This window comes from Hibiscus syriacus, unplaced genomic scaffold (assembly GCF_006381635.1).
Source record: "Hibiscus syriacus cultivar Baekdansim isolate YM2019G1 unplaced genomic scaffold, ASM638163v2 tig00110020_pilon, whole genome shotgun sequence".
Taxonomy (NCBI): Eukaryota; Viridiplantae; Streptophyta; class Magnoliopsida; order Malvales; family Malvaceae; genus Hibiscus; species Hibiscus syriacus.
In genome coordinates this window covers 2,210,869-2,355,047 of record NW_024062568.1, presented here as the reverse complement: position 1 = coordinate 2,355,047, position 144,179 = coordinate 2,210,869, and the positions used below count along the sequence as shown (strand labels likewise).

Below are 144,179 nucleotides of genomic sequence, written 5' to 3'. Positions count from 1 at the left end.
TTCTCTTTCTCGATTTGAGCATATGCATACTTAAAAATCTGGCTATGTGTATGAGGCTTTTTTCCCTTCGTAGTTTGACCTTTCGATTTTCTATCATGTCTACCGACATCAAATCCGTCATAATTCTCGGGCTCATCTTCAGTTTCATGCATCATTGGCATTGGATTGCGAGGTTCTATTGGTTGTCCATTGGATGGTGCAGATGATGATAGAGACTCACTTGAAGTGCTCATATGTACTGGAGAATACAAGTGTGCATCCGTTTCAAACTTTGTTTCATCCAATATTTTAAGTTCCTCGTTGGGATGTTTTGCGGTTTTTTTAAAAGAAAATCTCTGTGAAATATGAGTTTGCAGTCCACTTGCATGTTTCTTAGCAGCATTCTTAGCAGCTTTCCACCTCTGCCGTGCTTTTGCCGTCTCCCTTGCACTTCTTGCTGCTGTTTCTCGGGTTTTAGCCAGTCGTCTTTCCCTTGTAGTGAGAACTTGGTCGGAACAGTTGTAGATGATCAAGAGCAGAGTAACAGTAGCAGCCTGCATAAGCAAAGGAGATTTTCATGTTTACTTTCAGACTGCTGTCTGCTGTCTATGGAGCTATATGCATACTTCCTTAAGTATGTCCGATTCAAATCTAGAAAAATAGAATGAATATCAAACGGAAAATGGTAACGTTGCAAAAATAAAAGAACCAGCGATCGACTTTTGCAGCTCGTAGAATAAAGCAAACAACTTACTATAAGCATAGCTCCATAGGCATGCAGATCTTGACTTGATGTGTTTGAATTGCAAGAAGTCAACTTGAAGCAGCCTGTACGATCAATGAGGGTTAAACTAACAATCCGGATAACATGAAGACTCGAGATATATTTCGAATGCAGTCGGAACTCGGATATAAAAATTAATAGTCTTAAGTATAGGGCTTACGCTTCTCAGATGTTGAACCCGTCCTGCAGTAATGTCTGAAAAGGCACACGAAAATATGATAGCATCAAGAAAGACGAATACGAAAGCAAGAGGTCAGGACGAGATAATTAAATACTTTCATATAACAAATGTAGAAAGAACGAAATTACAAAATATCAGAAGAAAAACAATACCCACTACTGCAAGGCTTTTCCTGTACCGTCGTTGGACAATATGACCCGGCTGAACAGAACACTTCGCTACTGGTACGAATATCGGCCCATATGTTGGCTCCTCCACAGGTATGGTTCGGCTTTCCCGGAGGCAGCAGGTAGTTATATCTGAAACCATATCGATGAATTTTTTTTAATAAGGAACTTGTTAAAACCATAGGCCATTCGACTTGGAATGAAATGCTTATAAATATTATGAACTTACGGCTCACATAGGCCAGTTTGGGTATTCAGTGTTGCACTCGGACAATGGGAACCCAGAGGACAAGCTATAGGGCGACAGAATCCGGCGAAAGCATGAGCAAAAAGTAGAGAATTACATGTTACGGCGACAATAACTAAACAAAAGATACAAGATAACTGTCGATATTAATGTAAATTAACAAAACATTCTTAGATACTTACGGATCATGCAAGTAAGACCACGAGGGCAGAAAAACCCTGCACAACATGGTTGACAATCAGTAATCCTAGAAGGAATGACCTTAGAATTCTCAATATCAACCTGCTCGTTTGGACCAACACGACAAGCCCATCCCGGCTCACAACCGGACACCCACGAGGTTAAATTACAGTTCTTGTTAGGCCTCAAAGCATTGGCATTTGAACCTTTGAAAAACGTATCAAAGTAGAATTTTGCCTCCGCTGCCGTGCACACACGCTGCATAATACTCCCTGTTTGACCAATAAACACAACGGTACCGGACCAAAATATGAGAAAACATAACTGATAACTCCATACATTGTTGGTTTTATGCAAAGAAATCTCTACTTGCAACATTAACTACAACAATTAGCAAAATAATACTCGGAGAACACAATCGAACTATGTTACTCCCATATATCCAGAAAAGTGTATCATATGTTACTCTAAGAACCCGCATGGAACACATAAAACCCGATGAGTAACATATTTCCTTCATCCACCGAAGAAAGAACTTGAATTCATTCAAACTACATATATTGTACCTTGAGTTTGCTGAATACATGAAGCCAAGAAATCCAGATTTGATGAGAAATTAAATGCTTTGTTCCACTCAGCTTCCCTGAAACACAAAGGCATCATCAAAGTTCAAACCCAAACAAGATCCAATCCCATTGTTTTCACAAATATTCAATTCCAGAAACAGAGAATCGACAAGTGCAACAATGGGGGTGAAAACAAAAGGAGAGAAACTCACTGGTCCTTAATGCAGAAACTGGCTTGGTCACTAATGTCCTTGCTAAGGACATTGGTGAGATTAGAAAGCCTGCTATTAACAAGAGATGTAACAAAGGGAAGAACAGCAGGATTGTCCACTTGATCATAATCATTAACACCTTGACATTGTACAAAGTTCATCAGGAAACTCAAAACTACAAAAAAGACCCATATTGAAACTGACCAAAAACTGAAAAATTTCAGCTTCTTCAACCCCATTTTGAGGATTTGAAAAGGAGCCCAACAAAGAGAACAAAATTTTTGTTTTGGATACAAATGTTTGGAGCTAAAGAAATATGAGATTGAAGGGATATAAAGAGACCTAGGGTTGGATGAAGGAAACCAAGTTGTGGGATTTAAAGGTCAAACCTTTTTAGATATTTTATGAAAGTTGCTTAGCCATCTCCTTTATGATGAAAAGGGAAAGTTTCAATTTTTTTTCTTTTCTTCAAATTGCTTACTGGGTCATGTAAGTTCATGGAAGGTAGGACCCTTGTAAGAAGAGAGTTTGTCTTCGGCATGTTCTTCTTGGTTGCCGGCTTTTAGCAGCAGGACATGCTTGGTTGGGTGTCTGGTTTTTGAGAAGAAAAACTGTGTACTAACATAAAAAACATGAGGACTATGTCCAAAATATGAACCTTTTTAGAAATGAGTAGAGTAAATTACTGTATTTGTGGGTTAATAACCTAAGATTTGGTTGTTGAAAGTTTAAACTGTGGCGGCCCCTTGTGTAAGGACTATGACCAAGTCAACCACGAATGCATTTATAATACGTTTAAATCACGGAATAAAAGATTATCAGTAGGAATAAAAGATTATCAAGAATATGATTATTACGAATGTTGTATTTTGTGTTTGGTTAGTTTAGTAGGAATATAAGATTACCGTGTTTAGTTAAAGGAATAAAAGATTATTAAAATGTATATTTGACAAAATTATACTTATTATATATTATTTTTTTTAATAAATTAAAAAATATTTATATATTTTCTTAAAAAAATTTAAATTAATAAAAATTATATAATTTTTTTATAAAATTGAAAATATAAAAAGGTTTAATAAAATGGTAAAATTTTATTTTAACCCTTGAACTTCATATAAAATTTTAATTATAAATTTTTTTTGTAAATCTAAAATAGTTTAAGGAAAGGGAGGTAATGACATTCCCGGTAATATACCTAAAAAATCCACTATTAGTAATCTTACATTACTGGGAATGAAATTCCCGAGTTAACTAAACAGGAAAATATGAATTTCATTCCCATAAAAATCTCACATTCTCCCAAACCAATCATCAATTGAAAGGTTCATTTACACCACATGTTTCAATTCTTGCTTATCCTCAATGTCATTAATGCGAGTAACCATACGTCCATCCAAATGAATCACACGATAATACATCCAGTAATCTCAAGATTTTTAAAGAGAACGACCATTTGAAATTTTTTGAGAAATTTGTAAATTAGGGCTTTGTTGGCCGTCTTTTATGAAAATGCGGAATTCATGTTCCGATGCAACTAGGCTCCGATTACTTCTTTCATTATTTTTATTTTTTTAAATGAAATTATAATGTTATTTTTTGATATTTTATGAAAAATATATTAAATATGATAATGATGTAGAGTGGTGGATTCACATTTATCCTAAATTCAGAATTTGCTTTAGGTATTTATTTTATTAATCGTGTTCAGCTTAAAATTTTATTTTATTTATTCTATACAAAAATTTTATATTAGTAATATATGTTCGTCTATTCTCAATAATATTTTTAGATTCGTCGTTGATAATACATAAACACTCAATTGATATATATTTTTTCTCATTATCAAATTTAGGGATGAATATAAAATTCTATCTTAACGTTATAAATTTTTAAAATGTTATAAAAAATTACAATAAGTAAAGATGCATTGAGGAGAACATTTTTGCAAATTGTGTTGGTCATTAATTAATGCTGCCAGCTTCATGACAAGGATACATAGTCCTGATTTTAAATTATTATTAATAATATTAATATTTTAGACAAAAGGACGTGTAGTGATTATTACACCATTTATAATATTCATCATATTATTACACCATTTATAAACATTCTTTAGTGTCTGACAATTACAGAGGGTAAACTATGCTTTTCGTCACCTAATTTTGACAGTGTTTTATTTTGGCCATTTTACTTTAAAATTTTCAAAAAAACTTGTCATTTAACTTTTGTTTGACGCAAATAGAATCGTTAATTTTATTTAAAAAAATAAAATATTCAAGATTATCATAAAGTTCGTAAAACAAAATACATGAGTCGCTCGAGATCATAAAAGGATTATACAAGAAAAATGTAAAAACTTAAACAAAAGACAGATACAAATAAATTTGATTGTATCAACAAACGAATCACAACAAGAGATTAAACTACTTAAAGATCACCAACAACCGTAAAACAAAATCGAGTGTTGTGAAAAAATTATCTACGAACACAAATCGTGTATTCAAATCCAATTTGAAGATCCAAGACATAGAAGATCAATAGGATAATAAAGTACACGTTTATTATCTCAATTATAACTTTTGTTATGGTTTGATCACTCAATTATTTTTTGTTTCAAAATCATACCTAACGTTACATTTTGATTTCACTTTAGTCATAATTATCAATCAAATAAAAAGTTATTTTATATATCAATTCGTACATCTCCTAGTACTGGTGGAACCCATCATTAAAAAAATAACATAACTACTGACATAACATTTTTTCAATGATAACGTGACATTATTTTATGGTAAAACGTCAATGTCACCATTAATTTTTTAACGGTGTATAACCAAAATGAAATCAAAACGTAACGTTATGTATACTTTTAAAAAAAATAGTTGGGTGACCAAAAAAGAACAAAAATGATAATTGGATACTAAATGTATAGTTTACCCTAAATTCATAAATCACTCTTATTTTTCTATTTCACAATGATTCTGTAATTTTGCATGCTAAAACAGCTTATGCCGACTCCACTAGAAGTTAGAACTACCCTTTATTCGTACAATTTTATTAAATTTTTGCTTATGTATTCTTCTTCTTGTAGTTTTTTTTTTGAATTTGTTATATGAACAGTTAAGAGGTCATGGTTGCAAGCTACGCCAAATTCAATAGTTTCCAACTGTCAACCACCTTTTTTTTTAAATATTGAAAGATGTGGCATACCAATGACTCGTTCTCCGTGATTTTTTCACCTTAAAAATCCGACGTAAGCGACACCCAAATCTTCATCTCTTCACTTTTTTCTTCTTCAAACCCCACAATTAATACTATAATCTCATTTAGTTTTTTTAATCTTTTTTTTTGGATTTTATTGTTTACTCACTCAAAGTTTTTATTTTGCCAAATGGGGTTCTTGGTTGTTGAGCTACAATTAATCTGCTTTTGCATTGACTTATTACATCATGGAGAGCTCGTTTCCATTTCCCTTGGATTCTCCTCTCAGTTTAGCTTTTGCCTTTCTGGGTTTCCTTTTTTATATCTTAGCCTCTGAACTCTAGTAATTTGTTGTTTTCTTCGTGTGTTTTAGAACAGATCATTGATCAAAAGGTCAGTTCTTTGTTTGAAATTGTTTCGTTTCTGTATGAAAAGTGTTTGAATTTATGCTCCTTTGGTGAAAGCTAACATGTTTGTCAATATAATTATGGATTTCACATTGTTGAGGAAACAGAAAATATGGGTTTTAATTGTTTCTTTTAAAGATTAATTTTTTGATCTGAGACCAGGTTGTGTAGTTCAGCTGTTGTTTGAGTTGATCATGGTGGTTTTTGTGAATATTTGCTGTTTATGTTATGGTTTCCATTGATTCATTTTTGTTGATGTGCAGTGTGGTTTGTTTGTTTTCATTGGGTGGCAATGAAGTGTTTTCATTTCTCTGGTAAAGAGAAGAATGATGAACCGAAAACTACGAAGTCGATTTCGGTTCGATCCTCCGAATCGGTTTCCATGTCGACGGACCATGAAATGAGGAGATCGGGGTCTGAGTTTAATTCTCAGAATGTGTCCGATATTAGCAGCACCGAATCCTCCACGACGAAGAACTCGTTTGCTGCTTTGTCTCAAAGGCAAACCAATCTCAGAGAGTTCACATTCTTGGAGTTGAAGGCCGCAACAAAGAACTTCAGCCGGTCCTTAATGATCGGAGAAGGCGGATTCGGCTGTGTGTATCAAGGTGTAATCCGATTTACCGATGATTCCAACAAGAAACTCAATATTGCTGTTAAACAACTCAGCAGAAGAGGATTGCAGGTGAACTTTCTGCCTCACCACCAATATGCACTTTGATAGTATTTGTTATTGAACTTTCATAACTGTCTTAATCTGTATTAGAATCCAACAAGGCAACAGCTCCGGGGAGCTCTTTTCGATTCGATAGTTTGTTCTACATACCGAATTTCAACACTTCATATGTTCCTTAAGATCATCTTGTACATGAATGAAGATAATATAATGCTGTTATTATAAGGAAATACATATATAGTTTCGTTTAACCGAACTGTATGATATATTCTATGAATGCCTGGTTATCTCCTTGGCACATCCTTGCATATGACATCACCAGAAAACACTCTTTGATATCTGATAAATCATGTATTTTAGACATTCGGTCGTCGACACTATGAAGCATTTTACCAAGTTCAAAGGCCTCGAAATACTAGTGTAGCCGTAGTGGTACAGTGGTACCCTCTTTCCTAGACTAAGCTAAACTGTTTCACGCAGGCTGTAAGGCATCTTGACTCTTGCAGTTTTAATATTGCAAACCTACTTTTTTCGGTTTCCGGTGAGAATTAGTTTCGAAAAACAAAAGCTCTGATGATTTAATAGGTTCTCATGATATGTTCTTTTACAGGGGCATAAAGAATGGGTGACAGAAGTGAATGTTTTAGGGGTAGTCGAACACCAAAACCTTGTCAAATTGTTGGGTTACTGTGCTGAGGATGATGAAAGAGGAATACAGAGGCTACTGATATATGAATACATGCCGAACTGGAGTGTGCAGGATCACTTATCGAGTCGGTTTCAAACAACTCTTCCTTGGGACACGAGAATGAAAATCGCCCAGGATGCTGCTCGCGGCTTAATGTACCTCCACGAAGGAATGGATTTCCAGGTTTGTTTTACTTCTCAATAGATATGGCTTTTCGGAAATTGATAACTATGAAGCTTTGTTTTGTAACCGAAACTCGAAGTCACCTAATTGTTACTTACAGCCTTAAGAATTTTTGGTTTATTATGGCTACAGATTATCTTCAGAGATTTCAAGTCTTCAAACATACTCTTGGATGAGCATTGGAATGCAAAGCTCTCGGATTTCGGGTTGGCCAGACTGGGACCTTCGGATGGATTAAGCCATGTCTCAACTGCAGTAGGTTCCTTTTCCAACTTCTTTGGTCTTATCTCTTTGATATGAGGTACCAATTTGCCCCGGTTTTGAGCAGGTTGTAGGAACAATCGGATATGCAGCTCCAGAATACATTCAAACTGGACGCCTCACGGCGAAAAGCGACGTATGGAGCTATGGAGTTTTTCTTTATGAGCTCATAACTGGTAGACGTCCATTGGACCGGAACCGCCCCAAGGGCGAAGAAAAGCTCTTGGAATGGGTGAGGCCACACCTATCCGATAAGAAGAGGTTCGTGCTGATCTTGGACCCGAGGCTCGAAGGCAAGTTTTCCCTCAAGTCTGCTCGTAAGCTCGCAGCAGTAGCCAACAAATGCTTGGCTCGGCAGGGGAAGCAACGCCCGAAAATGAGTGAAGTTCTACAGATGGTGAATGAAATCATGGAAACTGAAGATATGGTAAGCCTGCAACCCACTACAAAGTTCAATTCAGAAACAGGCTTCGGAACCATCAAAAAGAGAGCTCTTGAAGCGAAGGTTTGTCGATCTGATAACCGGGGGACAAAGGGTGGCAAACATGGAAACCGGAGATACATAGGAAAAATTATTTAGTACGAATTTTGTTATATTCGTGTCATGGAGATAATCAACTGCAATAGGCTCTGCTTTTGCAGAGAAGCTTCATATATATAAATTACTTTAACAGAATGCTAAATTAACCAAACTAACAAGAAAAGATTTTTCATTTTCCAAATTCCAAATTCCAGAATTCACTCAAAAAGCAGTTCAAAAATGAGGAAATTTAGTTAAAGATTCTCATTTTCTCAAATTCTCAACAATCTTGGTTAGCGCTGAGTATGTTCCAAAGGCTGATGAAACTACTCCCACTGCAATAATTATAATACAAATTGCAGCCTGTAAAAAAAATGAAAAGATTCTCAGTAAATTAAAGTATTCGTGTGTAACATTCATGTTCGATAAATACTCGTGCATGTGTCGTATGATCGTACCTGAATACGGCCTACTTTGCCTCTCAGTATGCTTAAATAACAAGCAGGGGGGAGTATCAAGGTCTGCCATGGAAGAAAATTATCAGGAAAAAGAACATTAGTGTTGAGTTCTATGTTTATTTCAGCTGAGTAGAAAACATGATCAACAACGACAGAAGATGACTTACAACAAGCATTGTGAGTAAGGATCCTATCAAAGACAACACCAAGCCTGCAACAAACAACGAAAATTTTCCAATGATAAAACCTGAAAATCGAAAGAAATTCTTAGAGGTTTTTGCTCACATAAAGGTGCTTACCAAAGAAGGGAACGCTAAGACCGACGAGCAAGGTCGACATCACCAGCAATGTTCGAATCAAGATAGGGTAGATGTGGGACTTGAGATGGCGTGATGGTAACAATTCCTCAAGACTCATTGCTACTGGAGACAAGGTTAATGCATATTTGGTAAATGGATTGACAACCTGCACAAGAAAAAAAAAGTATATGGATATGTTTACTAAATACAGAAGTCATAAAATGCTACTCGAAAAAGTACGTGACTATGTTACTCGGACTCTTCATTTAAAGTACTTTTGTTCATGTATAATAATCTGATAAGACAAACAGCGTACCGTCGCCCATACGGCAATCTTAGAAGCAATCAGATCTTTAGGCATGTTAAGTGTAAATTGAGATTCTGTTGCTTCGCCGAACATTTTGTACCCCATAACTGCAGTTCCAGCATACAACAAAGTACAGATTCCGAAACTGCAAGGAACATTAAAGACTCGGGCCGTAATTGTGTTTCGGATGGTCCTAGGAAGGTCATATCTATACATTGGATAGAATGCAACACCATAAATAGATTTGATGAGCTTTAGTGTACCATGATAAGAGTACTGAATTGAATTTAGCTGGTTCAGCCATTGAAGTGTATATATTTGGGAAAACAGCGTGGCCCGAGTAGCAGAAGCCGTAGAGTCCAACTGCGACCGGAAGAGTAGCCAAATTCAATGGTGTCCCTTTGTTATGAAACCCAACTTGGTCTACCAAGCCAACCCAAAACAAGCAAATGACCACCAAAAATGATGCAAAAACTCCACCAGCTGGGAAAAAAAAACAGATTCCACTTGAGACAACCTCAAACTATGTCAAGAATTGTCGTCACCATTCGATTTGTTACCTGATATATAACTAAGAACACTGAGGTCTCTGAGCCAAACCGTCGGAAGAACGGAAAGAGTCGTCATCAAACAGAAGAGACGATGTGAGCTCAACTCGAATCCGCCCAAACTAAGATGTGCATTTGGGAATAAGGATGATAAATTATCACCCTCTAGAATTATATAGTCAACACAAGAAGCCTACATTGAAGATTGTAAGAGTAAACTCACTGGTATAGAAGAGAATCAATGTTCATGCATGCATACATACATACATACATACATACATACATACATACATACATACATACATACATACATACATACATACATACATACATACATACATACATACATACATACATACATACATACATACATACATACATACATACATACATACATACATACATACATACATACATACATACATACATACATACATACATACATACATACATACATACATACATACATACATACATACATACATACATACATACATACATACATACATACATACATACATACATACATACATACATACATACATACATACATACATACATACATACATACATACATACATACATACATACATACATACATACATACATACATACATACATACATACATACATACATACATACATACATACATACATACATACATACATACATACATACATACATACATACATACATACATACATACATACATACATACATACATACATACATACATACATACATACATACATACATACATACATACATACATACATACATACATACATACATACATACATACATACATACATACATACATACATACATACATACATACATACATACATACATACATACATACATACATACATACATACATACATACATACATACATACATACATACATACATACATACATACATACATACATACATACATACATACATACATACATACATACATACATACATACATACATACATACATACATACATACATACATACATACATACATACATACATACATACATACATACATACATACATACATACATACATACATACATACACACACATATGCATATGCATAGTTCTTTTAGGAAAAGACATCTGTACTTACATATAACTCCACATACAAAATTATCTGCACCCACAAAAAAAGAGGGATGTTGTTACAGGTTCGAACATGAGTATTTCAAGAAAAATGAAAACCCAAAACAATGTAGAGATTAAGACTCACCGAAAGGGTAATTCTACCGGCGGCACCGAACGCCTTTTGACCGATATCAGGGTAAGTAGCAAGCTCAGGTGAGCTATCCAGACATTGGCGCAGAAGCAGGCCAGTGTAAAAAGAAAGCACAGCAAATGTTAATAATATTATAAGCCCTAACCAGCCTCCTTCCTTAGCAGCATATGGGGTGGAAAGGATTCCAACACCACATAGCACATTGATCCCTGCACAGTAAATATGAATTAAAATTCTTTATAATTATAAAACTACATAATTATATTCCTAATAATTATATTTTCCTTTCATGTGCACCATGTGCTATGAAAGTCATGCCACATCATGTCCATGCATGATAACGTTAGTGAGCAAATGGACAGAAAATGGCAGACATGAATCCAAAAATTAAACAAAAATATTAAGAAAAATGTATAAAATGACTATATTTCTTTAACGTACTGCAAGTATAATAGTGGATAAGGATATATAACAAATCGATGGTGTGGATTTTAAGCCATGTGCTGTGAGGATGGATGGGGGACCAATGGTGACAATGGGATTTGTTACTTTTAGTTAGCAATTGATGTAATATGTTCCCACAGATTCAGCCACGCATCCCTCTTTTTGTGCTGGTAAGTGCTCATCAGTCAGTAGAACTAACCATTCATCACTGCTTGACCATACGAACTCTGGCGACCGAGGGGGATTCCATGGCCATGGTCGACCTCGTAGATTTTGTCATCGAATTTTACCGATGGTTTCCTCGATGGCACCAAAGAGTGCGTACTACATTTATGCGGTTGTATTTCGTCATCTAACGACAGTGGTAGTAATGGTTTCTTCGCCGGCGCATGTAGTGTTTCTGGTGTAAACCTTCGAGTTAACGACGATGAGAGAAACGAACTCCCTAGTCTTGATAGTGTAGGAGTGCCCAAGAATCCAATGGTGGGAGATGGTACACTACTATACAAATCAATAGACTGCCTGCAAAAGGAAAATTAACATAAAACCATAGACATTTGAGTTTATCAATCATACAAAGTGTCATAGAGAAGGATCTCCTGCACCAATTCATTCACAATATTCATCCACACTGGTATGATAGACAATCCGAACTCAAACTCGTCAGATACGAGTACAAATCATATCCAATAAAGATCGTATCATACACTCATGTTCGAATATTTGTCGGACGGACTCGATTACTAGACCTAAAAGCAGAGAAAAACACAGCACCTGTAACTTTGAGGCCATTGACTGGTGTGATGAGAACTGGGTTTGTTTTGTTGCAGATTCTCAGCTGAAGAAAAGTAGGTATAAAAATCATTCTCATTGGCATCATCTTCTCCATGTCTGTTATCCTCTAGCTTCTCCACTTCTTCTTCTTCATCTTCACTCTCGATGCAGAAACTCTGATCCGAAACCGAGTTCTTCATTCTCTTCTACGTTTATCCTCGAATCAAATCTCCTGCAAAATCCTTAAAAAATCTCAACAACTTAAATCTGGGAATCGAAACCAGAAAACAATGGCTCAAGATATGTACCTTATATGGTAGTATTTAATTCTTCTCTGTGATATGGCTTGGTATGGCAAGTAGTTTTTCACCTAAAAAGTGGCAAATACATTGAATGAGATAATGGGGAGGGAATTGGAATTTGAAAAAAAAAATCATTCTTTGCAAAAAAAGATTAACTTTTAAGAATTTGCTTGGATGTGGAAGATTGATATTAATATTCCCATATTTCTAGGAATTCCAAAACCAAATAAAAACAAAACCCTTCAGAGAATTGGACGAGAAAACTCTAATGGACAGAATTTCCCCCAGAAATTACTGGGGAAAATCAAATAGAAACCACTGACTATACTTAAAACACACTTCAATGGCTTCTTTCTTAATAAGCAAAAATTATATATATCTATTAGAATAAAAAAAAGCAAACCTTTTTCTTAACATCTGGTACGAAAAGAGAATTGGGTTAATCTTGGAATGAATATCTGGTCAAAAAACGGAAGAAATATATAGAGATATATCGAAAAGCAACCACACAGAAGAAGGGATATAGAAACAGAGAGAAGTTGTCTGTTAGGAATTAAACTGGGTAATATATATATATATATATATGTATGTATGTATATATATAGAGAGGGAAACACAGATTTTTTTACATTAAATATAAACTAAAGTTGTTAACGTGAATGATGAAAAGTTTTTTACGTGAGTCGTGAAGAACATTGAGATTCATGAATCATGACGACACAAGGCGTTTTCCTTATTTTAATTATTTAATAGTGCCAAGCTGTATACTATAACCCGGTGTTTGGATTTTAATGATTATGATTAAGAATTGTAATTTGACCTAAATCTGACTGATTTTAATTCGATTAGATAGAATCGAGTTTGATTTTAGTCAAAATTTATAAAAGTGCGATCAAAATCAAATTCGAATTTAGAGTAAAAAAATTTATATTTTATCTCAAATAGTAATATAATTTTATTTTATGTTTATTTTTAATTTTTAATTTTTAATTTTTCATAGAAAATAAATTATTCACAATTTTCACTTTGAATTATTAGGCATTTTTTCTTAAAAATTACCGGTGACCGGTATATTTACTGATCTAACACCGGTCAGATTATATTTTTTGATCTAACACCCGTAGCAGTAAAGTGCGCTCCTTACCCCGCGTTATATGCTGATTTGACGCCACGTGGGGTATAGTGCGCCCCATGTACCGCGCTATATGCTGACATGGCTTACACGTGGGTATAGTGCGCCCCCTGATCCGCGCTATACTTTTTTATCTAAATAATTTCATATAGCGCGGTGCAGGTACCACGCCTTATATGGTTATAAATATCCTTCACTCCCGGTTAAGTTTCTCACATCTCTCCTCTCAACTTATAAATTAATACAACAATTTCGTCAACGAGTAATAATTATGGTAATTTTCTCATATTTGATTTAGAAGTTCGTGTGATTTTTCGTTAAAAATTTTGTTATAATTTTTTTTATTATACTTATTGTTTATTATGATTATTTGAAAAAATATTATACTAATTATTTTCAATTAATTTTTGTGTTTGTAAAATTAAAAAGCATGAGCATACGTCAAAATAGTTTTGCGGTGCAGGTAATAATATAAAATTATATTATTTAAATTATTTACGTTGATGTGTAAAAAATTTATTGTGTTATATTTTCGTTCATATATAATTTATTTAATCAGGTTTGTTTCAGTTATTTTTTTTGCAGATATAATATTGTCGCACTTTTAAACTCAAAGAATTAAATGATAAATGATAACCAAATTACAATAACTGATATTAAATGGTAATAAATAAAATTAACTGAAATACATTAAAAAAATCCAACAAATTTAACAAAATAAAGTAAGTGTTAAATGAGAAATAATAAAAAATTACAATTTAAAAAAAATAAAGTAAATACAAATATAATAAAAAAAATCTATCGATGCCTGCGACGCGAATATGTTTCGCATGACGGTGGTTGTCGGTCTTGAGGAGGATTTCTTCGTATCACTGGTTCTGACTCCTCGCTGTCATCATCATCACCATCACCATCGTTGTCGTCGTCGTCGTCCTGAGCAGGTACATTAGGTTGATGAGGAGCTGATGACGATAAAGCACCTCCATAGAATAATGAACCTGGAGGTGTATGACTGACTATCCCACCGGCCTGCGAAAACTAGGAAAACTCATAAAACCCAGACATCGCTGAGTGTGAAAACTATACAGGAGGTATCTGTGTTGCGGCCATGGGTGATGAGCCTGAACCCGCTAAATATCCAGCATATAAACCCCAAGTCGGATCTGCAAACATAGACCCATAATAGCCTACAGGAGGGGTCATCTGTGACGGTGGCGGCAGCGGGGTCACAAAACCAGGTAAAGATGGCGACGACGACATCTGGTAATGGAAAGACGACGGCATCATATATGGTTGCGACATCATAAATGGCTGCGGTGGTCGCTGTGAAGGTCCTGTTGGTGCAACTGAGGATGAACCGGAAGCACCTGCTCTCCGTCCACGAGTCGGGGGACGATTGTGCTGTATCGGTGAACGTCTCTGTCGACGTCGCAGAAAGGTCTGCCCTTGTGCATCCTCGGGAAACAGAAACGGTTTCTCGTTACTGTTGAACCACTCATAATAACCGTCAGCAACACTCAAGAGGTCAAGTAAAATGGGCTCTCTACGGGGAAGGCGTCGATGTCGATCCTCCCACAACACGACCCACAGATGATGCCTCGCCAACCAATCTGTATCTGCCTTGCCGCATGCAACTCGTCCATATTGCGAGGTGCTTCCGGAATTGGTTGAAAACAACCAAACTGACGGAGCACGCGATCAGTAGAGTGCCACTCGACGGTCGCATAACAGATCAGAGGGACCATCGCCATCCAAACATCTGATGGGCTCCTCAACTCAAGTGGGATCACTGCCCTCATATCATCAGTACAATATGACACCCATTCAAACTAAAACAAATATTATATATTTTTTTATCAAAATAATAATCTAATTATATAACTATAATCTAAAATCGATTTTAAACATTAAAATTTATACATGTGTGCCAACCTTCTGATCGATTAGCACCCTAATTTTATCTAAATCATCAGGTAGCTCCTGATGATTTTTCCTATTAGTAGACCACCTATTCAAGGAAAAAAAATTATTATACGTTGTATAAAATTATTAATATACAAAATCAGTTTTATAATTACCTCAGAAGTAGTGGAAATACGAATGAGTTCTTCACAACGGGACATAAAAAGGGCAATCGATATCATGCCCAAGACTGCAGCAGCAGGAGACATCCGCCGATAGCATTACGCCTGTAGTCAGTGGCTCCACACATCTCCATGTACAGCAAAACCAAAACTACCGAGCCCCAACTGAATGATCTGGCCAGACAAAAGTCGCTAAGATGTCGCAACCACATGCAGTGAACTAGGTTGCGAGATTTGTCCAGCATCAGCAACCCTCCTATCAACTGCAGTATGCATGCCCGTGCATACATCTTAACTTCATCCTCAAAGGCGTCTGGGCTCAACTCCCGAAAATTGGCATCTAACCAATTTAATGGTATCCTACCTCCGATAAAACTTTCCGGGACACGTCCTAGATTATCCCGGCACAAAGTAGTCTAGGAACCCTGCGAGATCCTTGATATCACATCTCCATCCACCGGAAGCCGTAGGTGCATAGCAACATCCTCAAGTGTAATCGTGCACTCTCCGCACGGAAGATGGAATGTGTGGGTCTCCGGCCTCCATCGCTCTACTAAGGTAGAAATACGGTCTGGTTCTATCTTACATTGACCCTGATATATACATATATAACCAAATTCAGCCTCTACTAAATATGACAAGACACTACTAGGTATCACTAACTTAAGATTCCTAATAAAAGGATCTAATACATGGTCATTCTCCTAAAATTAAATAATTACACAAATTAATTCTTAATCTAATAATCATGCATTAAATAAATCAACAAATTATTACAAATAATTTAAATTAAATTAAAACGTTAAAATGTTACCATATCAGCAAAGTGTCGAGATATATGATTTCCATCCAAGCGAAGTAGACCGCCTTCCATTATATATCTGTAAAAAAATTATATTAGTAAAATATTAAATAAAGTAAAATGCTTAAATAAATTAAATACATAATATTAAAAATATTATAAAATATACCTTAATAGAGAGAGTATTTAAGAGAATTTGAGAGAATGTGAGAGAATATGGTGTGATGAAAGTAATAGAGGATAGGAGTATTTATAGGTAGGATTGGGGGTAATTAAAGGTATAGCGCGCCCTCTGTATCGCGCTATACCCCACGTGTCAGATAAACAACTATAGCGCGGATCAGGGGGCGCGCTATACCTCACGTGGAGCCAAATCAACATATAGTGCGGGGCAGGGAGCGCGCTTTACTGTTACGGGTGTTAGATCGGGAAATATAATCTGACCGGTGTTAGATTGATAAATATACCGGTCACCGGTGATTTTTCATGAAAAACGTCGAATTATCATATACGTCCAAAAAGTTTAAAATATTAATTTTTAGTAATTAATTTTATTTACAGATTATTAAACAAATATGAGATTCGAGATCTAAAAAAATTAATTTATTTGTCCCAATATGAATAAAGTAAGGGGATTTTTAATTTTATGAATTTTAGAAGAGATTTGTCTTCCCCCTCCAATTATGTTATGTTATATAAATTCAATTACAGACATTTATTGATCATATAAATGATCCACTACAACATACCAAAATTAAAATTAAGATATCATTTATTATATTTAACTAAATTATATATAGTTTTTTTATATTATTTAACAATATTGATATATGGTCTTAATTAATCCGAACCGATCCGAGTCATACACATGATTTTGGTGGGTGAGTCTTTCATCGAAGATTTAATGCATACACAAAGACTCGAACTCGAGAACTGCTTAAACAAAATCAAGATGCTTACCACTTGAACCAACTCCCAGTAATATATATGGATATTTTTTAACTATATTATGTATTTTTATTTTTTATCAATATTGATTTTTTATGTTATTAACTATTTTTATTTTTATTGTTTTTAAGACGTTTGTGGGTTAGATGAAAACAGTTAAAATGGCCTCAAATAAAATATTTATGGTTAGATGAGAACAATTAATTGATTAACTATCAATATTTTTCATTAACGTGATATATATTACGTGATCAAAGTGATAATATGGTATATGTCACATGTTCAAAGTAATAATGTGTGACGTGTTCAAAGTAATGATATAACATGTGACACATAATAATATCATGTCAACACTTTATACATGTGACGTGTCACATCGATACTTTGTATACATAATATATGTCATGTTAATGACAAACATTAATAATTAATCGATCAATAAATTTTATTCAACAAAAATAAATTTTATCCTAAATAAAATATTTACGCGCATATTAATTTTTGATTTAAAAAATCTATATAATTAAAAATAATTTAAGTATTAAATTTGGAGAGAGCATGGAGACAAGATATAGGTAATATGTCAATATCCTCTTTTACAATGTAAAACCAAATTTAATATATATTTTTAAAAAATTAATTGTAGATCCAATCTAGATGCAAAACAGAATAAAAATAATAATTAAACTATTAAAAAATCTCTAATTTTGTCCAATTTTTATATAAAAAGAGTAATTATTGTGAGAAATTATGTCCACATGTATTGAATTATGGATGAGATAAGAATGCACGTTCAAAATCTATTTGGAAAATGAATCCCTTAGCAATATCGAAATGAACAAAACTTTAAAAAGCCGACACACGAATTATTCAGCTTATCGGAATACGATAATTTATATGACATTATTTTGATTAATTAATTACAAGTAAAGTGATAATATATATATATATATATAATTAAAATATTGTAAAAAATTATAAAAGATAAAGAAAATAATCTTAGAATATCATCAATATCTTTTTCTTATCTAGTTTGCGTTGAGTTGATTTATTATCCGATTAAATTAGAGATTTTATGGAAATGAGTTAGGATCCAATTATATTATGTAAAACTCTTTCAGTTTTACACGTATTTAGGATAATTGAATGAGTGAAAATTAATTGTTGAAATTAATTTTATATTTTTTTCCAATAAATATCTTTTCATTTTCCATTTTTAATCTTAGTCATTAACTTTCACTCATTCAGCGGTCCTAAATATGTATAAAACTAAAATAGTTTTACACATTTTAAGTGAGTTATATCCTTATAAAATATTAGGATATGTTACACACTTATTATTAGGGATGAATAACGAAATTAAGAATATCAAAAAGTCAGTATGAATTAAAGTATACAGTTTAATTTGATTTGAGTTTTTATTAGTTTGATTTAGATATATAATTTTATAATTCAATTCAATTTTTATTTTTTATATGAAGCTTGTTTGTTTCAAATCAAATCGAATGAAAAAAATAATGATTCAAATCAAATTCATTTTGAATTTATTATAAGGCAAACTTATATAAATGATCTCTTAAAACTAATAATATTATTTTTTATAAATTTTAACTTATGTATTTATACTTGATTTAAGCTTCAAGTTTACCTTTTTTATGTTGAGTTTAAAATTATAAAAAAAATCAAAACCGCAAAATCGAACTAAAAATTTCGATTTTTGTATCATTCAATCTTAATTTAATTTTTAGAAAATAGAATAGTACACTTCAATTTATTTTTTATTAAAAAATCCAACCGAATAAAATGCACGATTATATGTATTTTACTTTTTGAGAAGGATTATTTTTTAATACAAAGGGCTTTTTATAGAGAAAGGTAATTGATTTGTTTTTTTTTAATCAAAAGTTAAACTTTAAATGGGTAGTATTATATGAGTGAATAAATATTAAAAAAATAAATTCTATAAAAAACCTCAAATTACAGTATTAATAAAATAAGGTGATTGCAGATAATCATGTGACACGTAATTACCAACATTATCAACAATTAAATGCATTAATGAATTTAATAGAATAATATATATATTTTTTAAAAAATTACATTCAACTAGTAAACCTATATGGACTGCCTAGGCTCTTTATATATGTGACAAAACTTGATGTATAAAATTCCAATAAAAATGGAATTAAAATATAGAGAAGAAAAAAAAAATAACAATGTGACGAAACCGAGTATGCGATCCGACCATTCCGTCGATGACTAGAGTGTAAACAGAAGAGTGTAAACGGAAAACATCTACGGACTATCGCGCAAAGTAGGGAAGCTAACGCCATCTTTTAGATGGCTCGTTGATGTTGGACAAAACCATTTCAGCGTGTTGGGACCTAATACCTGATTAAAAGGATGAGTAAGGAAAGACGGGCAATCGGAAAAGAAAGAAAGGGATCAAGAGAGGGAGAAGTACCAAGGCGATGTTTTTGTAAACACTGAGATCGAATGGATGACGATGGCTCAGCCCGGATTTCTTCGCCAACCATGCAGCTCGTATTCCTTCATAATACTAGCAAAAGGATATGATTTGAAGGCGGTTTAGACAATTATGCAGGATTGAATTCAATCCGTGGAACCAACTGCAAAACATCGGTCAAATGGCATACCTCTATGGTTGTCATATTGTGAGTTATAAGGTAGACATGCCAGCCTAAGAGAGTCCCGAGTGTTACCGATAGCACAAGCATCATTGCTCCACAAGCAAGCTACAACACATTACGAGAATTTATTAAATAGCTTATAAACTCTCGTACAAAATGGATTGAAGAGCAAGAAGACGAGAACACCCGGGGCAGGAGTGGTGTGAGTGACATAATAGCTACGTTACTAGGAGTCGAGTGTGTGTCAGATAAAAGTATGTCTCTAAATATCGAAAAATTATAAAAGAATTGAACATAACCATGCCAAACCCAGACTCGTATCCGGTACTCACTCCCAAAACCAGATAACATAGATTTACTTCATACTCAGCAGCGCCACACATAATACATGATATTTCTGCTAGTAAACAGCTTACAGAACACATGATTCTCCTCACGTGCCTTACCGGAGTATTCAGAAACAGAAGAAAGTGGCTAGAAATCGAGCTTAACTTATGCACTTGAAAAACGATATTAACGGTAAAACCAATAAATTGCAGATGCGCATACTTAACTACAACTTACATAAAAAAACTTGAGGGCAGTAGTTCCACTGGTATTCCAGTCCTTCTGACGTGCACAGTTTATTACAATTGCCTATGCATGACGTGTTTCATATTATAACTCGGGACAACATCAAAAAGTTTCAAAAAACAAGACAAGGAGAAAATGATACATACCGTGGCATGGATGCTACCAATGGTCGCATAAAGTATAAGATTGAAGAAAGCTTTATAGTTCCAATAACCAACACAATTATTTATCCACAGGCAATGGTGATCCTGCATTAGGTTTAGCAATAGAAACCGTTACGGAAAACTTCACGGACATAAAGAAAAACTATTTACTTAAATAGAAAATGCTTAAAGATAATATTTCCTACCATCCTTAGTATGCATCTTTTGCAAACCCGACAATGATGAGTCCTCGGGGGCTTATATACAGCACATTTGTCACAATTCTTTGATCGTAGAACCTAAATCATCCATTACAGAAGTCAGATGACATAATGAAGTTGTTTGTTAAGGTGAAAAACAATCCTCTATCGATACAAAGCTAGATTCACTTTTCCCAATGGAGGTTCTGTTAGGCCTCAAAAACGGAGAACACATCATAGTATATTGATTCTAAAACATAATTCATCCATCATTGAAGTCGGATTACATAATGAGGTTTGTTAATGCGGAACACGATCCTCCATCGATATAAAGCGAGAGTCGCCCTTCCGATACCAAGCCTCCCGTTCTATCAGAAACAATATATAGACATCTAATGTGGACAATACCTAGTAATGGCTACAACAATCTGTGCATCAACAAAATGATCCATTATAAACCATAGTACTAAAAATTGCAGCCACGAAGCAGTGTACTTGTATCGGCCTGATCATAACATTTTTTAAGCTGACAGCAATATTACAACCGCATCCACAATATAAAAACATAGTTATTACAAAAACATAAATCACACTGTAACCTCTGCAACATTCAGAATTTAGTACTATGCAACAAATTCAATTACTACACAAAACATAACCTTCTCTTATTAACTTCCATAAAACCTCAGGAAATTCTATTAAACAGTTAAGTACCGAATACAGATCCAATAAAAAAAACCCCTTATTTTCCACAATTAAAAAAAAATAAACCCACAGAATCTACCATTAAGACCCAGAATTTTCATTCCAATTTCCCCAATCTTCTTATTCAATAAGGAAAACCCAAATAACATCAGATCATAACTAGGCCAGAAATTCAAAACTTCCTCTGAAAAACTATTGATTCAATACGTAATTAAAAAAATTTTTACGTTTTTCTTTGGGTCTTGATCTGAGGCAAAAGAAGTATCTTCAACATCAGGGATATAAGAGGAGGGAACACGGCCTGGGTCAGTAAGAACACCAACGAGGAAAGACAAGAGACAAAGGGAAGCAATGGAAGAGAAGATTATGCTGTGTAAAGACCCAGCTGAGGTCTGCAAACCAACCCAATCTTCGATGAAAATGAAAACTGTGATATAATAAACGAAACCCATCAAGAAAATCGCGGAAAATACTGGAATTGAGAGGAATTTTTTTAACTTCATTTTTGGAGATTTGTTGTTTGAGGATAACAGAGCTGAGACATGGAAGTTTTCGGGAAGAAAACATTAATTTCGTAAAGAATTAAGGGTAAACTACAAATTTAGCACCCACACAATCAGTTTTGTTCCGTTTGGTTACTTGGTTATTTTTTCATTCAAAATCATACTTAACATTACATTTTGGTTTCATTTTGATCATCCATCGTTAAACAATTAACAAAAGAACTGTCGATGTAGTATTTTTTTATTTTTCAAAGATGACATGAAATTATCTTATTATGCTACATCAATTTTTTGACAACATGTGACCAAAATGAAACTAAAACTAAATATTAAGTATGATTTTGAAAAAAATAATTGAGTGACCAAAACGAAACAAAGGTGATAGTTTAGGTGCTAAATATGTAGTTTACTCAATAATTAATTCAACGTGTTTTTTAATATTTCAATTTAATCCTCAAATTGTAACTTTCATCCTAAATTAATCTATAAACTTTTAGATATTCAAATTTTATCTATAAACTATGTACATCATCTTAAATTAATCCTCAAACTTTTGAATATTCTAATTTCTTTCTCAGACTGTCAAGATATATTAATTATATCTCTTATTAATAAAAGAGTTATAAAAAATGGTTAATTATCATGTAAATACTAATGTGTATAATATGATGTGATTACAATGTAGTATTTGTTATAAAGATTCTCAATCATTTGATAATAAAAACTCAAACACCCGTACAATTTCCGATGCTTAAATGTAAGACCTCTATGAACAACAATTATCAATTTAATCACTGAGGTAACTTGATTTGCATAGTTATAAATCTCGTTTTTGATGGATTTTAATGCTAAAACATATTAAGGATCTTCGTAACCCTAGAAATACCTTTTAATACACCAAAATTAAGAGTTTCGCAACCCGTAACACTTATAAAACGTCATTATTCATCAATCTCAAAAGATCGAGATAAAAAAAAAAACTACTATACTCACAAACACGATTTGAGACCTCTAACATACATAAATGATTTAAAGATGATAATATATCATTCAATTAAACTTATAACTTTTGTACGGATAAATATACAAATCATCCTCGTATAAAAAATCTCCCACTGATTGTTTCTCTTATCAATTTCTTAATTATGAAGGTTAAAACCTAGTCTCTACTCATAGAATCTATTACTTGATAACCAAGTAATTTTATTCACTGAGATTTTCTATTTATTAATTAAAATTCATCACATTAAATAAATTTTGTTATCCAATATTCTCTAACCAATAGAATTATATATAATAGAATTTCAATGAAATCTTTTCAATCAGAATGTAGGATAGTTTCTATGGATGGATCGAGGCGGTGTTAGGAGGTATGATCAAACCCTTAAAAATATTAAATCCGTATTTTTTTATATTTTCTATTAATTATACTCCCCTAAATTTTTAATATAACTTTATAATTTTAAACTCCGTAACATAAAACCTTTCTTCCGTAATTTCTAACTCTTGCTACTCTCGCTAACAATCTCATTGAGATGACAAACTCTAACCGACGAAATTTTCATTTTAGTTAAAATAGAACATTCCCATATGATCTGCCATCCTCTAAAGATTTAGGGTTTTGATGAAACCCTAACTTTACCAGGATATCTAGCCATGGGGGACCATTGCAGCCCTACATGTTATTCCAAAACTCGAAAATGCATTATATAATCGAATGAAAAAAAGAAGTCGTAAATATATATATATTGATTTTGAACTTTAAACATGTTGAATATCCTTCAACTTCTCTTGATATTTGATCTCAATCCATTTCCGATCAAAGCCATTGTAATGTATGAGAAGGGGACCATGAATTTGGCTGATTCACTGTATTTATTAAATTTGATGTGTGAATAGCATAAGCCTGGAAGGGATCCAGGACATGTAGAAATTAAGCTGCCTGCCTAATAAATTCAATGAATAGTGACAGATGCAATTCAAGCTGCACCAAACATTTTCGTTTTAATTTCAAATAACATCATATTTAGTATTCGGACTATGGTATATATATATATATATATATATATATATATTTATTTATTTATTTATATATAATAATTTTAATGTATTATATATCATAATAATTTACGAAATGATCATTTATATATATATTTTTTGGTTAAAAAGATGAGACTGAAATCAAATTTTAACTAAGTTCTTAACACTGGTTTCCCCTTAGCATCACTGCTAAGTAAATGAATTAAACTATTTGGAGGTTCCTCTAAGATTCTTAATGTTTCAGACTGATCATATGTTAGGTTTGCGAGGTGATCCGTGCATTTTCTACCTTCTTGGAAGATGTGTCGAACTTCCTTCACTCACTCTCCTTGCATTAGGTCCTCACAATCTTTAACTAATGTATGTGTTGAATGTTCGTCAGCTACTTCGTCATTTAACGCATCGACCATCCATTTTGCGTCTAACTCCACGATTAGGCTTGTGATATTAAGATCTTTTGTCAGTTGCAGTCCTTGCCACCACCACCCCAAAGTTCTGCAATTAAACTATTTGTCTTTCGGAAAAGAATCAATTGTATGGATATAAAGTTCAAAAAACCTATAAAAAATATTGAGTGTAATTATAAGATAGATTATAGTATTAAGAAAAGAATTTAAGTTGGAATCTTAAAAAGATATGATTAAGAGAGCAAACATGAACCTCGAACATAAATTGTGAAATAGATATGAAGGATAAAAACAAAAGTTGATAGAGACTGTTAAGATTAAGGTTGATCCGCTATGATATCATCGTACAGTCTGGGGTTGTTTTTTCCCCAGATTGAGTGGAGCTCCTTGAAGAAAGGAATGATTCAAATCACACTTCCTTTTTCCATTTCGTCAAAACCGACATTATAGCTTTTGTCACTAAATGCCTCCCCCACTTTTCATCCTGGAGCTTTAAGATTCTTCGATCAAAATCCATGGCAAGAAAAATGAAAAGGAAAATTTTCAAGTTAAACTTTTTCAGATACCAAACAACAAAAATGTCCATCAAAATTCCCCATGATGTGTCTCCAAGTTTAATCATGTGCTATATTGAAAGATAATGCAAATGCAGATATGCTGACTTACAGCTAATGCCGTATGAGTAATTTGTTTTTTTTTCTTCTTGTTTTTTTGCATGTGGGATAGATTCAGAAACATGGAGTACTATGTTATTTTATTAATCTCTTTTTTCATGTCCTAAGTTATCTGTAGAAGATTCGAATTCGAGTACCTGTGTCTATAGAATGTGTATACGTTGTTAATAGATTAAGAATAATTTTGAACATATACAGAGAACAAATAATTTTTATTGCAGATCCTTTAAATGATTAGAAGAAAGCCTAACCTGCAGGAAAGGATCCCTTAAATGATTAGAAGAAAGCCTAACCTGCAGGAAAGGATCCCTTAAATGATTAGAAGAAAGCCTAGCCTGCAGGAGAGGAACTGGTTCCATGACAACCCCTTAATCTGAAACACCTGTATAAAAGAAGCCAGGAGCAGATCTCAGAATTTATCCTGAAAATCTCAAGAAATTGCGAACCGATAAAGAAAACCCTAACAAGGGGTAAGCACACAACTAGAAAAAGGAACCGGTGTTGTACGGACATGGAAAAATAATACTTTAAAAATCTCTAAAAATTTCATCTGACCTTAACTTCTTCAAATTGAAACAATCCCCATATGTTTGCATATGTTTGATATAATTGCAAACATCTCACATCACTGCAAAAAGGAACAACACTCGAATATTAATTCAGCTTTTCCAGGTACATATATTTCCACATATATATATGTGTGTATATAAAGAGAAGGGTTTTTTTTATACCTTTTATGGATGCCAGAAAAGCTGTGAAAATCTAAAGATCTATGAAGATTTCACAAGGTTTTGGCCTGTGTGAAGTCATTAATGGCCGATGCAGCATCATCAAGATTCTCATGTTTCATAATAAAAAAGGGCATGGCCTTACTATATGTTTTGCATGTGAATCTTGAGGATGCTGCATCAGTAAAAAATGACTGATGAATCTGAAATTTGCAGAAAAAATAAGTAGGAAACACAAACCAAGAGAAACCCTAAGCACAAATCAGCTTATCTCAAGGAAAAAAAGGTTAAGGAATTGAAAGAAAAATAAAAGCTTCAACATTTTTGAAAAAGTTTGGGGGAAAGAGAATGTTCAAGAAGTGCCAAGAAAAGGGGAGGAAGAAGAAGAAGATTATGGGATAAGTCAAGATCTAGGGAACTTAATACATTTAAAAGGAACATAAGAGAGATTAGAAAAGGAGGTTGGCGAAGGAAATGGGATTGTTTAAGCCTGCTTATATACACATCACATTCCCAAAGTGAGATTTTCAAGTCACTTGTAGATGCATGGAAATTCTATGCCCCCACTATTATTTTTCTTGTGTTTTTAACAAATTCAAAGCTTGATTTACATTTTACCATCACCTAAAGCTTGAAATTTAAATGTGTGTACCTATTGTATGATTAAGTTGAATTTTACTTGTTAAAAAATCAATGACACTAAATTTTATGAGGATTATTTATTTTTAACACGTTAAATCCAAGTTGTCCATGTGTTAAGTATACATGTTTACAATTTGATTCATGTGTTTAAAATATATTTCATATAAGATCTAAATTATCATTCATCCTCTTAACTAAATTAAAATATTTTTTAATAGTTTGAGGTGATTTTTTTAGCAAGGAAAAATATCCATTAAAATAAGAATTAAATTTCAAATGCGAACCTCGTTAAAAACCACCCTAAAGCTACATGGAAGAAAAGAGTTCCCACACTCGAAAAAGAAAAAAACAACAACAAAGACCAAGGCAAAGCAACCCTTACAAAAACAGAATCAGCCAACCCAACCCAACAAAACCAGCGAATAGAAGTGCTACAACATACTTCACCAGCAGCCTGTTGCGGAAGACGGTTATCGGATAGAGCAAAATCGCAACTGATAATTTGAGAAAATAAAAATGAAGATAAAAGAGACACCAAATTTACGTGGAAAACCCCTAAATAATATAAGGTAAAAACCACGGGCAACGGTAGAAGAATTTCACTATGAGAAAATAGGAATTACAACTTTTCTCGATCTACCAAGGAGAAACAATGATAATTCTCTTTTGATAAAAAAGGAGAAAACAACTCTCAAGAAACTCTCTAAATTCTCTAGTATTGGGAGAAAGCTAGAATGATTTGGGATGGTTTTGAAGCTAAATGAGCTAGGGTATTTATAGTTGAAGCTTAAGGACTAATTTGTAAATACCTTAAATTACACTGACTAAAATTGAGATTTTACCATTGTTGATTTTCAACAAATAGCCAACCCTTTTTGATAATTTTTTTGGTGGAATTTTTAATTCCACCTTTCGGTGGATTTGCTAATTTTCAACAATCTCCCACTTGAAGATTTGATTGAAACAGTCATATCTTTACAACATTCTTTCTTCCTTGTATCATCATGTTGCTTATGTCTCTGACAGGCCACAAGAGGATCGACACCAAGTAAATTTATCGGCATTGATCGCCTTCATCATGAAATCTGCTATGTTGTCTTTGGTATGGATCTTCTACATATCTACCGTCAGTTCTTCCACCTTTTCACGAATGAAATGGTACTGAACTCGTATGTGCTTTGTCCTTGAATGAAATATTGGATTCCTTGCTAAATGCAAGGCGCTTTGACTGTCACAAAATAGAGAGACATACTCTTGATTGTGCCCAAGCTCCTCCAATAACATCTTCAACCAAATTGCTTCTTTACTGGCTTGTGTAGCTGCTACATATTCTGCTTCTGTTGTGGATGTAGTCACAACTGACTGCAATTTTGAAACCCAGCTTACAGCTCCATCAGCAATTTTGAACACATATCTTGTCATATATTTGTTTTTATCCAAATCCCCTACATAGTCAGAATCAACATACCTATTAATTAGTAAGTTTGATCCTCCGTAATATAATGCAACATTTGAGGTCCCTTTGATGTATCTCAAGATCCTCTTTACTGCATTCCAATGCTTTTTGCCTGGATTCGCCATATACCGACTAACCACTCCCACTGCTTGTGCAATGTCTGGTATTGTGCATATCATAACGAACATTAAACTTCCCACTGCTGATGCATACGACACTCGAGACATTTCCATCCTCTCATCTTTACTGCTAGGACTCGTACTGGAGGATAATTTAAAGTTAATAGGAAGAGGGGTAGTGTAACACCCTCAACCCGTATCCGACCCGAATACGAGTCGGGGGTGTCACATTGACTTTTCAAACTTTGACTCTTAACAAAATTCAAAGAAAATTTAAAACTTTCATTAAAATAAAAACTGTTTATTTACATAAATTGACCAAAATAACCAAAATCGATCAAAGCATATTTAGCTCAATCAATTAGTACATGCCAACTATGTTCAGATTAACCAAACACATTTAATTCATTTATTTTCTGATCTGAAACTTTGTAAGGAAAATGTTGACCTGTCTTGCTCCTCTAAACTTCTCTTCTTGCTTTCCAGAACCTACGTGTGAAACACACACACGCTAAGTCTATGACTTAGTGAGGCATTAAATACATTAAAGTAACTTTAACTACTTAATCATGCATGAACATATCATATCATGCTATCATACAAAACAATATAGCATTTCATGTAATCAAATGTACACATATACACATCATCATATCAATCATATAATACAATTCATATCACAAAAACATATACTTTACATGTAATATATATGTTTATTATTATCTCTTTGTTAGCCCATGTACATTTGTGAGAACTGTAGATATGTGAGTCTATTGAGGTTGTGCACTATGCTGTCACCACAGCTCGTATGGAGTCCCACTAGGGGCTATGAGATTTGTCCCGGAGAACCTATGTATTGTATTTGTCCCGAAGGACCACTCCTTAAGAACCATATACATATTTCAATGGATCACATATGTGTCTCATAAGACCCTGTAAATGTTCCAAAGAATACATATATGTCCCGAAGGACCACGTAGAACCCTCGACTCTTGGCATGCCAACTATACCTCTAGCTCTCTTTACACATAACATGGGAATTAGCAATCTATCATGTCACATATTCACATATACACTTTCATATCACGTCATATAAGCTCATAGCTTCTTTCACATATACATGTAGTCACATAGCTTCTTTTCATATTCTCATAAGATTACATAGCTTATATCTTATACTTTGTTTTCTCATGTTCACATATATCATGTTATATGGATCATATATATACATCACATAGCACATACTTCTCATATCATTACATTCAAAAGCATGTTAACACATATAATCATGCATACATACAATTTATGTCATGCATATACGTACAATCATATATTCATGCATTCAACATAGGAAATAGACTTGTCACAAGTCTTGTTTCCATTTATCACCATAAACGAATTAATATGCACTCACATGAGCCTCACTAAGTTCCAATCCACTTTTATGATTTTTTCTTTCTTTCGATCGAATCTTAACTTGATGATCATTCTGGAACTTGTTCGTGTTCGATATCTACATAATCACATATTGATACATATCAGTATCCAATTGATATACTCCAATCTATCATTTCTTAGACTAAAAGAAATATCTATTTAAATTTTCCCTTGAAGTGCATCGATGCATTCTATAGTGCATCGATGCATTCTTTAACATGTGCATCGATGCACTACCCATGAATCGATACACAAATTACCTTCGATGTTTTCATTTTAAGGGGATGTATCGATGCACTCCTTATGCATCGATGCACCAATTGTATTCGATGTTTCTTCTTTAATGACTGCATCGATGCACATTGAATATGCATCGATACACCTTGCCCAGAATTTGCATTTTAGCACGAAAATCATCAACTCTTCCCTTAATTCTTCTATTTTAAGCCTCTAATATGTTATTAAACTCAACTATCATTACTTAAACCAACTTATATCCATGTAAATCATCTTTAACCTCAAAATCCTACATTCCTTATGAAATTCAATAATCATACTCAATTTCTAACATGTTCTAAATTCCATTCAATTGCTTCTAACTTCTTAATTAGACCCTTGACAAGTCAAATCCAGCTTTAGAACTTCAAAAACCTTTCTATAACAAAAGTTCATTTCTACACCCTTCATATAATTTCCTTTTTAATTCTATATTCTTGATGTTTAAGCTTATATAAGCTTTCCTTAAGCTTATATAATACTCAACGAATCAAAATCAACTTATAAATCCAAGAATTAAACAGCTGAAATTAAACTCACCTTTGCTTAGCACGTTGGAGAAGAAGAAAGCAAGAAGAAGAAGAGTTTTCCAGATACTCCTTCCCCTCCTACATGTTTATCTCTTCTTAAAGAGATAAAAAAATATCTTTTATGACAAATGACCACTTTGCCCTTAATTCCTTTAATAATTACTAACAACTTTATGGAAATATTCCCAAATAAATCATTAAACTATTTCATTCTTCTACTTTAATCACCAATTTCTAAAACTTTACAATTTGGTCACTAACCTGGTATTGAGGATGTTACAAATCTCCCCTCCTTTAAAGAAAATTCGTCCTCGAATTTTCACTGGACATATCAATAAGAACATCTCTTCTAATGTTCTCATGCTACTTCCTTTACTTAATCTTGCTTCCTTTATTTCTTCAATTGTCGATTTCCTTTATACATTTATCCATTGTCACTTATCATATACACAGTAACCCATAACCTCATTCCATTTATATATTTTATCTCATTCGATTCTGCATTTTCCTTCGATATTTCTAACATCCATATAATGTCACTCATTATATAAACAGTAACATTCATTTTCATCACTCAACATCATAAATCCCTCTTCAATTGTCTTATAACAATAACCAACTCGTTTTCCAACATCATTTGACCGAGAACACAATATTAGATCTTCTTTAAATACGATTCAATATATACTTTAAAGAATCTTTTCACATCACCTTACACACTTTTCTTAATTCTATATCCAAAATTATCATCTACACTTCCATATAACCTTTATTGTATCTGATCCTTTAACTCATCCCTTTCATTTCTTTATTCCATTATTCCTTTATTTTTTTATACCCCAAATCATATCTTTCATTTCATGTTCACATACTCTTGTCTTATCACCTATACTCATCTCTATGTACCAATCTTCATGGCATCCTCATAACTTTGATAACCCATTTACTTATATAAAACTTCATTCTTTATCATTTCTTATACTTGTATTTTCCTTCCTTAAAGTTCCATGCAAATACTTATCTTCTTTTCTACATCATAGCTATCTGATCAGAATACACAACTACCTTCATTTCACATCATAATTGATTAACTCAACTTTACCTTTTCTTCCAGTCTTATAACCTTTACTCTGATAATTAATCAATAACATCTGTCCAATTGAGGGCACAAACCCTAGTCAACCAATCACATACATAATTTCCAATCGAAATTATCTCAAAATTCGTTTACTTAACTTGTCAATTTCACCTCCATTCTCATACATCCTGAAATTTCCGTTATTCAAACTCAACATCATAACTTCCTTTGTCTTATAAATTGATCATTGATATATACATTCTCAAACTCTTCTTATCAATCCTCAGATTTACTCAAATATACAAATCCTTATTTCCTTTACTATATCACCTTACTATGGTCCAAATATACAACTGTATCCAGATCCATTTTATATTTAGTTGTCTTATCCTGACAACATCTCAAAATATTAAATTCTATACCTTTTCCATCACATAATCTGGTTAGCCAACGCTAACTCTATCCATCCAAAATGTAAACCCTTATTCTATCCACATTCTTGCTTATACACAGTACTATTCCTATATTTCAAACTCATCAACTCTGGTTGTATATATCTTATACTCTTGTCACTGATGCACTTATTATCGAATTCTTCACAAATTCTAATCACATATTTAGATCTTCTAACGTCCTTATGGTGACACTTGCTCACCATATTCTATCTTATTCACTTTATAACAAAACTTCTCCATATCACTTTTTCGATTCGAAACAATGAAAACTTTTTATCACTATTCAAATATGATTTCAATTTCTAAAATCAACCTTTAATCTTATAAGACACTTTCTGAGGTTTCTGCTCTTCATCTTGCCTGGCCAGGGCAAGTGAATTGCTATCACCATCATATTTGTCAGCTATCGATTCACTTCGACAATTTCTATAATCAATTCTACTATATTATACAAATCTTGTTCTATTGGCAAGACAACATACTCCTTACCCTATCAGATCAGAAATTTTCACTCTGTGTTGGCATGTACACATTTTATGACACTTTGGACTTTAGTTTATGCCGAGAATCGGCTAAACCGTAGCTCTGATACCATTAAATGTAACACCCTCAACCCGTATCCGACCCGAATACGAGTCGGGGGTGTCACATTGACTTTTCAAACTTTGGCTCTTGACAAAATTCAAAGAAAATTTAAAACTTTCATTAAAATAAAAACTGTTTATTTACATAAATTGACCAAAATAACCAAAATCGATCAGAGCATATTCAGCTCAATCAATTAGTACATGCCAACTATGTTCAGATTAACCAAACACATTTAAATCATTTATTTTCTGATCTGAAACTTTGTAAGGAAAATGCTGACCTGTCTTGCTCCTCTAAACTTCTCTTCTTGCTTTCCAGAACCTATATGTGAAACACTCACACGCTAAGTCTATGACTTAGTGAGACATTAAATATATTAAAGTAACTTTAACTACTTAATCATGCATGAACATATCATATCATGCTATCATACAAAATAATATAGCATTTCATGTAATCAAATGTACACATATACACATCATCATATCAATCACATAATACAATTCATATCACAAAAGCATATACTTTACATGTAATATATATGTTTATTATTATCTCTTTGTTAGCCCATGTACATCTATGAGAACTGAAGATATGTGAGTCTATTGAGGTTGTGCACTATGCTGTCACCACAGCTCGTATGGGGTCCCACTAGGGGCTATGAGATTTGTCCCGAATGACCTATGTACTGTATTTGTCCCGAAGGACCACTCCTTAAGAACCATATACATATTTTAATGGATCATATATGTGTCTCATAAGACCCTGTAAATGTTCCAAAGAATACATATATGTCCCGAAGGACCACGTAAAACCCTCGACTCTTGGCATGCCAACTATACCTCTAGCTCTCTTTGCACATAACATGGGCATTAGCAATCTATCATGTCACATATTCACATGTACACTTTCATATCATGTCATATAAGCTCATAGCTTCTTTCACATATACATGTAGTCACATAGCTTCTTTTCATATTCTCATAAGATTACATAGCTTATATCTTATACTTTGTTTTCTCATGTTCACATATATCCTGTCATATGGCTCATATATATACATCACATAGCACATACTTCTCATATCATTACATTCAAAAGCATGTTAACACATATAATCATGCATACATACAATTTATGTCATGCATATACGTACAATCATATATTCATGCATTCAACATAGGAAATAGACTTGTCACAAGTCTTGTTTCCATTTAGCACCATAAACGAATTAATATGCACTCACCTGAGCCTCACTAAGTTCCAATCCACTTTTATGATTTTACCTTTCTTTTGATCGAATCTTAACTTGATGATCGTTCCGAAACTTGTTCGTGTTCGATATCTATATAATCACATATTGATACATATCAGTATCCAATTGATATACTCCAATCTATCATTTCTTAGAATAAAAGAAATGTCTATTTAAATTTCCCCTTGAAGTGCATCGATGCATTCTATAGTGCATCGATGCTCTACCCATGCATCGATACACAAATTACCTTCGATGTTTTCATTTTAAAGGGATGCATCGATGCACTCCTTATGCATCGATGCACCAATTGCATTTGATGTTTCTTCTTTAAAGAGTGCATCGATGCACATTGAATATGCATCGATACACCTTGCTCAGAATTTGTATTTTAACACGAAAATCATCAACTCTTCCCTTAATTCTTCTATTTTAAGCCTCTAATATGTCATTAAACTCAACTACCATTACTTAAACCAACTTATATCCATGTAAATCATATTTAACCTCAAAATCCTATATTCCTTATAAAATTCAAGAATCATACTCAATTTCTAACATGTTCCAAATTCCATTCAATTGCTTCTAAATTCTTAATTAGACCCTTGACAAGTCAAATCCAACTTTAGAACTTCAAAAACCTTTCTATAACAAAAGTCCATTTCAACACCCTTCATATAATTTCCTTTTTAATTATCTATTCTTGATGTTTAAAGCTTATATAAGCTTTCCTTAAGCTTATATAATACTCAAAGAATCAAAATCAACTTATAAATCCAAGAATTAAACAGCTGAAATTAAACTCACCTTTGCTCAGCACGTTGGAGTAGAAGAAAGTAAGAAGAAGAAGAGTTTTCCAGATACTCCTTCTCCTCCCACGTGTTTATCTCTTCTTAAAGAGATAAAAAAATATCTTTTATGACAAATAACCACTTTACCCTTAATTCATTTAATAATTACTAACAACTTTATGGAAATATTCCCAAATAAATCATTGAACTATTTCATTCTTCTACTTTAATCACCAATTTCTGAAACTTTACAATTTGGTCACTAACCTGGTATTGAGGATGTTACAGGTAAAAATTGGCTTACAATCTTGCATGCTGAATCGTGACAAGATCTTCTTCAAGTAATTCTTTTGTGAAAGCCAGATCTTCCTATTACTTTTGTCTCGGTGTATTTGCATCCCTATAATCTTGTTTGTTGATCCCAAGTCCTTCATTTCAAATTCCCTAGCCAGTTGTGCCTTCAATTCTTCAATATGATCTTTGTTGGGTCTTGCAACCAACATGTCATCCACATACAATAGCAATATAACAAAATCATTATCACCAGACCTCTTGAAATAAGCACAAGGGTATGCATTAAGTCTGTTGTATCCAATGCACATAATGAAGGAATCAAATCTCTTATACCAACACCTCGGCGCCTGCTTTAGACCGTACAGAGATTTGTTCAACATGCAAACCAAGTTCGTCTTTTCTTTTTCTTCAAAACCTTCAGGTTGGAGCATATAAATCTCTTCTTCAAGATTTCCATGAAGAAAAATTGTTTTAACATCTAGCTGCTCTAAATGTAAGTTCAATGTAGCACACATTGCCAAAACTACTCGAATTGTTGTTAGTCAAACCACTGGAGAAAAGATTTCATTGAAATCAATACCTTCTTTTTGAGTATATCCCTTGACCACCAGTCTTGCACGATACCTCTCAACTTGATCGTCACAATTTCGCTTGATTTTGAAGACTCATTTTTTACCAATTGGCTTCCTTCCTTGTGGTAGTGGCACAAGGTCCCATGTATTATTTTTATGAAGGGCTTCAATTTCCTCTTGCATTGCCATCATCCATAGTGAAACATTTGAGTTGTTTATTACCTCATGGTATGTTGATGGCTCACCGTCCTCTGTTAAAAGGTAGTATGTAATATTACCTTCTATAACATAATTTGAGTGCCAATTGGGACGTCTTCTCACACGATCTGATTGACGAGTTGTTAGAGCTTCAGAACTCTCTGGTTCTTGTTCATCATGTGCTTGTTCTGCTTCAGAAGAATCTCCTTGTTTAAACTCTTTTTCCACATGTATCTGTGTAGTCTCTGAATTTTCAGCGCTACCAACTTCTTCTTTTCTTTGTAGCTTATCTTCTACAAAGATAACATCCCTGTTGATGATCATTTTGCGAGCAGTGGGATCCCACAAGCGATACCCCTTTACACCATCGACATACCCCAAGAATTTGTATTTCCTGGATTTTGGATCCAGCTTTGAAATTTCTTGGGAGTTGTACATCACGTATACAATACTTCCAAATACATGGAGGTTTGAATAATCAGCTGGTTTACCAGTCCATATCTCCATTGGTGTCTTCAGCTCTATTGTAATTGATGGAGCTCGATTCACCAAATAATAGGCGGTATTGACTGCTTCTGCCCAGAATGATTTTTCTAGGCATGTATCCCTCAACATTGCTCTTGTTCTTTCTAGCAAGATTCTGTTCATCCATTCTGCCACTCCATTTTGTTGAGGAGTGTTCGCCACTGTGAACTGTCTTTTGATGCCTTATTTCCTACAAAAGTCATCAGATTCTTCGCTTGTGTATTCTTCTCCATTATCTGTTCTGAAACACTTGATCCTATTTCCATAATCAAGTTCCACTCGCGCTTTGAAGATTTTGAAAGTGTAAAACACATCTGACTTCTTCTTAATAGGGTACACCCAACATCTTTTGGAGTAGTCATCAATAAATGAGATAAAATATTTTGCTCCACATAGGGATGTAACTGATGCTTGCCATACGTCATAATGAACCAATTCTAGAACACTTTTGCCTCTAGAATTTGACGTGTTGAATTTCAACCGGTGCTGCTTACTTGTTATGCAATGCTCACACAAAGGAAGTGTTACCTTTGTTAAGCCTGGAAGTAGCTTTTGCTCCACAAGGACTTTCATTCCTTGTTCTGAAATATGTCCAAGTTTCTGATGTCATAGCATTACAGAATCTGAACTACAAGAGGCAACAGAGACTTCTGCTTCTAGCAAAGTCTCTCCCTTCAGCATGTACAAGTTTGCAACTATCTTTTCTCCTTTCAGCACCATAAGCGCTCTACAGAACACCTTCATGATTCCTTTTTGTGTTTCAATCTTTCTTGCATTATTATCCAACAATCCATAGGATAATAAATTTTTCTTCAGGTCTTTCACGTGCCGCACATCTCGAACAACTTTAATTGTTTCATCATACATCTTCAATTTGATGGTTCCCACTCTAATGATCTCTAAGGCATGATCATTGCAACTATACACAGATCCTCCTGAGACAGATTCATAATGATGAAACTATTCTCTTCTTGAGGTCATGTGATATGTTACTCCTAAATCAATGAGCCATATATCTGCAAATCTTGTTCTACCTTCCACGGTGGTTGACGCTTCACATCATAGAGTATATCCATCATCTGAAGTGTTTGCGGTATTACTTTATGGATTGAAGTTTTTATTTAGACTCCAACAATCCTTCTTCAAGTGACCCTTATTTCCACAGTTGTAGCACTTTAAATTCTTCTAGCTCATCGACTTCGATCTACCATGTTTGTGGCTGCTGCTTTGGCCACGTTCTGTTGATCTCCCTCTCGTTATTTTCAACGCTTCTGCTTATTGTAGATTTACTTGTATATCTTCCTTGTTTTTGCGCCGATTTTCTTCTTGTAGAACAACAACTGCATTATTGTTTGTCAAGTTGATGATGAGTTGATCATACGAATCTGGTAGACTTTGAAGTAGAAGTTCAGTACATTCTTGTTCTCCTATTTTACAGCTTAAGGAAGTAAGCTGAAAAAATAAAGTGTTCAGTGTATTTAAGTGCTCCGTTACTGAAGTAGATTCTAGCGATGTGGCCTCGTACAGTTTGGTGAGATGATCACATATCTCCTTAGTTGTCTTCTTCTCCTCGATGCTTGACAATACTTCATCTGCTAATGCTAGATGAAAGTTTGCCACAACATTCCCATCCATTTCGATCCATTTGTTGTCATCTGTGAAATCTACCGGCCTTTCACTGATAGCTGCTAGACAACTGTCTTTCCTCAGGATAGCCTTTATCTTCAATTTCCACAATGAGAAATTTCTCCCATTGAATTTTTCAATATCAAATTTCGTTTCCATAGCTTCTATTACATATAGCTCCCACTGTTTCACTATCGTGAATAGTTCTCTGGAACCTTCAAAGAATGGGTAATAACTTCTTACTTTCTTATGTTGGAGGATCCACCTTTTGGTGGCAGCCACAAAAACAATAAGTAGATATTACACACTCTAATCTGGCTCGGATATTAATTAAATCCACCTTTCGGTGGATTTGCTAATTTTCAACACAGCCACCAATTAAATCCAAACTCAAAGACACCTTCGCAATCAACAACCTCCGTAGATTCTGCCTTCCACATATCCTGCAGACACAATTGTTCAAACTTAGGATCTCTAGATAGAACAATAATATTTTATTCCAATGAAATCACTTGATGGATTCATAATTAAAACTTTTTAAACTTTAAAACTAGAGCTTTGTTTGATAAATTAAAAAAATATTCTCCGAGTTTTTAATACTGAATTCAATAAATATTGAACTTAAATTATAAAAGTTTGTTTGGTATTTACTAAAATTGAAGTGTTGAATATAAAAATATAATTGAAGAATTAATGTTGATTGGTTCAAAGTAATTTAAATTATATATATATAGGAATAAAATTTATTTACACAATTATAATCTATAAAATTAATTAATTTAATGTACAAATATAATCATAAGATGAATTTAATAGATGTTTGAAATTAAAATAGATTTATTATGAATGGCAAAGAAAAGGAAAAAAAGAAAAGATTCTCCCCAGGAGACAAGCAGCCCTAAATCAATGAGGTAAGTTTATGGGTTTGTAGAGCTTTGCCAAAGGTAGGAATCTTGTTAACCTCAAAAGCAATTAGAAAAATATAATAATAAATAAAAAAGTAAGAAGAATTAATGATTTATAAATAAATAATTCAAAAGCTAAACGTGGGCATCATTAGATGCCTTGTTAAGAAACATATAAGTTTATGAAAACCATTTCCAATTTATTATTATGGTTAGGAGATTTGAATGTTAATGGTTTAGTAATTGGATTAAGTTTTGATAGTTTATGATATTATTTGTATAAATATAATCACAACCCGTTTATATAATTTAATTACCTAGACTTTAATTAAAGATGCTCATCACTCTTTTCATTAAATATTAATACTGAAGATGTGCCTTAAACGTGTGGCTCTGTCAAGCCCTTGTTTCATATTAAACAACAGTTTCACTCAGATTCCATCACCATAAATCATTTACTATTTTATATTCCCAAATTATTATGATAACAACAGTATTATCATTATCATTTAATATCAAACTGTTGTTTAACATCAAAGAAGAGCCTGACAAAGCCACACGTTTCACACTCAGATTCCACCACCATAAATCATTTACTATTTTATATTCCCAATTTTTCTGTCTCCATGGTTGTATATTCAAACATTCAAGTGTGGGAAATTCCAGTTCACCCAAATTCCTTAAGATCGAAAATGCATATGCACTGACACTATAAATGGTCATTAAAAGTATTAAATTTAATTATCGTAGTAATAAACTTTTTGAGTCATCACTATTATATTAATGACAAATATTTTATCACAACTACATAATTTAATTAATTAATTAAACATTTATCATGAAATTAATTATAGTAGATATTACATTTTTAGTTATCATCATTCTTCTTTAGGAATTTACATTACAATCAGTGTCATCAGTTAGTTATCATTAACGATAGTTGATGTGGTGCCTCCACAAGTTATTTTTTTTATGAATTAATATAATGCATGGTTTCTAATATGATTGAACTTGAGATCTTTAGGGGTAGAGTGCAGCACCTAACACTATGCTAAGAAAAAAAAATTATTTTGAACTAAAAAATATTTAGGTTAAACTATTGTTTGAATAAGTCATTTTTAACGCCAACTGTTCAAACTCAATACCTCTAAGAAGAACTTAAGATCTTTATGAAATTAGTCCTCCATATAGGTCTAAAGGGGTTTTTTAACGAGATTCATATGAGTGATTTGTCTTGTATGTGTTTTACATAATAAAACTATACAAAACTTCATTTCAAAAATAAAATAAGTGAATAGGTTGTTCAAATATAAAGAATCATAAATATGATAATTTGAGGTACTAGTTTTTGAAACATAGTAGTTTTATATTGCTATTTAATAGGTTAGAAGATCTTTCGAACAACTTCCCACCCGTCTAAAACTTGCGGCTGCTTCAGAGGCGGTCGCCGCCTCTGGTGCGAGGTGGTCGCCGCCTCCACCACCTTTGTCTTTGCTGCTTCACGCTCTACTATGATCGCTTCTCTCTAGACCCTAAACTCCCAACTTAATAACGTCACTGCTCTGGTGTTTTTTAGGGATTTACTTTCGTTGGCTTTCGACTTGCTTGGTGAGATCGTTTCCTTCCCTTCCAGCTGTTTTTTCTGTTGTTGTTTGATATTTTGTGCTTGAGATTTGGGTTGTCTATGAAATTAGTTTCATAGTTTTGATTTACTGTGCGGGTTTCTTGTATGTTTACGGGAGTTAGGTTGTTTGGCTTAAACATCATGCTAGCTGTTTGTAAAAATGCCATAGTGATTCAATCCATTGCTCGTTTGGTAAATTCAGTTTGAGTTAGAGTGATTAAGGTCTTCCAGTGGTTTTTGTTTCGGTGTTTGTGGCTACTCTACCAATATCCATTATTGGGTAAGGTTTCTTTGGCAGATTGAGGGTCGTTATGGGGAGTCTCTGTGTGTGTTCTTTCTTTGAAGAGTAGTCGAGTGGTGCCCTAGTTTTGGATCACATATGATATTGGTTCTAGAAGTTATGTTTCTTATGGCTTAGCATATCCAGAATCTTCAGAGTTTGAGGCGTATCTATCGGGGGTTGAGGAGGGTTTCAGTTTCTGGTCTTGAGGTTTTTTCGTGGCTTTTAGAGGAGATGGAGCAGTTTTCTTCTTAGTATTTTAGTGCGGTTTAGTAGGTTTTCATTGTTTGTGTGTATTTCTGTGGCTTAAGCTTTTCGGTTGCCAAGCTTTTTTATGGTGGTACTCTTCTTTTCTCCGGTTTCTGTTTGTTTGGTGGTGGTGTCTAGTGGTATGTGTTTCGTGGGAGGGTTTTGTCTTTTGCCTTGGTGTTCCGTCGTGTTCATTTGAGTGTTGTTGCTAGGAGGTGGCAAATGCCTTGCCACCGGAAGGGGTGTGGTTGTTCGAGGTATTTTTGCGAGGGTGATCTCTGCTGTTCGGTCGGAGCGAGAATATGTTGCGGTGGCTAAGTTTTTTGTGTGGGTGAGGCAGTGGACGTTATGTTCTCTAGCTTCGAAAGGGATGTTTCAAAGATCAGGTGAATGACGTTAAGTATTGTTTTAGGGATTGTACAGGCTGTCGGAGATGGTGCTCTGATAGGTAGGTTTGTGCGTGCTGGTTTTTTTGTGGATTTTAGGTAGTTGTCGGGTGATCAAGCTCCTATTTGAGCTTCAAGGTTTTTATTTGTTTATTTGTTTTTGGGTAGCAAATGTTGTCTGCTATTTTTATTTCCAATGCGGGTGGTCTTCTGCATTGGAATAGTTTCAGCAATGTGGTTCTCCATGTCACAGGGCTACTCTTCGTTCATGATCTGGTTATGGTTGTTGTTGTGTTTGATGTGTTGGGCTCGTTTCTTTGGTTATGTTGGTGGTTAACGATCCCTTTTAGTTCAAAGCTTATTGTATTAGTTTGTTGTGTTGTATTTCGTGATATGGTTTTGGGATTGTTATAGGGTGGGTGTATGGTTTGTGTGATGTTTCAGCTTTCAATGTGTGCTGATCCTTACCACCTCAAGGCACACTCTTTTTCCTCCATTTAGGATTAGAGAGGTTTTTTAATGAGGTCATCGAGATGGTTTACTTTGTAATTGTTTTCAATACAAAGTATCCTTTTTTTAAAAAAAGAATATCTTTCGAACATCAATATTGAACACTAGATTTTGATACCTAGAGGGTTGATATCAATTCCATTAGAAGTCATTTAATATCAACAGACATACCATCTCTAAGATAACATTGGTTTAAACCCCTTCTACTAATCAGTATTACATTTTACTATAAAAAAATGTAAACTAATTTCTTTCTTTCATAATTGATGTTGGATAAATATTTGGTTGCTCCGATTTAGTTTTGATTCGATTTAGACTAAATTCTGATTAGTTAATATAACATATCCAAACCGATGTCCGACTAAGTCGAGCTGAGGATGTTACACAGAAGATCTATATATAACACTTAGTACAAATTATTTAAAGACTTCGATCTTATCGAAGATGAGTTATGTTGATTATAAAATGATGTAATATTTTACCAATCTAACCGTTGAATTTCATGTTTTATCAAGTATATTATGCATGTCAAAATTTGATTTAACTTAAAAATAAAGACAGTACTTTATATCAACATGATAAAGATATTAGATTGACTCAAAATCTATATACATGATAAGTACAATACTATTGATCAATCCAATAATCGAGCTATTAAAATATCATAAAAAAACTTTACATATATATAAAAGACACTCAATTTTACAGTAAAATAAATGAATTCATTCTCGTATATATAATTGATTTGTCAACTTTTCCAAGGAACTATAATTTCAGTTGAATGTCATCTGAAGAACAAGAAACAATGATAAGATTGGCATTTAGAAAATGAAATCATTTACGTAATTTCTCCACTATCTTCTGTCTCATTGTCCTTGTCCAATTATAACCATCGTCTAATCCATTATAATCCATTCTTTGTTTTTTTTTCTTCGTGATTATCATCAATACTCCATCGAATTATCTCCCTAATCATAGTATTAGGACTACAAAGGATATAAGATTTTATTATAAGTATTTAACGTTGTTGTATCTTTGATTGATGGAATAAAAACCATGATTTCATATGAAAAAGGTGATTAGAGTGTTCTTTCAATCACGTAGTATTCGAATATCAATGAAAAAAATACCGGTGGAATTTAGATTTATTTATTAAATTGAATAATAAGCTAATCGATCATTAAATTTCGTATCTTTATGTCTAAAAATAATAGTAATTTTTTACATCGAACCGAATAACAGTTCTTCAATAAAATCTAATCTCCACGTATGCATTAACAGTTCTTCAATAACGGTTCTTGAATAAAATATAATCTCCACCTATGCATTAAGGTATCATGAATCTCCTAAACTTCAGTAATTAGAATCGAGCAATTACCTTAACTACATGAAAATTTGAATATTCATTCACCTTCCGCAACGTCTACCACAACGGCTTCATCCTAACATCTTATCGCACCGTCCATATTACATTTGATCCACCTTACTAGAGTATTTCCCATATAGACATGTTATCAATGCGATCACTTTGAGACAAACTAGACATCAGTCGATTTTCAATTGGTCTAGCGAGATGATACAAAAGATTCTTTAAATAATATTCTAAGTTCAAATCATAACGTTATAAAAAAAGTTAATAGAATTGATAAGGTTATCTTATAACGGACTTTTACAATATCTAAATAACATTCAAAGTTCAAATCATAATGTTGTAAAAAATGTGATAATAATTATAAAAAAGGGATAAAAGTTAACCGTCAGATTGCCCACTTAGCCAAATAATTGGTATCAAACATTATGCCATCCGAATACAAACGTTTGTTTTTTCTTTTGTCAAACATTATTTTTATTCATAACATATATGAAAAAAATGCAACCCAACATCCAAGTATGGGCATGTTGGACATATTTTAATCAAATATTTATATGAAAATTATTTTTCTATTGAAAATAAGTATATATTTTTTAAATAATCAGAAGTAATTATAAGGTAGTATTCATTTAAAAATATATAATTAATTGATAAACGCACATACTCTATAAATATAATTACTTAAATTCAAAATCTCTTAAAAAAATAATATTTTATCACTAAATATATTTAATAAATTCAAATACAAGCATAATTTTATATTGAATTAAGGTTTAACTCTAAAATAATTTTTTAAACGTAGTACTAGGTTTAGCCCGTACGGCCAACTAGCTAAGAACAAGTAAATTTAGCTTTCAAAATAAATAATTGATGAGAGATAAAGCAAAAGGTGATTAGGGCTTTGCTGCCCTACTCGTGGCCAGCAACCTAGTACTATATTTTATTACATTTATTTTCTTTCTTTATTCAATTTAATTAATATCAACCAACTTTTTTCTATCTCTTTTTGATAGATTTTGTGTGAGATGTCAATCAACTTCTTTATCTCTTTTTGATAGATTTTGTAATACTTTATAAATAGATAATGTATGTTTTCTTCTTTTTATATGTTTTGCAATAGAGTTTATATTTATGTATTAATTAATATTATTGATGGTTTGAGTAAGAAGGAGGGTGGTTTTAGGTAATTTAATTAAAATATATTTATTTTAATTAAACTACCTATTCATGTAATGTAACTTCCCATCATTTAAATGAAAATCCAACGTTGGCGCTGTTATTAGTGTAATATATAATTACCTCTAATTTAATAGTTTTTTTTATAAATTTGATGTGAATATAAAGTAGTATTTGTTCAAATACTCTCAACCCTTTGACAATAAATGTTCATACTACTACTTACTCGATGCTCGAACCCGAAACCTCAAGGGATTACAACAAATCCCTTAACCACTGAAATAACTTTATTCGTATTAATTTAAGAGTTTCAATATGCTTGAATGTAACTGTCTCTGGTTTAGAGGTCAGAAGTTATATATACTTTAGACATTATAATTGGTACTTGAGTGAGTTTGTTGTCGGAAGAAATATATGTTGGTTTAATTGTGTTATGGTTGGTAACATCCACTCTATTGATTTGATCATGATCTGATTGGTAACATACATCCACTTTATTGGTTCAGTCATGATTCGATTGATAATGTCCACTTCGGATATTCACTATAATTATCGACACGGTGGGTAGGTTAACTTGGGTTACGAGGAACTTGTTATGATATGGTGTGTAAGTTGAACCACGTTAAACTCTTTAACTCGGTTCTTTTTATGTCTCCATTTTAGATCACTCGAGGCATTAGACTTGATTCGATGCTTGAAAAATATAAATATCTATTTTTCACATATTCGTGTAATGAACACTTATTTTCTACTTCATTTATCAGATTTTGAAATAGACATTTTATTAGTGTATTTTAGAGTTTTTTTATATGTTATTATTATTTTTACCATTGTATTTATACTTGATATTTGGATTATTATACTTTATTACATATAGAGATGTACGAGGTATTGTAATAGACAATCTATTTCGTTACGTATTAAATTAATTGTAACTATGTAATTAAATTTCTAAAATTAATTTGTCAATAAGATTTTTGGTAATTAATTTTGATATTAATATTTTTATTTGATACAGTACAATTTAGAAAAATATATATTTTTGATTATGATTATAATTGTTAATTACAAAATTAATTATTGAAAGAAACTCTTCTCAACAATTCATTCAACTAATTTTTTTTATAAAACTTATAAATTAAAATATATTTAGTCTTCTTCTTTTTTCTTTAGATAATAGTCTTGTCAAGAAAAGTAAGCTAAAGTAATGGTGATTAAGATTAATGATGAAGCACATGGGTCGGCTTTAAATCTGATTAATAATATTATTCTGTTGATTAATTGGGAAGATAGTAGGGTTTAAAAGTTATTTGCCGACCTTTAGAGAACTTAATTACTAAGTTAATTATTAATCAAATGATTAATTAAAATCCCATTCAGTGTTGGATTGCATGTCTGCTAGTAGGGTCTGGTTTTGTTCCAAAACAATGGGCTGTTTCAGCAAAACCATTATTAAGTAATCACTACTTACCTTAATAAAATCAACTTAATTAAAACAATTAGTGGGTGATGTAAGACAAAAACATTTTTTAATATTCCAACATTTTATTTTTGGTTTGTCGTATTAGTTTCGAGTTTTGTGAATGAATCTTGACTTTTAAAGGTCAGATTTATTGTCGGGTTGTGCCAATTACCACACTGGAATATACCTTGGAAATGTGAACATTTGAACATCAATTATCTTCCAATCCATCAAACGATTCTACTAAATAAATATTTTTTTAAAAAAATTGAACAGTTAGGTATATGTGATGTATATACGTTTTTAATAATTAAAAATTTTATAAATAAATATTATTTTATAATCATCACAAATTATTCAAAAAGAAGAAAATTCTTAAACTTCTCCATATTAGACTATGAAATGTGAATAAACTCCTCATATACTTTGGATATTCTAACAATTGAGTGAGGGTTGTGGTTTTCCAAAGAATTCGGATATGTGTATAGTGATCCAAGGTTAAATAAATTAGGCCAAATTCTTCTATTAGTCCACATATCACGGATAAGGTAGATTTAGTCATTGAATGTTCTTAAAGTAGGTTGTTTTAATTTTTGGCTTGCATTTACTTGGTTATCCTGAGCACCCACTAAAGCCCGAGATGCTTTCATTGTTGCCTGCCTGCATGGTTGCATTAATGGTGTTTTCTCCTTTTTGTTGTTGTCTGATAGCAATAAATGGTGCACTGAAACAATAAATCCAACATCTAAAAGTGTTGACTTCTCAAATCATGCCATATATTGGACCAAGGAAGAACTACTCATCTTGTATATGCACAAGTAGAGAGCTGTGGGGTGACGTAGTGGTCGGCCCTCAACTGGAGTGTAGTTTCTTTTCTTTTTTTCTCTTGAAGTAATGCATATAAAGAGTGGACATGGAAGAGAAAGATGGTCAAAATGGCGGGCAAATGGTGTTAGGTTTGAGGTTAACGTGCAACATCAGTTTTTTGTTACTCATAGTAACAGATGTTAATGTTGAGTGACTGATTTGTTATAACTTATAAATCGATAACGTTAATGGTCAATTTGTTACTTTTGAAACTTCAGTAAAAAAACGAAAACTTACTCAAACATTAGTTCTCATTTGTGTAATTTACCCTTGATTTAATCTAATTACTCGATTGTTTCCGTTATTTCAAGAGATATCATAATTCAATAATTTGATTTTGTTTATTTAAAAACTAATTAGAAGTGTGAACCATTGTGACCTCGGTGACAAAGGGAATTGTTGATATTTCTTGAGATCCTGGGTTCGAGCACCAACAATGCCAGGGGTACGAGTAATTAATATCAAATGATTTAGAGTTATGTTTGAACAAATATTACCTTGTACTTAACTTATATTAATAATAAAAAAACTAATTTAAAGAGACTGAATTTGAACATGATTCTACTTTTTTGTTTTATCTTCAAAGTTGTCTGAATTTAATTTTTTTCATTAATAAAATTAAGAATCAAACACTCTGTCTTATCAACATATCACATAGTACTTTTGATTTGCACTAAAAATAACTTTATATTTCTTTTCATTTTTCCGAGGTAGTTAAGAGTGGTTTGTATATATTAAGGTTGTTTTACTCTAGCCTTATCTATGGGCCATTATATCCATACACCTATAAATCTATAATTATCACCTAAAATTACTTTTATATAGTAATTATAAAAAATGTTTATTAAAAAGGAAATAAAAAAATATTCTCGACTAGTGTTATGTATATGAAAATTTTAAATAGTTGAGTAAATAATTTATAAGTAAAATGAGAAATAACATTAGATTCAATTCGAAAAAACATTATTTTCAAACTTTTTAACCTTTAATTATTTAATTACTACAATTCAATTTAATTTTTTATTTACTCAATTTTTTTTACTTATATCGTATCTAATATCATATCATATATTTAAATTCATAATCTTTAAAATATTATAATTTTAGTTATATCAAGGGAGCTAAGTCATTTGGTAAACAAAAATCAATTTTAATTTTATCGGTGACGGATCAAAAAAATTTAGGGTGAGTACATATATATTTTTAATAATATATATATATATTTAACATAAATAAAATTTTAAAGTGAACACTATTAATAAAATAGACAATTAATATAAATAAATTCAAATTTTAAAGTGTACATCTTCTCGCCTTAGACAACACTTCATGCCTCACTGAGTTCTATAGTAATTATAATTTCTTTTATTATTAAAAAAATATATTATATATATATATATATCTTTAACAATAATTATGATTTTAAGCCGATATATCCGAGTGGTTAAGGAGTCGGACTTGAAATCTGTTGGCCATTGGCCGCGAAGTTTCGAACCCTGCTGTCAACTTACTATTTTCTATTTTACTCAATTTTCGTTTGTCTTATAAAGCTTTATATTTTTTTACTAAAGTTATTGAAAGAATTTTTATTTTTATTATCTCCGTGCACGAATTTAACAAATAATTTATTATTATTTTTGAATTAATAATTGTCATTTGATTTATAAATTGACTAATCAGGGTTAGGTTTTACATAGACTTATTATGTGGCAACTCTTTCAACTCAGTTTGCTCCATTTGCAAATGTCAGGATGTGAACCTTTGACCTTACTTAAGAAATCTAGTGCATCATCCCATTAGATCAATTGGTTTCGAATTTAGAACTTAAAATTCTCTATTATTCAATTAAGTATTTAAACTTAAATTTTTATACAAATTGACATTTTAACTTGGTCTTTTAGTTTAATTTAGTACTTATAATTTTTTATCCAATTCTATTAGGAAAAAGTATCTAGTTAAACTCATGAAATTAATTTTTAATAAACATATGATGTAATAATTGTTCAAAAGAACAATCCGAGACAATAAATAAAATTAAAAAAATTAACTTGTATTGAAATCGGAAAAAGGAAATATGAATTAAAAATGAAAAACACGAATATTAGCATAATATCGACTTTGAAGTGATTGAGGCCTGCAATTACGCAGTTTCCTTAAAAGAGAATTTTGGTCAATCCTTAGTGCTAGAGATCCTTTGGTCGTCTGTCTCCCAATATACAACAACAATATGATCAACTCAAAGTAGCACAACTTACGAGATCACGAACCTTTTACTTACTAGAGAGTATTGCCAAAAAATGAGAGAAGAGAGGATATTGAGTTGTGTAAAAACTTATGGTTTTGCACGGTATTTATAGTGTTTCAATTATGAGGAAAATTGGAAACAAAATATTGGAAATATAAACAATTGATTAGTATCCAAACAAAAATGAAAATAATCAATTAATTTTCAATGTGAAATGATTAAATAATATCAATAGTTCCCCTGATAGCCTAATCAATCAAAACATTCATGTTGCTCATATCATGGGGTGAACAATCTTTGATTTACAGCCCCTACACTATTGTACAAGACAATTTCATTCATTGTCATTCAATAACTATCAAGTGGGTTTGTATATATAAATCATTCCTTAGCTTCTTATCTTATCAATGTGGGATATGTGTTTTTCCTTTTTGCTTTTCACAATACAATTTACAAGTATTTTACTTTGAACATCAATTTTTCATTCATCGCTCAATCATTTTGAACATATGAGATACCTTTGTAAAAATCTCACAAAATAAAATATAAATCAATAAATTTATTTTTTTCATTCTTTATCCTTAGAAAATATACCTCAAAGTTTCGAATTTATCACAATTTTTAATAATAATATTACCCTCGTATCTTTGTTTATTTGTTCATCGTCTATATATATTGTGGTCGGCGGAATCTGTGAGGGTGATTCTGCTGTGCGGCGCCTAAAAAACGGCGTGACCGGTTAAAATTTAGACCGGTTATGGTATATCATTTAACCGGAAATATTATCAAGCACAATAACATATTAGGTATCGCTTATATAATGTAATATGTAGCGCTTATATAATAAAATATGCATTTAACCGATATATTTATACCGGTAGCATTGTAAATTTACCTCTTGCATTATAATATTGGTTTCGTTGTTTTTTGGATCGATACAATTTTAAATGTATCGACACTTTATGCTTGCACCTCGTTGGGCATTCCTAATTCATTCTGGAAAAAAGTATCGACACAAACTATAAAGGTGTCGATACATTATTTAGACATATTTTCTCATAAAACCGGTATATTTATACCGGGTACATTGTATATATATCTATAACATTGTAATTTTTGTTTCGATATTTTTGGGATCGATACAATTTTAAATGTATCGACACGTTATTCTTGCACCTCATTGGGGATTCATTATGGACAAAATGTATCGACACAAATTACACAAGTGTCGATACTTTATTCTGACCTATTTTCTCATAAAACCGGTAAATTTAGACCGGTTACATTGTAAATTGACCTATTACATTATAATTATCGGTTTCGATGTTTTTGTGATCGATACAATTTTAAATGTATCGACACTTTATGCGTGAACCTGTTTGTGCTTTCTTTTGGAAAAAAGTATCAACACAAACTTAAAAAGTGTCGATACTTTATGTTGACATGTTTTATAATTAACCGGTATATGTATACTGGTTACATTGTTAATTTAAATATTACATTATAATTATTTGTTTTGATGTTTTTGGGGTCGATACTTTTTGAAAATGTATTGACACATATTCTTACATATGTATCGAAACAAATCTTTGTGTTTACTAATTTTGTCATTAAAAAAGTATATTTTTACCACCTACATTGTAAATTTACCTATTACTTTAAAGTTATTGAATGTTGTAGTTATTGTACATACCTGAATATGTCCTGCAAATTTAATGTTGTACACACCCTCCAACTACCACTACTAATACCACATCCTATTGAAAGCACCACTGAAAACATATTGTTCAATGAACCTTTACTTATATCTCCATCAACTCCTGTTGGGACCACTGAAATTGCACAACAAAATTTTTATCATGGATCATACTGATGTAGACAATGTTAAGCCAACCGATGAATGTCATGAAGTACATAATGTTGATGAATATGACATATTGGTTGGTAAGCTCTTCTCTTCACGTGATCAAGCTTGATACTTTTACAAGGGATTCACACAAGAACATGGGTTTAGTGCACGTTGGGGAACAACACGGCTTGACATGGAAGGGAATGTGAAGACACAAGAATTTTGTTATTCGAAAGAAGGGTTTCGAGAATCAAAAGTCAATACTGTTGATCGTCAACGTGCTCATACGCCAATCACAAGAACATGATGCAAGGCTAGAGTCATAGTTACAACAACAAATACAAACGATCAGTGGGTTATAAGTAAGTCTTATCAGAAACATAATCATGCATTGTGCACACCTACTATGACACCATTTATATGTTCTAATAGAGCTGTAAGTAAGGATGATATCGATGAGGTAACATCATTGAAAGAGGTCGGTGTTGGCACATCACAAGTAATGAACTATTTAACGCAGCAGGCAGGGGGTTATCATAATGTTGGATTTACACATAAAGACCTCTACAATGCACTTCAAATAGGTAAAACAAAGGAAATCATCGATGGGGATGTGAATGCGCTTATTGCTTACTTTGATTATAAGAAACATGATGATCCTGGGTTTTTTATGACATACTCGGTAGACGAATCAGGGGCGTTGCCTAATCTTATTTGGTCGGATTCTACATCGAGATCATATTACATATGCTTCGGTGATGTAATTGCGTTCGACACAACGTACAAAGATAATTTGTATGGTCGACCAATTATGCCTATTGTCGGTGTCAATCATCACCATAACACAATTGTGTTTGCTACTGCCATAATCGTTGACGAGACGTCCCAATCTTTCGAGTGGGTGCTACATAATTTTTTAGAAGCCATGATGAACAAATCGCCTATTTCAGTTGTCACCGATGGGGATAGGAAAATGCAGAGGGCTATCAAATTTGTTATCCCTAATGCTAAGCACAAATTATGTTCTTGGCATCTTTCTTGCAATGCACAAGCTAACATTGGTGACCCAAAATTTACAGCAGCATTCTCAAAATGCATGGCTTCCTGGTGGACAACCGACGAATTTGATATTCAATGGCGTTCAGTTGTTTCAGAATTCAACGTCGAAAAGCATCCATGGGTGATTGAGAAGGGAAATACTCGGCACTTATGGGCACAAGCATATTTAACCGGTCATTTCTTTGCTAATATTCGCTCAACACAAAGGTGCGAGTCTATGAATGCTTCACTCGCAATTGCACTGAAACACAAGAAGACTTATTTAGATGTTGTTTGTGCAATTGAAGATGGAATTAGTAGAATGCGTCTGAACGAGTTGAAAGCGGATTACTTAAGCTCCCAGACAAAGCCCTTCCAGATCACAAAACTGGTTGAATTTGAAAGTCATGCTTCTGAGATTTTTACGCGCAAATCTTTTCATGCGTTCTAAGAAGAACTTCAACGGGAGACATTGTATCGGATTCAGGAAGAGATTCAGTCCTTATCAGATGAATGTCAATATTTTTATTTGAAAAAGTACAAAGAAAAAATAGGACATTTGAAATTAGTTTTGATTCTCGTACGGAAACTCTAAATTGCTCATGCACAAAATTCGAGACCGTTGGACTTCCATATCGCCATCAACTTCATATTTTGAAGCACTTTGATTACATATATTTGCCCGGGTCTTTGATTCAAAGTAGGTGGACTAAGGATACGAAGGCTTCTGCACCCAGTTTTGTTGATTTGAATATGCCTCAAGAAATAATGCAAATGGCAAGGTTTGCTTCTCTACATGCAACATCAAGTATGTTATGCTACGCTGCATCAAAGACAGACGCGTCTTTCAAAATCGTAAGAGATGAGATGAAAAGACTAACAGAAGAATTTGAGAACTCATTTGGTTTGAATGATTCAGTCAATCGAAGTAGTGTATTAAACAACGTTCGCGATCCTCAACGGAAACAATGCAAGCGAAAAGAAGTAACAAAGAACAAGGTCGAGAAGAAGATTAGGCGATGTGGGTTCTGCAACGGTGGGGGACATAACAAACTAACATGTCCTCAAGTCAAGCTGGGTTTGAATACAAGCACGCAGTCTACTTCAACTTATTTTTTTGAAGACGGAATGGAATGGTTATGAACCTCCAGCACATGATGTTAGAGATATTTGGTTATAATTATGTTTTTCGATGGTTTTGAGATCAACAATTGTTATAAATGTATCAAAACTTTGTTGTGCACTTGGTTTTTAAAATATAGTCTGGACAAAAATGTATCGAAACTTGATGTATTTGTGTCGATACTTCATGTATATCTGTTTTCTTATAAACTGGTACATTTAGACCGGTTACATTGTTAATTTACCTATTACATTATAATTATAGTTTTCGATGTTTTTGGGATCGACACTTGTTATAAATGTATCGACACTTTTTAGTGCACTTGGTTTTGAAATACATTCTGGAGAAAAAGTATTGACACTTGTTATATTTGTGTCGATACTTTTTGTACACATTTTTTCTCAAAAACCAGTATATTTAGACTGTTTACATGAATAATTTACCTATTACATTATAATTATGTTTTTCGATGTTTCGGGATCGACATTTGTTTTAAATGTATCGACACTTTTATGTGCACTTGGTTCTGAAATACATTCTGGACCAAAAGTATCGACACTTGTTCTATTTGTGTCGATACTGTTTGTACACATGTTTTCTCAAAAACTGGTATATTTAGACCGGTTATATTGCTAATTTACCTATTACATTATAATTATGGTTTTCGATGTTTTTGGGATCGACACTTGTTATATATGTATCGACACTTTTTAGTGCACTTGGTTTTGAAATACAGTCTGGAGAAAAAGTATCGACACTTGTTAGATTTGTGTCGATACTTTTTGTACACCTGGTTTCTCAAAAACCGATATATTTAAACCTTTTACATGAATAATTTACCTATTACATTATAATTATGTTTTTCGATGTTTTAGGGATCGACACTTGTTTTAAATGTATCGACACTTGTTTTATTTGTGTCGATAAATTTTGTACACCTGTTTTCTCAAAAACTCGTATATTTGAAAAAGGTAAGTAAGTGTTACCTTAGAAATACATTATGGACAAATTCATTATTCACATTATCACTAATGTTGATATTTGAAAAAGGTAAGTTGTTACCTTAGAAATAGAATTTGATGTTTTCTCCCGATGCATCCTTTGAGTAAGTTCTTTTTAGGATGGATGGAATTTCGGTTTAGGACTAAAATTTACATTTAAATTCTAACTCTAATTATAAATTAAATGAAAATGAAATGCCATGTTAAATTGAACATGGAAATTGCATAATTGACTCATACTGTGTAATCAAACCAAATACACAATAAATTTATAGATAACAATGTTCAAATAATGTACCTACAACGAAATTAATCCGATGGAAAATAGTTATCGCTAACGAAGTCCGGAACATTAGGCGCCTTCAACAAAATTTCCAAATACTCGTGTATTTTACCACCTTTTGCTGAGGACATAAATAAATAATTTCAATTATCAAACTAATTAGGTGCAATTTTACTAACAAGAAACTAAATTTTTTTTATAAGGAACAAGAAACTAAATGAGCATAATCAGGAATAAATTTGTGTCATACTTAGAGCATCGTCGTCCGAATGGGAAGTAACGTCGAAAGAATGTGGACATATGTAATTGTTTATCTAATAAAAAACATAAATTGTTAATCAATCAATCTATGAACAAATGTTTAACTATGAAAATATGGCATTAATGTAACTTATCAGATTATTAATCATTTTTCGCGGTGAATCATCGACCAATAGTGTATTTAGGGCGTTAAAATCGGTAAACTCGTTCCAAACATCATTGAGATCTTTACAGTAGGTAAACTTATCTTCTGTTTTGCACTTACTTTGATCCTGCTTACAAACAATCGAACATAAATATGTAGGAATCTTAGAGAAATTAAAGTTAGCAAAGCGTAATGACAATCATCTTACCCAAACGAATAAAAAGTGGTCAGAGAACAAACGTAGTTTATCAAGTACACGGTCCATGTTATGCCTGAGATTGTAATCAAGTTTGAATGTTAACATTTAATTGTATATTAACGATTTTGGCTATAGTAATTTGAATTGCTCAATAGTTCTAACCTCATCTTGGATGACCAAATGGCAACAACAAAATTTTGTAAACAAAATTGCATAAATTCATATAATCCATTTCTGAGGATAACATATGCAACACGAAGAAAATGAGATTAAAGTTGTATGCTTATATGTTAAAATAATGGATACAAATTAACATAATTGAAACCTTCTGGATGTCTTGGGATGTAGGCAATGACACCATTGACATAAAAAATTACTAGTTTTCTTGCAAGCGGCGTTGCAGACACGATATACTTGTTTGGATCATCATCATCATCATCTTCATTGACGCTTGGTTGTCCACATCTGTTAAAAGAAAATAAAATACATTTCAGAACGTGTAAATGTTTAGAAACATAAATAATTAATTACCTAACTCGATTGATGTCGTTTCCATAATTCGTCACGCAACATAGAGACTTCATCGTGCAATGATGAAATATCGGCTCGCATTCCGCTCACAAGGGAATCAATATGCTCCCGGAAATTGACCATGTATTTCATCACTGACGTAATTGTGACATCCTGTCCAACTTGAGCTTCTGGAGCTTCTGCAGCTTCTTCCATCATTGCGTCTCCCATTAGTTGGTCATCTTCATTATCCTCACTCTCTAGATCTAATCCGACATCCTTGACACGCTTCCAACCGACTTTTTCAATAAAATCATATCCCGCTTTTTTAACAAACAACATGTCAATCTTGTGGGTTAATCGAACAGGGGAGTCAAACGAAAAATCAACTTCTTTCTTATTCAACAGATGGGTGATGACACATCCATATGGTAGTGAAGTTGAAATTGATGTTTCCTTTGTGACTATATATACAATTGTATTAAAAATAAGTTTAGCAATGTTTGGAGCCATTTTTGCTTTGGATTTATACTTTGCTATCCACCAATAATCATTGTCTCAAAGCATTGAATGTTTTCCCCCACTAGGCCGAATAAACCAAGTCAGCATTTTGTGAAACACTCTGTACTCTAGATCTAGGTGAATTGGGCTATTTCTAGCAACCCGTTTAATTGTAGACCAATCTACATCATTTTCATCTGAATCCCCTTTATTCGCTACGCCTAAACCCTTCACAATAGTTTCCGGAGATATATATATATCCTTCCCCATGACATGGGTATTAATTCCTATTATATTACTCTTATTAGGCTCATACTCGAAGGAAGCATTGTTGTAGAAGACTCTAACTAGGTTGGGGTAATATTTTGGTTCTACACCAAGGAATTCAAGCCAACCCCAAGATGTAAACGTAGATTTAAAAATAAAAGCATAATTATCATTGAACAAGAAACCCAAGTCAATGAGACGTTTGTGACGAATCTTCCTTCTTTTAAAACTCCTTTGTCATCTTTCTTTCTCCGCATCGGATCTAAAGTTGTCAGTTTTGAACGACCTGATTGTTTGAGAATGAGGTTGTGGTTGAGAAGAGCTGGGTTGGGAAGAGGTGGGTTAAGAAGAGATTTGAGAAAGACCCCGCTTCTGACGCTGACGTTTTGGAGCCATTTTGGGTGTGGATACTTTTACATTGGAATAAAAACACATTAAGGAAAAAAAGACCAATTTGCAAATCAAATAAACCCTAATTTATGGCAAAATATCAAAAAAATTACATGAATATCTGATCGTAACAGTTATGAACGTTGGTATTCGTCGGAGTCGATGAGTTCTTTTTTGCCTTTAGGTTTAGGGTTTTTCGATTTGGAGTTTGTATCATATTTATAATAAATGAAAAACCCGAGTAATTTAAAAAGGTATCGACACAAGTTAATAATGTGTCGATACATTATGGTAACCTGTTTTCAATTTAAACTAGTATATTTAGACCAGTTATATTGTTAATTTACCTATTATATTATAATTATGGTTTTTAAATTTTTTTTGGATCGACACTTGTTATAAATGTATCGACACTTTTTAGTGCATTTGGTTTTGAAATACATTCTGGACCAAAAGGATCGACACTTGTTCGATTTGTGTCGATACTTTTTGTACACCGTTTTTTTCAAAAACTGGTATATTTAGACTGATTATATTGCTAATTTACTTATTACATTATAATTATAGTTTTTGATGTTTTTGGGATCGACACTTGTTACAAATGAATCGACACTTTTTAGTGCACTTGGTTTTGAAATACATTATGAACAAAAAGTATCGACACTTGTTCGATTTGTGTCGATACGTTTTGTACACCTGTTTTCTCAAAAACCGGTATATTTAGACCAGTTATATTGCTAGTTTACGTATTACATTATAATTATGATTTTCGATGTTTTTGGGATTGACACTTTTTTTTGAAAGGATTGGGATCGACACTTGTTATAAATGTATCGACACTTTTTAGTGCACTTGGTTTTGAAATATATTATGGACCAAAAGTATCGACACTTGTTTGATTTGTGTCGATACTTTTTTTACACTTGTTTTCTCAAAAACCGGTATATTTAGACCGGTTATATTGCTAATTTACCTATTACATTATAATTATGGTTTTCGATGTTTTTGGGATCGATACTTGTTATAAATGTATCGACACATAAGTTTACCTATTCTCTCATTAAACCGGTATATTTTACCTATTAAGTTCCCAAACTTGGACAAAATGTTGGAATCAAATCTTTGTGTTTATTAATTTTGTCATTATTATATTCTATTCTATTTTTGCCACCTACATTGTAAATTTACCTATTACTTTAAATTTATTGCATTTTGTAGTTATTGAACATACCTAAATATGGAATGGCCATTCAGTCCCGCACATGATGACAATTATGTTAGTGACATTTGGAATAATGCAGACAAAAAACATGACTCCTACTGTGTATAAGAACTATGTACAAAAAACATTTGGATAACTTTTCCCATCTCATACATAATTATATTCACATACAAAATTATAAATCGTATACAAAATTAAAAATCTTATACAAATTAACCATGCATTTACATCATCCCTTCCTTTTGTTATTCTTGTGTAGCATGGCATCTTTTATCATCTTCTCTCTTAGTTGATTTTGATTGTGGCTTACGAGATCGTTTAATATTCACAAACGATCCCATTCTCCAACAACCTATAGTCAAATTGTCAGTACATTAAGTATTGTAGACCACAACATTCAATCTACGACTTTTAACAATTTAACCGCAAACAAATTTTTAATTCTACTTACAAAATCACAAGTAGCCCCTCTAGAACCAATCGATTACATCCACATCATCACATAAATGTCGTAATCATGTCCATTCGATTGCTCGTTCATCTTATGCTCCGCGAATTTGAATCTTTGCAAGGGGAAATTTCCTAGAGATCCACATGCTTCTACCCAAATGCGTTCTTATTATAACTATCTAATATTTTCATCTGCATTAAAAAAATATGAAGTTATGATCCAAACAAATTATGCATTATAATTGACATAATTTCCTTTCATACATACCAATCTCTTAGCATCATTCACTCTCTGTTTAGCTGCTTCAGATGTAAACAGACTATCATATACAGTTGCAACACGGTCTATCATATCCAACACCAACAGATACCAATGTGAATTATTGTAGTTTATTGTGATCATGATCTGTAACAAATTTCACACCCAATTTGACAAAATTCAACATTATATATCCAAAAACATCATTTATGCCTATTCGTATGGTGTCTTACCTTCTTACAGTTGGTGAATTTCACATAATTATGCAACATGAGACCCTAAAAACTCACAATATCCTCAATACAGACGTTGTCCAATGCATATTGCTGCAATTACGTGCCAATCATTATTAATTTACCATCTATAACATTACTTTTCAACATTTATTAATTTAACTCACCGCTAAGTGGTATGGAATGTAGCCAATCGTCCGACCTGACTTTTTAGAATCGTAGCATACTGTCCAGGCGAGCAAATCAATAACCTAACAAAATTAATTACACAATCAGAATATATTCAATAGGTTTTAACTTTTAATCGATGTCTACTTACCACACCGCCAACCCATTCACTAGGCTTCAACGTTGCATCGTCGGATACACTAGCGTATTGATTTCCCATTGAGATTACAGAATATATGTATGAATCATTAGGATTAATATATTGTCATGAAATATTTAAATATCACTCACAAAGCAATATATTTAACTTACCCCGATTCTAACCCACCATTCCATAAATAATCACAAATTTCAGCTTCGACGGGTTCAATTCCGCTTGGAATAACCGCTTTTACAACCTACAGCTTTGCATACAAATTTTAGTCACAACAACATGATAAAAATCAAATTAAGTTTTCTTTTATTCAACTTACCTTATGCTTCTTCTTCTGGGGTGCAGGACATTCCGAATCCAAATCTGCATCTATATCACTCTCCGGTGTATAGATGTTAGTGACATCCTTTCTCCTCATTTCCTCCATCTTTTCTTCTTCCTCCATCTTCTCTTCTTAAAATTTTTTCAATTCATCATATTTTTGCTTTACATAGCTCTTCATCTCTTTTATTTCACCCCTTTATCCAAGTTTTTCTCAACCACCTCCTTCAGCCCTGTAAGTTCACTCCTCAATTCCACAACCTCCTTGACAACTACATCAATTTTTCCACCCGTCAACAGATTAAGTTCCCTCAACACCTCAACTTCATTCACCACTACATCTACATTTCCTTCTACTTCCCCCTTATTCCTCTCAAGTGTCTCTTCATCTCTTGATTGTCTTTGATGAATATAAAAAAGGATTTTTTTTAATATCAGACATCAAAATATCGAATTTACTATGTTTTCCCTCACTGTAATCCCCCCGACCGTCATCCACCCCTCCAACCATCTCTTCTTCCTTCTCCACTACCTATTCTGCTTCCTCTTCCTCCTCTAACTCCTTAACAATAACCTTTAAAATTAAATTTGTATTAAGAAAATGATTATATTCTTAATATTATTTAATTACATTTATTACCATTTCTAGCTTCCTCGGTCTATCCAACTTCAACTTCGCCATCACTCTAACTACCTCTTACTTCCCTCATGCACGGATGTGTGCCACTCCGTTTCTTTCATAAGCCGACAAACTATCACAGCCCGACCAAAAATTGAACAGTGCAACCTGCATTTATAATAAAAGTTATCATTTTATATAATAACTATACTATCATTTTATATAAAAAAACAAAAACATTCTTCAACTCAGTTACCTCTAAGATTGTTATACACCCTTTGAGGTATCTCTGGCTGCCCTTTTGAAAGGTGATTATTGATTCAATCAATCTCAAATAGACATATTTAGCCCAATTGAATTCACCCTTCAAGCCTTCATCGCAAATGAGCTTCATATCGTCCTTGTTCGTTGATGTATCACCCGTTGGACAAAGAAATATCCCGACAATGTACAATAGAACTCGGGCCTTCAGGTCATCCCCCCCATAAGATCCACTTTTGATATCCTCTTCAACTTCAGCATATGCCACCTTCTGATTCAAACCATATTTGGAGGCAAGTGCTTTCCAATTCTTACTCCTACAGACTTCTACAACACTTTTGCCATTGTTTTGTACCCCCAAGACGGCTGCAGCAGTCGATACCCCCAGAAGGAATGAATAATCACCATATTTAGCAATACATTGTTTGACATCAAATTGCTCCATCAAGGATCGACACAATTCCCTCCGAATTGGTCGATCCCCTACTCCTATCAATGATCCAAACCCCATTTCCCTCAGCATATTCAACTGATCCTTCTCTTTAAGGTGTTCAATTAATGAATTCACCATTTTTATGTTGCACCTTGTCGACACTTCCTACATTTTTTTAACAATATATAATATTATTGTTCTTATATATCTTGTATCAACGTATTTACAAGTTTAATGAATACCTTCTTTTCATGTGCTTTCATACGTTCTTTGTATTCTTTACTATCATTCCTTGACTGTGTGATGTAAGGTTCCTTTTCGGCATCACTCATCGAATTCTATTTTGACCTCACATCTTTTGTCACCTAATATTAAGCGTAAATATTTCTTAATCAATACATTAACGCTAAATAATACTCAATGTCAATTTCATTTTACATACCGAACCGCTGTGTGTGCCATCTTCCTTCATCCTTTTGCATTCGGCCATACTGTCAACATTTAAAATTTGTAATCAATTTAAAGTTTTAATCCAATTACCATTTCAACAATAATAACAAAAAGACTGATACTTACTAGAAGTACATATATCCACCCTTTGGTTGCTTTCCTCCTATTGACTTCATTTTTCCTTCATATATCAGTTTGCGCAAATCAAATCAAATCAAATACTACTTACATACACTTTATTCAATATACAAAAATAAATAACCACTCTTTGTGGTAAAACGGTTGGTCTTCAAAAGAATTTGAATGGCCACTACAACAAGTGTCGGTACATTTATACAACCTAAAATATCATTTTCTACCTATAATATCATTTTTACCTATAAATATTAACTAAAAGTATCGATTCGGTCCCAAATGCTTATTTACTTCGAAAACCCCCCAAACAACAACACATAAAAACCCTATTTTCCATTACTGTAATAATAAAAAACTAGGGTTTCAACAACGTACCTTTCAATTCGACTGCAGCAACAAACAAACAAAACTTCACGTAGAAACGCCTTCTGAAATGCAACAACAATTACGTTTCGATTTCAAAAACTATATCTACTTTCAGAGGATAGCTATGCCTTTATATTTACACCGGATATATTATTTATATTTAATCGATACAACTACATAAGTGTCGATACTTTTATGTCAAATGTCGATACTTTCGGTAGGATATTTACCTATTTCTTTGAAAGTATCGATAATTTATTACGCGTACTTATTAAAGTATCGACACTTTCAACATATCCGGTATCTATTTACTGGTTTTGTCATTTTGAGACCGGTTTTATAATATTTTTACCTGTTATATTGTTCTGGATCGATACATTTTCATAAAGTGTCGACACTTTTTAAGCGCTATAACTTCTTCTCTTTTAAATTCAGAAAGTGTCGATACTTATATTAAATTATCGACACTTTCAACATATCTGATAATTTTTTCCAGTTTTTTCATTTTTGAGACATGTTTTATCATATTTTTACCTGTTATATTGGTAATGATCGATATATTTTTATAAAGTGTCGACACTTTTTAAGCGCTATAACTTATTCTCTTTTAAATTCGGAAAGTGTCGATACTAATATTAAATTATCGACACTTTCAATATATCCGGTAACTTTTTCTGGTTTTTTCATTTTTTAGACCAGTTTTATCATATTTTTACATATTATATTGTTATGGATCGATACATTTTCATAAAGTGTCGACACTTTTAGTTTAATTTCAAAAAGTGTCGATACTTATATTAAATTATCGACACTTTCAACATATCTGGTATCGTTTTACTGGTTTTGTCAATTTTGGGACCTGTTTTATCATATTTTTACATGTTTTATTGTTGTTGATCAATATATTTTTTTAAAGTATCGACACTTTATAGGCTCTATAACTTCTTCTCTTTTAAATTCAGAAAGTTTCGATACTTATATTAAATTATCGACACTTTCAATATATCCGGTAGCGTTTTACTGGTTTTGTCAATTTTGAGACCTGTTTTATCATATTTTTACCTGTTATTTTGTTATGGATCGATACATTTTCATAAAGTGTCGACACTTTTTATGCGCAATAACTTTTTCTCTTTTAAATTCAGAAAGTGTCGATACTTATATTAAATTATCTACACTTTTAACATATCCGGTAACTTTTTCCGGTTTTGTTATTTTTTTAGACCTGTTTTATCATATTTTTACCTGTTATATTGGTAAGGATCGATACATTTTCATAAAGTGTCGACACTTTTTAGGCGCTATAACTTCTTCTCTTTTAAATTCAGAATGTGTCGATACTAATATTAAATTATCGATACTTTCAATATATCTGGTAACTTTTTCCGGTTTTGTCATTTTTGAGACTAGTTTTATCATATTTTTACTTATTATATTGTTGTGGATCGATATATTTTTTTAAAGTATCGACACTTTATAGGCGCTATAACTTATTATCTTTTAAATTCAGAAAGTTTCGATACTTATATTAAATTATCAACACTCGACACATAGCCGATAGTGTTTTATCGGTTTTGTCATTTTGGGACCGGTTTTGTCATATTTGTACCTGTAATATTGCTATGGAGCGATCTATTTTTCATTTGTATCGACACAAACCGACAAGCTAAGTTTACCGGTTGCCAAATTTTTTAATATTTCTTTATGATTTAGACATACTACATTATTATTACTCAACATTTCCGTTGGTGCTAAACCGAATATTGTAAATATATTATAATGTATCCGGTAACGCCGTATATTAACCCGCCTTTTCGGAGACAATCCCGAATCTTAGATCGAAAACAGCCACCGTCTTATTAAGTGCATAGATATTAAAAAATAATAAAATAAAATGATAGTGGGTTCAAAGGCTTGTTAAATCTTCTCCTCGTTATTTTAAGGGTAAAATATATAAATGATCCTCAACTATATGAATATGATGTTATTTTATTAAGTCTCTTGATTATTAATAGTTATAAAATAATTCTATTATTTATAAGACTTATTTTGTTAAGTCTCCGACTATTAAAAGATATAAATTGGCCATTTGAGCGTTCATATATTCCAAAATTATCATTTTCCGTTAAAAAATTGATATTCTTCTGAATTGGACGTTAAACTACTTACTAAAATATGATAATTCAGATCCCAAAATCAAATACAATTTTTAATTCATCGTATTATCATTTCTTTCTTTCTTTTTTTCTCTTTCTCCAAAAGAATAAACACATACACTTAAACAAGGAACATTTTTGTTGTTGCTATAAATTCATCTGATGATTTTTTTTATAAATTTGGGACGAATAAAAGATAGTATTTGTTCAAATACTCTCAACCATCTGACAATGAACGCTCATATTCTGCATAAGTGGTGCTCAAATATGAGATCTCAAGGAGTAACAACAAATCTCTTAACCACTAAAGTTGTTTGGTTCGTACATAAATATTAAAGTTTAAATATAATATAATTTTAAATAAGATTATGGGTAAATTATGTGTTTAATCATCCACCTATTTTCACAATTCCCTTTTGGTCACCAAACTATTTATTTTTCAAAATCATACCTAACGGCACGGCATGTGACCAAAATTAAACCAAATTATAATATTATGTATGATTTTGAAAAAGAAAATAGTTGTGTGACCAAAACAAATCTTTGAGAATAAGTGGGTGACAAAATAATGTAGTTTAACTTAAAATTATTTTAACATGTTTTTTCATGATTTTTCTGGTCATTTTCATAATACATTCACAAGTACCAGGCTTAAGTTGAGTTAATGTTTTTTAAAACATTATTTCAAATGCTAACAAAAATCCGAAAAATGCTTTATTTAAATCTATATTTCAAGTCAAATTGAATAATTTTTTTTATAAATAATGTAAATTTAATTCACGATTTAACCAAATTGCTAGCAAATTTATTTCACGATTTAATTCACAAGTATCACGATTTAATTCACAATTTAATTCCTATGTTTCCACTAAGATTGCTAGCAAATAGCAGTTTCATTGCACTGCATATACGAACAAATTGAGCATATTGGCAATAAATTTCATAGAATGCATCTCTGTTGAAATCAACTTTCATAGGATGAACAGTGCTATGTTTCAACTGTGACATCCTCCGTTCAAAGAGCCGGCGAGTCGGTTTGTATAAGAAGGTGTCGGTAATAGTGGAAGAAGCTTGTGATCTTTGATGTTGGACAGATTTATGTTATAATTGCCACCACGAGTCTCACATATATTCATTAATATTTATCTAATCCAATGAGAAATGACAAGTCTCAACTCATATATTGTTGCCATAAATGAAGGGATCAGTTCAGATGCTCTCGAATGGTTTGTCGTTAAATATCCGATTAAACCTCTCCCACCAATGGAAGACCAAACGGAACGCAGATGCTTCCGATGTAGCACTGACTTCTATGAGCCTTCCAAGATGCTTACGCTGAAGCAGCGACTTTAACTCTTCCAACCCATTGCACGAAGGTCGCTCTGCTTTAGCTCGATATGCTTCCCTAACCTGCATGTAAGAACACATTCACCGTAATCCATCACGCATATATGTAACTGAACTATAATTTAATTTGCAGAACAATCTATATGCAAAACCTACGGGCGGCATTTAGCAGGCGAAACACAAATCAATCTTACAAAACACACGGTACATCAAAGTCGGCTAATTGGGAAGATAAATAAAGTGTCCCATGGTTAACTTTTACTCATCTACAAAAGCTTGTCTCAGGAACAGTTTTTAGTTACCATTAAACAATCTGATTGAAAAACATGTTTTACCTTACCACATGATGAGACAGATAAAAGAAAAACAGTTGCTTTTTTCCCCTCAAATTAAGAAAAATTCAAAAACTGGAAAAATTAAGTGCAAGAGTCCAGTACAATTGCAAGTTCTACTATAAGGATGTAAAATCAGCAGGAAAATTGGCTAAAAAATTAGCACTTTTGGTACAAATAAGGCCTCAACCTATAAGGATAAGGGAAGATGTTTCAAATGCTAAGATTTGAACTCTTAGACCCTCTAAGTAACTCCTTTTAAATATATATATAGGGATAGGATCTAATTACACAGTTTAAAACTTTTTAGTTTTACAAAGATTTAGGACCTAATGAGTGGAAATAGACTATTGAAATTAACAGTAGTAAATGAGAAGATAGTCACTGGAAAAAAAACAAGGAATTAATCATGCTTCTATTTCCACTCATCCAACGGTCTTAAATCTGTGAAAACTAAAAAAGTTAAATACTATGATAAACTAGCTAAGCTCCGGGTTCGTATAATGGATGGTTATCACTTATCAGTTCGATAGATAGCTTGCTTTGCTGCTATCAAATTATTTCCATGTGATCAAGCCAACCCTTGGAAGAGTGATTAGGCAATGAAGGAAAGAAGGGGAAATAAGCAAAAATAAAGGCACCCTGAGAAGCTAATGTAAAAAAGTGGAATTCTCAGAAATTGTACCCGAGATCTGCTGGAAGCCTGAAACCACCGATGCGTACACGCTTCAACGAATGAATCTGAAAAAAGAAAACATAAATATCCTTAGAAATCACTATGATAAGACAAATCAATAAGTTAAAGATAAATATGAAGATCCAAGTGAAGTAGCCCGTGAAACTTGATGAATGGAAGATCAAATGGTTTCATAAGCCTATCATCCCAGAGCAACAATAATTTTCATATTACCAGCTATTTCATTTGTGAAACAATCTTACGTTCTAAATGGTTCATTCCTATGTAAATTCAATCAATCTAGAACAAATAATAAGCCATTTTTACTACATGAGTGAATGTCTGGAAAAAGACACTGACCTCAAGCCCGGCATTTTTCACGAGTTCACGGACTTCATGATTCCTCCCTTCATGAACCTGCAATTCCGTTTTAGCAGAAGGGGGATATTAGCATTATAAGTCAACCATCAAATCTTAGCATAATAAAATCTCTAGCCACAAAGAATCCAAGAGGAAAGGCTCAAAATTATTCATATTATCAAAGGTAAAACTTCATGTTGAGATAATAAGTACCACTACACGAATGCGAGGTCTAGACAAATCTGGCTGCTTTGAAAGTAATTCCACAGAATCCGGGATGCAAAGAATGCCTTCAATTTCTGTCCCTTCACTGATGGCAATTAAGTGTCGCTTCCTTACTTCACCATCAATTGTTGCAATGTATCTGTAATTACATTGTGGCAAGGGATAGAACGTAAGTCTACAAATAAACATATATAAGAATGGCAATACCATCCCTGAAATAATCAAGTTTTAGTCAAGATGAAAAATTAATGGGACAATTTGATTAAAAAAAGAAAAAGGGCAAATGGAATATATGAATGCAAAACTTCAGACCAAGGAACCAATCTTTCACCACAGTTATGTTCAACAGTCCATGCAACAAACAGATAATAAAATACGATGAATCTTACTCTTTCGTTAAGTTTGATGAAGGATGTGAAAGCTTTTGAGCAAAATCTCCTAAAACAGACAACAAATTCCAAAGGTGAAATGGGAATATATATGTAGGCAAGACTCGGTATTTAAGCTTAAGGATGGGAATATATGCAGCAAAATGCATACCATCATTGGTCACAATAATTAAGCCAGTTGTAGCAACATCAAGTCGGCCAACTGTGAATAATCGTGGCTTCGGAGATCCTGGATTTATTTTGTCCTGGAAAAGCAGACTTCCTTCTCACAAGTTTGCAGACTATACAAATAAATAGAACTCAAAGAGGGTGAAATTGACAAGAGTGAATCTTCTAAGCATCAATAGTTGTAGCTGTAAATAAAATTAACGACTAGAAACCATACTTTTAAACTCACAACATCAACATACCCACATCTTTAAATAATCCTCAAACAGATCCAGGACAGATTTGAACTCCTTTTCTCCGGATGAGCAAATATAACTGCAATGACATGATTGCATTAGACAGAGATTCAACTGAAGCACATAACCTGAAAAGCCAATAAATGCAAATCATGGTTCAGTACTGGATACGAACCCTTTGGGCTTGTTTAGGGCAAGATACACCTTTGGTGGCAGTTTTTTAGGAAGGCGGTTCCCGTTGACATAAATAATGTCCTTTGAGGGATCAACTCGAGTCTGCAAATTATCACATAAAAAGTATATAACTCCAGGGCCATATAAAAGTTACATAAATATAAGACCTATAGAAATTCCAACAGCGATAGCTGAACATCACAAAGAAAATAACCCAGGGGTGCCCATAATAAAACCTCTATAAAAGAATAATGAACAAGTTAGGCTTCCCACTACATTTGTACAAATTCTATTACTCCATTTGCTTCATTTATGCCGCAATAGCTCAAGAGATTCACATTGATGATAAAAGAATAGATTGGGAAAGCATCCACTTTATCAACAAATCGACTGAGAGCCATATGAACTTACCTGAGGAGCATTGCACACTGAACCATTAACAGTCACCTTGCCATTAAAAATAAGCTCTTCACTTCCACGTCTTGATGCCACTAGTAACAACCATTAAAATCCAATATTTATTATACATGCGTATATGAGTGTGTGTGTGTGTGTCAGTGTGTGTATATATATATGTTTGTGCATATATATCAACATACAATTCACAATAAGCATCTGCAAAGAACTATAAACACATCCACTGATGGTGCAGTTAAAAACTAACAAGACTAGAAATAAAACATTAAGCCCTTCATCTGGTTGATGCTTTTGCTAGTTTCTTTTTGCTACAGCATTCAGAATCACTTTTAAAATTTATAAAATTTTACCATTAATGTATAGATATCAACTCAAATTGTAATAAAATTAGTACATATTACCCAAAAAACCAATAATAAATTTTGAAAATAATACTAAATTAACACATTTAATCTAATGGGCAGGTAACAAGCATTCATTCCAAATTCACTTCTTTTTTCAATTTCTTAAACTCCACACATGGTTTAGAATATCAGTTCTGCAAGTTAATATATATGTACCAAGCAAATTCGCTATCGGTATTCAACAAATACCCAATATTGTAATTGAGATTAAAAGAACAAACAAAGGTAATTTACCTCCAGCGGCAGCCAGGACTTTACTTAACCTTTGAGGAGGGTCCCTAAAATTTTCATTATAAAACCTTCTAGCAGCCTTGGAAAGCTTAGGAGATGGCGCCGGCGGCTCGATACTCGCACTCCCAGCAGCTGAAACCTCTTTTTTCTTCTTCACCTCCTTGACGACCTTCTTTTTGGGCTTTTGTGTTTTAGCATCAGCAAGCGCGTTGATAAAACTTGCAGGGGGGTGAGCTTGGAGCTTGAGGTTACCGTCCTCGCCGCGGACGATCCAGGGGATGAAGAACTGACCATTGGGAGGGGAGTCGGAATCGGAATCGAGAACGGCGTCAGATTTGAGGTTGGGTGGGGGTCTGGGTTTTGGTTTGGGGGTTGGAGAACCAAATTTGATGTTGAATTGTAAAGAAGAGGAGGTGATTGGAGGGAGGCGGGGGAAAGGAGTGGAGAAAAGTGACGGCTTGGCGAGGCCGAGGAGGGATAGAGTGGTGGAGACGTGGTGGAGGGATGACAGTGCCGCCATTTTCACTTGCTCGCAACGGACTATTGGCTAAGTTCACTGTGGATTTTATAATATATTTTTCTTCTGGATATTTTGTTTTTTAAAATAATAAATAAATAATTAAATTATGTATGTTTTAAGATTTTTATTTAGAGATACTATTCTTTTATTAATTAAATTCTTTTTAAAAGAAGTGAGTTTAATTAATTACTTAATGGTATTATTGACTCTGTTCATCGTTTAATTTTAACGAAATTAATTGATCGAATTAAAATTTAGTTGAATTAATCAATTGGTTAGTTAGATATCAAATCGATTAACAGTTAAGAAAATTTTCAAAATTTTGTTATCGGTTAATTTGGTTGAAACCGAAAAATGAGCCCCTAATTTTGAGTCAATAATAGGTTAAAAATAATTCAAAGTTTGATTATCTGTTAATTTGATTAGAAAATGATTAACCAACCAGATTAATTAAAAATATATTTTAAGCTTAAACCCATAAATTAAGATCCAACTATTTTCTAACCACAACCCATTAAACTTTCAGGATCTAATTAAATTTTAACCCACATAAAAAAATACATCTAGTGAACTCAAATAATCTAAATATTTTTTTTATTAATTTGGTCACCGATCGAAATAACTAAATTTTGTTTGATTTGATTAATAACGTTAAAAGAATACTTGGATCAGTTAATACGTAAACAAAAAAATCGATTAATTCAATTCAACTAGTAACCGAATTAACTGTTTGAACACATGTACGAGTAAAATTTCAAGAATGTTGCTGTAAAAGAATTTGCAGACTCAATATTACATCTCAAGCAATTCAAAGATCCCAAATAAATAGCCGCTTCTCTAACAACAAATCATCTTACAATAAACGTTAGCCAACCTTCATCCTAAATGGAATTTTACATATACCACAAACCCTAAACTTCATCAAACCTCATAATTATATAATCAGCAGCTAGTAATGGCCTTTCTGTTTAAATATATGGAGAGTTGCAGAAGAGCAAGGCGGATTCGAGTTCAAATTTCACCGCTCTTTCTAACATTCTGTTGATTATATCTCCAGTAAACCGTGTTCCATAAGATGCATGCCGTCCCTCCTATATCCATCGTGTACAAGCTGTTCGAAACACCGAATTATATTGCATGGATTTCACAAAGAACTCAAAGAAATCGAGTCTTCCTTCACGTCAAGTCGTTGGAGGAGTTCCAAGATGCTTCCGGCTTTTCTCTTTGCTCTGTCAGTGCCACTTTCCGACAAGTCCTTTAGTGCCTCCTCAGCACCGAATTCCTTGGCTATTTTTAATTGCTCTATATTACCAGTGCAAAGTGACCACAGTATGGCGGCGGCATTCTCCCGGTTACGTGGAGAACCAGTCCGTATGACTTCCAGTAAAACTGGAATCGGGTCGGCCTGACCAATGGCAACCTTCCCTTCTTGATGGCTCGCAAGAATTGCGAGAATTGCCAATGCTTCGTCCACCATCCCACCTCCAGCATCCTTCAGTAGTCTCATCAATGGTGGCACGATACCAGCTCTAACAGCCCTGGCCTTATTTCCCTGATAGATCGAGAGATTGAAAATGGCAGTTGCAGCATCTTTCTTTCCTCGCGGAGACCCTTCACAAAGAAGCTTTATAAGGGCGGGAACAGCACCAGCGGCACCGATGGATACCTTGTTCTCATCTATAACAGATAAACTGAAAAGGGTAGCGGCAGCATTTTCTCTAGCCTCCATGCTGCCGTTTTTCAACACATCAACTATATCGGGTATAGCTCCTGCATTAACAATGCTTCCCTTGTTGCTATCATTAATGGAAAGGTTGAGAAGAGCTGTCACGGCATGCTCCTGGGTTCGAGCATCTGTGGAGGACAATAATTCAACAAGAAGCGGTATGGCTCCTGCCTCAGCAATACACACCCTATTATCTGCATTTCTTTTTGCTAATAACCGGAGTTCGCCGGCAGCTGCTCTTTGTTGTTCTGAATTTCCATTTGCCAGTTTTTCCAATAAAGCAATGATAGCAGTACGGTCGCAGTCTGAGGCACTGCTTCCCGGTTTTCTGCTTCTACAAGTTCCTTGTTTCTTAGGAAGCTCTACGCCGTTGCTCTCGCACCACAAAGCTATAAGACTTTTTAAAACATAGTTTGGCGTAAGGGCAGTGTGCAATAGTGTCTGCTGTGTTTTCGGACACGTCTTGTGCCCTGCATCTAACCATTTCTGAATACAAGATCTTTCATATGTCTGCCAAAGAATGCAAAATAATTCAGAATACTGGAGGTGACAAGATTAGAATATCCAAGTTTTATTGCTTGATATAAAAGTTACAGATCCATTTTTCCGACTAACCTGCCCAGTGGAAACAATTACAGGGTCTTTCATCAACTCCAGTGATATCGGGCACCGGAAATCATCCGGGATAACAGGTGACCTGTGTTTTATCAAGCCTTTTTCACCCTCAGAGGTGTCAGCTTCAGGGTTTTCAGTCAGAACATAGTCTTTAAGCTTCTTGAGCAGCGATGCCATCTCCTCAAAGCGCTCCCCCGGATCTCCACCACTTGCAATAACCAGTTCGTGGAAAGCGACTGACTCTTTCATTAGATCATTGATTGTCCTTAGATGCAACTTATCTGAAAGTCTTTTGAGAACTGCAGGGTCAGGATCTTTTTCTTTCAGTGCTACTGCTAAATCGCGTTCTAGTTGCAAATCATGTGAGTCCGGTCTCGCTTTTGCTCGTCTGAATTGTGCATGAACAAGTTCAATCTGATAAGAAAGAGAATATGTCAGACAAGTCAACGAAGTCCGTTTATTATTAATCTATCATGTGAATTTGCTGAGTCTTCCCCTCTCTTTGTATGGCAAAGTTCACCCAGACAAATACTAAGAACAAGTCATATAAGTTTATCCTAAATGTGCATGGAACAATTCAAACAAAAAAAAAGACAAACAAACATTTCTAAATTCAGCCATGTTTCATGGAAAAGTACCTGCTCCTGGACTTCCTCCGATATATCGAGTTTGTCGTAGGGAATCTCATTCAAAGCCGCTTCAATGGCTTCCGTCATTTCTTGGAACTTATATGCTATCTGGTCTTGTTGAAGGGCCTGCAAAAAGTTAATGCAGAACTCATCTCAATGAACAATTACAACATAAATATAAAGGAATTTGTGAAAGATAACAATGTTAATTAGCAGCAACAATGATAGTTTAAAAGCACGAAAAGACCGAATTTTTTTCTACTGATCTTGAAGGAAAAAGATGAGAATACGGAACTTTATATTCAACTCCATTGTAAAAAGATGAGAATAAGGAAAAAGCACGAAAAGTTTATCCTTAATGAATTTGCCAATTGAGTAAAATGAGGATGATTTTCTTTTTATTCAACTCCATTGTAAACAGATTACTATCATACACAGCTCCCAACAAAGAGATACTCAGTAGGTTTGTGATAACAACATGGAACTTCCATTGATAAACTCAAGCAAATTCCCGAAATCAATAGTGTCGATTAAAAACTATAACTCCGTAAACACTTGAAATGCAGAAACTCATACAACAAAATCAACCAGCTTTTCAAATTTAACAATGTTCCATGGAAAACATGATCCATTGTAAACATATTACTATTATACACAGCTCCTAACGAAGAGATACTAAGTAGGGTTGTGATAACAATATGGAACTTCCATTGATAACCTCAAAAGCAAATTCCCGAAATCAATAGAGTCGATTAAAAATGATAACTCTGTAAACACTCGAAAGGCAGAAACTCATACAACAAAATCATCCAGCTTTTCAAATTTAACAGTGTCATGGAAAACATAAAATTCTCCATCCAGGACCTGATTCATCAATAGAACACAGACAAAGCATCAATGCCAATAACAAAAAATTCAAAGAACTACTCATTTTGAAAGAAAGAAAATATAAATATATGATGATAGAACTATATTTTGTAATTGATCTTTTAATTATCTCTATTGGTGTACAACATGTGAGATGGTCGTGATCAGATGAGTTGAAGATGATAGTAGGATAGTCGTTTGCGGTTCACTCCTTCTATGAGAGAAAGTTCTGTTATATACTATGTATCTTGTATGCCATGTGACGGAACCAGATACGAGAGAATTGATCCCCTTTGATTGGTACCGTTCGGATCATAATAGACCTATTTCATTAGTCTATTTGATCCTGAAACAGTGACTTCGGAGCGAAGGATATAACAATATTTTAATTGAGTGACCGAAGTAAATCATTTTAAGTTTGATAGTTCTTAGAAAAACAATGTGAAAAGTTCTAATATTCCATTTGAGATGATAATTCATAGCATACAAACCTGGGTATGTCTAAGGAAAAACAGATTAATTTTAACCATCTCACATCAGAACTTCCCTACAAACCTAAGTTAACAAGATTTTCTTTTTTTCCAAACACAATCAGTTTTACATGATTCAGGAAGCCAGCTTTATTTTTTTCCCACCTAACAATAAATTTTCTCAGCAACCAAACAAAAAATTCTGACTTTTCCCCCCTCCTTCAACAAACATCACATGCCTTCAAAAAAATAGACCCACAATTTACCCTTTTCTTTCCATTCAATTTTGTAACAACCAAACAGAGAATCAACAAGGAAAAAGAAAAAAGAAAATTACCTGATACAACTTGCTTCCTCCATTAATCGATTGAAGAAGCTCTTTAGTAGAATCCAAAGCAACCTTAAGTAGCTCAAACCCTTTGATATCTTCAATTTTCATCACCGACTCCTCATTTCCGTCTCTCAATTCTTCAAACAAAGGGCTCAACAACTTGATTCTACGAAACAAATTCCCATGCATTTTTTTACACGAGTTTCTACACTCTGGTAAACCAGATATCTCCTTCACTATCCTTTGTGGGAAATAACCCAGATTAGGGAATTCAGTTAAACGAAATGGGTAATTTTGGGTTTTTAGAAAGGGAAACCATGGAAGCTGGGGAAATTTAAGCTGGTTGTTCTTGTTTAGAACAAAGAAAGGGAAATTTTGATTTTGAGAGGTTTAGAAAATAAAGAATTATATTTAATAAACAAACAAATAAATAAATGTGACAATGATTGGTTTTAATTAATAAAAAAAGAATAAATTTTTAATAGAAATAAAGAGAATAATTATTATTAGTTTGACAAATTTTAAACCTATTCTTAATCACTATAGAGGGAAAGGAAGTCTCTACAAATGAAAGGAGAGTGAATTTAATAGTTAGAACTTATGAAATATAAGAAAATAAAGATGAATAATTGGTCAATTGGGTAAATGTGTTTGTTCAAATAAAGAGAATAATTTTTTTTGATAAATTCTTAAGTCTAATTTTAATCCTACTTGGAGGGAGAATAAGGAATGAGAGTGCTCATAGTGAGTTTAAAACTCATGACATGAACAAATATGAATGACTTAATCAATCGATTAAATATGATTGTTCAAATAAATAGAATAATTTTTTTGACATAAAATAAAGAGAATAATTAAATGTTGATTACTTGGTCCTTTTTTCATTTTTCTTATGGATTTTGGAAGGGAAAATGATATAATAATGATATTAGGGATTATTTGGTTATATCTATCTTTTTAATATACATATATATATATATATATATAATTAATTTTCATTTCTCTAGTTAAATTTATTTTTTAAATATATATCGTTTTTAGTAATAATAATAATTAATTTTATTAAAAAAATCTAAAATTTTGAATAAATTAAATTATATTTTTTTATTTCTTCTAAAATCATCAAAGTATATAAATTAATTATTAAAAATAATATAAGATTGTATAAAATTAAAAACCAAACTAAGAAAAACTCGAAAAAAAATAATAACATTATAAAATACAACAGTGATTTTATGTTTCTTAATCAAGACCTGTAAATTTCATAGATATCGTGAAACTCGTCTATTTTATTATTTTTTAAAAATTACAATAAAATAAATAAATTGTAAAATAATCAATTTTTTGTTGGTGCCAAAAGGAAATTAAAATCTTATTAACTAGTTTGAAATGGAAGAAAAATCATTGATTACAATAATTTAATAAAAATATATTTGTATAAAAATTGACATTTTCAATAACTTGTCATATTATAAATAAATAAATAATTAAAAGTAGGTATACAATTTTTCAATATTTAATAGAGTTAATTGCATTATATGTTATCAAACTATGACATTATTCTAAATTAGTTTCTAAACTTTTGAATAGTCTAATTTCATCATTAAACTATGAATCTTATTTTATTATTGTTATATCCCAAACTTTTTATTGTTCCAAATTCATCCCAAACTATTACCCTTATTCTCTATATTAGTCCCTAAACTTTTAATTATTCTGCTTTCATTCCTATTCTTTTGAATGATTTTGGGGATGCTATTAGAATATTCAAAAGTCTGGCAACTAATTTAGAATGAGGGTTATAGTTTGGGGATGAATTTGGAACAGTCAAAAGTTTGGGATCGATACAGAATAAGATTCATAATTTAAGGATGAAATTAGAATGTTTAAAAGTTTAGAACCCAATTTAGAATAATATAATATTTTAAGGATGTGTGGTATAATTAACTATTTAATATCCAATAAGCGGGGTTTATAAAATATGACCAAAATATCAACACACTCCTTATAAATATAATAATTTTCTTCATCCAAATGAAAATTAGTTCAACATTTTTTCTCTTTTGTGATTCAAATATTTAATATTTTTTATATAATATTTAAAAACATTTAATATTTTCTTATAAATAATTTAAGTATATAAATAAAAGGGAAATTGTTATTTTATTAACTATTTAATATCCAATAAGCGGGGTTTATAAAATATGACCAAAATATCAACACACTCCTTATAAATATAATATTTTCTTCATCCAATGAAAATTAGTTCAACATTTTTTCTGTTTTGTGATTCAAATATTTAATATTTTTTATATAATATTTAAAAACATTTAATATTTTCTTATAAATAATTTAAGTATATAAATAAAAGGGAAATTGTTATTTTATTATTATAAAATTAAATTAAAGTCAAAGGTCAATGTTTTTGGCTGAGGTTGGATGGAAATAGACTTCTGCTTACTTTATTTTTCCGCCAATTATTTTTGTTAGCTTCTGTTTACATTGATATTTTGTCAATAACTTAATACAAATTCCAAGATGACTTGATAATATTTTGAATTTCAAAGGGTATAAGAAATATTTGAAAAAAACATCATTACTAGTTAAATAAAATTGTATATATGAGCACGAACCGAACGTCTTTAGTGGTTAAAGGAATATTGTTTATTTTTAGAGGTCCTAGATTCGAGCATGACGTTTACAAAGGTATTTGAACGTTTAATGTCAAATGATAAAAAAATTCAAATAGATATTATTTTGCAATCACTCCATATTATTCAAATATATATATACACACACGATTAAGTGTTGATTCAGTTGAAATCGAGGATATTAAAGATTGTGGGCTCGAATGAATTTAAATGCTAATAACGTTTTTAGAAGAATATAAATAATTAGAGGTTTGAAGAGTCAAATAGAGACCAATTAGACAATTTCAATTTTCAACTAATTAACTCTATTGATTTTAAAGATTTGATTTAAGGAACAATTAAAAATCAAATTTACGTTAAATAAATTATAGGGTGAACTACACAATTAGTATCCCAACTTTCACTTTTGTTCTGTTTTTGCCATTTAACTATTTTTTGTTTCAAAATCATACCTAATGTTATGTTTTTGTTTCATTTTGGTTGTCCAACCATTAAAAATTTATAACTGTTGAGTTGATCTTTTAAAAAAAATTAATGATGATATGACACGTATGATGACACATCAGTGTCACTATTAATTTAACGGTGGGTGACCAAAATAATCAATAAAGAAATATTTTTTATCAATCAAGTTTGGATCGTATTATTAAAGGATATCGCTCTAGTATAGTATCCCTTACCCGATCCGAAAGCCTTGAAGCCTTATACAAGAAAGACGTTAAGAGTCATTCAAAAGTGGGACTAAATTAAATTTTTTACAACTTATAAGGCACAATTATAAACATTCAAGGGTATACTTGTAAATAAATTTTCATGGAAAACATATAATTAACCAAACTTTAATATTCGAAACAATAAGTACCAATCAAATTTGCCATGTAGGGACTGTTTCTTAAAATCTTAAAAGTTTGGGGAAAAAGTGAATTTTGTAAAACGTTGAAGGTATTTACCCAGTAGTTTATCATACATTAATATAATCAAGCATGCTTTCCCGATCAGTTATCATAGCATGCACATGAATGTATGCACGTCAACTTAATAACACGACATAAGGGGAATCAATGACTTATATAAATCATATAATTATATAATGGCTTGATATGAAAAAATCTCAAATTATACGTCATTTTATGATTAGTTGCCTACTTTTTTTTATAAATTTAGGTGTTTAACGTTTTTGACATTATCATTTTAAATGTTTAGTCAGTTAAGACTTTTAAAAAAATTGTTAAAGATAAGTCAATCAATTAATATTTGATATATGTCCTAATTTGAATTTCCTTTAATTTTAAAAAAAATAAAATTCATAAATTTTAAAATTAAAACCCAATTTTTATATTTTTCAAAATACCTCAAAATTCATAAAATTCTAAAAATATCCCTAGGATCCCATAGTTGACCATCATCAGTGCCAACATCACCCACTCATCCATCGACCACCGTCCGTAGCCCTTATGTAAAGGGATTTGGGTTTGGCATTTAGGGATTTGTGGTTTGGAATTAGGATTTGGGTTGGGAATTTTGAGATTTTGGAGATTGAGGCTACAACAAAGGGACGATTGGCCAACGACGGGTGGATACGCAACCGATAGTGAGGTTAATGCTTTAGGATTAATGAATTTGGAATTTTTTTTTGAGATTTTAAAGAAATTTGGGTTTTTAAGTAATAATAATTTTAATTAAAAAAATTATAAACACACAACATGTCGCATTTTAAGTGATTGATTGATTTTTAACAAATTTTTTTACGGTATTAATAAACCAAACACTTAATATCGAAACGTTAAAAAATTATGCAACTAAACGGAAAAAATATCTATAGTTTATATACACTTTTTTTATAATTAATCCTTACATGATATAAAAACTAAGACTAGTACATGTTATTTATACTTAGGGATCAAAGAATATATGTTTCATAGATCTAAATGACTTTTTATTTCATGCAACTTTATAAACTTCTGTTTCTCATAAAATACGTGTGTGTGGATAATAAATCACATGTTGAACGACAAACTCGATATATAATACTTAAAATATATAAATGAACATGTTAAATTCTATGATATATTAATTATAAGTGGTAAGTAATTTGATATTGTTTAAGTAGATATTGAGTTCGAAATCTTGTGTATGCAAATTTTTTTTACCGAAAGACTAATATATCAAAATCAAATGTGCGACATAAGTTAATTCCATATTAATTATGATAAAACTTTAAAGAATCGAGAAAGTAATTAAAAAAATTAATTATATATAACTAGTTTAATAATGTTTATATAATCGATGACTTATCTTTTTCATAATTTATGTATGAATAATTCATTCTATATTGCATTTTTACATGTAACATATTTATGTACAATATGCTTTTTCTTATATCTTGTACGTCTGAAATTAGCTACGTATAATTAAATATGTCATCTCCAATAAAATAATGACACGTAATTTTGTCTAACTGAGAGTATCTTAAATTTATTCTTATCGCTAAACAGCCAGGTCATCATTCCACTGGCTAGCCAACCGCGTGGAGCCACGGCCACCGAACACATTGCTGGCATGTAATGGCAGCGATAGTCAATGAAGCGTTAACTCCGGACAATTGGTTTAGGCCCCACTAATCTTTGATCTGGACCGTCAACGACTTTTGAGACCATTAACCACTTTTTATTAACAGAATATTTACTTACGTCGGTGGTTTTGCTATTCAGAGGTCTAGTTTGAAATTAAGATTAATTTACGATGAATTTTGATTTAAAATATTAATATTGAATTTCAAATATTATATATCTATTTTTAAAAATTACATGATAATAGTTTTAATTATAATTGAGAATATTTTGATTATAATTTTTTTAAGTTATAACTAGAATAATTATGCAATTTATATAAATTATTACAAAAAAACATAATATTTTTGTTTTTACCTAAGATGTTACATAATTTATCTAAAAGTTACATTCTTGATAAGTTTTCAATTTAACCTTGTATTAACTTATTGTATTTTAAACTCATCTTTGGACCATAACACGGCTATCGCTTTGACGAGCTTAGATTGCATCGCTATGGATTCTTTGACGACGAAGATTTCATTGTCGTTGCTCTTCGGCTTCAAAAACTTACCAAAAATCTTGGACGATGACGTTGGTTTTTATTTTCTTTGTTGATAGCTAAAGGAAAACCTTTAGGTGATGTTTGGTTCGCTAAAATCTATTGAATTAGGGAAATTAAAATACAATTCTACAACTTTTCTATGTTTGATTCAAGTTTTCAAAGGGAGAATTGAAATCTAATTCCATCAAAGAAGTGAAAGTAAATTCCATCTATTACATGATAGAATTGAAATCATTTGGAATAGGAATGTGAAATTTGACCATATTACCCTCATCAATCTTTTGGTAATTTAAAAAAAAAAATCGGGTTCAGGTCGGGTTTTTTTAAGTTTGATAATCGGGATCGGGTCGGATTTTTTAAAAAATTTTGGGGTCAGGTTTTTTAAATTTGATTTCGGGTCGGGTTTTTTTAAGTATGGTATTCGGGTCGGGTTTTTTAAGTGTGATATTCGGGTTCGGGTCAGGTTTTTTTAAGTGTGGTATTCAAGTCGGGTTTTTTAAGTGTGATATTTTGGTCGGGTCAGGGTCGGTTTAGGGTGAAAAATACCAAACCCGATCCAAAAAAATATAATTTTACCTTATATATTTAGGAATAATTATAATAATACCCCTCTATATATAATTTTTTTTTCAATTAAGTCACTATTTTTATTTTTATTGAATAAAAATAATTTTTTTATTATTTCAGGTCGGGTGAAACTTTATTTTGATCGGATCGAATCTCGAGTGAAAATTCTCTTATTCTCGAGCCGAGTGGACCAAAAACCCTACCCAACCTGACCCATAACCATCCCTAATCGGGATGATTTTAACTTATGATGTTTATTAGTATGATTTTTATAATTTATTAAAATGAATAATTAATTAATAAAATGAAAATTTAATATTTTTTTAAATTTTATAATATATTACTATATATAAATTATAAAACAAACTAAAATTAAACAAAAAAAAAACAAAAATGACAATTCTATCATTTTACATTACTGAAATCAAATTCATCTGACATGTTTGCGAACCAAACAAAATATAGAATTGGATTCCAATTCAATTTCCTGTCAATCAAACAGGTTTCAGATTCAGATTCCAATTCCTTCACAGATTTCAATTCACTCATAAATATTCCAACGAACCAAACGGTTTAACTTTTACAGAGATTAGGGTTTATACAATATAAACGGATAATCTGGCGAAACATGTCATCATAATAATGTTTTATAGTTGCAATCAACCTTTCAAAGTGTCGGCACATTTAAATATGATGATAATATCAACAACTCCGAACAGAAGGTTTCAGAATTACATAAAAACGTAAAACATATTCACAAACTCAAAATCACAACTACATCGTTTCAGGACATTAAAACCACCTAGTAGCCGATTCCGTATCGTCCATCCTCTGATTACGAAGATGATGGACGCGGCAGCCTCTTGGCAATTTCCTATCAAGTAGATAAGAAACCTTCAATCTCAATTCATGGAGAAACCTCGACAATCTCAAAATCTATATACTAAGACTTCAGTGCCCATAACATGGGTGTGTTCAAGTTTCCAAGCCCATCTTCGAATATATTTTGGACACGGATACTTCGAGAAAAATGAAAATTCAGAGGTCAACATAGGTGAAAACCACTTTTAAGTAGGTTCGACAATGCATTTGGACAACAAGAAACTAGTCCTTTAATGGCTAAAGTAACCCATTGAATAAATAGAGGTTATCAAAAATTAGATGACTCTATTCCCATATGTAATGGGGTAAGGGGAGGATAGGTAGTAGGCAGGGCCGGTTTTGGGCCTGTGCGGGCTGCCCAACCGCACAGGGCCCAATTTTTGTAAGGGCCTCTAAATTTTTTTAAGTCTTTTGTATATATGTGTATTTAGGATGTTTGACCCAAGAATTTTCAAGTCCAAGGCCCACATTAAATAATATTTTAGTTTTAAAATGTCTATTTTACTGTTATGCATAGGGCCACCAAAATTTACAAGACGGGCCTGGTAGTAGGCTACCCCCAACGCTAGGTTAAGAGCAACTTCCGTGGAAGACCTCCAACAATTATGAATTGCCCACCGTGGGACTCGATCCCACGACCACAAGGTTAAGAGCCTTGCGCTAGGGCAATTCGTAAAAGAACAAAACCGGTTTTGGAGGCATTGGTAACTAATACTCAAAATTGAACAACAATTACATGCTAGTAGTAGTGATCCTACATATTACAATTCTGCTGGCAAGCTTTAGCAATACCATTTTAAAGCTTAAGCATATCTGATTTTGGAGTTTGCAGAACATATATAAATGTAAAGAACAATGGTGCTTAAAGTAACTATCAAAATTCAAAAAACCTAACGTCGAATATAGACTAAAACCTTACTACGAGATTGCATGTCACCAAATTGAAATTTCTATCTTTAGTAACTTGTATAAAATCACGGAATGCGAAAATAACCATTCTATGAAACTTCCATATTCGATAAAAGTGCCCATACAGTGTTAATAATTATTTACGAGCTATTTAATTGCACTATGGGACATATTGAAGAAATACCTCAAACAACTGATTTATATTGTCTGCTGTCTTGGCAGATGTCTCGATAAAGAACATCCCATTATTCTCTGCATAGTCCATGCCCTCCTTCAAGAATTAAACAGCACACATTAGAAGATAATTCAATATGCATAAAGGTATTTTTGGTCATAAAATTTTGGCACTAACTTGGACTGTTACTTCACGTTTCTCGTGAAGATCAGCTTTATTACCGACCAAAGTCATCACAATACCTGAGCTCCCATGCTTTTGTAGCTCCTGACAGATGATAAAATACATTAATTTTGGCAACTTCAGGGCATAAAAATTTTGGAGAGTAACATGAGTTTTGCGGAATAGTCCTTTTCCCTTTTGAATTATAACTCAAGCAGACAACGTAAGATTTCAGAACATATAATGCTTTATAACAACTTTTAAGGCTTTCGGAAAGAAGACCAAGGAAAGAAACAAAAAGAAGGGAGACTTGTGGGATAAGGAGATGCAGACATCAACGGGTCTTATGAAGAAAACCAAAGTGGGCAACTTTGAGAAAAGTTCATTATCACTGATACAAAAGGAAGATTCAGAAAAAGGGGCATCCTAAAGCTGTATCAATAACATAATGCAATGTGGAACAGGCACAATTGAGGCAAAACAAAATAAGTCAACCTGCAACGAGTCGAAAATTTGGCTAGCCTCATTCAGAAACTGAATCGAAGTTCACTCTCATGAGGAGGAGCAGGTAAGATAACCTGATTAGGCAGTTGCTTACAATCTTGAGCAGATAACCTACTTAGGCAGTTGCTTACAATCTTGAGCAGATGCATTGTTCTCAGCATTGCACATAAGAGATTTAAATTTTCCCTCTAGTGGAATAAATGAAACAAAATTTTGGGAGGCCAATTAATTACATCATTTGAAACGTACATTAACGTTCTTTATAAAAGAAAAAAAATCAGTCTATACCAAAGACAACTTCATGGAGAAAGGATAAAAGACCTTTCGAAAATTCATTACTCCAAAAGAATTAAGTTCTTTTCAAAATAACCGAAAGCAAAATCGCACTTGAACTGCAAAACAATCTTCCCAGACAAACTAGTTTATGCTTTTGTAAAGAAATATGAGGAAAAAACCAAAATTCCAGAAAACAAGAAACAACATTAAAATGAGGGTGATAGGAGCACCTAAACTAGACAATTTGCAATTTGCACTATTAAAGATGACATAGTAGCATGTCACACCAAGACAATAATAAAAACTGGAATAGTTCCTCCACATGCGTTTCTAGAGACCTTCACAACTCAAACTTAGATCTTCCGTGCAATATGTTATCACACCAAGAATACTACTCCAAAACTATGAAGTGTTTGAAATTTTAGCACAGACAAAAAATTTCACATTCTAAAATGAAGAAAGCAATAAAAATCCTAAAAGGGAAAAAGAAAAGACACCATTGCAAACTCAGAAACTACCTTAACCCAATATTGCGCTTTGGTAAAAGACTCTGGACTAGTTATATCATACACAATAACTGCAACTCCAGCTCCTCTGTAGTACAGAGGTGCCAATGCAGCATACCTGAGGAGAACAAATTAAACAATTAGCTCTTTCCTTCCAAAGGAGTGATCATAGAAAAGTAAAATGCATCACATAAACTAAATTGTACTCTCGATTACAGTGAAAAACATGTGAGGTGAGAGGATCACAATATCATAAAATTTTCCAATGAAATGTGAATGAACTTGAATATTGACATGGTATTCAAGAATTATACCTCTCTTGTCCAGCTGTATCCCATATTTCAAACTTAACAGTAGTTGAATCTTGCAAAGCAATTGTCTGTGACAAGAATGAAGCTCCTACAGTTACCTGAAATGATAAAGGGTTGACAAGTCAGAAATTTCATCGGAACAGAACTTTTCAATCCTCAGCGATAAGATGCTAACATCAATCAGTTTGAATATGGTTGAACAAAATGAAGCTAAAAAAGAAAGCCAAACAGCAATTCTACAAGTTAATGGCTTAAGAGAAAATTCCTTACCTTGGATGTAGGGTCAAACTGGCCACGAACAAAACGAAGAACGATACAACTTTTTCCAACTCCAGAATCACCTAACAAGACCAGCTTTCAATGGCAAAAAGATATTGATTTTCAGTTGCATAATTAGAATATAGTTAAAGAAGATCATGATGGTTGTAACTAGTAATCAGAGTAAACTAAAGAGATAGTATGTTAAAAATTATACAATTGTCATTTGTCAAAATTTAGTTTTCAGCATTCAAAACTAGGTAATAAAAATATAGTCATTTTTTTAATGTTTTCAAGATTAAATGCTATATAGGAGTCACCAATCATGCTAAGCAAACTACAGCTGTCTTTGAGGACAAAAACGCCTCGGACCCTTTTGAGTGAGACGTAGTTTTCATTAATTATACTATTACTAGTAAGAAAGTGGATAATATCAGATTCATTACAGCTCAATGTTCAAAAATTCAACAATAGACATGGAGCAAAAAGAAAAATTTACCTTTACACGTAGATTTTTGGCATCGGACCTTCAGAGTTGTCGGCGTTGTTAAGTCCAGTCGACCCCCGGGAACTACGATCTACAACCAATAAAAAAACCGACCCAAAAACAAAAGAACCAACAGTTTAACAAAAAATTATCATAATCGAATTCAAATCATTCAACGGGCAACGGCACCGAAAGCTAAGTACAAAATCCCCAATTAAAACACTAATTACCAAAACCCACAACTCAGGGACCAAATTCAACAACTTTTCAGCTCAAAAACTCGAAGAAATCAACCAAATTACAAAGATCAAACAACCTTTTACAGATTAATACTAATAACCCTATAAGAAACCCAAAAATGAATCGGAAAAAAACAAGGTAATTGAATTGGGTAGGAATTTTACCTGGGACAGATGAAGAGCAACCCATGAAGAATAAAAAAATAATATAAATTTCTATGTGATAATTCAAATTTGATCTTTAAAGCAGTGAGGAAAGTTTAAGATAATGAATTTCTTTTTGGGATTGTTTTTAGTGCAGAAATGGGAATGGGAAATTCCGAATTGCAAAAATGCGGTAGGAAACTTCCACTGGGGCGTCGTCCTTTTAGGTTTAGGGTCAATTATTAAATTACCCCCTTATAATATAGAAAAATTAATAAAAAAAGTAAAAACTACTTTTTCAAAAAAATCTTAAGAATTTGTTTTTCATATTCCAATTGAAAATTTGAATCAATTAAATTATTTTATTTAATTATAATCATTAACAATTCTGTTAATTTAACTATTAATGGTCAATGGATTAGTTTCTAGATATGTTATATGTATTAAATTATTGATTATCTAAATTAGAAATTATGTCATGAATAAATAAATTAGATATACCTAATATATGGTTAAGATCAATTGGTTAATAGTTTAAATATCAGGAATTATAAAAAATAAAATATAAAAAGAATATTTTGAATAAACTACATTAATGGTTCCTATACTTATAGAATGCTTGCACTCTAATCACTAAACTTTTAATTTGTAATTTAATCATCAAACTTCTAATATTTTTATTATGGTTATTTTTGTAGCGTTAAGAAATGATGACATGCTGGTTAAATCATCTTCTTTTGGAAAAAAATACTAAAGTCTTCCTCTAAGTTGTCAACGATCAAAATCCTCTTGTCTACGTCTTCATCGTTCAGTGTTTTTCTGATCGTGATCGTTACTAAACACAACATTCACCGTACTCAATTTCTTTCAAATTTCAGCTTTTTTTAATAAGGCGTGCTTTGATATATTAGCCAGCAATAGCATCAGAAAATAGTATTTCAGAAATACATGCAGGATAGTCGTAAGCATAAAATAAAGGACTAGAAAGCGCTGAAGCATGTTGCGCTAAAGCATGTGCAGTAACATTAGCCGAATGACGGATTCCTGGAACTTGAATGGCGTTATGGTCATGCAGCAATCTACGAGCTTCAACCAAATGATAACCCACTGTTGATAGATCTAACTGAGAGAGATTTAATTGACGAACAACATTCATTGCATCACACTCGATCAACACAGGCAGTGGGGATAGTTCTGTAGCCAACCGATAGTTGATTGCCTTAGCTTCAGCAATACCTGGATCATAAATCCCTGACAAGGGGAAAGCTTGAGCCGCAACCACTAAGCCATGATGGTCCCGAGCTATAACACCAGCCGCAGATCTTCCAGATGATGAACAACATGCTGCATCAACATTAATTTTAAGCGTTGACATTGAAGGTTTGCACCAATGGTCAGGTAATCCAGAAGTTGAAGACAATACAGCCCCATATAAAGTTTTGGCTTCATCAAAGCTAGCAAGGAAAGCTTTACTGGAAAGTGGAAACCACCACCTGCCAATTGGGAATTAACCTCCCTTCATGTAAAAATGTATTGCGCCTACACCAAACCTGATATAACACCACCAACATATATCGGAATTCGTTAATGGTGAGTAATGAAATTAAGGAAGCTAATCAATCACCACAGGATATCCAAGAAGCATAAAAAGACAGATTAGTGAAACCCGAAGCATGTAAAATGGGAGCAATCATAGAACAATCACGAACGGCATGTGAGCTATTTCAGTTTGAAGGCTACAAAGAGGACAACCACCGGACGACAAACCCGCCAACTGAAGACGTCGTCCAACATGAAGCGCGAGGTGGAAACTGTAGATCGTTGTTGACGCATTAAATAAAAGTAATCAGATCGTACCGTATAGACTCCCAAAGAGTGGCCGCTCCACACCAAAGTATCCTGCTCAACCGGGGTCGACACGTCATCGGATCGAAAGACTGTATGCACCCTATCTGAATCCCGTCAAGGCAAGCCAAAAATCATAAACTCTCCACAACGGAAATTTCAGAATTCTTCAATAATCCCGAATGCACCATAAATAGAGTGTACAAATTCAGTGTCTCTAATTAACTTTTCTTATAACAGGAGTTCACATAATTCAAATACTTATATGAATTTGAGTGCCTTCTATAAATAAAATACATGCTATCATGTCAAAATTTAAACAACATATATTAAAAGATTGGCTTATTATTTCTGATATGATATTCAAGCATTGTATTGTATGTTCAGGGGAATTATATGTTGTTTTTCCTTGAGATTACGAGTTTAAGAAATTGTCATTGATAAAGAAAGATCTTGAACATATATGTATATGTTGTCATTGATGAAGATAAAATTGGGTTCTGCTTTGAATAGTAAACTAGCCCAAACTTCACCTATATTATGAAGACAGAAATCCAGCAAAGTAATTGTGAGTTTTGCTTAACATGGCAGACCCTAGACCAATAGGCTGCTAAAATTATTAGTATAATTTATTAGCCCTCAAAGTTTATTTTTATGATCATTTTGGTCTCTCTTTTTGTTCTTTGAACATTTTAATCCTTAACATTTCATTTTTTACCAAAATGACTATGTTGGATGGAAAACGGTCAACATATGTTGTTATGTGATATTCTCACATGTACTAAAATTATTGACATGACATGTGACACATCACCAAATGTAATGGTATGACATGTGACATATCAATAACTAAGCACATGTAAAAATATCACATCAATAACATGTATTGATTATTAGTCAACTAACTATTTCCATCTAATATGGACTATTTTGATCAAAAATTAAAACGTTAGGGGGCTAAAATACTCCAAAAATAGAATAAAAAATAAACCAATTATTAGGGTAAACGTTGAGGGTTAATTTTAATATTATAACTTAATTATTTAAGTTTAAAACAATAAATACTTATCTGCTCTCAACCTGGTGTTGGGGGTAGCCTACTATCTTACCTCCCCTTACCCCATATATATGGGAAAAAGGGACAACGAAAGAAAGCGAATTATTTAAGTTTTAAAACAATAAATACTTATTAACTATTTAATTTTAAAAATTAAAGAACAAAGTTTAATTTGACTTAAATTTAAACTAATATAAATTTAAATTATTTAATTTAAAATAATATACTTAAAAGGATTAATTGTGATTCTTTAAAAAAAATTAATCCATATATTTAAACGAGTTAGTACGTATAATCACTCATAAATTGTATGTAAGTAATTAAAACATTTATATATATTCAAATTTGATAACATTAATTAAAATGGTTCTAAAAATCACATATTCAATTCGTTTTTTTCATATATTAATTTTCTTAAGTCATGTTTTTTTGTTATATATCAATTTATCTCTTATTTTATGTAATTTATTATAATTATTTAAATGAAAATTCCAAAATTATTTACATTGAATATTAAAATATAAAATATATAAATAAAAGTTATATAATATCTGGTTTGTTGAAAGAATTATGAATTCTTGATTAAACTGATTAATCCAGTCCGATTTTGACATCATTACTCCAATCATAATATCAAATCTAACTATAAATTTCCCAGGAAAACTAGGAACTGCTAGATGCTGGCTATGGAGATGGTGACTAAGTTCCATTAATGTGTCAATTCACATAATTGAAAACAATGCAAAATTTTGACATGTTTTGGTCATATTTGGAGTTCTTGAATGGACAAACCATCTTACAAGGAGACATTAGCACCTGAAGTTTAGAGATAATTGGGGTCCATTTTTTTGGCAATATTACCATTGAATTGTAAGCATTTTAGGCTTATTGCTTTAACCTTTTTCTTCATTTTTTATAATAAAAAACCCGATCAATCATATTAAAAACCTAATCCCCAAACTGTTGTTGGAATGAACCCTAGGAAATAATGGACTCAATAATTCAATGTGAATATTCTAGGCATTTAATTTTAGTTTTCTATGGGCAATCTATTTCCACAATTAAAGGGAGTAATATCTATTTATGGTTTACATTGCTTGATAAAGTCACTTGTCAATGTATCGTCATCGTTATATTTATTTTTATATAGTGTTGTTGATGTTTATCTTTCTATGTTGATAATGATATTTGTTTGTATCTCTTTTTTTAGTTGTTTGATTGAGTTTGTTTAACTCTTTCATTGTGTGGTCTTATTTCGACTAATTTGTGCACTTTGATGATTTTAGTAGAAATGATTGATCAATATGATTAGTCTATTATAATTTTTGTATATTTTTTGAAGATGCTAATTTTATATTGTTTCTTTATTTATTCAATAAAATTATATACTTTTATTAATTAAAATAAATAAAATAAGAGACTAAAGATAATAAATAATTTTTGATATTTGAATTCATATAATTATTTTTTCATTTGAATATAAATAAATTTATATGTGGTATCTAAATCAATTAAATATATGAAATTAGTATGTTAAAAAATTAAAATTAAAATTTAAAAGAGTAAATCATATAATAGAGTTGAAAAAGTAATATATATATATATAAGTATGATTTCTTTTTTTTTAATTGGAAAAGAGGCTTAGAAGATTACATTAATCTCTTAAATGCGAGTGGCCAGAACAAGTGAGATACTCTATGATGCGAGTAACATTATCTTCTTCAATGAGATGTCAATTTAAGGGTTTTTATGATCGGTTAATTGTATCGTTTAATCTAATCGGTCGAATAATCTTTATAACAATTACTAAATTTTGTTAAATATAATCTAGCCGCTAAGAAACGGTTAACGATTAACTGTTATTAACAGTTCAATTACAGGTTAACTTATTACAATTCTTTTCAAAGACAACACAACATAAATGTTTCAAATTTCATAAAATTTATGATGATATAAACATATATATTTGTAAAAATCGTAGATACATTTTATTTTATAGAAATATATATTATGAGGTATTCATTTATCATTTAATTTAAAATCTTACGTACATATTTGCTAATGAACAAACTTACCAAGATCAAGTTTAAACCATATATTTTTCATCTATGTTTGATTTAATGTACTCCAATATAAAAATAAATATGATAACTAAAAAGATAGATAAGGAAGAATCATTTTAACTACATTTCTAATTTTGTTCTCTCTAAAAAAATATTATTAATTATAATTTGTTAACGGTTAACCAATAATTAATCATTTATTAAAATTCGTAATTGTAATCGAAATCGTTAATCGACACTTTTAATGGTTAGATTAATTGAAACTATTTAATCTTAACAATTCGATTAATTAACATGTAGAATATAACACTCACCAGATATCGATCACGATTAACTATAATATACTTGTTTAAATATCCTTAACTGTCACGTCTTTAAACAATTCCTATAACTTTTTTCCCCTTATAAAATAATAAACCATTTATATGTAATCATCTTTCTCACATTCTGTCATATTATTATTAATAAATTATTATAAGCATTGAAAGAAAATAAAACAATTGATTGTAATTTATAATTTAAACTATTTAGTTAAACATATTCGATTAAGGATTTATTTGAATACTTTTTACTATTTAAGCCTTAAAAAAGCAGACATGAGACAGTGTGTGAAAAGGAGTTGCACGTGCGGGTGAAAACGATTTAACGGAGCGTCAACCTGACGCTCTTTCTTTCAACGATTCTCAATGTCGGTCTTACGTCTACGTCTCCCTCGAGATCCCAATTATACAACCGAGTTCACCAAACCCGGTTGAGTCAACTCAACCAAATAACCCAGAACGATTTTGGATTCACATCATCATCTTGTTTAAGATTGAAAGCTCGATGCAATATTAACTTTTTTTATTCTTTTTTTTTCTCCCTTTGCTCTCGCAAAATTCAAATGTTATTAATAAAGGTGGAAAGTGTTAATATATTCATTGAAGATTTGATTTAAAAATATTACAATCAAATATAATTGTAAGCAAATTTAATCATTTAAATTTTATATAAATAATATTATAAATTCATGTATACTTTTATATCAAAGATGTAAATCTAAGAAATAATTTTAAAATTTTAAAAGTGTAAAAATAGATTATTATTCGTATAAACCTTACTTTAAGCGTCATAGTGTGAACCATACCATAAAATAAAAATCCTAAAGTAAAAAATTTAGGGTTTTCGATGCATTATGTTCTAACCTTAAAATATATATTATTAAATAAATGATAAACCTGGAACATAAATAGTAAAATAAAAATATTAATATATTATATGATTAACCGACATTTCAAGCCTTGAACATTGCTTTCTACTTAGCTTGGAAATGAACCAAAATTAAGCTTGGATTCACTTAGTCTAGCAGCTGATAATTATGCTCAATGAAGTAAACAAGCAACAATCACAAAAACAAACAAAATACATGACCAACCAAAACCCAGATTTAATTTACATTTACCTTCTCTCAGGGTTAATAAAAAGGAAAGAAAACGACCAAAATTTTCATGAAAAATTATGTGGTACTGATTCTAATATTAACATTGAAATTTTCTTCTAATATAAGTTTATATATTTATATTATTCATCTTCAAGAATCACCGCAATCATGCCAGCAAACCAGCATGGTGACACACCGCCGGAGAATGTAGAACTTTGCTCTTTGCTCCTTCACCAGCCGGCTGCACCGCCGTCCGAACGCCTTGCACCGATCCGCCACGTGTCGATCACAGAAGCTTCTGTCACCCTCTTCCTTCATTTCGCTATATTTAATCTAGAGAGAGAGAGATTGATTTTCCTCTTTACCTTGGTAGTGTAGTTTGGTGAAGAAGAAGGAAGACATTTGGGGGGTGGGAAGTGATTTTATACAATTTTGATGATATTTACTTAGATTAATTGGACATCGAAAAAGACTGTGATAACCTAGTGTATTTCAATGTTCATTTCAATATGATAGGATAAAAAGGGTAACCTTACTTTACGGACCACATGCTTTGTCATCCATTTCAAAACAAATGAGTTATTTATATAATTTTAATAGGAATAAGTGTCATTAATGTATATTAAATCATATTTATTTTATTATTAATAATAAGTTGGTCTACCAACAATTAATTGGTCTAGTGGATGAGACATTATATTTCTTAAGCAAGGTATGTGGTTCAAATCCTGATGTTTGCGAATGAAATAAACTAGATTGGGAGGGCCGCCCTCACCTCCGCAATACTTTATCTCGATTAGTCGATCAAAAGATTGGATACCAGTAATTGTCAAATAATTAAGAATCTTTCGAATAGATAATATCCATTGTATTTATCTTAAATTAGTAAAAAAACCGAGGTTAGGATTAATATATTAATGAAATTGAATTATATATAATACATATATCTTCTGGTTTCCCAATAATTGAAGGATAATGCTAAGATTTTGGTAAAGAGTTATTTTTTTAATTAATCTGAGGTAAGTAAAAGGTAATATATGCTCAAAGATAAATATTAATTTATTGATACTGAATGCTCACACCCCCAATATATATGATGCTCGAACCTGGATCCTCGAGGAATAACAACAATTCTTTTACCACGGAGACCACTTAATTCGTGCGTAAAGAGCTACTTTAGAATTTTTTAAGGGATATCATTTGTTTAATCCAGTGGCGAAACAAACATTATTGGTTGGGGAGACCATTTTAAAATGTGTATATATTAGTTCAAATATTTTATTACCTTAAACTGAAATAAAATTAAAAGTTGAATACTTGGTAACTTAATTGAAGTTCTTAACTCAAAGAAGATAAACAATTAAACAGAAAAAAAGGACAAAAAAATTTGTGTAGGTCGAAATCATAAATAACAAAGGAAATATATTTTCATTCATTTAAAAATAAAATAATAATAGAAAAAATGAATGTTAACTCTTTTTAATAAAATGATAACTAAGTTTTGAAGTAATAATTTTTAAATTTTAAGATAGTATACTTATTTTTTTTGGATAACTAAATTTAATAACTTATTATATACATATTTTTAAATTTTAAGGTAGTATACATATTTTCTCTTCTATTGTTTGACAGATTTGAAAGAGAAGAAACGACTTCGTCTTCAACCACAACTGTCGACAAGCCAAGGAGGTCCTTCAAATAAGCCTTGCTTGAACGTTGATGGAGCAGTCGACGCAAATTTGGCTACAAACATTGCGGGTGGAGTAATCCGAGATAGCACAGGCGCTTGGGTGTTGGGTTTCAGCAGATTTCTTGGCCACACGAATGTCTTTCAAGCTGAGTTATGGAGTATTATGATTGGTTTGCAGACAGCTTAGGCTAGAGGTATTCGGAAATTACATATTCAATCAAACTCTCTTCATGCTGTGAAAGCCATTATCGAAGCCGACGCATCAACAAATCCTTTATCGCTCGTTCGAGAAATCCACAGGATTCGTTTGGATGATTGTGAAATTTCCATCCAATGAAATCCAAGAGAAGTAAATTCTGTGGCAGATACAATGACAAAGCTGACTGATACACAAGTTTTTTCCACGACAATATATGAAAACCCTCCTTTACCCGTTCTACCTAGCTCCGCTCACTCGGAATATTCATGGTCCTCCTCATTTGAGGTGCTTCTTGTAATTCTTTAGTACACTCTTCCAATAAAAAAAAATAAGTGAGACATTGGACCCCTTCACAAGGTTAGAATTTCAAATTCTGACGTTTACAAATAGAACAAATTAAGTTGGGAATAGGAGGGTTGCTTTCAACTCTGTAACATCGGATTTGAAGTAATCGATTAATAAATTAGATATCAATGATTATGTCAATATATATATATATATATATTATTTTTTTTAAAAAGGATAAACTATAAGTTTAGTACCTAAACTATCACTTTTGTTCAGTTTTAGTATCTAAACTTTTATTTTTTTCAAAATCATACCTAACGTTTACTTTTTGTTTCATTTTAGTACCCACCATTAACTTTTTGTTTCATTTTAATGCCACACTGTTAAATTTTTATTTCATTTTAGTACCTTAATTTTTAACGACGGAATACTAAAATAAAACAAAGATAAGCGTTAGATATGATTTTGAAATAAATGAAAATTTATGTACTAAAACGGAACAAAAGTGATAATTTAAGTACTAAATGTGTATTTTATCCTAAAAGGGGGCATTGCCCCCTCTAGTCTTGTCATAGTTCCGCCTATGGTTTGACTGAGTGAATATTAGATCGAATAAAAAATATTAGATTAGTTGAATTAATGAATTTTATTTTAACTTAATTTTTATTTGAAATTTTCTATAGCTGAATTTGTAAAATTCTAGTCTAATAGAGTCGAGTTATTAAATTTTTTATTTAAATTTAATTATAAATATTTATAATATTATAAAACTACTTGATTCTAAATTAAAAGACTTTCTATAATCATATATGATATATATTTATATTTTTTATATATAATATACATATATCATATAAAATTAAGAGACTTGACTAAAATTTAAAAATTATTCTATTAATTATTATAAATATAAATTATTTAAGTTATATTTTATAATTTTAATTTTATTTAAATTAATTAAAATTTATAAAATTACAAATTAATTAAATCGAATCAAGTTAAATTAAATTTTATTCACCGAAACCGATGCGTTGAAGCTGGTTAAGAGGCAAAGCAAGCAAGCGTGCACACTTAGGGGTTGTTTGTTTACTTCAGAACGATTAAACGCTGAATGATTCAAATGTTGAATGATTCAAAGGCTCTGTATGAATTAGCTCTGAATGTGACATGTTGTTTGATAATGACTCTGAATCATTCAGAATGTACTTTGATGTTGAATCATTCAACACTGTTTTGTTGAATCAACCAACACTGTTTTGTTGAATCAGTCAGCGTTAAATCATTCAGATGTGACAAACAAACACGTTGAATGCTAAACCGTTCAGCATTCAGTACTGAATGATTCCATTCGGAGTCAAACAAACAACCCCTTAGACATTCAGCGTCTTTTATTATCCCTCGATTCTTCTCATAATGAAAGGAATATATTGTGGTTAAAAGAAATTAATTTTTCATTCGTTTGCTTTAGAATTTAAATAGTCTCCAAATTTATTTTTATTTATTAGACCGTCACTATATCATAAATATATTTCTAAAATTATCCTAACCGATGCCCTATTAATTAATCTACGCACTTATTTAAAAAAATATTTTAAAATATAAAATATTTTTTTATTTCATTGATTAAGAAAACAATCAAAATTGAAATAAAAAGTGACGAAACTTATAATTTATCCTCTATTTTTATATTTGACGTGATCGAATTCAGGTCCTTGAGCATGGTTTTCGGGTAAGAAATGCCTCTACTTCTGCTAGAAATGCAAATCGCGTAGTGGATTTCTCGTAATCCAAAAATTTCAAAGTCTTTTGAAATCTCAAGATTCTACAAACTGGAGCTACTGGTTATCTTGGTGGAAGGCTGTGCCACGCTCCGGTGGACCGCGGCTAAGCCATCCGAGCCTTCTAGATGCTTGCTTCGACTACGACATCATCTTCCTCGCCGAACCTTGTCTTCTAGGTCCTTCAGATTCGTCTCCGTAAGCTAAAAATCAAATCTCACTTTCACACTTAATAACTCCTCTTTTATACATGTACTGACAAGCTGCCATCAAATTGTTCGATAAAAGGTCAATGTTGATGGTCTTGCAAGCTTACCACCGACAATGTTGTTGATCAATTCGTAGGAAATTTCTTTCAAATTATGCATATATCTTTCCACAACTTGTTTTTTATTTTATTAATTGAAAATATTCAGTTGTGATTTATTCGGATAATTGAACGGTTTAATTGGAGATTATACCTGGTTACATATGCCATGGCAAGCTTACCACCGGCAAATTTGTTGCTCATTTAGTAATTCTTCTTTCAGTTATGTTGGCCATGAAAAAAGGGTCGACCAGGGGAGAGTTCTTTACTTACTGGATTATGAGATTTTTAAGAGAAGATGGACGTCATTGGTAGTCTAAAGTGGATGCATTGAAAGTTATGATGCAGGATCTTGAAGCTGCTCTAAGTTTCCTTCGATTTCCTCGTTCATTTGTTCATTCATTAGCTAGAATTGGGCATCAGTCTGTTATATTTTTCTTGTGCCTAGTTTAAATGTTACTATTATTTTGGGTCTTCTTCTTGCAGCTGAAGATTATAAAATAGTTTTTAAGTTTTTGGCTTTTTCAAACATAGTATGCGATATACTCTAATAAGTTTGATGCTGAAAGTGGTTAACGTCTCATCATTTGAAAAACAACCATTGTGGCTTAAACAATAGCGTGTCCAATGACTTAATTGAAAAACATTAATCCCATGGTTAATTGTCTTGAATTGCTCACTTTCGAAAGATTAGATTGCTCCTCCTTTTTTTGAGATTGACCAATTTACCCCAATTTCGAAATTGAGAGGACCAAAGAAGTTTTTTTTTTTTTTTACCGAGCATGTTTATATCAAATATGTTTTTCATCCCATAGTTGTATAAACAAAATGTAGTTTCCCTATATTTAACAAATATTACTAGGTTCTCGACAGTGCAAGACTGCTTTTTTTTTGACATACTTTGAACAAATTATATTTGGATTATGGATAAATGAATTGATTAAGGTGAATTAATATGTGTATAATGTGAATTAGGTTTGTGTTTGTATTTATGTCGAAGAGTTGTGTAGAATTTGTTCTTTGTTGAATAATACTTTGGAATAGATTCTTATTGACTAGTTACATAGTTGAACTCATTTGTTCTGTAGGTATCTAGCTGGTCCATTAATCTTTGCCTTGTTTCTGAAGATGTCAGATATAAAATAGAGAATATGATTTTCTCTTCCGATTGCTTTGTCTACTTCTAACAGTTTGGCCGAATGGTCTAAGGCGCCAGATTTAGGCTCTGGTCCGAAAGGGCGTGGTTCAAATCCACAGCTGTCAAATGTTTCATTAACGAATGGAGTTGTCTAGTTTAATTTTTTTTTAAACGTTTATTATGCCTTAGTTTAGTGGTATACCATGTCTTGTGGCTGTAGTTTAGTAGTAAGAATTCTACGTTGTGGCCAGCAGCCACATTATTTTAATTATTTTCTTTATCTTTGTGGTTCTACTGTGAGGATCGGTGGAGAATAAGATGACCTTTTTGGGTTCTTTGATCTTTCAATGCGAGCACGAATATGAAATCCAATGACCATCATATTTGTTCACTGTGATTTTTCATTTTCAGCTTCCTCGTATAAGGTATGGAAGTTAAGGGTAAGGTACTAATGTTTATTGTATGTTATTTTATACTAGAATTAGGGTTTGTTTATTTACCGTAAAATGAATTACGGAATTGGTTTTCCTCGAAATATCGTGTTTGTTTCACGTAATTCATTTTTCGGAAAATGTTTTCATGTGTTTGTTTCACGTAATTCGTTTTACGGAAAATGTTTTCTAGTGTTTGGTTGGAGGAAAACTGGTTGGTTAACGTAAAACATTTTCCTGGTCAACAGAATTTCCTTTGTGTTTTCTGAAAAATGACTTATGGTCTGATTTTCCGTAAGTCATTTTCCAAACTTTTCGGTTCAAAAAATAAATACTCAAAATAATTTTTTTTTATGAATTTAATATTAATAAAATATTTTAATATCATTTTAATCAAAATATTATTTATTAAAATATTTAAAATATTTATTAATATTTCTAATAATATATATTATATTTTAATACTATAATAAAATAATAAATTATATTATAATAATATAAGATACTATATTTTTATTTTAATAATATATAATAAATTATTAATAAAATTTATATTATTTATTAATTTCATAGACATAATATTATTAAATTATTAATAATGAATAATTTTATTTATATATTTAATATTAATCTAATAATATTTTAATAAATATATTTAAAATATACTAATTAATATTTTTAAAATATAATATAACACTATTACTTTAATAAATAATTAATATAATTTATAATATTTTTATTTCAATAAAATATACCAGTATTAATATTTTCATAAATAAAATTATAAAAATAATATTTAATAATAAATAAATTATTTTAATATTTTAAAAATAATAATGTTAAGTTTTATGATAAATAATATTTTTTATTATATTTAATGTTTGTAATAAATAATTTTTTAAAAACTCATCAACTAATGGAAAAGAGGTTTAAACAACATCGTAAAATATTTTCCAGATGTTTTTCAGAAAAATGTAATTCATTTTACGGAAAACATTTTCCGAAAAACGTTTTTCAGAAATGTAATTCATTTTTCAGAATTCAAATTCCAGTAATTCATTTTTCATAATTTAATTTTCAGAAAATCAATTACAACCAAATAAACAGACCCTTAATGCAGGACACATTGCACATGAAGTGCTGAAAATAATGTGTTTAGGTTTTTGTTAAATATGAAGAATTGGAGATGTAAGACTTGGGATACAATGACTTTAGGTCTTAGGGGGCGTTTAGAGGGAGGATTTTAGGATTTCTGATGGGAATATTTTTTTTCTGATTAAGAATACCTATGTTTAATTGGGTATTCTTTCTTAAGTGAGAGAATATTTTTTCCCAACAGTAAATATTTCTGGGAATGTTATTCCCCACAAGGTATTCTTCTATTCTCGTCTGGTAAGGGCTAAAATACCCTTCTTTTCGATTTGTCTCTGCGATATATTCTTCTCCCAAGCGTTGTTGTTTTTGCCTTCGCGCTATCTCTCTTTGTTCTTCGATCCCGTTTCGGCGTAGAACGAAAATCTCTCGTTCAACGCTATGTCCGAAACGACTCAGGGATCCAAACTTCAGAATGGTTTCCAACCACTACCCGAACCGGAGTCGGATTTGAAAGTGGAATCTCTGCCTGAATTACAATCAGAAACGAAACCGGTTGAGAAATTGAAATCGGAACCGGGGGTAAGTGATGCCAAGCCGAAGCCGACTCCGGACACAGAGAGCTCGATCCAAGCAACCACCGACCAAGTTACTCGTTCGGGGCTGCGTAAAGATAAAGAGAACCGGACTTTCACGATGAGAGAATTGCTAAGTGAATTGAAAAGCGACGAAGATGATACAAGCTCTCCTTACAGGCACTCTTTCCCCTCATCCGTTTCGAGTCTCTGTTGCTAAAAAAATTTACTCTTCTTTATTTGTTATTGGATCTAACGAGTTTTCAATGTAGAAACCTCTGGATCTTTGACATTCTCTGTTGACTCATCTCCTTAATTAGGCTATTTCACAAAAACTTCTAGATGCATCTAGGCGTACTCGTTCTGTTAGACTAAGAGTTCGTCTTTAATTATTGCACGGATGAGCGACTGTTATCCGATCTCAGTCTTCATTACTCTTGAACCTAATTGTTAGAATCTAATCATGTATGTTTTGTTGTATGTGAGCCTTTTAGTTTGTTCTCAACTTCATGTGAGACATTAACTGTATCTTACGCTTTCTATAACTTTGATTAAGGAGTCCTTGATTTTGCGATCTTCCAGTCTGTAGAATGCAGTTTATATTATTTTTCATGGCGCCATTCATGCAGTAAAGGTTTGTTGGTCTTGTAGGAGTAAATAACTAAATATGTATCATCTTGTTTCTTCTTGTATTTATAATGTTTCTTTTGCTCGACAATGATATCATTTTCTACTCCATGATTTATATGTGCTTCAGTCAAGAAAGCAGACAACGACAATCCTACCAAAACAATGTTGTAATGGAGTTGATCAATAGTGTCACTGGTACTGATGAGGAAAGCAGGTCTCGCCAATGGATTCTTGCATATGTTGCTATGAGGTACCATCATCTTGTTTTATACATTTTTCACACTTATTATTCATATTGAACCTGATATGTTACTGCTTTGATTATGCTATTCTGTAGTACTAATTTTAAGTCAAATTTTATAGGTATGCTACTGCGCTAGAGAGAAACCTAGAAGATTATGATGCTTTTTACAACTGGGCATTGGTTCTTCAGGTTTGAGATGCTAGTTCATTCTGATATTGTTATCTTAACATCATTCAAACTGATATATCATGTCCAATTCTTATATTGCTAGAACTTCATTCTTAAGTTTGTGAATGTAAACATGATGTAATCTTTGCAAAATGTTATAGATTTCTCATTATGTCCATGTGATTCTTATTTGGCTTGCAGGAAAGTGTAGATAATGTTAGTCCAGATTCTACTTCACCTTCTAAAGATGCCTTGATAGAGGAGGCTTGTCAAAAGTATGATGAGGCTACTCATCTCTGCCCAACACTTCATGATGTATGAGTTCTTGTTCAACTCACTGAGAATTTGTGATTTTTTAAGTTCGTTTTCAATTACAAAAGGCATGATGACTTCTCAGAATGCATAAGCCATATAAGAAGCTCGATAGACAAGAAAAATAAGTGTAGAGATGCAGAATGCATAAGCCATATAAAAAGCTGGATAGACAAGAAAAATAAGTGTAAAGATACATAATGCATATATGTTCCCATATATGGATGAGTATGTATAGTATATATTTTTTACTGATATTCTTTTCCTTGACTTTGTTGCAATGTTGTTGCTTAACAGGCTTTCTACAACTGGGCAATAGTAATATCTGATCGAGCAAAAATGTATGATCGGACCAAAGAGGCTGAAGAACTATGTGAGCAGGTTCTTACTAAATAATTTTGGTATTTCAATCGTGATAGATTTTGTATGAATAATAGCAGTCCTTTGAAGCCAAATCTTAGTATCTTGTTATGGTTCTTCAGTTAGTATCTTGTTATGAAAACCTTTTCCTTGCATGGATAATATTCTTATTTTGTTTATGCTTCATGATAGCTTTATGCTATTATACAATCTTTGATAGTTAAGAGTTATCGCTTAAAATATGAGCATTCTTTCTGGGTTTTCTTCCATATTGCATATCTAAACCATTCTTTGATTGGGTATGGCTGATGAATTATCGGGAAAACAACAATCTCCATATGAACAGAATACTTGCATTGAAGATTTAGACTCAGGTTTAATACATCTATGGCGATATATGTGGTAAGTCTTCTATTTCTCGAACTCGAAACTTGATCTTCTTCAGATTGATACATGATTTTTATATTTCCTATCTGACAAATCAGGAGGATTTGGTTAGAATTTTGCGTTCATTTGTTTCATTTTACTACCATGAACATCTTATTTAACCCAATCAACTTCTCATCATCGTATTGGTGCCTAAGATTATATATAGATAAATATATATTTTAGATCAATGGTTATCTTCAAAACATTGCTTGGTGTTGTTACCATTTTGTGCCTCGTGGTATTTAAAAATAACTATGTTTTAGTTGTTTCTATTGCTACGCATCGTGTTCTTGTTCTTGTATTGTCGATACGAGAATTCAGTGTAGAGTTCAGTAACTGTAACCCATTCTGTTTCTGTTTATGGTAATCCCTTCTGTTTATGTTTCTGGTAACCCCTTCTGTTTCTAGATTGCATTTCAATAAATCAAGGAATGATACCATAAGAGGCAGCAAAACCATCAATGGTTATGGTGTCATTCACATTTTTAAATTCACAAAAGCTTCTCCGATACATGTTATTGTTGGATACATGTATGTGTCGAACTCAATGCTATTTGGATGATGCTCTCAACCAATTTTGAATGTAACGTAATTATCATGTGGATTGCTAAAATTTTAATGTCGTAATTCGACCAATTGAACCAGTTCAATCGAGAATCGGCTGGTCTAGGGGTTCATCTGTAAAAAATTGGAAATTTGAAGAATTGTGAGCAACTTCAAAACCAAAACCAAACATTGAAATAGGAAAAACCGGATGAGCAAGTTCTTTTTAGGTTCTTTGTTAATAGGGTCTTTAATTCGATTAATCAAACCAATTCAATTGAGAGTTGGTTGATCCAGTGGTTATAAAATTGGAAATTCGAAGAACTGTACTTAAAAACCAAAAATTGAAATAAAAAAAGACGGATGAACAAGTTATTTTATGGCTTTTGAATTTCTTTTTAGGTTTCTTGTTAATATGGTCTTTAATCGAACCAATTCAATCGAGAATCGATTAATGTAGTGGTTGTAAATCATTCATAAATATAAACAAATATAAGAGCATACTTTATTCCATTAAAAAATAGATTAATTCAAAATCGTTTAAAAAATTAAACTATTAGTATTTTTAAACTTTAAATAAATAATATAAAAATATTTGTCCGAAACGGTGAATGCCAATGGTTTATGTAATGAACTTTCCTGTTATCTTGAGTGATAACAGTAGAAGAAATAGAGAAAATATGATAAAATAGAAAAAAATATTTGAATTATAGACAATATGATTTTTAGTGTTATATTTTCTTACTTATTTGAATTATGTTTTTATAATATAAATTAATGAGATAAATAATAATGATAAAGTATGCAGAACTAAGTATAAATATAAAAGATAAATAAATAAATTATTATATATAGAAGATATAATAAATATTATATCTTAGATAACAAAAATAATTTACATCTTTTTATTATTATGAATATCTATGAAGAATTTTCACAATGTAAATATTTAGTTAAATATTGATGTAAAATTGTAATATATTTTTACATAAATTATGTAAAATTTAATATTAATTAAAATTAAAATAATACATGATATATTTAAATACTCAAGTAAATATTATCAACAAATAGAATTTTTATATAAATAATTTTTATTTAAATATTTAGAATTTCACTTGTTAAAAAAATAAATATAGAACAAGAACAATTTGGTAAAATATACATTCTAGTAATCTTTTATTCATTCAACCAAACACTGTAATCTTATATTCCTGCCAAACCAACCAAACACAGTAATGTAACATTTCCAGTAATCCTATTCCCTGGTAATCTTTTATTCCCACTGATAATCTTACATTCCGTGAACCAAACGCACCATTTGGGTATACCTTTGTTAACTTCAGATGTGGAGCAATTGCTGCTAATAGATATTGTTTGATAGGTTGACCATTTGTATGCTAACTTCAGTGCTTTCAGGTAGCTTCTGGCCAACCACAATACATTTGAATTTTTTTTTAATGAGGAGATGAACTACCAAAACATTTGGAACCACTCTTTGCTTTCTTTTCCCACCATATATCATCAGTAATCAACGACCTCAGAGACCTCGTTCCCTGCTTCCACCCTATATATATCCCCCCAAATAACTCAAAGTCTCAAACCATTAGACAGAACAACAACCATTCTTTTCTGCAGGGTTCCAAATCTCCAGAAATGGCCTCTTCCAATTGTTTTGTTTTATCCATTTTCATGGCTCTGTCATTGTTGAACATCAATGTTGGGCTAGCAGCTCGTCATCTCCTCCAGATGCCACCATCTTTACCTGGAGTAACGTTGCCACCATTGCCATCTATCCCCAATCTCCCACAACCGACATTGCCAACATTGCCTACAATGCAACCATTGTTACCCAAGCCTGGAGCTCTACCTCCACTTCCTAGCAGGCCAACATTGCCTACCCTGCCATCCATCCCTCCACTTCCTAGCATGCCGACAATGCCAACCATGCCATCCACCCCTCCACTTCCTAGCAGGCCAACACTGCCTACCCTGCCATCCATCCCTCCACTTCCTAGCATGCCGACAATGCCAACCATGCCATCCACCCCTCCACTTCCTAGCATGCCAACATTGCCTACCATGCCATCCATCCCCACAATACCAACTACCATCCCATTCTTCTCGCCACCTCCTTCAAAAACTAGCCCTTGAAATTGTTCACTCATCCAGAGAGTTTGGACTATGTGTCTTTGGCTTTGGTGTGGTCGTTCCTTTAAATATTAGTCTTGTATCACCTCGGGATTATGTAGGAAGATTTTAGTCATTTGTTTCCTTGCATTGTACTTGTGTATTTCTTTTGTGTTGTTCTTGTATGATCAGAAGTCACTTTGATTTATTTATATAGAATCCTCTAATAACAATGTATCTATCATTTCCACTTTGATCTATTTTATCCTTTCATACGACCATTCATAACTTGTGCGCCACATCCTAGAGAAGTAAAGGAATGGTTAGAAGTGGAGGCAACAAGTCATGTGTTTCCTTCACTAAAAGTGTTGAAAACTATAGATTGTCACTAAATGAGTGTAATTTCTTCTCATTATTAGATGGTGCAAGGAGTTAAGTTGGAGATAGGTTGAACTATTTCCCTCTGGGAATAATGAATTGTGACAACTTATGTGAAATGGAAGAGGGACTTGTTGCGTCCACATGTGCAGAAAATGAATTTGCAAGAGTAGAGAGTATATCTTTTCTCCATCATCACAGCTCAAATTCCAGCAGCCAGGATTATGTAGTTTTTGTCATTATAAACTTTATGAACACTAACATATATGTTATACATAAAAATTATGGTCAGTATCTTAAAATGATGACGCACATTGTTATCTTATTTAAATAATATTAATTTATTAAAGAAAATGATATGTGGGTGGGTATGCTGAATCAAATATCAGTATCGTTAATGGTTTAACGGTACAATGATCGATATAAAAGTTTTAAGTAAAGAAAGTGACTCCAATAAAAGTTTTTCAATTTTTGTGATGAATGTAAATGAGACCTAAACGTCTGATGACTGTTAATGTATTTTACCTTTTAATATTTAATATGCAATGACTTTTATGGGTGAGCGTTCGATCTAGTTAAGTATAAAAATTTTGAGTTATTCGCGCTGAAGAATCCTATTTCATAACTCAAATTTTATTTGAAATTTTTTCGAATCGAATCGAGTTTATAAAATTTGAGTTAAGTCGAGTTGTTATAGTTTCTTTTTAAATTTAAATGTAAATATTTATAATATTATTGTACTATTATTTTATTCAAATTTAAACGATTTTCTATAACTATACATAATACATATATATTTATGTGTATATATCTATTATACATAGTCGAGAGATTCAAACTTAAACTTAAAAAATAATTAACTAATTATTAAAAATTTCAAGTTATTCAAGTTTTATGTTATAACTAGACTCAAATTGTAAACTTTTTTTAAATCGAGTGAAGTTTATAAAATTACGACTCAAAATTAATTTAAGTTAATTTTTTTCAAATAAGAAATATTTTTTTTAAGTTTAAATCGAATTTTACTCGTACTAACTAAGTTCATGAATTTAAACACCGCGAATTCGGGTAAGAAATGTCACTACTTCTGCTAGAAATGCAAATCGCTTAGTGGATTTATCGTAATACTAAAATCTCAGTCTTTTGAAATCTCAGGATTCTACAAACTGGCGCAATGGGTTATCTTGGTGGAAGTCGGTGCCACGCTCCGGGGGACTGCGGCTAAACCATCCGAGCCTTGCTCCCGCTCACCATCGACCTCTCCGGACTTCATCTTCACCCACCAATGGTGCTTCTCTGGAACTCGCCGAAGGCAACGTCACCGACTACTCATCCCTTCTAGATGCATGCATACTCCGACTGCGACATCATCTTCCACGTTGCAACATCCCTTATATATGTGTACTGACAAGTTGCCATCAAATTGTTCGATAAAAGTTCAATGTTGATGGTCCTCTCAATCTTACCGCCGACAATGTTGTTGCTCAAATTAGTAAGAAATTCTTTCAAATTTCGTATATATCTCTTAATAACCTGTTTTAGTTTTATTAATTGAAATATATTCAATTGTGCTTTACGAAGATAATTGACCGGTTTAATTGGAGATCACCTGGTTACATATGTCATGGAAATGATAAGTTTCTTTCAGTCATGTTGGCCGTGGAAAAAGGGTCGACTAGGGGAGAGTTATTTCCGTACTGGATTATGAGATTCTTAAGAGAAGAGGGAAACACTGGAAGTCTAAAGTGGATGCATTGAAAGCTATGATGCAGGATCTTAATGCAGAGGATTCCTTCTTTTGTTTCTACAGCTTCTGAAGCTGCTGTAAGTTTCCCTCGATTTCCTCGTTCATTTGTTCATTCATTAGTTAGAATTGGGAATTAGTCTGTTATATTTTTCTTGTGCCTAGTCTTTAAATGTTACTATTATTTTGGGTCTTCTTCTTGCAGCTGAAGATTATAAAATAGTTTTTCAGTTTTTGGCTTAGTTTAGATAGTCATAATTCATTTTTGAACAGCCTTCAATTGTGTTCTGGTCAAAAAGGTATAGTGAGAGAAGCTCCAGCTTCTCTCTAAAAATCAGGCGTTTTCAAAAAAATTTATTTCTTTGAAAATCTCATATACACTCCCTGACGTCACTCTTTTCATAACCCAGTGGTCGGCTACCGTTTCACTGTAGCAACAGTCACCGTCAATAGTCTTCGACCGTCATTCGTCGGCATCGGAAAAAGAAGGAAAATTACCATTTGAATTCTCTCTTCACCCCAAGCATGAATCGGAGGCTGGTTTTTTCAAAAATGGAATTAGATCGTTGTAGATCTAGAGGAAGATTGTTGATTCTGCCAGCCGCTTTTCCTGAAGAAACAAGTTGTTGCTTTGTGAAAATATTATTAACCACCTACCGACGCAACCTCCACCTCCATTTCACTGCTAACCCAAACCTATCTCCAATTATCACTGCTTCAGACGGCATCCTACTTTCCGTCCTTCTCTTCCGTAGTTGAACACTGGGACTTCCTGGTTTGCTCGCTTGGACGTCAGCATCAAGGATAGACTTCCACAGTGAACCTAAGCCGAGTGTTTCTTCAATTTTGCCACCGTCGACGGTTACTATTTCCGGCTACAGTAAATCAGTTATGAGCTTGGGTTCCTTCTCCTTAAATCGAACTACATCAGTTCGGCTTATAATGTATTCTCCTTCGGTGGTAGCCGATGGATTGTCTCAGATCCGAGCTAGGTTGGTTCCGAGGTTATATAAGGCCTTCTCACCTTTGGGTTTTGCCAACGGAGATGCTAGATTTCGGTTAATGGTTCTGCTTCTGGCTCAAAGATAAAGGGTAGGAGGCGACAACAAGTTACCCAATCACAGTCGGAAAATCGTGAACGTATCCAAACACTCGTCGAGGGCCGTGAATGGCGGGATACACCTGTTGAGAAGGAAATTGTTAATGGTGGTAATCGGAAGCAGTAGTTGAGCGGTGGAGATAGAATGGGCCAGTTTAAGTCGAGATCAAGTGGGGAAATGCATTCGAAGGGGTATTCCGATGAAAAGTCGTCTGAAGAAGCAAGAAGGAGGAGAATCGAGTCTCACAATTGGTGGAAGGAAGGTCAACCGAAAATCTGTAATAGGTACAAAAGTGGTTATACGTTATTTATCGAAAATTTACCATAGAAGATCCATTGGAAGAGGTTTGGATTTTTTTTTTACATCCACGGTACGGTTATTGATGCTTTCATTCCAAACAAAAGAAATTCAAAAGGCGTTCGTTTTGGTTTATCCATTTTGCAAAAATCGAAGAAGCAATGAAATCAATCTCAGAAATGAATGACTCCTATATTGACGGAAGCAAAATTAGTGTTTCTTTGGCTAAATTTAAACCTCGACATTCTTTTTGGAGAAAGTCCTCTACAACTATTCACCATAAGTCGGGGATGGAAGTTGTTTTGAGGAATATTCAAAGTGAAGTTGAAGGTGTTATGGACGAGGATAAACTTCACGCGTTAAGTAAATGTCTAGTGGGTTGGTGCAAGGACTTTATCAAAATCGGTAATCTCACTAGTCAAATGCAAGACAATGGACTCACTGGTTTCTTATTGATGAGAGTTGCTGGAAATACAATACTTATGATTTTTGAAGACTATTCTTCATTGAGAAGTGTGAAGAATGATGAATCACAAACTCTCGCTAAGTGGTTCTCCAGAGTTGAAGCCTGGTCAGAAAGTATGGTGGTGGAATGTCGTCGAGTGTGGTTAGTTTGCGAGGGAGTTCCTTTTCACGCTTGGAATTGGAATACTTTTAAAAATATTGCAGACAAGTGTGGTAATCTATTAGTAATCGACGAAAGATGTCAATCACTATCATCTTTTGATCGGGCAAAAATTCAAATCCTCACAAAGGCAAAATTGAGAATTGACGAGTCGTTGGAGTTGAAGGTCGGTGCTAACTCATTCAAAATTATGGTGCATGAAATTGAGCTTTCCTTCAAACCAAATTCTTGGGTCCCTGACGAAGTCGATAACTATTAGATCTCTTTTCTTCAATTGGGGATTTGATTTACTTTAATGGTTGCAGGTGTTGGTTTTCTTTTGTGTTTTGTTCTTTTGCGTTGTTTTGTTCCTTTTGCTGGAGATGTAAATTAGAAACAAGATAATTGTCGAAGGGATTTTCTGGTTGAGGAAGTTAGAGTTTTAGGTGTTTCTGGTTTGTTGTAATGGTGTATTTCTCCATTGGAGGATATTCGGTGTTTCCATATGTATTCGATATTATTATTAATAAACTATGAGGTACTCTTTTCTTCCTTCCAATGTTCGTTAACATACTTCTTTGTATGTGGACGAATACGAAGGGAGTTTTTAATGAGGCCTCCAACTTCTATCAAAAAAAAAATTTTGAACAGCCTTCTCAAACATGATACGCTAGATTCTCTATTAAGTTTGATGCTGAAAGTGATTCAAAAATAGTTTGGAAAATGGCTATTATGGTATGGACAATAGTGCGTCGAATGACTCGAGTGAAAAACATTAACGCCGTGGTTAATTGTCTTGAATTGTTCATTTCCAAAAGTTATAGGGACTATATTTCTCTTCCTTTTTTGGGATGGATCAATTTGCCCCAATTTTGAAATTGAGAAGATCTAAAAAGTTTCTTTTTTTTGTTACCAGAGTATGTTTATATCAAATATGTTTTTCATCCAGTAATTGTATAAACAAAATACGGTTTCCCTATATTTAACAAACATTTGTAGGTTCTTGACATTGTAGAAAAGATGGACCTAAAACATTTCAGGCCTGTTGAACCATTGGGATCAGGTAACACTGGATGGAAACATCTTCTTGTCTTTTGTAATTTCTTGACATACTTTGAACAAATTTATATTTGGATTATGGATAAATTAATTGATTAAGGTGAATTAATATGTGTATAAGGTGAATTAGGCTTATGTTTGTATTTATGTCGAAGAATTGTGTAGAATTTGTTCTTTGTTGAATGATACTCTGGAATAGATTCTTATTGACTAGTTACATAGATAAATCATTTGTTCTGTAGGTGTCTAGCTGGTCCATTTCTTGGCCTTGTTTCTGAAGATGTCAGATATAAAATAGGGAATATCAACTACTCTTCCGATAGTTTCATCAGCTCCCGACAGTTTGGCTGAGTCGTCTAAGGCGCCAGATTTAGGCATTGGTCCAAAAGGGCGTAGGTTACAAATCCCACAGCTGTCGAATGTTTTTCTATCTCATGGTGGTGTTTAGTTTAATTGTTTTGTTTTTAAGCTTATTATGCCTTAGTTTAGTGGTGTACATGTCCTGTGACTGTAGTTTAGTGGTTCTACTGTGAGGATCGGTGGAGAATAAGATGACCTTATTGGGTTCTTTGATCTTTCAATCTGAGCACAAATATGAAATCCAATGACCATATTTGTTCACAGTGATTTTTCATTTTCAGCTTCCTCATATAAGGTATGGAAGTTAAGGATAAGGTACTAATGTTTATTGTATGTATATTTTATACAAGAATTGATGCAGGACACATTGTTCATGAAGTGCTGAAAACGATGTGTTTTAGGTTTTTGTTAAATATGAAGAGTTGGAGATGTAGGACTTGGGATACAATGACTTTAGGCCTTAGGGTATACCTTTGTTAACTTCAGATGTGGAGCAATTGCTGCTAATGGATATTGTTTGACACGTTGACCATTTCTATGCTAACTTCAGTGCTTTCAGGTAGCTTCTGGCCAACCACAACTACATTTGAAATTTTTTTTAACGAGGAGATGAACTACCAAAACATTTGGAACCACTCTTTGCTTTCTTTTCCAACCATATACCATCAGTAATCAACAACCTCAGAGACCTCGTTCCCTGCTTCCACCGTATATATATCCCCCCAAACAAGTCAAAGTCTCAAACCATTAGACAGAACAACAACCTTCCTTTTCTGCAGGGTTCCAAATCTCCAGAAATGGCCTCTTCCAATTGTTTTGTTTTATCCATTTTCATGGCTCTGTCATTGTTGAACATCAATGTTGGGCTAGCAGCTCGTCATCTCCTCCAGATGCCACCATCTTTGCCTGGAGTAACGTTGCCACCATTGCCATCTATCCCCAATCTCCCACAACCGACATTGCCAACATTGCCTACAACGCAACCATCGTTACCCAAGCCTGGAGCTCTACCTCCACTTCCTAGCAGGCCAACATTACCTACCCTGCCATCCATCCCTCCACTTCCTAGCATGCCGACAATGCCAACCATGCCATCCATCCCTCCGCTTCCTAGCATGCCAACATTGCCTACCATGCCATCCATCCCCACAACACCAACTACCATCCCATTCTTCTCGCCACCTCCTTCAAAAACTAGCCCTTGAAATTGTTCACTCATCCAGAGAGTTTGGACTATGTGTCTTTGGCTTTGGTGTGGTCGTTCCTTTAAATATTAATCTTCTATCACCTCGGGATTATGTAGGAAGATTTTAGTCAGTTGTTTCCTTGCATTGTACTTGTGTATTTCTTTTGTGTTGTTCTTGTATGATCAGAAGTCACTTTGATTTATTTATGTAGAATACTCTAATAACAATGTATCTATCATTTCCATTTTGATCTATTTTATCCTTTCATACGACCATTCATAACTTGTGCGCCACATGCTAGAGAAGTAAAGGAATGGTTAGAAGTGGAGGCAACAAGTCATGTGTTTCCTTCACTAAAAGTGTTGAAAACTACAGATTGTCACTAAATGAGTGTAATTTCTTCTCATTATTAGATGGTGCAAGGAGTTAAGTAGGAGATAGGATGAACTATTTCCCTCTGGGAATAATGAATTGTGACAACTTATGTGAAATGGAAGAGGGACTTGTTGCGTCCACATGTGCAGAAAATGAATTTGCAAGAGTAGAGAGTATATCTTTTCTCCAACATCACAGCTCAAATTTCAGCAGCCAGGATTGTGTAGTTTTGTCATTTTTTTTCTTTGTGGTTCTCGGTTTTTAATCAAAGTTGCATTCCTGCATGATTTGAGGAGTGAGGAGTGCTGGGGAATAAGATGACCTTTCTGGTTCTCTCCTTGTCTGATGTTTCAATGCGAACAGGTATCCAAGCATCTTATTAACATTATGACAGCAGTTGTATGTTACATGGATTCTAGTGAAAGCACACACTTGGTTTGTTCTAAAGTTTCTTCTAGAAACATCGATCACAATCCCTTGTCTTTCTTTTCCATTATCATTTCTTTGAGCTTGGTGGATTCTATGTCAAAAGTTTTTCTTACGAAAGTGATTAATTGCTATGTCAAGTTTCTATCTAACGGAGGTGTCTAGTTAATATAATTTTAGTTTTTAATTTTATTATGCCTAGTTCATGCCGGTACAAACGCCGCCCTTTGATTTGACTCTTGAGATAGAGTTACCATGTTCAAATTTTACTTTTCCACGATAATATACCAATTACATTTACGCATGACTGAAGATCTTTGGTTGACAACTTGAGATGTATGCTTTCTTGGCAGTCGTGTTTTATTGGACTAAAGGCTTCTAAAAAGAATGTTTTAAAAATATATCCATAAAGCAGAGGTTCATTTTGTGGCTGTAGTTTAGTGGAAAGAAATCTACGTTGTGGCCGTAGAGTCCTGAGCTCGAATCCCAGCATTCCCATAATTTTAGTTTTTTTCTTTATCTTTGTGGTTCTACTGTGAGGATCGGTGGAGAATAAGATGACCTTTTTGGATTCTTTGATCTTTCAATCGTTGATCTTTTGTGATTCTACTCCGAGGATAGGTGGGGAATAAGAAGACCATTTTGGGGTTGTTTGATCTTTCGATGTGAGCACGAATATAAAATGCAATGACCATCACATATTTGTTCACTGTGATATTCATTTTCAGCTTCCTCATATAAGGTATGGAAGTTAAGGGTAAGGTTTATTGTATGTGTATTTTATACAAGAACTAATACAGGACACATTGCACATGAAGTGCTGAAAACAATGTGGTTTAGGTTTTGTTAGATATGAAGAGCTGGAGATGTAGGATTTGTGATGCAATGACTGTTGGCCTTAGGGTATACCTTTGTTAACTTCAAATGTGGAGCAATTGAGTTAAAATTATGGCCTGCTAATACATATTGTTTAACCATTTGTATGCTAACTTCAGGTAGCTTCTGCCAACCACAACTACATTTGACAAATTTTTTTAATGAGGAGATGAACTACCAAACCATTTGGAACCACTCTGTGCTTTCTTTTCCAACCATATACCATCAGTAATCAACAACCTCAGAGACCACGTCCCCTGCTTCAAGCCTATAAATATATCCCCCCAAACAACTCAAAGTCCCAAACCAATAGACAGAACAACCTTCCTTTACTGCAGGGTTCCAAATCTCCAGAAATGGCCTCTTCCAATTGTTTTGTTTTAGCCATTTTCATGGCTCTTTCATTGTTGAACATCAATGTTGGGTTAGCAGCTCGTCATCTCCTCCAGATGCCACCAGCTTTGCCCGGAGTAACGTTGCCACCATTGCCATCTATCCCCAATCTCCCACAACCGACATTACCGACAACGCAGCCATCGTTACCCAAGCCTGTAGCTCTACCTCCACTTCCTAGCATGCCAACATTGCCTACCATGCTATCCATCCCTCCGCTTCCTAGCATGCCAACATTGCCATCCATCCCCACAATACCAACTACCATCCCATTCTTCTCGCCACCTCCTTCAAAAACTAGCCCTTGACTCATACAGAGAGTTTGAACTATGTGTGGTCTGTGTTCCTTTAAACATTAATCTTGTATTATCACCTGGGGATTATGTTTGAGGATTGTAGCCATTTGTTTCCTTACATTATACTTGTGTGTTTCTTTTGTGGTGTTCTTGTATGATCACAAGTCACTTTGATTTATTTCTGGTTCTCTCCTTGTCTGATGTTTGAATGGGAACAGGTATATAAAATCCAAGCATCTTATGACAGTAGTTGTATGTTACATGGATTCGAATGAAAGCACACACTTGGTTTGCTCTAATGTTTCTACTACAAACATTGATCACAATCTCGTCTCTCTTTTCCATTTTCATTTCTTTGAGCTCGGTGGAATCTATATTAATGTTGTTTCTTCAATAGTTTCAAAAAGAATTATTAATTCCTTATAAACATGGTCGACTCTATTGTTGCTTGACAGTTTGGCCGAGTGGTCTAAGGCGCCAGATTTAGGCTCTGGTCTGAAAGGGCGTGGATTCAAATCCCACAGCCGTCAGGTTTTTAATGTTGTTTTATCTTTTCAAAATAATTTGATAATTTGAATTTATAATTGAGATTATAAGTTATATATTATTATCTTTTGTATAAGTTTACTACTTTTGATCATAATCATTTTACGTCACCATTTTCACTCATCTATCGATTTTAAAAAAATATATAAAACTTATAAATTTACAATGTATCAACAATATATATATATAGTGGTTCTTTTTTAATTTGAACTATTCTTAATGTAAGCAAAATTTTCTTACCAAATTTCTTACCGCTTGGTTAAAAGAAAAACACCTGTTTTCATTCCTTTGAAGGTAACTTCGCAAATTTACAGCTTGGTAACTTGTTAGAACCTACCATTCAACATAACCCCGAAAAAGAAAAGCTGTACAGTGAGTATGGAATATAACTCTATCCTTCTAAGCACCATCATCTTTAGTGATCTTAACCTATCATTCCCATCCCATTAACATTTTTCTAACACCCTCTTCGATCTTACTCCTCGGAACATGACAACTATCTCCTTCGTCGAGTAGGATCCTGTACACTTCCCATTCACGGTCGCAGATCATGTGTCTCCCTATCTCAACCTGAGAAAAATCGATGTACAAACAGAGTTGCAGTTAGAATTTGGAGGACAGCAAACATTTATGAAAGCTACGATGGACGATAATAAATGATGCAGAGGTTAATACCGAAAAGATCTGGGTATTGAGATTCTTGAGAGCAAGGGTTATGTCGTGGAAAACAAGAGGACGGCCTCTGCCAGACAGTTCAACAGGGTTTGCTACAAGTAGCTCGGTATCAGGGCCCCGGCTTACCACAGCCACTCTAAGAGGACGCCAAAGCTCCATCTTCAGACGGGAGCATAGTGCGTTTTGCTTATTGCGGTCTACAATTTTCTTGCCGTCGGCTTGTACTATGAACAAATCCAACTCACAGCCACCTTTTTGGTTCGTAAAGAATCATCCATACGAAACCTGATATGAAATGTTAATTTTTATACAGAGCACATACGAGAATCAAGTAATCAAGGAAAGAAGCCCAGCCACATAGTTTCACAACCTTTTGCAATTATGAACTACTCTCTATGGACATTCAAGACTTCCGGAAGGTAATTTCATGCAATATTTGAAGCATAAAACCATCAAAATTGAAGGTTTCCTTTAGGTTTACCAATTGCAAGCAAATTCAAAGCTATGTGCTCCGACTCTTCATTTTACTTAAAATACAAGTGCCCGACACGTATTGGAACATGGGTGTGAGGATAAGACCCTCCAAATGTAAGGAAAAACTTGGAAAAAATAAAACATACTTGTATCAGGACACATTCCGTATTTGACACTCACACCCTAACCCAAGTAAGAGATTCAAAGTACTGCACAAACGGGATCAGCAATGCCAACAAAAGAATTGTTTTGAATAAAAATAGCTAGAAGTTTAATACATGTACCTGGATATTATAGCCCTTTAGAGTTCTCATGGTATCATATATTAGACCTTTGTGGTCCTGGCAGAGGACTTGAATAAGTGTGTGGGAGGGACTAAGGTGTTGTCAACGGTAACTGATATTGGGTTTGAAGCAAGTAATCCTCCAGGATGTCGTGCAGGCAGCTCTAAACTGAACATATCTTCAGTGATCGTGGAAGGAAGAAACAAAGTTCCTTGTGAACATGCAGTTATTTCCAGGCCAACTGATTCAATCTCACAACTCACCAATACATCACCTAATGCATTTTTGAAGTGAAGGATCGTTTGACCCTGCCGTTCATTCGTATGAAGAAGTTCCCTAAAATTAAAAAAAGGGAAGAACCAAGTTACAAAAGCATCCCACGCATACATATCTGCATACAAATATATGCATACATGCATAAATGTAAGCGTACTTACAAAAGCATCACACACATACATGTCTGCATACAAATATATGCATACATGCATAAATTTAAGCATATATACAACATCACAAACACACACACACACATACATATATATATATATAAATGACAAATACATGCATTGCCCAAGACAATTAACATAATGGTACAAGTCTTTTGAGTCTGTTAATGATACTAAAACTTTATGCATATTTTCTCCTTTCTTTCACTTTGAAAACACGTCAAGTTAAGGTTTGAATGTAATAAAACGTGTAAAGTTCCATTAAATTTGATAAAAGGTCAAGTACAACTTAGGCATATAGTCATATGACAACCTCTTGGGTATAAAGAAGTGGCAAAACCATACACGGTGCTTCGAAGCGTCTCTTATTACATAACCATCACTGAACAAACATCGGTACACTTTGGAGTTTATAGAAGTAGAACATTCCCTTTAAGAGATCAGTTAGTTTTTATGTTCAAGTCTAAAGCAATGATTCACAAAAAGGAAACTGTATGGAGTTTATTTATGACTAAATTGATTCCAAATTATTATTTCCAATTATTCGCTATGTTAACCTTGATACCCTTTCCCTATTTCACGCTTAAAGCAAATATACAAATTTCAAGTTTAAAAAGCTTTCAACATTGGCAAACCTGGTATCAGTGATGAAAAAGAGGTCCATCACTTTTCCATCTGGAGTTGTGGATACCTTCACTCTCTTTATCGTAAGCTCCAGATCAAAAAGGACCTGAGTTATATCTATCGAAACAGAAAACGAGAATTTATATCAACTAAAAGACATGGATATGCCACTTTAACAAAACACAAAATAACTCTTAATGAATCTCAAAGATCAACAACCACACTCAGTTACAGAGCAGTAACCGGGGAGGAGGGCCGGTGTGGGGAAGAAAAATATAGACTGAGAGAGGATATGTAGCAGTGCTTCACACTTGATCTCCTTGCTTAGAAAAATAAACAAATCATTTGACTGAGAGGGTAGTTCATTAGGAACAGATTGGTAGTCTAGAAATTCATGATATTATCTATTGAAAGCAGCTTGATTTACGGATTGGTAGTTCACTTTAGACATCAAGCACTAAGGCAAAACAAAATCAAATGCCCAAAATCACTCGAAAACCGATATGAGATGGCTAATGACTAGCTAAACCAAACATTTCATTTTCCCTCATCAACTACTAAATTTAAAAAGAAAGATTACCATGCAATAGTCCTTTCCTATCACAAGAACACCAAAACTTCAATAGAAACACATCCAATGGTCTTGGCTGTTGATTTACAGGCCTGTAATAGTCGATTCCGGATGTCCAAAAATAGGACGGACAAACTTCCAATATCCTTTTTTCAAGCAAATCCCACCTTGTGTTTGTTTTTCCATCCACCCAAAGCACTATGTAGCACCATTTCCCATCTGTTGAGAAATCTTATCCACCAAAAGAGAGGAAAAGAATCAGTAATTGACTTAAAACTTCAAATTCTTTGTAGCATCAACCCAAACAAAATTGAAGAAATTAAAAAGGGAAGATGAACAACTAAAAGAAAACCCCAAGGATTAATATTCAATCAATTACATAACATCCCATTAACATAAGAAATAAACAAAAAGCTAAGAAAATCACAATGACCCATCATTTAAAATGTTAAAAATAACTCAAAAATAATTAAACCTCAAAGAATTTTTTTAATAGCGAGTAGAAGAAGCTTACCTCCTCTGGTGATGCTTAACCCAAAGAGTAAAATAATCCTACACAAATCACAGCCTAATCCAGTCTTATCAGGACAATTAACCGATATCACAGTGGGATCTCCAGTTTTCTCTGCTGGACTTATCACTACAACATCTTCCCTCAAAATTCCCATCTTTTCCACTTTCAGTTTCTCTTCACTCTGTTTCTTTGCTCCAAAAAAAACTGGGGTTTTCTTCTTTTTTTGTTACCCTTTTCTCTTTTGCCTCCTTATATGTTTTGTTGTCCACTTTTGAAGCAAATGGATTGGGGAATGTCTCAGGAAAGGCGGGTTAATATACGGCTAATATACAGCATTACCGGATACATTAAAATGTATTTAATAAATTCGGTTTAGCGGTACCTATTATGTTGACAACTAATAATGTTTTAGGTAGAAAATATGAAAAACTATTAAAAAATTTGGTAACCGGTAAACTTTGGTTATCGGTAAGTATCTATCCTTTTTATAAAAGTGTCCATACGTTTAACATATCAAGTAAATTTTACCGGTTTTGTCATAATGAATCTGGTTTTGTCATATTTTTACCTGTTATATTGTAAATTATCTATCCTTTTTATAAAAGTATCCATACTTATTTCACTGTGAAAATATATTTATTATTATCTTTAGTTAATATTGTTAAATTTAAAATCTAAATAATATTTTATAAAATATCAAAACAATCAAATAATTTTTTGTGTAAATGAAATTATTAAATTAATATTGTAGGTGGAAAACATGAAACACTATTAAAAAAATTGAAACATAAATTACATAACTTTCAAAAAAGTATATATCATTTTATAAAAGTGTCCATACTTATTTCACTGTTGAAAACATATTTATTATTATATTTGGTTAATATTGTTAAATTTAAATTCTAAATAATATTTTATAAAATATCAAAACAATCAAATAAAATTTGTGTAAATTAAATTATTAAATTAATATTGTAGGTGGAAAACATGAACACTATTAATAAATTGAAACAAATTACATAACTTTAAAAGCAGTTTTAAATCCTAAAAAGTGTCGATACTTTTAAAAATATATCGATCCAAAAAGATATACCAGGTAAAAATATGATAAAACCGGTAACAAAATGATAAAACCGGTAAATTTAAAAGTGTCGATACGTTATATAAGGATCGACACTTTGTGAATTTAAAAGAGAAGCAGTTATAGCGCCTATAATGTGTCGATACTTTAAAAAAATATATCGATCCACAACGATATAACAGGTAAAAATATGATAAAACCGGTAATAAAATGATAAAACCGGTAAAATGATACCGGATATATTGAAAGTGTCGACACTTTCGTAAGTACGTGTAATAAATTATCGACACTTTCAAAGAAATAGGTAATTATCCTTTCGAAAGTATCGACACCTGACATAAAAGTATCGACACTTTTGTATTTGTATCGATTAAATATAAATAACATATCCGATGAAAATATAAAGGCCATAGCTAAATATCCTCTGAAAAAAGATAGAACGGACGAGTTTTGAAATCGAAGAGTAATTGTTGCTGCATTTCAGAAGGCGTTTCTAAAGCGAAGTTTGTTTGTTTGTTGCTGCAGTCGAATCGAAAAGTATGTTGTCGAAACCCTAATTTTTTATTATTACAGTAATCGCGATAGAGTTTTTTATGTGTTGTTTGGGGTTTTGGAGTAAGGAAGCATTTGGGACCGATTGCAGGTAGAAATAGATATTCAAGGAAAAATATAAATGTCGATACTTTTATTAAATATTATAGGTAGAAAATGATATTATAGGTTGTATAAATGTGCCGACACATTTTGGTGTGGCCATTCAAATTCTTTTGAAGAAAACCGTTTTACCACAAGAGTAGTTATCTATATTTGTATATTGAAAAGTGTATGTAACAAATAATTTGATTTGCGTAAACTGATATATGAAGGAAAAATGGAGTCAATGGGTTGGAAAATTGTTGGTGGAGCAGATGACTTTGAAATTGAGGCCGAGACTCGAAAGCAACCAAAGGGTGGATATATGTACTTCTAGTAAGTATCAATGTCTTTTTGTTATTATTGTTGAAATGGTAATTGGATTAAAGTATCGATAAACTTTAAATTGATTACAAATTTTAAATGTTAACAGTATGGCCGAATGCAAAAGGATGAAGGGAGATGGCACACAGAGCGGTTCGGTATGTAAAATGAAATTGACATTGAGTAGTATTAGTATTTAGTGTTAATGTATTGATTAAGAAACGTTTATGTTTAATATTAGGTGAAAAAAGATGTGAGGTCCAAATGGAATTCAATGAGTGATGCTGAAAAGGAACCTTACATCACACAGTCAAGGAATGATAGTAAAGAATACAAAGAACGGAGGAAAGCACATGAAAATAAGGTATTCATTAAACTTGTAAATACGTTGATACAAAATATATAAGAACTATAACATTATATATTGTTAAAAAATGTAGGAAGTTTCGACAAGGTGCAGCATTAAAAGGGTGAATTTATTAATTAAACACCTTAAGGAGAAGGGTCAGTTGAATGTGCTGGGAGAAATAGGTTTTGGATCGTTGATCGGAGTAAGGGATCGACCTATTCGGAGGGAATTGTGTCGATCCTTGATGGCACAATTTGACGTCAGTCAATGTATGGCTAAGTATGGTGATTATTCATTCCCTCTGGGGGTATCGACTGCTGCAGCCGTATTGGGGGTACAAAACAAAGGCAAAAGTGTTATAGAAGTCTGTAGGAGTAAGAACTGGAAAGCACTTGCCTCCAAATATGGTTTGAATCATAAGGTGACATATACTGAAGTTGAAGAGGATATCAAAAGTGGATCTTACTTGGGGGATGAGCTGAAGGCCCGAGTTCTATTGTACCTTGTCGGTATATTTCTTTGTCCAACGGGTGATACGTCAACGAACAAGGAATATATGAAGCTCATTTGCGATGAAGGCTTGAAGGGTGAATTCAATTGGGCTGAATATATCCATTCGAGATTGATTGAATCAATTATTACCTTTAAAAAGGGCAGCCAGAGATACCTCAAAGGGTGCATAGCAATCTTAGAGGTAAATGAGTTGAATCACTTTTTTGTGTTTTTATATAAAAATTCTAATTTTATTATAAATGCAGGTTGCACTGTTCGATTTTTGGTCGGGCTGTGAGGCAGTGCCGGCTTATGAAAGAACCGGAGTGGCACGCATCCGTGCATGGGGGAAGGAAGAGGTGGTTAGAGTGATGGTGAAGTTGAAGTTGGATAGAGGGAAGAAGCAAGAAATGGTAATAAATGTAATTAAATAATATTAAGAATATAATCAATGTCTTAATATTGTAATTTAATTTTTTGAAGGTTATTGGCAAGGATGTAGAGGAGGCAGTGGAGGCAGAGGAGAAGAAAGGAGGGATGGTTGTATTGGGGGATGAAGGTGAGTGGGACGACGGTGAAGCAAAACAGAGTAACTTCGACATTTTGATGTCTGAATTGGCTGATATCAAAAAAATCCAATTTGAAATCATGCAAAGACAATCAAGAGTCGAAGAGAAACTTGATCAAGTCGTAGAGAAACTCGAGAGGCATAAGGGGGTAGTGGAAGGAAAATAGAAGGAGTGGTGAAAGAAGTAGAGGTGTTGAGGGGTGAAGTGGTGAAAGAAGTTTCGGTGTTAAGGGGTGATATTAAGATGGTGACGGGAGAAAAATTTGAGGGAGTGGTGAAGGAGGTTGTTGATTTGAGGAGTGAACTTACGGGGGTGAAGGGGGTGGTTGATAAATACTCGGATGAAGGAGCTCAATTGAAGGGTGAAATAAAAGATATGAAGAGCTATGTAGAAAAAAAGTACGATGAACTGAAAAAATGAAGAAGAAAAGAGGGAGGAGGAAGAAGAAGAGATGGAAGAAATGAGGAGGAAGGAGAGGCCCAATGTGCTTTATACACCGGAGAGTGTCATAGCAGCAGTTTTGGATTCGGAATGTCCTGCACCCCAGAAGAAGAAGCAGAAGGTAAGTTTAATAAAAGAATACTTAATTTGATTTTTATTATGTTGTTGTGACAAAAATTTGTATGCAAAATTGTAGGTTGAAAAAGCGGACATTCCAACCGGAATTGATGACATCGAAGCTGCAATTTGTGATTATTTATGGAATAGCGAGTTAGAATCGGGGTAAGTGAAATATATTGTTTTGTGAGTGATATTTAAATATTTCATGACAAGATATTAATCCTAATGATTCATACAGATATTCTGTAATATCAATGGGAAATCAATTCGCTACTGTATACGACGTTGCAACGTTGAAGCCTACAGAATGGGTTGGCGGTGTGGTAAGTAGAAAGTAGAAAATAAATAAAACTTATTGAATATGTTCTGATTGTGTAATTAATTTTGTTAGGTTATCGATTTGCTCGCCTGGACCATATGCTACGATTCTCAAAAGTCACACCGGAGGATTGGCTACCTTCCATACCTCTTAGTGGTGAGTTAAATTAATAAATATTGAAAAGTAGTGTTATAGACGGTAAATTAATAATGTTTGTTGCGTAATTACAGCAACAGGCGTTGGAAGCCAACAATAAAGAAAGTGTTGAGAATATTTCTACCTTCTGGGGTGTCATATTGGATAACTATGTGAAATTCACCGACTGTGAGAAGGTAAGACACCATACCAATTGCAAATGATGTTTCGGATATAGAATGTTGAATTTTGTCAAATTGGGTGTGAAATTTTTTGCAGATAATGATCACAATAAACTACCATAATTCACACTGGTATCTGTTGGTGTTGGATATGGTAGATCATGTTGTAACAATATGATAGTATGTTTACAACTGAAGCAGCTAAACAGAGAGTGAAGGATGCTAAGAGATTGGTATGTATGTATGTATGAAAGGACATTATGTAAATTATAATGCATAATTTTTTTGGTGCATAACTTCTTCTATTTTAATGCAGATTAAAATATTAGATTCTTATAATAAGAAACGCATTTGGGTTGAGTCATGTGGATCTCTAGGAAAGTATCCCTTGAAAAACTTCAAATTTGTGGAGCATAAGAAGAATAAGCAATTGAATGGGTATGAGATGTTATCACAAATAGAAAGCTTAATTTATGCAGTATTCATCATAATTGACATGTGTTGTTTTCAAATTTTGTAACAGATATGATTGCGGCATGTATGTGATGATGTGGATGGAATCGATCGGTTCTACAGGGGCAACTGGTGATTTTGTAAGTGGATAGAAAAAATTTTTTGTGGTAAAATTGTTAAAAGTCGTAGATTGAATGCTGTAGTTGACAATACTTAACGTTCTGACAATTTGAATATAGGTTGTTGGAGACTGGGATCGATCGCGAGTATTAAATGATCTCGTAAGCCACAATCAAAATGAACGAAGACAGGAGATAACAAAAGCTGCAATTACATAAGAATAACAAAAGGATGCAATGATGTAAATGTCGAGTTAATTTTGTATAAGATTTATAATTTTGTATACGATTTATATTTTTTTATGTGAATATAATTATGAATGAGATGAGAAAAGTTAGCAGTATGTTGTTGTACATGTTTCTTATACACATTAAGGGTCATGTCGATACTAATATAGTTTGTGTCGATATTTTTTTTCCAGAATGAATTAAAAACAAGGTGCATCAATAAAGTGTCGATCCATATATAAAAGTGTCGATCCCAAAATCATCGAACCCAAAGTATAATGTAATATGTAATTTTTCAATCTAACCGGTACAATTATACCGGTTTTATGAGAGAATAAGTCTAAATAATGTGTCGACACTAATATAGTTTGTGTCGATATTTTTTTCCCAGAATGAATTAAAAACAAGGTGCATCAATAAAGTGTCGATCCATATATAAAAAGTGTCGATCCCAAAATCATCGAACCCAAAAGAATAATGTAATATGTAATTTTTCAATCTAACCGGTACAATTATACCGGTTTTATGAGAGAATAAGTCTAAATAATGTGTCGACACTAATATAGTTTGTGTCGATATTTTTTTCCCAGAATGAATTAAAAACAAGGTGCATCAATAAAGTGTCGATCCATATATAAAAAGTGTCGATCCCAAAAATCATCGAACCCAAAAGAATAATGTAATATGTAATTTTTCAATCTAACCGGTACAATTATACCGGTTTTATGAGAGAATAAGTCTAAATAATGTGTCGACACTAAATAGTTTGTGTCGATATTTTTTTCCCAGAATGAATTAAAAACAAGGTGCATCAATAAAGTGTCGATCCATATATAAAAAGTGTCGATCCCAAAATCATCGAACCCAAAAGAATAATGTAATATGTAATTTTTCAATCTAACCGGTACAATTATACCGGTTTTATGAGAGAATAAGTCTAAATAATGTGTCGACACTAATATAGTTTGTGTCGATATTTTTTTTCCCAGAATGAATTAAAAACAAGGTGCACCCATAAAGTGTCGATCCATATATAAAAAAGTGTCGATCCCAAAATCATCGAACCCAAAAGTATAATGTAATATGTAATTTTTTAATCTAACCGGTACAATTATACCGGTTTTATGATAGAATAAGTCTAAATAATGTGTCGACACTAATATAGTTTGTGTCGATATTTTTTTTCCAGAATGAATTAAAAACAAGGTGCATCAATAAAGTGTCGATCCATATATAAAAAGTGTCGATCCCAAAATCATCGAACCCAAAAGTATAATGTAATATGTAATTTTTCAATCTAACCGGTACAATTATACCGGTTTTATGAGAGAATAAGTCTAAATAATGTGTCGACACTAATATAGTTTGTGTCGATATTTTTTTCTCAGAATGAATTAAAAACAAGGTGCATCAATAAGTGTCGATCCATATATAAAAAGTGTCGATCCCAAAATCATCGAACCCAAAGTATAATGTAATATGTAATTTTTTAATCTAACCGGTACAATTATACCGGTTTTATGAGAGAATAAGTCTAAATAATGTGTCGACACTAATATAGTCTGTGTCGATATTTTTTTTACAGAATGAATTAAAAACAAGGTGCATCAATAAAGTGTCGATCCATATATAAAAAGTGTCGATCCCAAAATCATCGAACCCAAAAGTATAATGTAATATGTAATTTTTTAATCTAACCGGTACAATTATACCGGTTTTATGAGAGAATAAGTCTAAATAATGTGTCGACACTAATATAGTCTGTGTCGATATTTTTTTCCCAGAATGAATTAAAACAAGGTGCACCCATAAAGTGTCGATCCATATAAAAAGTGTCGATCCCAAAATCATCGAACCCAAAAGTATAATGTAATATGTAATTTTTTAATCTAACCGGTACAATTATACCGGTTTTATGAGAGAATAAGTCTAAATAATGTGTCGACACTAATATAGTTTGTGTCGATACTAATTTAAATATCAAGTGTTTTCCACCGTTTATATAGTACTCTTAATCGAGAAACCCTAAACATAAATGCAAGCAGCAGATCTTCCTCTCCTCTTTCTTCCTTCTACCGTTATCATAAGTGACGATCAGATATTCAGGTAAATTTATCGATATTTTATGGGTTTGATTGATTTCTATATTGTAGTTTTTATCCTGAATGTGTTTGTGTTCCATTGTAATAGGGGTAGCATCCAACCAAAATGGCTCCAAAACGTCAGCGTCAGAAGCGAGGTCTTTCTCAAAGCTCTTCTCAACCCAGTTCTTCTCAACCACCTCCTTCTGTAACAAACGATTCTTCTGAGGAAATCAGGTCCTTCGAAACTCTGAACTTTAGATCCGACATGGAGAAACAAAGATGGCAGACGAGTTTTAAAGTAAGGAAGATTCGTCCCGAACGTGTCATTGACCTGGGTTTCTTGTTTGATGATAAATATGCATTTAGTTTTAAATCCACATTTACATCTTGGGGTTGGCTTGAATTCCTTGGTGTAGAACCAAGATATTATCCCAACCTAGTTAGAGTCTTCTACAACAATGCTTCCTTACAGCACGAGCCTAATAAGACTAATATAATAGGAATTAATACACATGTCATGGGGAAGGATATATATATATCTCCAGAAACTATTGCGGAGGGTTTAGGTGTAGCGAATACAGGGGATTCAGATGAAAATGGTGTAGATTGGTCTACAATTAAACGGGTTACTAGAAATAGCCCAATTCACCTCGATGTAGAGTCGAGAGTGTTTCACAAAATGCCACATGGTATATCCGGCCTAGTGGGGGAAAACATTCAACGCTTCGAGACAGCGATTATTGGTGGATAGCAAAGTATAAATCCAAAACGGCTCCAAACATTGCAAAACTCATATTTAATACAATTGTATATATGGTCACAAAGGGAGCAACAATTTCAACTACACTACCATATGGATGTGTCATCACCCATCTGTTGAAGAAGAAGGAAGTTGATTTTTCGCATGACGCCCCTGTTCGATTAACCCGCAAGATTGACATGGTATTTATTAAAAAAGCGGGATATGATTTTGTTGAAAAACTCGGTTGGAAGCGTGTCAAGGAGGTCGGATTAGATCAAGAGAGGGAGGAAATGGACCCCGTTGGCCATGAAGAAGAGCAACCAAGTGGAGACGCAATGATGGAAGAAGCAACAGTTGCAGGGGATGTCACAATTAAGACCGTGATGGAATACATGGTCAATTTTCGGGAGCATATTGATTCCCTTGTGAGTGGAATGCGATCCGATATTTCATCATTGCACGTGAAGTCTCCATGTTGCGTAACGAATTACGTCAACGACATCAAACGTTAGGTAATTCATTATCTATGTTTCTTAACATTTACACGTTCTGAACTTTATTTTATTTTCTTTTAACAGATGTGGACAACCAATCGGTCGCAGAAGATGAAGCTGACAATGAAGATGACAATGATGATGATGATGACGATGAAGCTGGCGATGAAGATGATGACGATGATGATGATGATGATGAAGATGATGATCCAAACAAGTATATCGTGTCTGCAACGCCGCCTTCAAGAAAACTTTTAATTTTGATCTCAATGGTGTCCTTGCCTACATCCCAAGACTGCCGGCAGGTTTTAATTCTATTCTTTTGTATCCATTATTTTAACATATAAGCGTAGAACTTTAATCTCATTTTCTTCATGTTGTAGATGTTGTCCTCAGAAGAGGATTATTTGAATTTATGCAATTTTGTGTCGACAATTTTGTTGTTGCCCTTTGGTCTTCAAAGATGAGGTTAGAACATGTTTGAGGCAATTGAATTACTGTAGTCAAAATCGTTAATATACATTTGAATGTTAACATTCAAACTTGATTACAATCTCAGGCATAACGTCGACCGTGTACTTGAGAAACTACCTGTATTTTCCGAGCATTTTCTATTCGTGTGGGTAAGATGAATGTCATTACAGTTTGCTGACTTTTCCTTGTCTATGATTCCTACATATTTATGTTCGACTGTTTGTGAACAGGATCAAAAAAATGCAAAACATACGATTCTGTTACCTATTGTAAAGATCTCAATGATGTTTGGAACGCGTGTCCAGATTTTAACGAGCTAAATACACTTTGGTCGATGATTCAGCGGAAAAAAAATGATTTATAATCCGGTAGGTTGCATTTTGCATGTTTCTGATCAGTTGAACAGGTGTTCAGACATTGATTATTTTAACAACTTATGTGTTTATATAGAAATACAATTACATATGTCCACGTACCTTTGACGCTGCTTCCCATTCGAACGACAAAGCTCTAGGTATGACACAAATTTATTCATGCTTATGCGAATTTAATTTATTGTTAGTAAATTGCACCCATTAGTTGATAATTGAAATTTATGTATGTCCTCAGAAAAAGGCGGAAACATACGAGAGTATTTGGAAAATTTGTTGAAGGCCTCTAATGTCCGGACTTCGTTAGAAACAACCCTTTTCATCGATTAATTTTGTTTGTCGGTACATTATTTGAACATTCTTGTGTATTTAAATTTTGGTGTGTATATGTATGTATATTTTCATTAATTATTCCATATTTGTTCTATGTGTACATATACATTTGAGTGTCTATACTTTTTAATATATTGTAAAGTATCTATCCTTTTTATAAAGTGTCTATACTTTTTCACTGTGGAAAACATTAATTAAGTTTCTTTTGAGTGAGTTTTAAGATATTAATTTAGTAATTATAGGCGTCTAATGATTAATTTTTACGTTACGGTATATATTATTGTTAAATTAAAAATTCTTATATTATTTATAAATATCAACACAATCACTAATTTTTTGTGCAAATGAAATTATTAAATTAATATTGTAGGTGGAAAACATGAAACATACTTAAAAAATATTGAAACTAAATTACATATCTTTAAAAAAAGTATCGATCCTTTTTATAAAAAGTATGGACACTTTTTACAAAAGTGTCGACATTTTACACATCGGAACCCATAATTATAATGTATAGATAATTTTGTAATATAACCGGTATAAATATACCGGTCTTATGCGCGAATGGTCTACAACCTATATCGACACTTTTAATATTGTGTCGGTACTTTATATCCATATTGGAAGAAAAATGTGTCGACGATTTAAAAAAGTGTCGACATTTTACACATCGGAACCCAATTATGTAATAGATAATTTTGTATATAACCGGTATAAATATACCGGTTTATGCGCGAATAGGTCTACAACCTATCGACACTTTTTAATATGTCGGACTTTATATCCATATTGGAAGAAAAATGTGTCGATACGATTTAAAAAGTGTCGACATTTTACACATCGGAACCCATAATTATAATGTAATAGATAATTTGTAATATAACCGTATAAATATACGGTTTTATGCGCGAATAGGTCTACAACCTATCGACACTTTTAATATTGTGTCGGTACTTTATGTCCATATTGGAAGAAAAATGTGTCATACGATTTAAAAAGTGTCGACATTTTACACATCGGAACCCATAATTATAATTAATAATAATTTTGTAATATAACCGGTATAAATATACGGTTTTATGAGCGAATAGGTCTACAACCTATATCGACACTTATATATTGTGCGGTACTTATGTCCATACCATTTAAAAAAGTGTCGTAATTTGAAGTAACGCGGTTTTCTTCCTCATTCAAATATTTATATGTACATACAATAGGAGTGATGTGATACTTACGATATATTATATGGAGATCGTTGTCATCCATTCCGTCTTCGAAAAAATCAGTTGATGTAGGCTGTGTGCTTGTACTCAAACAAGCTTGACTTGAGGACATGTTAGTTTTTATGCCCCTCACCGTTGCAGTACCCACATCGCCTAATTTGCTTCTCGACCTTGTTCTTCGGCACTTCTTTTCGCTTGCGTTGTTTTCGTTCAGGGTCACGAACATTGTTTACTACAATGCTGGTTGACTGAATGATTCAACAAACGAGTTTTCTAATTCTTCTATTAGTTTTTTCATCTCATCTCTTCGGTTTGAAGACTCGTCTGTCTTTGATGCAATGTAGCATAACCTGCTTGACGTTGAACGTAGAGCCGAACCTTGCCATTTGCATCACTGGAGACACATTCAAATCAACATAGCTGGGTGCAGAAGCCTTCTCATTATCCACCTACTTTGAATCAAAGTCCCGGCAATATGTGTAGTCCAATTGCTTCAAATGTGAATTGATGGCGACACGGAAGTCCAACGGTCTCGAATTTTTTGCAGAGCAAATTAGAGTTTTCGTACGAGAATCAAACTAATTTCAAATTTCCTATTTTTTCTGCGTACTTTGACAAAATATAATGTTGACATTCATGATAAGGACTAATCTCTGCCTCAATCCGGTACAAGTCTCCCGTGTAAGTCATCTTGGAACACACGAAAAGATTCGCGGTAAAAATCGCAGCGGCATGGCTTTCAAGGTCGACCATTTTGTGATCTGGAAGGGCTTCGTATGGGAACTTAAGTAATCCGCTTTCAACCGTTCATACGCATTCTACTAATTCCATCTTCAATTGCACGAACAACATCTAAATATGTCTTTTGTTTTCAGTGCAATAGCTAGTGAAGCATTCATAGACTCGCACCTTTGTGTTGAGCGAATTTGGCAAAGAAATGACCGGTTAGATATGCTTGTGCCCATAAGTGTTATTTCCTTCTCAATCACCCATGGATGCTTTTGGACGTTGAATTCTGAAACAATCGAACGCCATGATATCAATTCTTGGTTGTCCACCAGGAAGCCATGCATTTTGAGAATGCTGCTGTAAACTTGGTCACCATGTTAGCTTGTGCATTGCGAGAAAGATGCCAAGAACATAATCTGTGCTTAGCATAAGGGATAACAGATTTGATAGCCCTCTGCATTGCCCTATCCCCATCGGTACAACAGAAATAGGTGATTTATTCATCATGGCTTCTAAAAAATTCTGTAGCACCCACTCGAAAGATTGAGACGTTTCGTCAGCGATTATGGCAGTGGCAAACACAATTGTGTTATGGTGATGATTGACACCAATAGGCATAATTGGTCGACCATACAAATTATCTTGTACGTTGTGTCGAACGCAATTACATCACCGAAGCATGGTAATCCGATCTCGATGTAGAATCCGACCAAATAAGTATACAATCCCCCGATTCGTCTACCGAGTATGTCATAAAAAACCGGATCATCATGTTTCTTATAATCAAAGTAGGCAATAGCGCATTCCATCCCCATCGACGATTTCCTTTGCTTTACCTCTTTGAAGTGCATTGTAGAGGTCTTTATGTGTAAATCCAACATTATGATAGCCCCCTGCCTGCTGCGTTAAATAGTTCTTACTTGTGACGTGCCAACACCAACCTCTTTCAATGTGTTGCCTCATCGATATCAGCCTTACTTACAGCTCGATTAGAACGCATAAATGGTGTCATAGCAGATGTGCACAATGCATGATTATGTTCTGATCAGACTTACTTATAACCCACTGATCGTTGTATTTGTTGCTGTAACTACGACTTAGCCTTACATCTGTTCTTGGACTGGCGTATGAGCACGTTGACGATCAAAGTATTGACTTTGATACTCGAAACCCTTCTTGGAACAACAAAATTCTTGTGTCTTCACATTCCTTCCACGTCAAGCCGTGTTGTTTACGTGCACTAAACCATGTTCCGTGCGAATCCCTTGTAAAAGTGCCAAGCTTGATCACGTGAACAGAAGAGCTGACCAACCAATCTGTCAGATTCATAACATTATGTACTTCATGGCATTCCTGTTGGCTTAACATTGTCTACATCATATTATCCATGGCAAATTTGTTGTGCAAGTTCAGTGCCAGGAGTTGATGGATATGTAACGAAGGTTCATTTTGAACATGTTTCTGTAGTTAAAGGGTGGGTAACATTAAATTCGCAGTACTATTTAGGTATGTACAATAACTACAAGTATATTATCATTTTAAATTCGCAGTACTGTTAAAAAATTGAAACATAAATTACATAAGTTTTAAAAAGTATCGATCCTTATAAAAAGTATGGACACTTTCAATATAATAGGTAAACATGATGTAATAGGTAGCCCTATATAATGTAATAGGTAATGGTATATTGTAAAGGTCTATCCTTTTTATAAAGTGTCCATACTTTTTTCACTGTGGAAAACATTAATTAAGGTTATCTTTTGAGTGAGTTTTAAGATATTAATTAGTAATATAGCGTCTAATGATTTATTTTTTACGTTACGGATATATATTATTAAATTTAAAATTCTAAATATTTTATAAAATATAAAAACAATCAAATAATTTTTGTGCAAATGAAATTATTAAATCAATATTGTAGGTGGAAAACATGAAACTACTTAAAATATTGAAACATAAATTACATCTTTAAAAAAAGTATCGATCTTTTATAAAAGTATGGACACTTTCAATATAATAGGTAACATATGATGTAATAGGTAGCCCTTATATAATGTAATAGGTAATTTATATTGTAAAGTGTCTATCCTTTTTATAAAAGTGTCCATACTTTTTTCACTGTGGAAAACATTAATTTAAGGTTATCTTTGAGTGAGTTTTAAGATATTAATTTAGTAATTATAGGCGTCTAATGATTTATTTTACGTTACGGTATATATTTATTAAATTTAAAATTCTAAATAATTTTTAAAATATAAAAACAATCAAATATTTTTGTGCAAATGAAATTATAAATCAATATGTAGGTGGAAAACATGAAACATACTTAAAAAATATTGAAACATAAATTACATATCTTTAAAAAAAGTATCGATCCTTTTTATAAAAAGTATGGACACTTTCAATATATAGGTAAACATATGATGTAATAGGTAGCCCTTATATAAGTAATAGGTAATGGTTATATTGTAAAGTGTCTATCCTTTTATAAAAGTGTCCATACTTTTTTCACTGTGGAAAACATTATTTAAGGTTATCTTTTGAGTGAGTTTTAAGATATTAATTTAGTAATATAGGCGTCTAATGATTTATTTTTTACGTTACGGTATATTATTAAATTTAAATTCTAAATATATTTTATAAAATATCAAAACAATCAATAATTTTTTGTGCAAATGAAATTATTAAATCAATATTGTAGGTGGAAAACATGAAACTGTTAAGTATCGATCCTTTTATAAAAAGTATGGACTTTCAATATAATATAATGTAATAGGTAAATTTGCAATGCTATCGGTATAAATATACTGGTTTACTTAAAATAGGTAAATAAAGCGCTACCTATTACATTATTAAGCGCTACCTATGTTATTGTACTTTATAATATTTCGGTTAAATAATATAACATAACGGTCTAAATTTAACCGGTCACTTGTTTAACCGGTCACGCGTATATTAGCCGTTTTTAGGCGCCGCACCGCAGAACGACCCAATGGATTGAAGTTTCCGCAAAAAACAGTGAGGGAAACAAGAGTACAAACTGGGGAAAAAGAATCAAAAATAACATATTGGAATTATTATTATTAATTCCTCTGTTTCTGTTTCCTACTTTCCTTTCCTTCAATGTGAATTTCAATTTTCGTCCTTTTTCAATGGTGATTAGCCTATTTTGTAAACGAGTGGGTTTTTCAATGATCAAGTGAGATCAGATTTACCTGATCTACACGTGGCTTTTGTTATTTGATATGCTTAAAAGCTAATGTAAATATAAATTTAAGAACCGAATTTTCATACCACTATTTTATTCATTGTTAAAAAAATTAATTTAATTTCTAAACTTATATTGATTTTTAGTCATTTACCTTTTTCTTAGTAAAGACTTGATTTTATGGTTAACGTAATATTAAAACCAGCCATGTAAGATTTACCTTCGATAAAATAAAAAATCATCATACTTAATATCAAATCAAAATCACCTCAAAAATCTCGTAAACTCAATCTTCAATCCACATATTAAGTCAAAATCAACCATCCTCATTAGTTCATTCACTTAACATCGTCATCGTTGAAACTTCACACGAAATCACCGTCATCTTCTCCTTTTGGTCAAGCAAATTCAACTCAAATCAAATGAATTGATGTGTTATTGTAAGATAATAGCACATCATAATTAAATAATAATATAATTTCATGTTAGCAGTTTTATTAATTTTTAACGGGAGTGACCAAAGTAAAACAAAAACGTAACGTTAGATATATTTTTTTAATAATAGTTGAGTGACCAAAATAAAACAAAAATGCCAGTGGGAGTACTAATGTAGTTACCCTTCATTCTGTTAATAACATTGAAGTTGGTAAATTGCGACCGAAAACATTAACGGTATCAATGAACTATAATTTCAAACTTTATCAAAGTATAGGGACTATAATGTTGGCTGATCATTTTAGAGATTGAATCATATTTATTCTACAATTGTAATACTCAAATATATCCTAAAATTTTGTAGAAATGGAATCAAGTCCTTGTATGAATGCAGTTAAGGTTAATAAATATTATATTTTTATAATAACATATTTCTTAAAAAATAAAACAATTCAATTGAAAAAATAATAATTAGAATATGCAAAATTTGTTAGGACTTGCAAAACAGATTTGCCAATATTAAAGTGTTGAGCATTTGAGAAAGGTCAAATGAAATATTTTAGTGATTGGGTAGGTAGTTGGTGATGGTAGGTGCAAAGATGACCTTTTTATGGTTTTTTTTATAAAAAAGTATCTTTATTTCTTTGAATAATTAAACTATTCAGTTGTATAGAGTATTGTTCTTTCTAAATGATTCGAGTTCAAAAATTTATTATAAACATATAAATAATCATAGTAGAATGTTTAAAATAAGGATTAATTTGCTTTCAGAAATACTATAGTTTGTTTTACTTTAAAAAATGATTTTTTCAATTTTTTAAATAGAAATGAACAATAATTATTAATAATAAAATTAAAATTAATTATATTAAATAAAATATGATTAATCAATCAAAATAAAACAACCACAAGGTGATTTTATAACTACTTATATTTCAAATTTTTTTACAATCAAATATTTCTTTAATGTTCTTTTCTAAAATATAAAAAAATTACAATGCTTTTATTTTATACCAAACCATTACTTAAATCTTATAAATTTCGTGGTCATATTACCGTTTCCGGATAATTTGGAAATTATCGCGATAAATTAACGGTAAATTCGGTAAGTCACTGATCACCTAACGCCCTGCCTCTTAATTTTACACGTTGAAGATTCAGCACGTGGGAGATTTTTATGTCCTCCTATCACGTGATATTTACTTCTACCAGACCGAGGTGAGAATATTCGGTGGAATCCGCATTAATGGGTAAATTACTCGAATCATCCAATTACTAAATATAAAAATAATAATTAACTTTAAAAGTTAAAAACTAAGTCACTTAGTTATAGATCACAATCATTTTGATGTGTCATTAAAATTGAAACGGAGGTTAAATGCATAATTTAATCACTTAATAATCATAAAAGAAATCCATTTGATTTTAATTACTGAAATGAGGGCTCCATTTGATGATCGAACTCTGGAAAGGCTACCATTGATTATAAAAATATATATCTCGAGTCGAAGGTTATATAAATAGACAAAATAGATGGATTTAAAAAATTAAAAGTTTATGAGTTTTACACTTTTACTTGTCAGCACCGACATTTTAGACAGTTCAAATTAATGGAGTGCCTTAAGGCGTAGGGTAGACTCAGTTGTACCCCTATGACCCAACGACCTAATGACAATTTGGATTTTTTCTTCATATTCCTTGTCTTTTTATATACATGTGCAAAAATGGGATAAACTAACTATTTACTGTCTCATTTACTTGGTGTTTTCGTTTTTTTATTAATTATTTTTAAATCATATCTAATATTATTTTATTTTATTTAATATCATACATTAAGTTTGATTATTGATTTAACAAAAATGATTGTGTGACATGATACGATGATATTTTTAGTTCAAAATTACACATTCTATTATGACTAATTTGATAGATATATAAATTTGAGAGTTAAAACTATTATATCATGACACATCATCATTCTGTTTAGTCAATAATCAAACTTAATAAAGACGTTAGACAGGTTTTTTTTTAAGAAAAATTTATCAAAACAAAAATAAGAGAATGGATAAAATACAAAATATATAATTTACTCCAAAAAGATATTATCAACATTTAGTTTTTTAAGACTTTGATATTTAATTTTTAAAATAATAATTAGTATTATTACAAATATTGTTATGTCTCCGAAGAATGATCTCTGAAAACTATCAATTCTCAGACTGATCAAAGGTCATAGATCTATCTCTTTGATTATCAAAGCTTTTAGAGAACTCGACTACTTCATGTAAAAGTTTTTGAACCAACCACAATGTATGAACAAGACATTTAGACAAAAATTTTATAGTTTGGTTACCTACAAACAACTATAATAATCATATGATTGTTACACGCACTAAATACCACTGTAAGTATTTTTAATTGATATCGGGGAAAAGGTGACTCACTTTCCAATGATCCTTTTTTCTATTTTATAATCCTGATGACTGACTCTTTATAATGTAAAAATACTAATCAACGATTATTCTTTCATCGATTACAACTCTCCATTTAAATTAGATGGAGTAAATTGTCAACGGCCGATAAAATTTATTCTCATGAACAAACATGCTTTCATACTTTCAAATGGATTGAATAAAAAATATAGATTTCATGTAAAAAGAAAAATGGAGGATATAAATGGGGAGAATAGAACCCTGAACCTAATAAAAAACGAGGATATTTTTATAAATGGCTGATATTAGCTACATTAGTCTTAATTTTCCAATTGGCTTTGCTTTTCCAGTGCATAATCAGTATTTAATATAAAAAAGTCCTTTAAAGAAATGAATCTATGGAAAAAAAAAGTGAAAGAGACAAAAAATCCGACCTGCCGGATTCGAACCAGCGACCTAAGGATATCTTTGAGAGAAACTCACTACAGTCCTCCGCTCTACCAACTGAGCTAAGGTCGGTTGCTGTACAGCCATTGCGTTATATAACTATATTTAATAAATTATTCTTTATCATAACCTGTGATAGATAACTTTTGGAGTTTTGGATACATAATTTTGAAATTATTGAATTGTGGTATTATTTTTCTAAAAATTATATATTTTCATATTTAAATATTAATATACAACTTTTGAGTCAGTAACATATTAGCCCTTACCCTAACTGACGTTGATTTATAGTATATTGTTCTTTTAGTTAAACAACATAATTAGTTGCTTATGTTTTTTAAGGCTTAATATAAAAAGTAATTAAACTATAAAAAAATCAGCTGACCCTATTCTCATATGTAATGAGGTATGGTAGTAGGTTGTCTCCAACGCTAAGTTGAGAGCAACTTCCGTGAAAGACCTCCGACAATTATGAATTGTCCACCGTGGGACTCAATCTCACGACCACAAGGTTAAGAGCCTTCCGCTTACCAACTGAGCTGGACGATTTAAATCCAATTGATTAAGGTTATAGATGTTATCATTTTAAGTGTCCTGTCAGTAATGGCTATTAAAATTAAAAAACTTCTTTAAGTGCCACTCGTATTTATATAATTTTAAAAATTCTATACTAAATCGATCGCTGCCTTTTGTCGTCGTCGACATCGATCGAATCTCCACCATGACACAATCACTCGAAGAACCTCCAACCGACGATTTAAAACCAATGAACAATAATCTTAAAATCACGAAATTGAAGCGACCCGACAACTCATACTAACAAGGCAGATAGAGAGGATGAAGATGACATATAATTTCTTAAATATATTAATTTTTTAGTTTCATTTAAAATAAAATTTTCAAAATTATAAAAATATGACATGTCTTTAATGAAAATTTTTAACGGATGTTATAACTGGGACACTTAAAATAATAACGCTTATAAGTTATGACATTGTATATACGGATTGACTGAAAAATAGTTTAGGTACCTAAATAAGAAAAATGATATAATTTTAAAATTTTTTATATTAAACTTTTTAATTATAAGATATTTTAAGAATTTATTCACACGTTTTAAAGTATAAAATCAATCTACGATTTAGTCTTAAGTTTAGTAGGGTGTTCAAACAATCAGTTCAAACACCGACCGAACTAAGTTCTCCAAAAACTGAATTAATAAAAAATCTTTAATATTAATCGAATAACAAAGTCCGATTAATTTGGTCGTGATTAATTAACCGAAAAATTTATAAATGTTTTTAGTTAGATTAATATGAGTTAAGAGGTATTCTTTTGTTGGATTAAAATTTAATTAAGTCTTGACAATTTAATGAGTTTTAGTGTGTTTAAAAAATAGTTAGATTTTAATTCTTAATAGCTTGAGCTTAATATATATATATATATATATATATATATATCATATTGAATATTTTTGATTAATTAAGTTAATTTGGTTAATTAATCAAGTTAAAATCGAATTAATTTTAATGGTCAACCGTTTAACCGAATTAATTCGATTCAATCGGTTAATTTCGACTAAACCAAAAGTGAACATCCATAATGTTTAGGGACTTTTGGTGCAATATGTGCTTGTATGTATCTGATCGACAAATATGTATCGTTTTTTTGTTGATAATAGAACACGTGATAATCTTGCAAACAAGTTTATCCGTTATAAAATTCCACGCGTCAAAATTCCAAATCACATCCACGTCAGCCAAGACGAAAACATTCTTACATACCAATGTAATGAAACCAAAGCTAAGAACGATGACGACAAAACAAAGAAAACTTGCAGAAAACATACACAGTGATTTTTCCTCCTCCCTTTTATTACAAAAGAGAAATCTAATTTCCTTTTGAATCTCTTCCACAAACCATCTCCAAAATCCCACTTTTGCATCCTCAAAGGTTTTTCTCTTTTACTTTCTCTTCTGTTGGGTTTTCCCATTTTGTTGTTTTGTTGGTTGATTCTGAAATGGGGTTTTTTGTTTTACTTTTCATGGCCAAATGCATTGTTGGTTTTTAGAGTACGTGTTTTAGTTTTTTTTTTTTTTATGAATCTTCTATATGGGTTGTTTGATATGTTCACATTTGTTCTTGTATAATAGGTCTTGTCATTGTAGCTGATTCTCAAGTGGAAAAGCAATGAATTTGGAATGTATTTTTTTTTAATTATGTGTATATAGTCAAGATTATTTTAAAACAATGTACTGTTTGAAATTGTAAATGTCTTCAACAAGAGATGATCGTTTAGGTTTTTGCTTTCATTAGATTTTCTGAATGAGGACAAATTCATGAGAAATTTTGTAGGAATCCACTGGTGTTGTGCTGTGTTCTTTGACCAAGAACTTTACATGCAGAAATGTTCTTTGAGGAGTTCGTATTTTTGGTTACTTGAGCTTTATTTCTTGAAACATGAGTACATGCTCTTGTTTCGTGTGCATAAGGATATTGAACGAATAAGCACTAGGGAAGAAGGTAGTTATGATGTAGAACGAATGTGTGTGTGTATTAATGTCCTAAGATGTTTAGAATCCGAGCTATAAGGAAGTTTAAATTCAAGGTGAAAATTCTTGTGATAAGGTGTAGATATATACATGTGATGTAAAAACATATCTGGTTGCGATATATCGTTATGTATTCTACAGCATATACTATTACCGAGCAGAATTGATAGAGTCATATGTTGTAAACAATCGATGTTCGTACTGAAATTATTCTTTTTCTTTCTAGTTGATGTTCATTGTTTACCAGATCTTGTTCTTGCATATCGGTGGACTTGAAGGCCCGCCAACTTTTGTGGGGAACTTAAGAGGAGCGGCTAGTCTTTCAATTTTTATGAAAAGTGGAATGGTCATTTGGTTCGGAGATGATGTAGGTCAATACTGGACATTCCTGTTCAAATGAGAAACAACTGTTGGATTGTCGAAAATCTGCTGATAAAGGGAAAAAGCCTGCGGAAAAAGACGCAGGCGGTCTGCATTTGTAAATCATGGTTAGTTCCCTTGCTTTAGATGAAACTATAGTGTTTGATTATTGGTATTTTCCCACTTTCTGCATCGACAATGCCACCAGTACTTACCCTTCATTATCTTGATGTACCCTCCATTCGGACTCACATGTTGGATATGAGTACATATCTGAGAACAGTTATGGTTTATTTTCGAAAATTGCTATGTATTTAGAGGGTCATATCCCCGTACCATGTCCAAAAATGCTGTACCCAGTACAAGAGGACAGGAAATGCTGATTAGAACTATTGTTTCTTTTGTTTCCATTGAGTCTATATTATGCTTTGGCTTTTGAGCATTAAGTTATGATCTGATTGAATCTATTATGTAGCTGCAATCACTTGGCACGAGAACAGGAAAAGGTGGACAGGGGATAAATCTCAACAATCGCGAACTACCTGCAAGATCAAGTTATAGGGTATAACGTTTTCTACTTCTTTTGTTCGATGACGGTTTGGTATTTCTATACTGTTACTATTCTAGATGTGGGGAGATAGATGCCATATATGCATCTGGAAACAGCCTAGTTGAAATCTATGTAACCTGGACTAGGTGGTGAGTGTCAGACGTATATGTTTCCGGCACAAGTAGATCTTGATAAAATTTCCATTTGAAGGAAAATGGCTGGGAAGAACCAAATTCTTGGTGCCAATAAACGTTGTCTTACCATCTAGTTCGTCTTCGTATGTGCAGTTAAAAGTTTGAGCTGAAGTTGCTATTCTGCTTGGCTCAAGTGGTATAGATCCAGGTTTGTGGAAAAAATCGAGGCTCTAAGTGTTTTCTCTTAATTTGTTCAAACTTCAATGTCGAACGAAACTTTCGCAGACCCTGCCGAAGTTCGAGTAATGAGAGATGCCTCGTAGGTGGCACATTTTTTACCGTGTGCCTTATTTTTTGGAAGGTGACCGTGAACTGACCTGGTTTCCCTGTCCGAGAAGGTGGCTATTGTTGATGTTTATAGATACAGATTCTCAAACTCCAGAAACTTGTTAGCATAGAATACATATGATCTAACTTCAGAGGGAACTGTCACAGTTGCAGCATAGCAATAGTGATTACAAGGCATAACATTTACGAATTAACGAACATCTCTTCCGATTGTTTCGTTCATGTGCTATATGATATCGACTACTCGATATCCAGATTATTACTAGTTTAAAATTTTCTTACTGTTGCTCAAATATGTTCGATAATAATGCGAAAACTTTATGTTGCAGCTGGTCCACAACACATGAAGACCATCTCTTGACTATGAGCCATTTTCGAAGCCAATTCCTTTGCCTGTAAGTTTCCCAAACCGGACATCAAGAACAGTAGTTGTTTTTATTGAATCAATCATAAAAAAAATTTGAATACGAAAAAATGGAGTGGGTTTGATCTGGTTTCCTCGGTTTAAATGAATTTCTGCAGCCATAGGAATATCATCACAAACAAACGCACATCGACAACTACTAACTGCAATAAACCTTGTTGTGCAGGAAATGGTAGATTTTCTAGTTGATATTTGGCACGACGAAGGGTTGTTCGATTAAATGATCGACGGCGAACGATGATGGAGTACAGGCATCGGAGGCTGTTAGGCAATTGCTGGTCTGGATTTTGTTTGCCTCCTTAGACTTGAGAAACACATTCCGACTATGTCACTTAGATTCGGATATTTGTCTTACACAAATATGTTATTTTTATTTTCCTACTCGGAGAATCATACCGACGTATCGTCTTCTGGATATATTAAACACAAGTATCAAACACAAACACAGATTCTTTAAGAAAACAACAACACTACTATAGTTGCTTTTTCATTGGCATTGTTCGAGTGCTTTGAACAGTTCAAGGTTTGATGATATCGTCACATGTTAGTAAAGCTCAAGTTGATTAAGATTGCCTAATCAACCCATTAAGTAGATTTCGATTAATTTAGTTTTTATGCTTTTAAATGACTACTGACAACAAATAATTTTGGTCAGATTTGAGAGATAAATTGACATTTTATGTAAATTTTCAGGGTCATATTAAAAATTAATCCCTTTTACTAATGTGTTATGTAATAAATCTAATTACATTTAACGTTTTAGTGAACAAAACATTATTTTTTTCAATTTAGTGACAAAAATGAACAATTATAAATTTAGATCGACCATTTCGATAGTTTAACCGAAATTAAAAGGAAAAAAACTAAGGAAAACAAATCTTTGATTTTTCTTCAAAAAACCCAAGCTTTCCCCAGCGAAGTGCTCACTTTTTTTCTTAAAAAAAAAGGATTAATTTAGGTGCAGAAGATGGATAAATTCAAGAATATGTTAAAACCGAAGCCGAATCCACAACAATTACTAAGAGATTGGCAAAGAAAGCTACGTCAAGAATGCCGTAATATCGAACGACAAATCAGAGGCAAGATTTTTCATTTTTTCCATTTCAAAATCTCGATGATTGGTTTTTTGGTGGTAATTTTGGGTTATCAGTCAATGAATAAATGGCTGTCCCTTTTTTTTCCCATTGAGAGCAGCTTCCGTAAAGACCTCCGAATTATGAAATCTCTCCTTGGCCCACGACCTCAAGGTTAAGAGCTCTACCAACTGAACTGGATGGTCATTTAAGGTTTAAAATAATGGGGGTTTCCTTTTGTTTTAGATATTCAGAGAGAGGAGAAAGGTGTACAGAAAGCAATTAAAGAAGCTGCCAAGAGAAATGACATGGGTTCTGCTAAGGTAAAATTTATTTCATTTTCCCTTCAATGGAACTTCAGCTAAATAGATTCATCATGCCATAGTAGTGGAGGAGTTCAACGTTTTTTAGTTGGAATGGTATGATTAGAAGATAAGTTGCATAATTACATTAAAATCATCGAGGCAAACCCGAAGGTTCATGTAGTCACCTTAAAGAGTGACATTCAACAATAGGGACTTGAATCCCAGCATCTCCAATCGCGGCCTCCATTTGTGAATTTAAGCGAACCTATTGGTTCATGTAGCCACCCTTAAGCATGACATATTGTAATTAAGTTCATTGTAAAAGGATCTAGGTCCTAATATGGTGTAGAGTATTTTTGTGCTTTAGAATGCTCAAGTTGATTGGAGTTTGATAGAATGATTGATCGTGCATGAAAAGGATGCCGCTTGATTATCGTAAATCTAGCTGATCTTAGGTATTCATCTGATAAGCTCTGTAGCAGAACTTGGGATCTGGAGTTGTAACTCTTCACTAGTTTTTGTTGGAACCGAAAATTGAAAACAGAAAAAAGAAAGAGGTTGGTTTCTGTCATCAAGAAATGATCATGTTTTCTTTGGGTGGTCTAATCAGCTGAAACCCCTGTGCCTTAGCGGATGTGTTATATGTGAAATCTGTTTCCTTTGTGTTCATGCTTTCATGTCTGTAATTTTGCATTTGCCTCGTTATTGACGAGTCATTTCTTATATACGCATACTCATAGTGACCCTAATTCTATATTTTTTCAGGCACTTGCAAAGGAAATTGTAATATCCAGAAAAACCGTGAACCGTCTATATGATAATAAAGCCCAGCTCAATTCAATATCCATGCACCTTGGAGAAAGTGTCGGTATGACAACTTATGCATCTGAAATCTATGTATTGTGATTATTCCAGTTAATGCTATTATGTCCCAGTACCTTTAAAAAGAACAATTATTTTGAACATAGGATGAGAATGTTGTTTGCTCGGGCTTATTTTCATAAACTTATCAATTTCTCGTATTAGACTTATAATCCGACATACTTAAACACATGTTCGCTTTCTCTTGGAAGAACTGCTTCTTACTAAATGGTCTTCTTGCGGGAATGTATTTGAAGCATTGCTCGAACTGTGGCCATTTGTCCAAGAGTGCTGAAGTCATGAAACTTGTAAACGATGCCATGAAAGCTCCACAATTGGCAGCCACGATGCAAGAATTTAGCAAAGAAATGACCAAGGTAAATTTCAGGTTCGTAATTTTGTTGCATTTTATGTGTCGGTTTTTGTTTCGTAATATTTATCAATCTTGTCAGCTGTATTCCTGTTTCATTAGTTCATAGTGCCTGTTTTCTCAGCATCAACAATATTCTGGTTTTTACCATTGTTGTTCAGAGTTCCTATGTTTCCTCAAGATTGGCTTTTTATATTTTCTTTTGGCCCCAAGATTGGCTTTTTATATGTTTTAAAGATCCTCCAAAAAACTTGGGAAAAATTGAACATACCGCATTGTATATATTCGTATCTGATACATTCAAGTTTGGGTTATATAGATTGAAAGAACAAATCGGTCTACGATTTTGTAACATACGAAAACTGATGAGCTTCCCCTTTTAAAAGTAGAAGGGACTTGAGAAGTGCCATGTCAGAAGCATCTCCATGCTCTTCATATTTTTGGAGTTCCTTTTATTTGTTGTCATAAACTTGGTTTGTAGGCAGGGGTTATTGAAGAAATAGTAAGCGATTCCCTTGACTCGGCATTGGATTCTGAAGATATCGAAGAAGAGACTGAAGAAGAAGTTGACAAGGTTCTTTCGGAGATAGCCGGTGAAACTGCAGCGCAGCTTCCTGAAGCTGTTCGGAAGGAAAGAGTGATGGTGTCTGCCCAAAAAGAAAGTACTTCTCACGAGGTATGCAAAAGTTTAAACCCCTTAAATGTTACTGAAAAAATCTGAAGGATCTAAAATTCGAATAAATACTACAGGAAGAAGCAATAGCAGAGGGTGCCGACGACGAGGAAGAGTTGGAAGAGCTTAGGGCACGGCTTGCCCGAGTTCGGTCGTAAAAACTTTGCCTTTGTTTCATGGTGTTCTTTAGCTGCCTATCAACTGAAACTGTGCTTTGTGTTGTATTACTACATTAAAAGAGCTTTTGAGCTCATCTGTTGTGTTTTGAGTCATTGAACCCACCATTCATGGTGACGTTGGATTTACACTTTGATTACTGAAGTTTTAAAAATTATAAAATATTTTTTAAATTTATCCAAGTGTTACAAAACAATTATTAAATATTACAAAATAATGATAAACTTTGGTAAATTTAAGATTTATTTTACAACAGTTCAATAAATGTTTAATAATTATTACCTAACGTTAGCACAAATGATAAAATTAGTATTTAACGTTTGTATAAATGTTCACTTTGTCTCATTTTTTTTGAAGTATTTTAATTTTAACATTTTAATTTTTAGTCAAAGTAATTTATGTTAAAAGGAAAATGTTAGTTGACTAACGGTTAACATGTGTCACTGATGTATTATTTTCATGTTACGGTCAATACATAATGTAGACATCAATTTTTTCATTTAAATTTATTATAATTATTATTAGTATTATTATTTATTATTAATATTATATATTATTATTATTTAATAAATAATTACAAAACCCGGAGCCCAATAATCAGGCCGTTTACAACCAAACCGGCCCAATCTAGTTCAGGCCTAGCAGAACCTTTTAGGGTTTCCATCTCATCCCCAGCCGCCAGACGATCTCCACCGTTGGATCTGGCAAGATCCAACGGTCCAAAGTTTCAACAAGAAAACCCTAGGGTTATGATACCCTAGGGACCAC

General features: G+C 32.7%; 9 protein-coding genes, 1 long non-coding RNA gene, 2 other non-coding genes and 3 pseudogenes across 15 annotated transcripts in view; 6 read left to right on the top strand and 9 right to left on the bottom strand.

Annotated features, from left to right (window-relative positions):
• Nucleotides 1-2,805, bottom strand: part of LOC120213236 (ABC transporter G family member 28-like) — a 5,727-nt gene extending 2,922 nt beyond the window's left edge. The window contains exons 1-8 of one of the 2 annotated variants that reach the window (XM_039211389.1): nt 2,317-2,805; nt 2,105-2,181; nt 1,541-1,810; nt 1,341-1,404; nt 1,097-1,243; nt 924-958; nt 734-807; nt 1-533 (exon numbers count right to left, since the gene is read on the bottom strand). The exon at nt 1-533 is cut by the window's left edge and continues 399 nt beyond it. In XM_039211389.1, coding sequence (XP_039067320.1) covers nt 1-533; nt 734-807; nt 924-958; nt 1,097-1,243; nt 1,341-1,404; nt 1,541-1,810; nt 2,105-2,181; nt 2,317-2,555 — 1,439 coding nt within the window. In that variant the 5' untranslated portion in view covers nt 2,556-2,805. The remainder of the gene's footprint in view (nt 534-733; nt 808-923; nt 959-1,096; nt 1,244-1,340; nt 1,405-1,540; nt 1,811-2,104; nt 2,182-2,316) is intronic. The other variant, XM_039211390.1, reaches the window with a different exon arrangement.
• A 2,795-nt stretch (nt 2,806-5,600) lies between these two features.
• On the top strand, nt 5,601-8,312 carry LOC120213240 (annotated as a pseudogene).
• A 149-nt stretch (nt 8,313-8,461) lies between these two features.
• Nucleotides 8,462-13,181, bottom strand: LOC120213238 (amino acid transporter AVT1C-like). 2 transcript variants are annotated; one of them, XM_039211393.1, is made up of 13 exons: nt 13,039-13,181; nt 12,642-12,703; nt 12,334-12,585; nt 11,759-12,081; nt 11,110-11,324; nt 10,990-11,013; nt 9,880-10,060; nt 9,583-9,802; nt 9,329-9,464; nt 9,013-9,178; nt 8,881-8,924; nt 8,714-8,776; nt 8,462-8,618 (listed from the first exon to the last, which is right to left on the bottom strand). In XM_039211393.1, exons 3-13 carry the CDS (start codon nt 12,531-12,533, stop codon nt 8,520-8,522), a joined length of 1,671 nt encoding a protein of 556 aa, XP_039067324.1. In that variant the 5' UTR covers nt 12,534-12,585; nt 12,642-12,703; nt 13,039-13,181; the 3' UTR covers nt 8,462-8,519. The 2 variants fall into 2 exon arrangements, with proteins under 2 accessions (XP_039067324.1, XP_039067323.1); XM_039211392.1 differs by having other exon boundaries at nt 12,334-12,565.
• A 6,549-nt stretch (nt 13,182-19,730) lies between these two features.
• LOC120213235 (probable protein S-acyltransferase 15) lies at nt 19,731-22,426 on the bottom strand. Of its 2 annotated transcripts, XM_039211386.1 has the most exons (7): nt 22,101-22,426; nt 21,175-21,267; nt 20,972-21,073; nt 20,817-20,888; nt 20,259-20,357; nt 20,066-20,161; nt 19,738-19,992 (listed from the first exon to the last, which is right to left on the bottom strand). In XM_039211386.1, exons 1-7 carry the CDS (start codon nt 22,374-22,376, stop codon nt 19,897-19,899), a joined length of 834 nt encoding a protein of 277 aa, XP_039067317.1. In that variant the 5' UTR covers nt 22,377-22,426; the 3' UTR covers nt 19,738-19,896. The 2 variants fall into 2 exon arrangements, with proteins under 2 accessions (XP_039067318.1, XP_039067317.1); XM_039211387.1 differs by lacking the exon at nt 20,817-20,888 and having other exon boundaries at nt 19,731-19,992.
• Nucleotides 22,427-64,891: 42,465 nt separating this feature from the next.
• Nucleotides 64,892-69,422, bottom strand: LOC120213234 (putative ribosomal large subunit pseudouridine synthase SVR1, chloroplastic). Its single transcript, XM_039211385.1, has 10 exons — nt 68,900-69,422; nt 68,256-68,335; nt 67,846-67,946; nt 67,677-67,749; nt 67,418-67,511; nt 67,267-67,315; nt 66,866-67,016; nt 66,653-66,709; nt 66,302-66,357; nt 64,892-65,347 (listed from the first exon to the last, which is right to left on the bottom strand). The coding sequence occupies exons 1-10, from the start codon at nt 69,414-69,416 to the stop codon at nt 65,287-65,289; spliced, it is 1,239 nt and encodes a 412-aa protein (XP_039067316.1). The 5' UTR covers nt 69,417-69,422; the 3' UTR covers nt 64,892-65,286.
• An 809-nt stretch (nt 69,423-70,231) lies between these two features.
• Nucleotides 70,232-74,797, bottom strand: LOC120213413 (U-box domain-containing protein 14-like). The gene is made up of 5 exons (XM_039211571.1): nt 74,766-74,797; nt 74,061-74,295; nt 72,396-72,512; nt 71,758-72,171; nt 70,232-71,652 (listed from the first exon to the last, which is right to left on the bottom strand). The coding sequence occupies exons 1-5, from the start codon at nt 74,795-74,797 to the stop codon at nt 70,561-70,563; spliced, it is 1,890 nt and encodes a 629-aa protein (XP_039067502.1). The 3' UTR covers nt 70,232-70,560.
• A 6,220-nt stretch (nt 74,798-81,017) lies between these two features.
• LOC120213232 lies at nt 81,018-85,420 on the bottom strand (annotated as a pseudogene).
• Nucleotides 85,421-98,988: 13,568 nt separating this feature from the next.
• LOC120213412 (protein HLB1-like) lies at nt 98,989-103,962 on the top strand. Its single transcript, XM_039211570.1, has 6 exons — nt 98,989-99,302; nt 99,880-100,002; nt 100,116-100,185; nt 100,366-100,479; nt 100,774-100,857; nt 103,447-103,962. The coding sequence occupies exons 1-6, from the start codon at nt 98,989-98,991 to the stop codon at nt 103,960-103,962; spliced, it is 1,221 nt and encodes a 406-aa protein (XP_039067501.1).
• Nucleotides 103,963-110,357: 6,395 nt separating this feature from the next.
• Nucleotides 110,358-110,699, bottom strand: LOC120213411 (PE-PGRS family protein PE_PGRS30-like). Its single transcript, XM_039211569.1, has one exon. It carries the CDS (start codon nt 110,697-110,699, stop codon nt 110,358-110,360), a length of 342 nt encoding a protein of 113 aa, XP_039067500.1.
• Nucleotides 110,700-112,700: 2,001 nt separating this feature from the next.
• Nucleotides 112,701-113,045, top strand: LOC120213410 (protein PELPK2-like). The gene has a single exon (XM_039211568.1). It carries the CDS (start codon nt 112,701-112,703, stop codon nt 113,043-113,045), a length of 345 nt encoding a protein of 114 aa, XP_039067499.1.
• A 438-nt stretch (nt 113,046-113,483) lies between these two features.
• Nucleotides 113,484-113,563, top strand: TRNAL-UAG. The gene has a single exon. It is a non-coding gene; the product is annotated as a tRNA-Leu (tRNA).
• A 293-nt stretch (nt 113,564-113,856) lies between these two features.
• LOC120213231 lies at nt 113,857-133,915 on the bottom strand (annotated as a pseudogene).
• Nucleotides 133,916-135,565: 1,650 nt separating this feature from the next.
• TRNAY-GUA lies at nt 135,566-135,656 on the bottom strand. The gene is given in 2 exon segments: nt 135,566-135,601; nt 135,620-135,656. It is a non-coding gene; the product is annotated as a tRNA-Tyr (tRNA).
• Nucleotides 135,657-137,522: 1,866 nt separating this feature from the next.
• Nucleotides 137,523-139,045, top strand: LOC120213038. The gene is made up of 3 exons (XR_005524754.1): nt 137,523-137,537; nt 138,363-138,624; nt 138,972-139,045. It is a non-coding gene; the product is annotated as an uncharacterized LOC120213038 (long non-coding RNA).
• Nucleotides 139,046-140,841: 1,796 nt separating this feature from the next.
• LOC120213230 (vacuolar protein sorting-associated protein 24 homolog 1-like) lies at nt 140,842-143,527 on the top strand. Its single transcript, XM_039211384.1, has 6 exons — nt 140,842-141,031; nt 141,272-141,348; nt 142,096-142,204; nt 142,453-142,568; nt 143,043-143,237; nt 143,312-143,527. Exons 1-6 carry the CDS (start codon nt 140,920-140,922, stop codon nt 143,390-143,392), a joined length of 690 nt encoding a protein of 229 aa, XP_039067315.1. The 5' UTR covers nt 140,842-140,919; the 3' UTR covers nt 143,393-143,527.
• Nucleotides 143,528-144,179: the final 652 nt, after the last annotated feature.

What these genes read in the sequence shown, in the direction of transcription:
- LOC120213238 (XM_039211393.1), bottom strand. Translation starts at nt 12,533, where the DNA reads ATGAAGAACTCGGTTTCGGATCAGAGTTTCTGCATCGAGAGTGAAGAT. An exon ending in TCTTAGCGTTCCCTTCTTTG is followed by an intron (nt 8,925 to 9,012) that starts GTAAGCACCTTT and finishes TGTTTGTTGCAG; the next exon opens with GCTTGGTGTTGTCTTTGATA. An exon ending in CCTTACTCACAATGCTTGTT is followed by an intron (nt 8,777 to 8,880) that starts GTAAGTCATCTT and finishes CTTCCATGGCAG; the next exon opens with ACCTTGATACTCCCCCCTGC.
- LOC120213235 (XM_039211386.1), bottom strand. Translation starts at nt 22,376, where the DNA reads ATGAAGTTAAAAAAATTCCTCTCAATTCCAGTATTTTCCGCGATTTTC. An exon ending in ATCAAGACCCAAAGAAAAAC is followed by an intron (nt 21,268 to 22,100) that starts GTAAAAATTTTT and finishes TGGATGATTTAG; the next exon opens with GTTCTACGATCAAAGAATTG. An exon ending in TTGGTAGCATCCATGCCACG is followed by an intron (nt 20,889 to 20,971) that starts GTATGTATCATT and finishes CGTCATGCATAG; the next exon opens with GCAATTGTAATAAACTGTGC.
- LOC120213234 (XM_039211385.1), bottom strand. Translation starts at nt 69,416, where the DNA reads ATGGCGGCACTGTCATCCCTCCACCACGTCTCCACCACTCTATCCCTC. An exon ending in CAGTGTGCAATGCTCCTCAG is followed by an intron (nt 67,947 to 68,255) that starts GTAAGTTCATAT and finishes GATAATTTGCAG; the next exon opens with ACTCGAGTTGATCCCTCAAA. An exon ending in GCCCTAAACAAGCCCAAAGG is followed by an intron (nt 67,750 to 67,845) that starts GTTCGTATCCAG and finishes ATGTCATTGCAG; the next exon opens with TTATATTTGCTCATCCGGAG.
- LOC120213413 (XM_039211571.1), bottom strand. Translation starts at nt 74,797, where the DNA reads ATGAGCACTCTCATTCCTTATTCTCCCTCCAA. An exon ending in CGGAGGAAGTCCAGGAGCAG is followed by an intron (nt 72,172 to 72,395) that starts GTACTTTTCCAT and finishes CTTTCTTATCAG; the next exon opens with ATTGAACTTGTTCATGCACA. An exon ending in TAATTGTTTCCACTGGGCAG is followed by an intron (nt 71,653 to 71,757) that starts GTTAGTCGGAAA and finishes ATTCTTTGGCAG; the next exon opens with ACATATGAAAGATCTTGTAT.
- LOC120213412 (XM_039211570.1), top strand. Translation starts at nt 98,989, where the DNA reads ATGTCCGAAACGACTCAGGGATCCAAACTTCAGAATGGTTTCCAACCA. An exon ending in ACTGGGCATTGGTTCTTCAG is followed by an intron (nt 100,186 to 100,365) that starts GTTTGAGATGCT and finishes TTTGGCTTGCAG; the next exon opens with GAAAGTGTAGATAATGTTAG. An exon ending in TCTGCCCAACACTTCATGAT is followed by an intron (nt 100,480 to 100,773) that starts GTATGAGTTCTT and finishes GTTGCTTAACAG; the next exon opens with GCTTTCTACAACTGGGCAAT.
- LOC120213411 (XM_039211569.1), bottom strand. Translation starts at nt 110,699, where the DNA reads ATGAGTGAACAATTTCAAGGGCTAGTTTTTGAAGGAGGTGGCGAGAAG.
- LOC120213410 (XM_039211568.1), top strand. Translation starts at nt 112,701, where the DNA reads ATGGCCTCTTCCAATTGTTTTGTTTTAGCCATTTTCATGGCTCTTTCA.
- LOC120213230 (XM_039211384.1), top strand. Translation starts at nt 140,920, where the DNA reads ATGGATAAATTCAAGAATATGTTAAAACCGAAGCCGAATCCACAACAA. An exon ending in TTAGCAAAGAAATGACCAAG is followed by an intron (nt 142,569 to 143,042) that starts GTAAATTTCAGG and finishes CTTGGTTTGTAG; the next exon opens with GCAGGGGTTATTGAAGAAAT. An exon ending in AAGAAAGTACTTCTCACGAG is followed by an intron (nt 143,238 to 143,311) that starts GTATGCAAAAGT and finishes TAAATACTACAG; the next exon opens with GAAGAAGCAATAGCAGAGGG.